The 144179-nt window shown below is 43.7% G+C and overlaps 1 protein-coding gene and 2 non-coding genes across 3 annotated transcripts; all 3 read right to left on the reverse strand.

Moving 5' to 3' along the window:
* Positions 1 to 36891: 36891 nt before the first annotated feature.
* On the reverse strand, positions 36892 to 65256 carry LOC136620421 (calpain-8-like). The gene is made up of 21 exons (XM_066595181.1): positions 65020 to 65256; positions 62552 to 62621; positions 60753 to 60874; positions 57973 to 58106; positions 57357 to 57525; positions 54595 to 54678; positions 53003 to 53088; positions 52400 to 52474; positions 50043 to 50203; positions 47852 to 48027; positions 47394 to 47405; positions 45996 to 46207; positions 44458 to 44494; positions 44018 to 44083; positions 43703 to 43760; positions 43505 to 43569; positions 41186 to 41254; positions 39937 to 40015; positions 39486 to 39602; positions 38370 to 38428; positions 36892 to 37540 (listed from the first exon to the last, which is right to left on the reverse strand). Exons 1-21 carry the CDS (start codon positions 65254 to 65256, stop codon positions 37517 to 37519), a joined length of 2112 nt encoding a protein of 703 aa, XP_066451278.1. The 3' UTR covers positions 36892 to 37516.
* A 23138-nt stretch (positions 65257 to 88394) lies between these two features.
* Positions 88395 to 88476, reverse strand: TRNAS-GCU (transfer RNA serine (anticodon GCU)). Its single transcript has one exon. It is a non-coding gene; the product is annotated as a tRNA-Ser (tRNA).
* A 28418-nt stretch (positions 88477 to 116894) lies between these two features.
* Positions 116895 to 116976, reverse strand: TRNAS-GCU (transfer RNA serine (anticodon GCU)). Its single transcript has one exon. It is a non-coding gene; the product is annotated as a tRNA-Ser (tRNA).
* Between the last annotated feature and the right edge of the window lie 27203 nt (positions 116977 to 144179).

The following is a 144179-nucleotide window of genomic DNA, read 5'->3' on the forward strand; positions in this document are numbered from 1 at the left end:
AAAAAAAAAACCCGTTTCGGCGCGAGACAACCCCTTTAAGATTAACACCTGCAGAGAGGAGGACACATTAATAAGAACTAATATGTATTAAATCACTATATGTGCATATTAATTTTAATTGTATTTGGCATAAAAGGATTGAACATATGACACAATAAACCAGAATGCTACACAGATAACACCATCTCTGTGTTTGTGCATTGCTCTTGATCGGTCAAGTCATATCACTTCAATTTGGAGTTCGGCAGCATATAAGGAAACCGTTGAATTTCCCTAACAAACTTGATGCCCAACTGTGGGGATCGAGATGACAAAAGGACAATCATTGCACCCCAATTCTCGGATCATGGAGCAGAGCAACCTGGAACCACAGACTGAAAACAGCGCTGTACAATAAGACATTATCTTGCAAATCTTATCTGTGTTTCCTGGTTGAACTTTCTGGGTGTGCATGTTTCCTTGTAATATCTCGAGTTTATAAGAACCTATGGGCTGAGTATGCTGTCTGGGTGGTCACCAATTTGCATGATGGTGGGTTTTTGTTTCTGGTTTTGTTTAGCCTGTAAAATATGTGAAAAGTCAAAGTATAGAGACTAACTATTTAGCCCTTTAACCCCTTCCCTCCCTATGACGTAAGGGTACGTCATGGGAGCAGGGTACTTTCCGCAAAATGACGTACCCTTACGTCATAGGGATAGCGAGACAGATCTCGCGCTATCTGGCAGATGCGCCCCCACTGTTAGCCCCTTCTCTGCCGCAATCTACGTAGATTGTGGCATGGGAAGGGTTCACAGAGGGAGCGCGCTCCCTCTGTGAAGTTGCCGGGCTCTCGCGATATAATCACAGAGAGCCCGGCTGGTTGCCATGGCAATAGGAAGCCAGATACTGGGATCCTGTTTTGCCAGAGTCTGTGATTGCTGTATAAAACCGAGGAAGCCATAATAAAAGGGGAAAAACAATAAGTTTAGGAACCCCTAGGGAGCCTCTTATAGATATAAGGGAACTAGCAGAGGTGGAGGGAAGAAGGGTGGAGGCTAGAAGAATAGGAAAGTAAAAACCAAACAGACTAAATATGCTTCCTCACCGAAGGGACAAAAGGTTTCAGTAATGACTTATGAAAAACCCTATGAACCCTCCATGTAGCTGGCAAATCAAGTTCATAAGCAAGCTGTCTGGGTGGTCACCAATTTGCATGATGGTGGGTTTTTGTTTCTGGTTTTGTTTAGCCTGTAAAATATGTGAAAAGTCAAAGTATAGTGACTAACCAGTTAGCCCTTTAACCCCTTCCCTTCCCATGACGTAAGGGTACGTCATGGGAGCAGGGTACTTCCCGCAAAATGACGTACCCTTATGTCATAGGGATAGCGAGACAGATCTCGCGCTATCCGGCAGATGCGCCCCCGCTGTTAACCCCTTCTCTGCCGCGATCTATGGAATAAGTATGGTATCTGCTGAATGCATGGATATAGTAGCTAAGTGACTATAACAGGACTATCCCCAATGTGTCAATTCCCGAGTGGACCAATCAAATCAGGGATTGTGCAGTGCCAACCAGGGCATACCAAGCACTACATTAACAGACATCCTTTCCATTACCAAGAACGACAGATTCTCAGAATGGAGAACACCCACAGTTAACTGTAACATGGGAGTCCTCCATTGTACAACACCTGCAGACAGAGGGGTAGAATCAATACTAGTGAAGCGTTTGGGAATCTATAACGCTGAGAATTCAGTCATCAGAGGTCTGACAAAACTTAAACTAATCAAATTGGCGGCAGACCCCGAATCAATAAAAGCTTGACCAGACCGAGTGAAATTCTGGAAGCCAATCTGGCAAGGCACCAATAACTTAGGGAGTACCTGTGATCCTAGGCGATCCTCCCAAAAATCGCCTATGATCTGAAGTTTTCCGCCGGTTCAGACTGCCGTTGTAGACGCTTCTGAGGACAGGTCACTACACGATGTCCGGCTTCCCCACAATAGAGGCAGAGGCGATGAGTCATCCGGAACCATCGCTGTTCCTCGGGACTTAGGTGATCCACTTCCATAGGCTCGGCACCAGAAGTTGGCATTGCAGAAGTGGGAGCGGGTCTGCCGGATTCCCTAGCCTTACGGGCCTGACGTTCCTCTTTTCTAGATTTCAGCCTCCTGTTAGCTCTGACTGCCAATTCCATCACATCATTGAGTGTCACGGGAGCGGGATGAGAAATGAGTAGATCCTTGACCACGTCAGAAAGACTCAACAAAAACACATCTTTAAGGGCGCTATCGCGCCAAGAGGTTTCACCTGCATACAGTCTAAATTTAGAGCAATAGTCCTCTACCCACTGCTGCCCCTGACATAGAGACATGAGATGGGATATCGCCAACCCCGCATGGTCTGGCTCATCAAAAATGCCTCCAAGTTTCCGAAAAAACAAAGCAACTGACTGCAGGCAAGCCGAACTCTTGGGTAAGGAGTAGGCCCATGTCTGGGGGGGACCCCGAAGTAAGGACATAATCAATCCCACTTTCTGGGATTCTGAGCCGGAGGAACGGGGCTGCATCCGAAAAAACAATCAACATGCCTGCTGAAAAACTAAAAACTTGCTCCTCTCCCCTGAAAATACCCCAGGATGCGGACACTTGGGCTCAGGAATAGAAGGGGTGGTTGAAACATGCACATACTCCCGCTGCTCCTGGGCTGCCATATGACCGGGTAGGTCTTGGATTACAACCACTAAATCCTGCAACTGACTAGCAAGGGTACTCATGGCCTCCATTGGAGACCAATTTTAAGGGCCAGTTATTATGTTACGGTATACTACCCTTGATATGCCAGCCCGGGGCCTTGCCGGATAATAGCAAGTTATAGCAGACAAGATGACAGAAGCAGGAGACCAACTGAGAAAGACTAGCTAACACACTGAGGGAAACCAATAACTGGCAGTGATTGCCAGTCTCTGCCCGACCTTTAAACAAAAGCCTCCGCCCAGGGGCGGAGAGAGGGAGGCAGCCAACTCCCAACAGAACATACTAAAAGGGAGCTCATGTAAGCCAGCTGCACTCACAGGTGTGCGCGCGCACAGTGCCGTGCGCCACCAGCATCACCGTATGGTAACAGCATGTGAACAGCGATAATCAAAGGGGTGGAGCTAGATGATGTAAAAGTACGTAATGAGTCATCCCTCTCTTGTCAACAAAGGAGGGGGGTTAAGAATCTTGGGCAGTAAGGAAAAGTTTCCTTTTTTTCCAAATTTGATGAGACATTGCAGGCAGGATCAGATTAGTAATGAATTTGCCTAAAGGATATCACATTTCAAATGTGGATAGATGTTTGTGGATTATTCTGCCCTGTTGTAATTCATGTCTCTGTTATTGGCACTGACATCTTACAAGCCTTATCTGCATCCATCAAATTCTCACTGGATGGATCGGTATGGGTTGAGACCTCAGGTGCCAGTTCAGAAGAATTTTGCAAACTAACTGCTCTCTTGGTGGATCCGGCTCATGTGTTTGTCCTGACAGCTGTTGCAGAAACTTAGCTTTCCACGGGCCCTTACAAATGGTGGGCCACCTACAAGACAGACATAGGGAAATTGGATGTACCCCTATGATGGTATATCTGAAACCAGGAGACACACACCCTGGGTCAAACGGTATCCCTTTAGTTTCCCACAAGAAAAATGCATTGGGGAACAAGTGGGAGATTTGTTTTCAATAGGGGATTTGTGCGAGATATGTTCTCAAGCAAAAACCCCTCTTTTTTCCAGTGAAGAAAAAGACACAAAAAGGTAAGCCGGACACCAACCGCATGGTCCATGACCCCCGCAAGGGGAGAAAGGTCACGGTCCTGGACTACCCCCTAGTAGTCCTCACCCCTCATACTGACGCAAGTGCAACCCAAGCACTTATCTCTGGCTTGTCAGATCCGGCTACGATGTGCCCTTCTCATGCCTCCTAGCATCTCTTTTCAGCGTTGTACTACCTTGAACCCAGCTACTCTTCTTCCAATTGAGTATTCCAGTTCAAATGGGGAGGGGGAGGCATAGGTGTAGGTGATCTAGGTATTGCAGATTAGCTATTTTTAGATTTTTTGCAACAAGATTCTGATCTATTTGTAATAGAATTTCAGCATGATTGTCTAGCATTGATGCAGCAAGGAAATTCAGGTTTTAAAAAACAGTTACTGGAACCCCTGTTAATAATGCATATTTTGAGCTTTTTGTAGATGGTACCAGGGTGAGGATTGACAACTCCACACCGGGTATGCAGTGGTCCCACAAGAAGATGTCCTAAAAGCAGCTCTGCCTCCGCATGTCTCAGCACATGAAGCGGAACTGAAGGCCCTCACTGAGGCATGTAGAGTGGTGAAAGATAAGACGGCAAACATTTACACTGATTCCAGGTATGCATTTGGCATAGCTCATGATTATGGCCCAATATGGAAGGCCAGACAGTTTCTTACCTCAGCAGGACAGCCAATTAAGAATGGTGCAGCGGTGCAGACTCTCATGGAGGCCATACTTCTACCTAACAAAGTGGCGGTCCTCAAGGAGAAAGCTCACAGCAAAGCCTACACTGGAGAAGCAAGAGGCAATGCCCTCACAGAATGCACAGCAAAGGCAGCGGCCCTTAAGCTGTGGAAGAAAGAAGAAAAGAAGATACTGACAGCTCAAGTCAGAAACAAAAATTTGGACATTGATATGCTAAGGACTTTACAGTTACAAGCCAGCAAGGAAGAAAAGGTAAAATGGACTAAATATTAGAGCAGCAGGACAGGATGGTGTATGGTGAACAGTCCACAGAACTTGCCTACTACGGTCCCTGTAACTCATGATGGCCTAGCTGATGCACGGAAAGACAGCATCAAAAGCAGCAATGATGTCGACGCTTGAATGAGGACGGGTGGCTCCTGGGTTCTCTGTAGCTGCTGCATCATTTGTCCAGTTTTGCATGATCTATGAAATAGGCAAACAGGTACAGAAGGTAAGGAAGCCACAAAAACACTTGCCTAGACCACTCTACCCATTTTAGAAATTGCAAATTGGCTACATTTAGCTCCCACCTGTTGGGAAGTATGAATATGTGCTTGTTGTTGTTGATGTCTTTTCAGGTTAGAGGCCCACCCTGTTACCAAGGTAAACGAGCAGGTAACCGCAAAGAAGCTCATGAATGAGGTAATCTGCAGATACGGGGTACCGGAAGTGATTGAGTCAGACAGAGGTACACACTCCACAGGTGAAATAATGCAACACATCATGTCTGCTCTGGGTGTATCCCAGGCCTTTCACACACCCTACCATCCACAGAGTAGTGGGAAAGTAGAAAGGATCACCGGCACCCTGAAATTAAAAATACAAAAGGCAATGGCGGGAACAGACAAACCTTGGACTGAGTGCCTTCCATTAGCCCTTTTCTCAATTAGGTACATACCTAATAGAAAGATAGGATTGTCTCCCTATGAAATTTTGTTTGGCAGTGTTCTAAGACTGGGCCTGTACTTTCCTCAACCATTGCGGGCACAGTTTGAGAAACTAACTGACTATGTACAGTAAACGTCTGAAAGTAACACACGACAAAGTGTTCTCTTCTATCCCAGATCTTAATTATTTTGAAGATACACATGGTGGGAGGACCCGTGAGGCCGAAGACGGGGCAGACAGTCAGAGAGCCAATCATGAACAGGGGGCGTGAATCCCTTGTCAAACAGCCTGTATCTTGTCTCCACCACTACTTCCAGTGGCGTCAAGATACAATAATACCTATTCTGGGATATTACATTTATATGCTGTCCTTTTTGCATTATATCTACTGTATTTCATACATTTATACTGTATGTCACTGTACACACAATTACATCTATTCTATGACTTTAAAGTTCCAGGTCTCATTATCAGATATTAATCAATCAAGGAATTCTTCCCATTTAGTCAGTACACTGCAAAATGAATCTTTCACAAGGAAAAAAAACAACTTGTGATGAGGATGGGATTCGAACCCATGTGTGCAGAGCACAATAGATTAGCAGTCCATCACCTTAACCACGCCTCCCCCTTGTAATCTGCTCATGGAGACTACACAAGCGTCATAGGTTCTAACAGAAAAAGCTATCTCTCTCTCTCTCTCATATCCATCTATTTATCTCATATCTATCTATCTATCCCATATCTATCTATCTATCTATCTATCTATCTATCTATCTATCTATCTATCTATCTATCTATCTATCTATCCCATATCTATCTATCCCATATCTATCTATCTATCCCATATCTATCTATCTATCCCATATCTATCTATCTATCTATCTATCTATCTATCTATCTATCTATCCCATATCTATCTATCCCATATCTATCTATCTATCTATCCCATATCTATCTATCTATCTATCTATCTATCTATCTATCTATCTATCTATCTATCTATCTATCTATCTATCTATCTATCTATCTATCTATCCCATATCTATCTATCTCATTATCTATCTATCTATCTATCTATCTATCTATCCCATATCTATCTATCTCATATCTATCTAATATCTATCTGTCTGTATCATATCTATCTATCTCATATCTATCTGGATATCTATATTTTTATATGGCTTTAATGGTAATCACTGCATTTTGTTCCACTAGGTGGCAGTATAAGTAAAAAATGCAATGCATATCTTCCCACTTTGAAAAATCTGGTAACAGAAACACAGAAGTGCAGTGCCACAGAGAACTTATATAAGTCCTAGTGATTTCTCATTTGTTTACCTTTGTATTTTTTACATGTTTTTTTTTTCTACCAGAACGCATACATCAGACTCGCCCCTCACTTGCTAATGTTAGTTTTCCTCGTAATTTTCTTTCAAAATATTTTATTGGGCGATTCGCCTATTAGTACACTGAAAATCTTAAAAATTTCCCCACATCGGGGGTACCTTAAAAAATGTTGAAAAAATAACAAAACATTTGATGTCCACACATGATGACATATAATACAGTGTTATCCTGTCAGTTTTATCTTTTCTTCCTTTCCCTTTACCAGAAAATATTAGATACGTTATATTTACTATTTCTATTATTTCTTCCCCTTCTCTCTTCTTTCCGCCAGCTTGGCTTCCGTTATATGTTGTGCCTCTGGGAACTTCTACTTTCAATGCTCGAGTCCAATCTAACTTTCTCAGGTGCTAAGTCATCGATTTAGACCAGGTATTTCCAGGAAAGAAGTCCATGGTTGCCAGGTTTTGAGGAAAAGATACAGCTTTTTGTATAGCCATGACTTGACAAAGACCCAATTGGGTTGAAACATTGTCATTTGTCTGCATGGAGCCAATAAAGAATCAGTGATTTTACACTGCACCATATATGCTGCTGTGAAGGCTGCAGGCCTAAAAGGTGGCCTAAAGACTCCATGATGTCTCTTTTGCTTGTCTGTTATAATACTTAGCTACACACACACATTATATATATATATATTTGTATGGTTTTCAACTTTCACCTAGAAATTTGTTAGATTTCACTTTGAATAATCCATCTGGAAATATTAATTGGATCACCACAAGGTTTCTGTCCTGTTTTTATCTTAAGATATTTCTTGCCAAAACTTACTAATGAGCTTACAGGAATGGACCTTAAAGGGGTTGTCTCGCGAAAGCAAGTGGGGTTCAGCACTTCTGTATGGCCATATTAATGCACTTTGTAATATACATCGTGCATTAAATATGAGCCATACAGAAGTTATTCACTTACCTGCTCCGTTGCTGGCATCCCCGTCTTCATGGCTCCGTCTAATTTCGGGGTCTTCTTGCTTTTTTAGACGCGCTTGCGCAGAAGGGTCTTCTCCTTCTGGTCGGTCCGGGCACGAGCGGCGTTCTGGCTCCGCCCCTTCTACGCGTCACCGCGTAGCTCTGCCCCGTCACGTGTGCCGATTCCAGCCAATCAGGAGGCTGGAATCGGCAATGGACCGCACAGAGCCCACGGTGCACCATGGGAGAAGACCCGCGGTGCATCGTGGGTGAAGATCCCGGCGGCCATCTTGGAGAAGGAAGAAGTAGGAAGAAGGAAGAAGTTGCAGAGCGGAGATTCGGGTAAGTAATATTTTTTTTTTATTTTAACACATCCCTTGGGTTTGTCCTGCGCCAAACGGGGGGCCTATGCAAAAAAAAAAAACCTGTTTCGGCGCGAGACAACCCCTTTAAGATTAACACCTGCAGAGAGGAGGACACATTAATAAGAACTAATATGTATTAAATCACTATATGTGCATATTAATTTTAATTGTATTTGGCATAAAATAAGGATTGAACATATCTCTGTGTTTGTGCATTGCTCTTGACCGGTCAAGTCATATCACTTTAATTTGGAGTTCGGCAGCATATAAGGAAACCGTTGAATTTCCCTAACAAACTTGATGCCCAACTGTGGGGATCGAGATGACAAAAGGACAATCATTGCACCCCAATTCTCGGATCATGGAGCAGAGCAACCTGGAACAACAGACTGAAAACAGCGCTGTACAATAAGACATTATCTTGCAAATCTTATCTGTGTTTCCTGGTTGAACTTTCTGGGTGTGCATGTTTCCTTGTAATATCTCGAGTTTATAAGAACCTATGGGCTGAGTATGCTGTCTGGGTGGTCACCAATTTGCATGATGGTGGGTTTTTGTTTCTGGTTTTGTTTAGCCTGTAAAATATGTGGAAAGTCAAAGTATAGAGACTAACCATTTAGCCCTTTAACCCCTTCCCTCCCTATGACGTAAGGGTACGTCATGGGAGCAGGGTACTTTCCGCAAAATGACGTACCCTTACGTCATAGGGATAGCGAGACAGATCTCGCGCTATCTGGCAGATGCGCCCCCACTGTTAGCCCCTTCTCTGCCGCAATCTACGTAGATTGTGGCATGGGAAGGGTTCACAGAGGGAGCGCGCTCCCTCTGTGAAGTTGCCAGGCTCTCGCGATATAATCACAGAGAGCCCGGCTGGTTGCCATGGCAATAGGAAGCCAGATACTGGGATCCTGTTTTGCCAGAGTCTGTGATTGCTGTATAAAACTGAGGAAGCCATAATAAAAGGGGAAAAACAATAAGTTTAGGAACCCCTAGGGAGCCTCTTATAGATATAAGGGAACTAGCAGAGGTGGACGGAAGAAGGGTGGAGGCTAGAAGAATAGGAAAGTAAAAACCAAACAGACTAAATATGCTTCCTCACCGAAGGGACAAAAGGTTTCAGTAATGACTTATGAAAAACCCTATGAACCCTCCATGTAGCTGGCAAATCAAGTTCATAAGCAAGCTGTCTGGGTGGTCACCAATTTGCATGATGGTGGGTTTTTGTTTCTGGTTTTGTTTAGCCTGTAAAATATGTGAAAAGTCAAAGTATAGTGACTAACCAGTTAGCCCTTTAACCCCTTCCCTTCCCATGACGTAAGGGTACGTCATGGGAGCAGGGTACTTCCCGCAAAATGACGTACCCTTATGTCATAGGGATAGCGAGACAGATCTCGCGCTATCCGGCAGATGCACCCCCGCTGTTAACCCCTTCTCTGCCGCGATCTATGGAATAAGTATGGTATCTGCTGAATGCATGGATATAGTAGCTAAGTGACTATAACAGGACTATCCCCAATGTGTCAATTCCCGAGTGGACCAATCAAATCAGGGATTGTGCAGTGCCAACCAGGGCATACCAAGCACTACATTAACAGACATCCTTTCCATTACCAAGAACGACAGATTCTCAGAATGGAGAACACCCACAGTTAACTGTAACATGGGAGTCCTCCATTGTACAACACCTGCAGACAGAGGGGTAGAATCAATACTAGTGAAGCGTTTGGGAATCTATAACGCTGAGAATTCAGTCATCAGAGGTCTGACAAAACTTAAACTAATCAAATTGGCGGCAGACCCCGAATCAATAAAAGCTTGACCAGACCGAGTGAAATTCTGGAAGCCAATCTGGCAAGGCACCAATAACTTAGGGAGTACCTGTGATCCTAGGCGATCCTCCCAAAAATCGCCTATGATCTGAAGTTTTCCGCCGGTTCAGACTGCCGTTGTAGACGCTTCTGAGGACAGGTCACTACACGATGTCCGGCTTCCCCACAATAGAGGCAGAGGCGATGAGTCATCCGGAACCATCGCTGTTCCTCGGGACTTAGGTGATCCACTTCCATAGGCTCGGCACCAGAAGTTGGCATTGCAGAAGTGGGAGCGGGTCTGCCGGATTCCCTAGCCTTACGGGCCTGACGTTCCTCTTTTCTAGATTTCAGCCTCCTGTTAGCTCTGACTGCCAATTCCATCACATCATTGAGTGTCACGGGAGCGGGATGAGAAATGAGTAGATCCTTGACCACGTCAGAAAGACTCAACAAAAACACATCTTTAAGGGCGCTATCGCGCCAAGAGGTTTCACCTGCATACAGTCTAAATTTAGAGCAATAGTCCTCTACCCACTGCTGCCCCTGACATAGAGACATGAGATGGGATATCGCCAACCCCGCACGGTCTGGCTCATGAAAAATGCCTCCAAGTTTCCAAAAAAACAAAGCAACTGACTGCAGGCAAGCCGAACTCTTGGGTAAGGAGTAGGCCCATGTCTGGGGGGGACCCCGAAGTAAGGACATAATCAATCCCACTTTCTGGGATTCTGAGCCGGAGGAACGGGGCTGCATCCGAAAAAACAATCAACATGCCTGCTGAAAAACTAAAAACTTGCTCCTCTCCCCTGAAAATACCCCAGGATGCGGACACTTGGGCTCAGGAATAGAAGGGGTGGTTGAAACATGCACATACTCCCGCTGCTCCTGGGCTGCCATATGACCGGGTAGGTCTTGGATTACAACCACTAAATCCTGCAACTGACTAGCAAGGGTACTCATGGCCTCCATTGGAGACCAATTTTAAGGGCCAGTTATTATGTTACGGTATACTACCCTTGATATGCCAGCCCGGGGCCTTGCCGGATAATAGCAAGTTATAGCAGACAAGATGACAGAAGCAGGAGACCAACCGAGAAAGACTAGCTAACACACTGAGGGAAACCAATAACTGGCAGTGATTGCCAGTCTCTGCCCGACCTTTAAACAAAAGCCTCCGCCCAGGGGCGGAGAGAGGGAGGCAGCCAACTCCCAACAGAACATACTAAAAGGGAGCTCATGTAAGCCAGCTGCACTCACAGGTGTGCGCGCGCACAGTGCCGTGCGCCACCAGCATCACCGTATGGTAACAGCATGTGAACAGCGATAATCAAAGGGGTGGAGCTAGATGATGTAAAAGTACGTAATGAGTCATCCCTCTCTTGTCAACAAAGGAGGGGGGTTAAGAATCTTGGGCAGTAAGGAAAAGTTTCCTTTTTTTTCCACATTTGATGAGACATTGCAGGCAGGATCAGATTAGTAATGAATTTGCCTAAAGGATATCACATTTCAAATGTGGATAGATGTTTGTGGATTATTCTGCCCTGTTGTAATTCATGTCTCTGTTATTGGCACTGACATCTTACAAGCCTTATCTGCATCCATCAAATTCTCACTGGATGGATCGGTATGGGTTGAGACCTCAGGTGCCAGTTCAGAAGAATTTTGCAAACTAACTGCTCTCTTGGTGGATCCGGCTCATGTGTTTGTCCTGACAGCTGTTGCAGAAACTTAGCTTTCCACGGGCCCTTACAAATGGTGGGCCACCTACAAGACAGACATAGGGAAATTGGATGTACCCCTATGATGGTATATCTGAAACCAGGAGACACACACCCTGGGTCAAACGGTATCCCTTTAGTTTCCCACAAGAAAAATGCATTGGGGAACAAGTGGGAGATTTGTTTTCAATAGGGGATTTGTGCGAGATATGTTCTCAAGCAAAAACCCCTCTTTTTTCCAGTGAAGAAAAAGACACAAAAAGGTAAGCCGGACACCAACCGCATGGTCCATGACCCCCGCAAGGGGAGAAAGGTCACGGTCCTGGACTACCCCCTAGTAGTCCTCACCCCTCATACTGACGCAAGTGCAACCCAAGCACTTATCTCTGGCTTGTCAGATCCGGCTACGATGTGCCCTTCTCATGCCTCCTAGCATCTCTTTTCAGCGTTGTACTACCTTGAACCCAGCTACTCTTCTTCCAATTGAGTATTCCAGTTCAAATGGGGAGGGGGAGGCATAGGTGTAGGTGATCTAGGTATTGCAGATTAGCTATTTTTAGATTTTTTGCAACAAGATTCTGATCTATTTGTAATAGAATTTCAGCATGATTGTCTAGCATTGATGCAGCAAGGAAATTCAGGTTTTAAAAAACAGTTACTGGAACCCCTGTTAATAATGCATATTTTGAGCTTTTTGTAGATGGTACCAGGGTGAGGATTGACAACTCCACACCGGGTATGCAGTGGTCCCACAAGAAGATGTCCTAAAAGCAGCTCTGCCTCCGCATGTCTCAGCACATGAAGCGGAACTGAAGGCCCTCACTGAGGCATGTAGAGTGGTGAAAGATAAGACGGCAAACATTTACACTGATTCCAGGTATGCATTTGGCATAGCTCATGATTATGGCCCAATATGGAAGGCCAGACAGTTTCTTACCTCAGCAGGACAGCCAATTAAGAATGGTGCAGCGGTGCAGACTCTCATGGAGGCCATACTTCTACCTAACAAAGTGGCGGTCCTCAAGGAGAAAGCTCACAGCAAAGCCTACACTGGAGAAGCAAGAGGCAATGCCCTCACAGAATGCACAGCAAAGGCAGCGGCCCTTAAGCTGTGGAAGAAAGAAGAAAAGAAGATACTGACAGCTCAAGTCAGAAACAAAAATTTGGACATTGATATGCTAAGGACTTTACAGTTACAAGCCAGCAAGGAAGAAAAGGTCAAATGGACTAAATATTAGAGCAGCAGGACAGGATGGTGTATGGTGAACAGTCCACAGAACTTGCCTACTACGGTCCCTGTAACTCATGATGGCCTAGCTGATGCACGGAAAGACAGCATCAAAAGCAGCAATGATGTCGACGCTTGAATGAGGACGGGTGGCTCCTGGGTTCTCTGTAGCTGCTGCATCATTTGTCCAGTTTTGCATGATCTATGAAATAGGCAAACAGGTACAGAAGGTAAGGAAGCCACAAAAACACTTGCCTAGACCACTCTACCCATTTTAGAAATTGCAAATTGGCTACATTTAGCTCCCACCTGTTGGGAAGTATGAATATGTGCTTGTTGTTGTTGATGTCTTTTCAGGTTAGAGGCCCACCCTGTTACCAAGGTAAACGAGCAGGTAACCGCAAAGAAGCTCATGAATGAGGTAATCTGCAGATACGGGGTACCGGAAGTGATTGAGTCAGACAGAGGTACACACTCCACAGGTGAAATAATGCAACACATCATGTCTGCTCTGGGTGTATCCCAGGCCTTTCACACACCCTACCATCCACAGAGTAGTGGGAAAGTAGAAAGGATCACCGGCACCCTGAAATTAAAAATACAAAAGGCAATGGCGGGAACAGACAAACCTTGGACTGAGTGCCTTCCATTAGCCCTTTTCTCAATTAGGTACATACCTAATAGAAAGATAGGATTGTCTCCCTATGAAATTTTGTTTGGCAGTGTTCTAAGACTGGGCCTGTACTTTCCTCAACCATTGCGGGCACAGTTTGAGAAACTAACTGACTATGTACAGTAAACGTCTGAAAGTAACACACGACAAAGTGTTCTCTTCTATCCCAGATCTTAATTATTTTGAAGATACACATGACCTGCAGCCTGGAGATTGGGTTGTCATCCGGAGACATGTGAGGAGAATGCTGGAACCCAGATTTGATGGTCCCTACCAGGTTCTGTTGACTACCAGCATTTTAGTCAAATTGGAGGGAAAACAAAATTGGATCCACGCCTCACACTACAAAAAGCCAACTAAACCCCAGTGGCAATGAGGCCTGTATCCCTCACGGCCTGCGGTATAACTGTCATGGTCTTTGAATTCTTCCTCTATGGTTTCCCACCAGCTAGGGGACCAGAGCAGTTAAGGCATAGAAGGGGATGGATGCAATGGGCATAAGGGCATGCCAATATGTGGGAATACTTGGCCTGGAATGTATTAAATATTACTAATATGTGTATGGTAAATCTTAAGAGCAGTGAGGACATACTGCGTACCTGCCTGTTGGCAGTACCTACCTCAACTTCAGGACTGAAAATTGTATTTTCAATGATTCATAATGAAACCAAGGTAGAGGAAAATGATATTCAGAATTTTGTAAATAGCTAACACTACTGTCCAGGGTGCCCACAAGTAGAACACACCCAGTGGGCAAATATCACCAAGTTTCAAGTCAGATGGGTGGCGGGAGCAGAAGTCTGTTATAACTTCACCTGCAACAAGTCGTGCACAAATATCACTTAACCAGGTGTCAGCAACATATGATTCAATGATATTGTGTAACCGAACAAAATGCCAAAGTATGACCAAGTGTATGAAATGTAACAACACTGTAAAAAGTCCTAGTCACTTTTGACATGTCAAGTTACCTACAAACTGAGTCTTTTCTTGCAGGAATATTGCATATCAATTGTATATTAATGGTGCCAATGTATACCTTCATTAATGTCTCTATGTATGGGATGTTTTGGGCACGACAGAAAGAGTCTTGATGAAACTCTTAGCTTAACTATGCTATAAGCAGAAGTAATAATAATGTAATCTGTTATTTTACCTTTAATTTTCCTTTATTTATTATTTTGAGTTTTACAGGATGTATCTCAAGGCTAAACATCTGCAGAAAGAAAGACACATTGATAATAAACTGATGTATTAAGAAACCGCTATTAATTGTATTCTTAATTGTATTTGGCATAAAGCCACTCGCTTTGTAAAATTTTTTATAAAGACTGAGCATATGACATAATAAACCAGAATGCTACACAGATAACACCCTGTCTGTGTGTCTCTGTATTCTCATGATTGGTCATATCACTATCATTTGGAGCACAACAGTATACAGATAGTCCCCGACTTGCGAACATTCGAGTTACGAATTTCGCAAGATACGAACTATCTGTCCTGCACAGTATGATGTAATGACATCATACTGTGCAGGGACCGGGCAGGCTTCTATCAAGCCTGATAGAAGCCTGTCCGGTCAGATCGCGGTTGCTAGGCAGCCAGGGAGGCCCTAGGGCTATCTATGCAGAGCGCCTATCAAGCCGTGCGCTTGATGGGCACTCTGCATAGGCAGCCCGGGGGCCTTTCAGAAGGTCCCCGGCTGCCTAGCAACCACATAGCGTCCCGCGATCTCATCGTGGGACACTGTATGGGCCCCCTGAACGTCGGGTGCAGGCTGTTTCTTACAGCGGGCACCCCGCGGCAGCAGTTCCGACGAGCCGCGCCGTTTGTCAGAACTGTTAACACTTTAAATACCGCTGTCAGAGCGGTATTTAAAGTGTTAACAGTTCAGACGAGCGGCGCGGCTCGTCGGAACTGCTGCCGCCGGGTGCCCGCTGTAAGAACAGCCGACACCCGACGTTGTATGGAGCGGGATCCACCTGCGATCCCGCTCCATACTACCATTTGTTCGGACTTGCGAACAAAATGGACTTGCGAACAGGCTCCTGGAACGGAACCTGTTCGCAAGTCGGGGTCTACCTGTATTAGGAAACCATTGAATTTCCCTAACAGGGCGCTGATTGGAAAAGGTGCATCAGCTGCACAGGAGGCCTGAAGCTATTAATACTAAAAGTGCTGGAAGAGAGCGAACACAAGCTCAGGGAACAGACAGAATGGGATGACACCCATGTTTGCCGGACACAGAAGCAGAAGACCGTGCCCGAACAGTGCACCTAACAGCCACGTGGTTGTCTTTGTAGATCACAATCCACAGCAAAATCATGGCGCGCATCTGGTGGGATATTGGTGGCCTTCCGGAATCCATGCTAACCACTACAGACTTTCAGGGCCTAGCGGGTTGCAGGGTCCCAGGCCAGAACAACTTTCGTTTCAAAGGGGCCTCTTCTTGAGTGCCTTCGACGGGAGACAGGATTGCAGGTTCCGGCGGGGCATCCCAGTTGGGTCCTTCAGCCTCGCTGCCCCAGAAGAATCACGACTGTGGTGACTGATACCCGGAGGACACACTCTTGATGGGCTCACAGGTTGCAGTGGCTACATGAAACATCTTGAGGGCAGACCAACAGGAGGTATTCTGCTGAGAGAAGTCCAGAGATTCTTTGGCTGCTGGTGACTCCACCCCTAGGGGCGGGCTTGCGATTAGCGCCAGACCGTCTAAGTAGGGGTGGTTCTCCCCCCGTACTTTGAGAAGAGCCATAGTAGGGACTTCCTGGCGTGAATTTTCTGGTGGCAGGGTTTTGGCGGGAACTTCTTGGAGAGCTAGAGAAGAAGGTGTGGCGGCTGGGCGTCATCTCGAACAGAAATGACGGGAAAATTTGCATCAAAGGTCTCTTTTTCTCCAGACTTCACCACAATTTTTTTTGTTTTTCTTTCTTGAGTACCTCTGCGGTAACACAGGCAAATAGATGCAGCACAGAGGAGTTCATTCTGTTCGTGACGCCAAAAGGAAGTAGGTTGCTGTGGTGTCCCAAAGGACCACTCAGGACATGAGGCCCACACTGAGGAGCTGGGAGGGTAGAGTGGTCACTTGTCATGGTGGCACTTACCAGTCCCCTCCTCAAAAAGACGCACGCGTCTTCGGCCCAAATACCACTAGGCCTCTTCTGGACACCCCTGGAACAGGGATGGCCTATAAACGTGTAGTGAATTTTAGGATTGTCATGTGACACCACCAATCCTGACTCACAAGACTAAAGGAAATCCACACACAGTTAACGTTGTAGTACCTGAGTCCCTGGGAACAGTTAGGGCTGGCAAAACTTTACATGTAGCTTTAGTAGTACACAGCATAAAAACACAGCAGTGCAGGACGGACAGGAAACTTGAGGTCAGGGAGATAACTCAGGATGATATTGGTCCTGCAGTGCAGGTTATCTGTCAGGTACTGCTCCTGGAAGGGTTACTTTCCAGAGGAGGATGGGGGTAGGGACGCTCCACAGACACTCACTTGTTCAGAACTTGAATCTCTGCACGGCGTACGCGTCATTTCACTTCACTCACTCTCTCTTTCTCTCTCTCTAATGGTTCTTGGATTTGGGGACCTCAGGTAACCTCTCTTTCTCTTCCATCACTCTTTACCACATGAGGGTTGAAGGTACCCCCATGTGGCCAGCACTCCACTCCTCTCCTAACGGTTGAAGATTCTGGAAGACTCCTGTGATGGACTCTCTGCTGCTGACTGCTGACCCACTACCACACCCAAATCACTCACATTTATGTCTAGCACAGCACGTGACAGGACATAAATTGATACTTTTGCAGACATATACCAGCCACATGCAGACATTAACTCTTCATTTGCTGCAGCTGTGCAATACACCTAACAAAAGACTAGACAGTTTGTACAGTGCATCTACACAGAAGACATGACATGTATGATGATTATGGAGGGGCTAGAAATAGGTGATTCGGGCCACTACAGTACCCCACTAGTAACAGTGACCCCCTCCAATACTGCCCCTGTGGTGCCCTACTAGTAACGGTGACCCAATCAGAGCATGTAACATTTATAACCCCCTCTGCTTTCTAAATTGTGCATGTAAACAGGCCCAATTAAAACAATGAGGTCTATTTCAGTGCAAGTTTTGTGCATCTTGCAACTCGCTCATATGAATATACCCCAAATGTGATGTTATACCACTGTGTGACAGATCTGAGGGTGCAGCAAGCACCTGATGTGGCAAGATGAAGTGTGATGTATCGGGGATAGACCTAGGCAAATTTGTAACGTGCCGTTTACAATGTCTGGCACCTTTGTGATAGACATGATGATTATTTATAAAATGTCTATCGATTTGTATAAACCAAATGTATTTTGCTGTTGTAATGACTTTTAGCTCTGAGGAGTTTAATGGACACACACACAATCTAATCATGGTATTTGCTCTGAGTACATAGAAATTGCACAAGAAGCCTCTAAGAGTTAAGGGCCATAGTGTTATATGTATATACTTGTCCAATACTAAATAACACAGAGACCTCTCCACCCCTCCCATCCTGAAGCTATTTAAACAATGATTTGTCAACTACACAGAATTCCTTAAGGTTGTCTGCATGCTAAGCAGACAAAGTCCACACTATGGCGGACGTGAGGAAGGGTGGGCAGAGAGGCGGGAGATTCTATATAACCCAGCGAATAAGAATATATATATGTTACTGATGTAATCTGTTGCACGCCCATTAAAGGCGGTTATCATGTGTTATAATAAAAAGCCTGAGCCTCTACACATTGTAGAGACTCTCCTGGTTTTAGACCAGCATTTGTGTCTGATTCTGCGCGACGATGTGTGCACACGATACAATTCGGAAGCTACAAAATACCCCAAAACCTGCTGGAGGAACCATAATCCAGATCAGTGTCGTCCTTGGGTGAGCGAGTGGATCTGTGAGGTCACAGCCTGGAACGTACAGAGATCGGCAGATGGCACGCAGAACTCAGGGGCCCGCAAATCTACAGAACACGGTAAGATTGCTTTATGTAAATCTACCGATGTGATCTGGGTTCTGACTGCTAAATCTGCCTGTATCTGATCCAGACTGGACCTTCACTGAAAGACAGGTAATAACTCTAGTTCTGTCCACTCGAAAAATCACCATGCTACCTGTCTAGGGGTATTTTGTATGCTGTTGTGTCTGAGACGGTTAAACACTGTGTATACAAGACCAAGAGATAAATTCTGTGAGGGTTAATGTGTCGGAAGGGCGGACTCGGCTGTTTAAGTCTGAGGGAACACGCCAGACACTTACTCCTAGGTAAACTAGTGTGAGGTTAGGAAGATTTATGATACGTATATTTACCTTTATGATTGAGCGTGTTATGTTCTCATATGTGGAAAGGTATATACATGGGAATATAGCCGTGCTTTGTGACGGCTGACTCCAGAAACTCTTGGTCATTGAAAATAATCGTCAGTCTCTGTGTATAGCTAAAATGTCCTGTCTAGGACGTGTACAGGAAGTGCTCTTCGGGATTGCTAGTAGACCTTGGGTTGATATAAAGGTGGATGAGATATATATATACCCTGAGCCGTTGTGGGTATTCTCCAGTAATCCCGTCTGTTTGGTATTATAGAAAGAATGTGCAGTGTTTATTATTGGGGGGGAGGGTTCCTGATAAGAGAGTGGACTGAAAACATTCTCCAATTAACCCTTCCGTTCCTTTTGTCTTGTAGAATTATTGTACATTGTAATCTGAGTGGGAAAGAGAGGGTTATATGGGAAAGAACCAGGAAAAGTTGCAGAAAGAAATGTCAGGTTATGGACAGATAAGCAGAAATGAGTATGGTAAGATAGATTGTAGAAAGTTTTCAGAAGATGAGTAGGAAGCCCAGCAGAAAGAAAGGTGTTTTTAGATTGCTAGGAGGAGGTATAACGTAGTTAAGAGATTGAAGAGGGGAAAGCATGTAGGGGGGGTATGTGTATTGCTTATGAACAATGTAATGCCTTTGTGTTGACTACAGCCCCTCCCTGTAATGGCGGCCGTGCTTGCAATGTTTACAATCCAACATAGTGTGACTCTGCAGTAAATGTAGTGAGGCCTGCCTCCACCCTGAAGTTACTTCCCCCCCATGTGCTCACTTTCAGGGTGTGTGATGTTACTTCCGGTCCCTCCCCATCCGGGACAGGACCTGGCCCCGCCCCTTCCGGCCATCTTGCCTCACCTGGAAGTGCTGCTACTCCTGGGCCCGCCCATTCCTCCAGTGGCCATTTTGCCTCACCTGGGAGATCTGTAGCCCCGACCCTTTCTGCCTCTGGCGGCCATTTTGCTGCACTTGGGAGGCCTATATTCCCCAATGCCACTGTATCCAGTGCTAACATCATGATTGTCTGAAGTAAGATTTTGTTTGACCAGACTTTGTTACGCTCCAAGATGTGGCCACTTTGGATGTGTGATAAGTTCAGGGAAACAAACCTTTGTGAAGATGCAGCTTGGGACATAGTAGATGACTAAGCTGGTTTATAGTGCATGGAAGATTGGAGTTGATGCATGGGGGGCAGAGACCAGGAATACATGACAGGGGACGCTCTCTCATGTTCCCAGGGGCTCTGTTTTCCACTGCCCGCTTCTCCAATGGATGCTCAGACAGATGATGTTATGGAAGGCTCCTACAGATGGAATAATTTCCCTATAGTCACCCAGCAAACTTTTTCACGCAATTTGATGAAGTAATTTAACTTTTTATGTGAAGAAAGAGGGACTGAATTGCCCAGGGTAGGATGTTAATTCATCCGTATTCTTTAGTTTTTCTTTAAGTCTTTTGTATTTTCTAGTGTCAGTTTACACTGAAGCTATAATTATATTCCGACAGGAGAGTAAAAGCTAAACGCTGGCCATACCCTGAAATACTATTACACTGGGTGACGTAAAATTTTACTTGTGTTGCGCCCCCTTGTGTTAAAAAATGCTAACTGCGACCTGAAAGGAAAAAAAAAATTTTTTGTAAGGAGATTTTCGCTCAGACTTCGCTGCATACAATGTCACCTTGACCTACAAAGTGTTTGTTTTTGTGCCTCTTGGTTTACTAGTTTGAACGCAATTACTTTTTTTTCCATTGAGTATTCCGGTTCAAAAGGGGGGAGGCATAGGTGATCTGGGTCATAGATGATCTAGGTGTTGTAGATCAGCTATTGGGTTTGAAAAAAAAAAAAAATAAATGGAATAGGATAACAAGATTCTGAGCCATGTGAAATAGAACATCAACACGATTATTTAGTACTAATTCGGTAAGAAACTGCAGGTATGCAAACAGTTATCAGAACCTCTGTTGATAATGCATATGTTGAGCTTTTTGCAGATGGTACCAGGGCGAGGACTGATGACTCCACATCGGATATGCAGTGGTCACACAACAAGATGTCCTAGAAGCAGAAGCTCTGCCTCCGCATGTCACAGTACAAGAAGCGAAGTGGAAGGCCCTCACTGAGGCGTGTAGAGTGGCGAGAGGTAAGACCGGCAATCCTTTACACTGACTCCTGGTATGCATTTGGCATAGCTCATGATTACGGCCCAATATAGAAGGCCAGACAGTTTTTACCTTAGCAGGACAACCAATTGAGAATGGTGCAGCGGTACAGAGTCGCATGGAGGCCCTACTTCTACCTGACAAAGTTGAGAGTTCGCACCGATTCCTACACTGGAGAGGCGAGAGACGACACCCTCGCTGACAGCATAGCAAAGGCAGCGGCCCTCAAGCCGTGGAAGAAAGAAGAAAAGATACTGACGGCATGAGTCAGTGGTAAAAACTTTGGACATTAATAAAAATTTGGACTTTGATATGCTAAAGACTTTTACAGTTACAAGCCAGCAAGGAAGGAAAGAATAAATGGACTAATATGGGAGCAGCAGAAACAGGACAGCGTGTGGTGAACAGTCAACAGCACTTGCCCACCACAGTTCCTGTATCCCATGATGGCCCAGCTGATGGACAGAAAGACCCACCTAGTAAAGCAGCAATGACGATGACGCTTGAAAGAGGATGGGCGACTTCTAGGTTCTCTGTAGCTGCTGCATCATTTGTCCAGTTTAGCATGATCTATGCCATAGGTGAGTCAGGGCAGAAGTAAATTTGCCACATCACACTTACCTAGACCACTCTACCCATTTCAGGGATTGCAAATTGACTACGTTCAGCTCCCACTTGTTGGGAAGTATGAATACGTGCTTGTTGTTGTTGATGTCTTTGCAGGTTGGAGGCCGACCCTGTTACCAAGGCAAACAAGTAGGTAACCGCAAAGAAGCTCATGAACGAGGTAAACTGTGAATATGGGGTACCAGAGGTGATTCAGAGTCAGACAGAGGTATAAACTTCGCGGGTGAATGTAACATGTCATGTCTGCTCTGGGTGTATCCCAGGCCTTTTACATACTCTACCATCTTTAGAGTAGTGGAAAGGTGGAGAGACTTAGTGGCACGCTAAAAAGTAAGATTCTTAAAAATGACGCCACTTTGGAAAGACTGTCATCCAATAGCCTTATACAGTGTTAGATATGAACCCAGGGGGGATTATGCATTATCTCCCTACGAGATTGTTTGGGCTAGCCCCAAGGCTAGGTCGTTACTATCCTCAGTAGTTACAATTACAATCTGATGTGTTGACTGAGTATGTGATTTCCGTTGTTAAAGAACTGACCAAAGCCTATGCACAGGTGTTCTCTTCCAGACTCAGAGGCAGACACTGGGACACATATCTTGCAGCCTGGGGATTGAGTGTGCGTCAAGAAGTTCCCCAGGAAGCACCCTCCTGAGCCCCGATTTGATGGCCCCTACCAGGTGCTTCTGACTACTGCCACAGCTGTGAAACTAGCCGAAAGACTTACATGGATCCATGCTTCATATTGTAAGAAAGCTTCAGATCCGGGAGACCAGTCTTAGTTGTGCCAAAGACATTACTCTGGTTAGGGCTAGTGAGAGAGGAGGGTAGCAACTGGAATCCTTAGTCGGAGGAATATGAGGGTATGGTTACCTTCTAGTATAACTCGTTCAATGCTCAAGTAGCCGCATATTCCTTCGACTATTGTACTGTGGTCCCGTGTCTAGGCGCAAGATCCCACCGCAGGCCAGATTTAGCTCAGTCCAGCTGGTTATATGACTTACATACCCGGGGAATACAATATGTTTGCGCCACTGATAACGTCTGGGGAGAAGACTGCCGTTATTGGGGATTAGTGGGATGTAACACAGGAATAGACTGGTCCTATAAACCGCGAAGTGCCTTAAATAAGAAAGATAAGAGCGGGAAATCCCTAATTAGTCGTATAACCCTCCTTGAAATTAATGACAGCGGGTATTGGAAGGCTGAACTTAGTATGCTGCTTGGTTTTAATGCGGTTTTTGCACTAACCATGGGAGATCCAAGCCCGGGGGACGGGGGGGGGACTTATGGTCTGGGGACATACCGGTACGGGAGGACAGATCCCTTAGGGAAGTTTAAAATAAGGGATATGGTAGATGCACCCGAATGGAAGCCTTCACTTAGTCCCGTGCCCATAATTAACCCCCTCCGCCGTAAGATAAAGACCTGGACGAACATGATGATCATAGCCGACCCTACCTTTGAGGACACCTTGACAGTAGCGACTGGCTACTCTGACCAGAATCTCTGGTTGCAGTTGATGAGGTACAATGCTAACAGGAGCAACAAGTCTAACTGTTGCGTGTGCGGTAGTGCCCGACTACACTCGGGGATGGTCCCCCTAAATCTCCCTGTAGATGCTGAAGAGTGGTTTATTAGTCTCTTCACGAACATTTCCACTAATTACACTGTCCGTGAGAAGTGGAAGAAGCAATACTCTATAACTACTTAAGTGTTTTGCACCGGATAGAGTATTACTGACTACCCTGGAAACTACACCTGCCGGGCAAATAGGCAGGGTGGAGGGAGATTTTTGGGGACCCTCACCAACGGGTATTGCTCCTCCTACGGTACGATAGGAGGGGAATGGATGCAGAATCAGGTTCAGTCCTTAGGAGACGTTTACTGGCTTTGTGGAGACATGAGGTAGAGGACCCGCCTGGAGGGTAATTGGACAGGGGAGTGTGCCTTAGTAAAGCCCTTATGCTCCTCCACATCCTGTCAGACAGCATTGAGGATAATGAGGTTACCCCCAATAGTTAATTTATCTCGATCCAACTCGGTCTGTGTTTTGTGGTTATCCTGTCATGTTGGTCTATCCTTGTTTTCCGCATAGGTACGGCGGTTCCTTCCAGTCATGTCACTAGGTAGTGTAGGGTCAAGGTGAGGCGACCTGGACGTGTTAGGACTATCTCCAGGAGGGACATTGGTGTGGGTGAAGATTAGGGAGTCCCACGCCGTGCGTACCTGTGCACACTACTAGTATTGTAACATTATACTAGAGCGAGAAGAGAGACCCCTGGTGGTAGTTTTGATCTACACGTGTACATTGACGTCATAGGATAGCCAAGGGGGGTACCTGACAAGTTTTAAAAATTAGAGACCAAGTTAAAACTAGATTCGAGTCCATTTTCCTGGTCATTATGGTAAATAAATGTTGACTGGATTAATTATGCTTATTATAATTAGCAGTGGTTTATAAATTATACTAGAGACGCCATATAGGGACTAGTCGACCAATAGGACCTACCTCGACTATGACTTTTTTAAAATAGAATGGCCTTAGATATGACTTTAGCTAAAAAGGGGAGTGTCTGTAAGATGATAGGGGAGACTTGTTGTACCTACATCCCAGACGACACGTGACCCGCAGGAAAAGACGCAGTTGCCATTAAAGAAGCTGACCGCAATAACTAAAAAGAGCTAACTTTTGGGACCAGTACTCGCCATGGATGAGCGGGTGGTAAAGGATCCTGGCACAGACGGGCGTCGCTGTTGTATGTGAACTGATGGTTACCTTTTCTGTTCTAGTCTGCTGTGTTATCCCCTGTGTCAGAGAGATCTGCGAAACTGATGTTGGAAAAGCCGCTCCCACCATGAGTTTGCTGGATGCATCCCCAGAAGGAGTGGACAAGTCCTACACCCCCTTGAAGACCCTAAAACGAACCTTCAACGCGCTCCGGTTATAGGCTCATGCGCAGAGAACTGTGAAAATCAGATAGAGAGTTAGAGGATAGACATTTTAAGGGGGGATTGTGATAGACATGATGATTATTTATAAAATGTCTATCGATTTGTATAAACCAAATGTATTTTGCTGTTGTAATGACTTTTAGCTCTGAGGAGTTTAATGGACACACACACAATCTAATCATGGTATTTGCTCTGAGTACATAGAAATTGCACAAGAAGCCTCTAAGAGTTAAGGGCCATAGTGTTATATGTATATACTTGTCCAATACGAAATAACACAGAGACCTCTCCACCCCTCCCATCCTGAAGCTATTTAAACAATGATTTGTCAACTACACAGAATTCCTTAAGGTTGTCTGCATGCTAAGCAGACAAAGTCCACACTATGGCGGACGTGAGGAAGGGTGGGCAGAGAGGCGGGAGATTCTATATAACCCAGCGAATAAGAATATATATATGTTACTGATGTAATCTGTTGCACGCCCATTAAAGGCGGTTATCATGTGTTATAATAAAAAGCCTGAGCCTCTACACATTGTAGAGACTCTCCCGGTTTTAGACCAGCATTTGTGTCTGATTCTGCGCGACGATGTGTGCACACGATACAATTCGGAAGCTACAAAATACCCCAAAACCTGCTGGAGGAACCATAATCCAGATCACCTTCTGCGTAAAGAAGCGTCCACAATGGGGTGCTGAAGTTTTAGGCTACAGATAGTGAGGATGGTGTCCGTGGTTTGTCAGGTGGCTTGTTGAGGCCCAGTTCTGGAGAATATGTTGTAAAGTAGATGTACCCGAGTTTGAGTCGCAATATTATGCCATGTGATGTTCACCTACACTAACCCTTCTATGGCGCAAAACTGTGCATCAAGTTACTTTTGTTTATTTTTTTATAAAAAATTGCTGCTTCCACCTTTGTCTGTCACCACCGCGCCATCACGTACCATTCACCTGCTTTAAAGGGTCAAGGCTTTTCACAAGGGTACGGAGCTTGCGTTTAGGAGCAGCACTGTAATAGAAGTACCTCTCGTGTCTCTTACTTGGTGGAGCTCTTCCACAACCTTACTGATCCATAATATGGTGCTCATAGGCTTCTATAGACCTCTACTGTGCCAATTTTATATGGAGGTTATTTTCCAACATCTAATCTTTCATTTTATGTTGTGTTGTTTTAGGAGAGAATGTGGCACCATATGACGGCACTTACCGTGCCTCCTCCGCCATAGTACTGACCTGGAGAGTGGGCAGCTGTACAGACTCTTTGCTCACGCATACTTTAATCTTGTTACGCTTTTTTGTGAGATTATTTTAGTATATTTCTCTTCTTGATCCTTTCAAAAAATTTTAGTTTCCCTGCAGCACCACTGGGAAAGTCAAGCATTACACAGTGCCCATTGACATCAATGAACTTTCCTTGTAATGCAAATGCAGTGACACAGCTTTATTCCCTTTTATGGCTAAGATAGGCGCCAGGCGAGTTAGAGGGTGGGGATTAGGTGGTTAGGTGGGACCTACCCCTTTACAGTTCCTTACATTGGAGCTGAGTTTTCTTGGTGGTGACATACTAATGATGCGGGCAGTGATGTGGATATGTGGGCGGAATCCCTCTCACACAGCCTTATAGAGGCATCAACAAAATTGAGAAAGGTGCCTGTGTGCACTGAAACGCGTTGCCCGTTGTTTTAAGTGAAGTTTGAGAATAAAAGGTGTTACTATTACGTGTGGAAACATCTACTTGGAGACAGAGGGAGATATCACTTCAAGGAGGGGGCTCATGGTCATCATACCCCCCTCCTCCCCAGTAAGTGTAACTCCTATGCATTTTTTCTTGACAGATTACTATTTGTGGTTGCACACTATTTTGTGAGCGCAGAAAATATTTTGTTTGCTGATAGCTTTTTGTGCATTTTATTCCCTTTTATGGCTAAGATAGACGCCAGGCGAGTTAGAGGGTGGGGATTAGGTGGGACCTACCCCTTTACAGTTCCTTACATTGGAGCTGAGTTTTCTTGGTGGTGACATACTAATGATGCGGGCAGTGATGTGGCTATGTGGGCGGAATCCCTCTCACACAGCCTTATAGAGGCATCAACAAAATGGCACAGTCCAACGCTCTGCATCTTCCCCCCTCCCCAACTGAGAGCACTAGAGCGTTGTCCACACTGGTTCTAGCAAGTGCCAGTCTCCTGTCTCGCCTTCCCAGTTGGGTCTTGGACTTCAACATAGGGCTCCTGAGATGCAGTCAGATCGGCCTGACTACTCCAAGTCAGCAAGGGGGTGCAGAGCACCACTGATCCCCTTTGGATATGGCCAAGTCGGATCCTCCAGAGTGAGTGATACTCTTTGTAGCCATTCTCCTCTCTAGCTAACATAATAATAATAATCTTTATTTGTATAGTGCCAACTTATTCCGCAGCGCTTTCAGGCATGGATAAATGCAAAAACAATACAACAATTACAATGTGAGATACATTGGGTTAGACACAAATGGGTTGAGGGTGGTACAGGAGGTGCAGGGGTTGGGGAACACAGGCAATAGGAAATTTAATGTACAGATCATTTATTAGAAGGCAAACAGGGTGGGGCACCATAGGGAGGGCAAGGGACTAGGTCAGGGGATTTGGTATGCTTCCCTGAAGAGGTGCGTTTTTAAGGCACGTCTGAAATTTCGTGCATCGGGAATTGTCCGGATGCCTTGGGGTAGAGCATTCCAGAGGATGGGTGCTGCTCTGGTGAAGTCCTGTAGGCGAGCATGTGAGGTTCGTATTACAGGGGTGTTTAGTCTGAGTGTGTTAGCTGATCGGAGTGAGCGCGCTGGGTGGTGTACTGACAGTAGGGAGGTGATGTATGGTGGTGCAGCACCATGCAGAGCTTTGTGAGTGAGGTAGAGGAGTTTAAATTTAGTTCTGCAGTGGATGGGCAGCCAATGCAGCGACTGGCATAATGCAGAGGCGTCTGAATAACGACTGGATAGAAAAATGAGTCTAGCTACTGCATTTAGTATGGATTGGAGTGGAGCGAGTCTAGTGCGGGGGAGGCCATTGAGTAGCGAGTTGCAGTAGTCAAGCCGGGAGTGGATGAGGGCGACCACAAGTGTCTTTAGCGAATCCGTGGTTAGGAACGGACGTATTTAGCAATATTTCTGAGGTGCATGTGGCATGTTTGGGCCAGAGATTGGATAACAGGTGAAGGGCCTGAATGGTTGACCCCAGATTATTGACTACAGACTTTAAGATTTCATAGTTGACTCATGGGGGTCATGTCCTTTCCCCTCTATAAAATGTTAACAACGTGAGAAACCTCCCCAAAGCTTTCATAATCAGCTTAAACATATTATCCTATTAAACCATTATGGTAGAGTAGATGGAAATGAAGTTTGCTTCCCAGAATTAAAAAGGTTTGTCCTGATAAGGGTTAATTTAATTTAATTTTGTTTCTGAAGTAACATAACATAAGGAGCGGAACTTAGAAGTTCCTTATTTCAGTCAGGGCCTTGCACCAGATAACGAACTAAGTAGTAATAAGTTTCCTTTCTGACAGTTTGTGGCGGGCCTACTGACCGTTTGTAGCGGGCTTACTAACAGTTTGTGGTCGGATGCACCCGAACCACAGCAGATGTGTTTCCTTCCTAAGATACCTTGGTTTCCCAAGAATGAAATGTGTTAATATTCTGTTTCAGTCACCTGATTAAGTAATTCTTCAAAGTTGCACCCTGCGCGGGCAACGGCCTATATAAGCTGTGTGTTTCTCCAAATAAACCAGAACTCATTCTGATTCACATGCTGTGTGTATCGTGGATTCTTATGGTTCTCCTCGAGTACTCGTTATAAACTTTCCTTTGAATTTGGACTCAGGCAACATCCGCACTGGTCTCCGTTGAGACCCCCCACAGTTTACTTGGCTGCCCAATGTGGGGCAGAAGCTAACTCCTTACCTGCAGCTGATACCTGACGACCCTACCTGCCGACCAACCGGACCAGAGGCCACGGGACCCCCGATTTACAAAACACTGGTGTAAGGTAAGCCCTTGACTTACCACTCCAGCTCTGGGCTCCCCTGACTTCATTCAGTCCCGTGTTGACAGGAGGTGAGCCGCTGCATGTTATATAGGATGCTTCTGCCTGTAATTTTACGGTGTTCTTAGTAACCGTGCTAGACGGAAGAACTCACTACTGGGATATTTTCATGCCATGTTGCCTGTAGTAATTGTTGAAATGTGTACGTTGATAGTCTGTGTAATTTTAGCCATAATTTGCTTTTACTGAATCTGTTATAATATCACCAGAAGTTCCCTTAGAGGAGAGGTCTGGTCTCCCCTGAATCCCTAAGTAGTCTAAGTGATTGCCGTAGTAGTTCCGTAAAACTATTCCAGGACCAGGGACTAAGTGTCCTTAGTGTAACTGTGTGAAATAAGGTCCTGTATACTTAGTGATGAATAGTGGGAAATAAATTACCTTCGGGGAAGGGAATAAAAAAATAATAATAAAAATAAGGTCTATGGGACAAATCAAAATGGGGTCTGAACAGTCTAAAGCTTATCTGACCCCTATAGAGATAATCAAAGAGAGGGAAGGGGGAGACGATTGCAGACAAGCGTATAAAATATATAGACAGATAGGACTTAAAATGGGACGGGAAAAACACATGAAAGATATCAGAGAAAGGGAATCCTTTTATAGTTTGTGTTCCTCTGTGACATAAAGCAAGTTCATGCAGAATCTGTGGACAATTATGTGACAAATAACCATTATTGTTTGTCTTGATGTTATGTAATCTAATCTTTGTTGTACGTCTTAGTCTTCTACAACAAAGTGTAAGAAAGTGTAAGGAAGTTATACCCCACTCACATCTGTGGGGGCTTTTAAGAATACAAGGGTTAAAAATGCGGAAAAAAAGCTCGCTGTTAGAAGCGCTTAGCATGTTTTCTTTTCTATGTGTCTAACTATTCGTATCCTCAGAGAAATATACCTCTTATAATTACTAATGATTAATGCTGTTTAAAGTCTGAATGTTCTGGCTGCTTATTAATATCTTAGCTATTGTTCAGTTTCATAGAGAGATAAAATTCAGGGTCATAGAAAGAAGCACAGACGCTGATGAAATAAGAAACTTGTAATGAATTACGTAAATTATATGGTCTTAAAAATAGAAAACATATAAGGATTTTAAGATATATATATATTTGCTTTCTGGGTAAATGTCAGTTCTGTGATTGGTTGGACGTCTGTATCACTGCTAAATGCTGTTAGTATTGTACTGTCTCTGAGAGAATGTTCTGTAGGAGAAACATGCAAACGACCACCATCGAAGGGGTGGAGCTAGATGATGTAAAAGTATGTAATGTTTCATCCCTCTTTTGTCTACAAAGGAGGGGGTGAGGAGCTTGGGCAGTTAGGAAAAGTTTTTTTCTTTTCTCAAATTTGATGAGACATTGCAGGCAGGATCAGATTAATAATAAATTTGCTTAACCCCTTCATGACATGGCCTATTTTGGGCTTAAGGACACAACAATTTTTGGCGGATTTTCTTCTCCGTTTATCAAAAGTCATAACTTTTTTATTTTTCCGTCGACGCGGCCGTATGAGGGCTTGTTTTTTGCGTGGCGAACTGTAGTTTTTATCGGTGCCACTTTTGGGTACATAGACTATATTGTAAAACTTTTTTTTTTTTTTTATGATAGCAGGGAGAGAAAACCCATCAATTCTGCCATAGATTTTTTTTTTTTTTTTTTACAGCGGTACTCATGCAGCATAAATGAGATATTCCATTTTTTCTGCGGACCGTTAAGGTTACAACGATACCAAAATTTTTACATTTTTTTTAGGTTTTCCCACTTTTCTGCAATAAAAACCCTTTTTCTGGGTAATTTTTTTTTTCTAAATTGCTGCATTCAAAGTCCTGTAACTTTTTTATTTTTTGATGTACGGCACTCTATGAGGGCTTATTTTTTGCGAGACAAGCTGTAGATTTTATTGGTACCATTTTGGGGTACATACAGCTTTTTTGATCACTTTTATTGCGTTTTTAGTGAGGCAAAATGCTAAAAATTAGCATTTTGCCTCAGTTTTTTAGCGTTTTTTTTAGCGTTTTTTTCCGTGCACAGTCAAAAGCAGGTGCAACTTATTGTACGCGTCATTACGGACGTGACACTACCAAATATGTGTGATTTTATTTTTTTTTAACTTTTTTTATGCTAATCTGAGAAAAAGCATTAAAAAATGTTTTTTTACTCTTTTTTTACATTTTTTTTAATTCTTTTTTTAATCTTTGTTTTTTTTACACTGTTTGTGTCCCTCTGAGGGACTTTAACCACTGCCCTGATGATCGCTGGTATAAGGCATGGCAGAGCTACTGCTCTGCCATGCCTTATCGCTTGTACAGCGATTATAGGCATAGGCAATACAGGACGCCAGTGTGACAGGCAGGGCTCTCGCGATGACATCGCGAGTTCCGGCCGGAGACACAGAGGGAGTGCGGCAGGGAAGGGGTTAACAGCGGGGGGCGCATCTCCGATGCCCCCCCGCTGTTGCAGCAGGACGCCGGCTGTGACTGACAGCCAGCTCCCGCTGCGGGATAGCGCGGGATCATATGTGATCCCGCGCTATCTCCAGGACGTAAGTTTACGTCCTGTTGCGGGAAGTACCAGGCTGCCGGGACGTAAACTTATGCCCTGCAGCGGGAAGGGGTTAAAGAATATAATATTCCAATGTGGCTAGATGTTTGTGGATTATTCTGCCTTGTTGTAATTTATATCACTGTTATTTGTACTGATATCTTACAAGCCTTATCTGCATCCATCAAATTCTCACCAGATGGATCGGTACGGGTTGAGACCTCAGGTGACAGTTCAGAAGAGGCTTGTAAACTAACTGCTCTCTTGGTAGATCCGGCTCATGTATTTGTCTTGATAGCTACTGCAGAAACTCAGCTTTCCGCAGGTCCTGACAAATAGTAAGCCACCTCCAAGACAGACATAGGGAAATTGAACATACCCCCTATGATGGTAAATCTGAAGCCAGGATACGCACCCCTGGGTCAAACAGTATCCCTTTAGTTTCCTACAAGGAAAATGCTGATTGGGGAACAAGTGGGAGACTTGGTTCCAATGGGGGATTTGCGTGAGATACATTCTCCAGCAAACACTCCTTTCTTTTTCCAGTAAAGAAAAGACGCTAAAGGGTCGCGATGCCTCATGTGCTTCCTTGTGCTGGAAAGTCCTGAAAGCATATTGGGAACCGACGTGATGGGACCCTTGGGATGTTGTATCAAACTTCACCCGTCCGGTGAGGCTCGTATACACCCTGGGTCTGAAAGTCACCCGACCTTCTGTCGGATGGCAGCAGACCTAGCGACACCTCTCCCTGTCTTCACTCTTACGTACGCAGAGGAACAAGCTCTTAGTGTCGTTCCTTTGAGCCTTTGGGCTACCAGTCAGACGGACCCCGACAGACTGTCAGTATTTGTTTGCATTTACTTTCAGAGGAAAGCAGTACTGTTGGACAGTGCTGCCACAAGGGGCTCAGAATAGCCCAAAACCAGTTCACCAGATGCATGAAGCTGGTATTAAACGCCTGGCCAATTCCCGAGGGCACCGCCCTCTTGTAATATATTGATGATTTACTTTTATGTACTCCTGACCCAAATAGTTACCTCAATGCATCACTAAGCCTTTGTGTTTCCGCCATCAGAGTAGAATGGCTGCAAAGCCAGTAAAGACAAACTTTAGTTCTGCAAATCTCACGTAGTGTTCCTGGGCCACTGCCTAGGTCCAGGTACTAAACACCTGACTCCGGAGCGCACGAAGATGGTAAGTGACATGCAACTTCCCACCTCCCATGCCCAGTTGCGTACCTTTTTGGGACTGGTTTCATACGGTCGGCCGTGGATACGCTCTGCCTCCATGACCATGCAGCCTCTGTACGACTGTTTGGGTTCACGGCCATTTTGCCCTGACCCCGCAGGCCGAGTCAGCCTTCCATCAGCTGAAACTATAGATAACCAGTGCACCCGCACTGGGGCTGCCAGACTATGACAAACCTTTCCAAATGTACGTCACTGAGATGGCGGGACACGCCACCGCTGTACTGACACAAATGCATGGTGGCAAAAAGTGACCTGTAGCATACTACAGTGCCCATCTTGACGCGGTGGCTAGAGGGTCTCCATCATGCGTCCGAGCGGTCCTAGCAGTTCAAGCGCTACTGGACAAAAGTTCTGACGTTGTCTTAGATCACACCATGGTGATCTACACCCCACATGACATACATGGTATCCTGACACAGGTAAGCCGTAGACATCTGACCCTTGCTAGACAGATCAAAATGGAACTTGCAGTACACTCTTCATTCAATGTCTCATTTCAACGTTGCACCACTTTGAATTGGGCTACCTTATTACCATTAGGTGACACTGATTCAAATGGGGGAGTAAGTACAGGGGACCAGCTTTTTGCAAATTCCCTGACTGATGAGGAGAAGGCCTTTGACGCAGAACACCAGCATGATTGTGCAGCGCTCATGGAGCAGGAGACAGCTGGGTTCGCTGACAAACCTCTCCTAAACCCCCACCTTGAAATGTTTGTGGATGGATCCAGATACCTGAATGACGAAGGAAAGTTTGTAACAGGTTTTGAAGTAGTCACACTGAATGAAATGCTTGTACAAAAACCACTGCCGCCATACATGTCAGCGCAGGAGACGGAGCTCCGTGCTCTAACTGAGGCCTGTACGAAGGTACCACTGCTAACATCTACACTGATTCCAGGTACGCCTTTGGTACTGCACACAATTATGGACCCATCTGGCGGTCCAGGAGCTTTCTCACGGCACAAGGCAAGCCCATTAAGAATGGTGTATCAGTAAGTAGATTAATGCAGGCCATCATGTTGCCAGAAAAGGTGGCCATAATAAAGGTTAAAGCACACGCAGGGGCAGTCACCGGAGAGCAAGGGGAATGATAGAGTAAATAAGAAAAAGGTTCATACTGTAGTGGCCAAGGCGGGAGTTGATTGGGACCCTAATAAGTGTGAGTGTGAGATACACATAATTATGACTGTGCTGGGACAAATTGTACCATATACAAATGTATTTACATGAGTTGGACTAATAGAATATCTATTTGGGTTCTGTTTTGTGGAAAAATTATGTGAATGTATATTGCATGACAATCTTAATTACGAAAACGTGTTATTACAAATCTAGGAATGGGATATGGTAAACACATAACTACTAATGAAGAGGATCATGACAAATCTAGGAATATTGTGTTATAAAATTTGCTTAACGCGGTTCGCAGTGTTTGATAACGTGAAAAATAAGTAACTGCACTGATGATGATATTGATCAATCTAAGATTATTGTATTGTAAACCTGATTGATTTGCAATGTTTGATATTATATTGTTTGTTTACATAGTAAAATTCTTGAGTTTTATGTCTACTGTATGTAGAAGGTATTTGTGGTGAAATGTAGAAAGATTAGGAATATTAGAAATATTCATTTGCTACAACAGAACATTACTCCGGTCCCTCTGGGCAGAGATTGTTTTATTGATAAATTTGACCTACAGATTTTTGTTTCATCTATTTTCATTAAGGGGTGAAGAAAAGCACACAAGGCCCCAGATTGTGATTTTGTTTTGTTTGATTTGCCATAGACTGATTTATTCTGCATCAAGCTTATTTGGGACTGAGAAAATTTATGAACTGAGTTGTTTCCGCCAGGACATTTGGACTTTTGCAAGTGTGGTTTGAAATTTCATCTTCTCTAAGTGCATGCTGCATCTGTCCATACGCTGAGACTATCCAACTGAGCCTGAAGAACTGACAAGTGTGCTGACTGCTGCTACACTATCATCGGAGTGAACCTCAGATGTTCTGCAGAATGCTGACCGCCAGCTGATGCAACAAAATGGTGTAGAAAGGGCATCTGCAACATTGGAATAAAGGGCCTCTATAGTCAGCTGTGGATACTTCTGGATATGGAGAATGGAGAAGATTGTTTGATACCAATTAAAGCAGGGACAGATTCCTACTTAGGGTCTGTTCTTTGGCTAACCAGGGAAAGCAGTGAGGGCACAATAATCCCCCTGCTTCCCTGCATCGGTGATCCTATAGGTTTAGGAACTAAAGAAGATCAAGAGAAGAAGAAACAATTTTACAGGAAGAGACATTTGTATTCAACATCTAACGGTTCTTTTGAATTTTTTTTTGTTTTTCAAGCCCAGATTTGACAAGGTTGGTTTTATGTTGATAGCAAATGAAAATATAGGGAACAGTGTAATAAATGTGACATTAGATTATCTGGTTGTATATGTAATATATTATGGAAATGAAAAATATGGAAAACATTCGGAAGTTGCTAATAGAACTTGGATATAGAATCATATGTCAAAAGGTATATTGAAAATAGCTGCCAGCATAAAACAAGATGAAAATCAGGGATGGTTTAGCTTTCTTAACCCTGCCAATTGGTTCTCGGGGTTAGGAGGTTGGTTCATGGGAATTCTACAAAGTATATTACAAGTGGTAATGATGGTCTTATGTATATATATTGCAATAAAGGTAATAATTTCATGCGTAGCTAAATGTACTGAAAGCCGATTTTCTGCACCCATTTAAATGTCTTGATACCCTAGATGGACATAGAGTGCACCATTCCTACCTGGGGACCCGGCTGGAGCCGGCACCAATGGGTGACAGAACCAGGAGATAATGGTGGCTCTGATGTCCAAATGGGGGATTGATAAGGGTTAATTTAAAGGGGTTGTCCCGCGCCGAAACGGGTTTTTTTTTTTTTCAACCCCCCCCCCGTTCGGCGCGAGACAACCCCGATGCAGGGAGGTAAAGAAAGCTCACCGGAGCGCTTACCTGAATCCCCGCGCTCCGGTGACTTCTCTACTCACCGCTGAAGATGGCCTCTTCCTCCGTGGACCGCAGCTCTTCTGTGCGGTCCACTGCCGATTCCAGCCTCCTGATTGGCTGGAATCGGCACGTGACGGGGCGGAGCTACACGGAGCTACACGGAGCCCCATAGAAGACTGCAGAAGACCCGGACTGCGCAAGCGCGGCTAATTTGGCCATCGGAGGGCGAAAATTAGTCGGCACCATGGAGACGAGGACGCCAGCAACGGAACAGGTAAGTATAAAACTTTTTATAACTTCTGCATGGCTCATAATTAATGCACAATGTACATTACAAAGTGCATTATTATGGCCATGCAGAAGTGTACAGACCCACTTGCTGCCTCGGGACAACCCCTTTAATTTAATTTTGTTTCTGAAGTAACATAACATAAGGAGCGGAACTTAGAAGTTCCTTATTTCAGTCAGGGCCTTGCACCAGATAACGAACTAAGTAGTAATAAGTTTCCTTTCTGACAGTTTGTGGCGGGCCTACTGACCGTTTGTGGCGGGCTTACTAACAGTTTGTGGTCGGATGCACCCGAACCACAGCAGATGTGTTTCCTTTCTAAGATACCTTGGTTTCCCAAGAATGAAATGTGTTAATATTCTGTTTCAGTCACCTGATTAAGTAATTCTTCAAAGTTGCACCCTGCGCGGGCAACGGCCTATATAAGCTGTGTGTTTCTCCAAATAAACCAGAACTCATTCTGATTCACATGCTGTGTGTATCGTTGATTCTTATGGTTCTCCTCGAGTACTCGTTATAAACTTTCCTTTGAATTTGGACTCAGGCAACATCCGCACTGGTCTCCGTTGAGACCCCCCACAGTCCCATAAGGAGAACGCCTGTCCATATGCCCAGTTAGGGTCTACAGAGAACATAGAGGGGGTTCTTTGTTCAGACCCTCCACTCTATTGGCCAAAGCAGAAGGAAGCTTTGAAGAGTAGCTCTGAAGGACTCCAATGGATGCCATATAATGCCACATTACTCCTGGAGCTTTTATCACCAGGGGTTCCAGGGATGGACCTGTTGACAAGACCTTATATAGAGAAGATGGTTTCCACATAAGACAACCCCTTTAAGAACATGACAAAGAAACACAAAGAAGAATAAACAACTCCATAAATACACACAGGACGTATTGACGGAAAATAAAACTACTCGCCTCGGCCACCATTGACGCTGTTTATTAGTTATATTCCATTGTATAAACAGGGGTAGAGTTACTAAGTGTCTTACATGCTTAATATCACATTTGTTAGAGTGCGATGTAGGCCAGCGAAAAACTGCAACCTGCGATTTCACTGCGTGTGCGTTTTTGAGAAAAAAACCCATGATTTGCATCAGATATACCTCCCTTTTTCACGTGCAGAAGAAAAAAAAATCATGTGGTTCCACAAGTAAAATGCTTGAAAAACGCACTTGCATGAAAATGGCATGGCATACAAGTGTGATGCATTTTCTTTCATGTTCCCATAGAAAATAATGGGCGATTCTTGCAGCAGAATTACAGAAAAATAAGGCATGCTACGATTTTCTGATCTCGGACTATTGGTCTGCGAGAATACTGTCTATTAACCCATTGAAATCATTGGCTTCTTTTCCCATGCAGGTCTGTCAATCTAACAATCAGCATGGGAAAATCAGCCTTGTAAATTCACTCTTAGTCCAAGACTGAAAAATCACAGCATGCCGTATTTTTCAGTGATTTTGCTGCAAAAATCACCCATTTTTTTGTTAAATTGTGCAAATTAGAAAAAATGTCAACTTCCCCCATCATTCTGCACTCAATACCCCATAACAACAACGTGACAACAGCATTTTAGATAATTCATAAATCTATGCAAACATTTATAAACTCATCAAAGCCTTCCTAAGGGCTTGGCATCCACTTAGTACCTAGCACTGCAAACACAGCAAAATACAACAACTTAAAGTATCTGGAACAACTCTGTGACGAGTCTTTGGAGTTGGCGACATCGTCTTCTAGGCCAGTATGGCGCACAGCCACTGAAAAGAATAAAACAATCCAAATCAGTACAAGATCAAGTCACAGTATAGGAACACATTAAATAGGCATATCTATCAAACTTTGTACTCGTATACAAAAGCTGCAGTTTAGGTTCAGGCATCTAAATTGCAACTTTTATTGGTTTATGCCAATCCTGATACTTTTTTCTAAAAAAGTAGGCATGGCATAGAATCAGGGGGCATAGCCATGTGTGGCCCGTATGTGGCATACATTATAGCAGAAACCTATGCCAGCTACTAGCTGCAGTAAGTTAAAGTCTGGAACTCGAAGGTGCTGTCTGACTCAACAAATGTATTGAGGATTATGTGTCTTCTTACATTTGTCAACACTGCCACCAGCTTACATTTTACTTAGACCAGTGTGTAAAATGCCAGTCTAAGTAAATCTGCCCCAATGTCTCTTAAAGAATTTTCCCACAAATAATATTATCTCTCTACATGATAGTTGCTAAATTGTGATCACTGGAGACCCCACCGATGGGACTTTCACCGATCACTTGAATAAGGATGCCAGTTTGGGCGGTGGTCAGGCATGTTAATGCTCTGTTTAAACTCTATCGGGCTGACAGTAATAGCCAAGCACTCTATTCAACAGTCTTCGTCAGTCGCATAGACTATGGATGGAGGCGGACAAGCATTCTACTGACGGGTGAGGTCGAAGTGGTTGGACCCGAAGTGATTATACATTTATCACCTGTTCTGTGAATGGTTGATAAATGTTATTGGTGAGAAAACTCCTTTAAGGAGGTCATTTCCATAATTCCCAGAACCACAGTGTTTTAATTGAGAAAACAAATCATCGATGTACCTCTGTTAAGTTGAGTGTGATCGTGTTATCGTTTTTCTTGTCCAAAAGAATAAACATTTCTGTTGAGAAAAGTAAAATGTCAGAATTGACAGCAGACTTATAGAGCTAACGGCCGCGATCAGAGTTATCACCATGACTGATGTAGACGGGTGTCAACTCTCAAAGATGGCCGACAGACACTCCTTACAACGACACCTGATTGTTCATATACGGTGCACATCAGCAAGGGGTTAATTACAGGTGAAGATTTCCAAATTATCCTCATCATCCACCTTCAAGACAAGCAGATTTTTAGCCAACTTAAACCATTAAAGGGGTTGTCCCGCGGCAGCAAGTGGGTCTATACACTTCTGTATGGCCATAATAATGCACTTTGTAATATACATTGTGCATTAATTATGAGCCATACAGAAGTTATAAAAAGTTTTTTACTTACCTGCTCCGTTGCTAGCGTCCTCGTTCCCATGGAGCCGACTAATTTTCGCCCTCCGATGGCCAAATTAGCCGCGCTTGCGCAGTCCTGGTCTTCTGCTTTTCTGAATGGGGCTCCGTGTAGCTCCGTGTAGCTCCGCCCCGTCACGTGCCGATTCCAGCCAATCAGGAGGCTGGAATCGGCAATGGACCGCACAGAAGAGCTGCGGTCCACGGAGACAGAGGATCCCGGCGGCCATCTTCAGCGGTAAGTATTGAAGTCACCGGAGCGCGGGGATTAAGGTAAGCGCTCCGGTAAGCTTTCTGTACGTCCCTGCATCGGGGTTGTCTCGCGCCGAACGGGGGGGGGGTTGAAAAAAAAAAACCCGTTTCGGCGCGGGACAACCCCTTTAAATAGTTGTGCCACGGTACATATAACACCTTTGAGAATGTAGGGCTCGGGGTGATCAGCTGATTGCTCCAGGTCCTGCTATCAACACCCCTGAAAAATACCCTAAGTAGTAGACCCTAATTTGTGATGTCATATGCCCACCTGCATCTTGGCACAAGCCGTTTAAGGTGTGGCCTACTGGATGGGTGGAGTCTAAGGTGCAAGACAATTTGTATCTATAGGCTCCTGAGATGTAAATTTGATACCAAGTCCTGAGGATTTCCATTGAGCATGAGCAGTAAAAGTACACTTACTTATTAAGGTGTCCAGACGTATCAGGGAAGAAATGAAAGAGTCAAAACTGATGGTCAGGTCATTTTCGGAATAGCGCTGAACAATAGCCTGCAGGACTTTGTTATTCAGACTGAAGCCTAGGAAGATAGGGATAGGGTGAAGAGCTCATCCTATAGACTGAATAGTTATAATGAAAGGGTTGAGTTATCAGGGTCATCAACTATTTGCCAGGAGAAAATTCCAATGGCTGCTCATTTTTCCTACAGTGCCCACCACAGGAGAAAAGTAGAATTACATACAGCTATTTAAATGACTGGGTCTGCCACGATTACTGCTATTCATTGGTCATATAGGGGAGTTCCAAATGGGGTCATATAACCGGTCATCTAAGGTCATGTAGCCGGTCATCTTCTGGTTGTGAGATGCCAGATTAAGATAATTATTTTATTGTATAAGTAGAAAAACAATCACCTGCGTCCTTCAGGGCCAATCTCATTTCAAAAGCATCCACACTTCCCGATTTATCCTTATCAGTTTTCATGAAGATGTTCTATTGGATGTAAACAATGAAAGCTGGTTAAAATACCTATAAAACATGGATACTGTGATTTGCATAAGCCCCACCCCCTTTTAGATCTATTTATTAATTTTGAGCATGGGAATGTTGAGCATGTATCAGCATGGGTCTGGCTTCAGAGACCTCTGGTGATAATAGCTGGAAACTCTGGAGACCCAAATATAGGGCTATTCAAATAAATGGATGAAAATAAATATAGTACATTAATTGGGCCAGGTTCATCAAAGTTACTCCTTTTCAGCCCCCCCTCCCCCACACACACACTCTTGCTAATAGTTAAAGTCTTTGTATGAAAAAAAAGAAAAAAACATTTTAATGGCAAGCGATGAAATATAAACAGAGCCCATACTCACCTCCGGGAACCAAGTTGACTGACTGTGCTACCCCTTCCCTGTCCTCTGCCCCAGACAGCCACCAGAAGTCAGGTGACCACTGTGGCCAATCAGAAGCTGCAACATCACACTGCAAACTCCTGGCTTCAACACTCACATCCCGAGCGTCATGATGCCAGAAGTTCGCAGAGACCTTTGATCACCTGACTTCTGATAGCAGAGGATGGAGACGGAGCAGCAGGTGCCGGTCAGTTGGTTTCTGGGGGGTGTGGAGGGTTCAAATACAGTTGGGCATGTGCTCTTTTTTTTATTACCTGCCCAATCATTAAAAAATTGTTTTTCTTTTTTTTCACACATCCCCTTTAAGTAGTGGGATTCCCATCTATCATATCCATACGCCTTTAAAGGTCATAAGGATGGGGTTCTCTTCATGTGACATTCCCTTTAAATTAGGGTCTTTAGCCTGGAACATATCGGCCCACAGCCTGTACATGTAGTCTATGAGTCACATGATATAGTCACATTTCTGCATCATCCAGTGACTCTGATGCTGGATGACTCATCAGCGCGCCTATATATTTTCCATCGGGCTGATGTTGTGTGGAAACGGCAGATAAGACAAAAATTTTCAGAAACACTCAAGGCAAAGTGGATTCTTTTTGAACATGTGACAGATCACATTCTGTAACCCTTGACAACCCTTTAAGTGATGTTTATTACAGCTATCCAGCTTCTATGACAAATCAAATGACCCCCCCCCCCCATTATATATAATGCACGGATGAGAGAAGCTTCTGATAATTGGCCATACTATGTATTTCTGCAGCTTCAGCCATAGGGTTTTGAATTCTGTAAGACTCAGAGTCTTGGTTCCATCCATCTGGTTGGGTTTTAGTTAAGGTGAATTGGTTGACGACTCGCTTCTTAACTCCTTAATGATGCAGTCCATTTTTTTCATTTTTGGATTTTCCTCCCCACCTTCAAAAAATTATAACTTTTATTTTACCATGGATACAGCTATCCAAGGACTTGGTTTTCACGGGACGAGTTGTATTTTTCAATGGTACTTCTCAACGTACGATATAATGTACTGAAAAATTTTTTTACATTTTAAAGTGAAGTCAAATGGAAAAAAAAACGCTATTCCACCATCTTTGGGAAGTCTTGTTTTAATGGCCTAGGAACGGCAGCAAAAAACCCCATGATAACCGTATTCTGTGGGTCAGTGCGATTACGCTGATACCAAAGTTACATCGGTTTTTGTTGCACTACTATTAAAAACTAAAATATCTTGGGAAAAAATAAAATAATGTTCTACTGCCATCTCCCGTCAATGACGTTGTGTGAGGGCTGTTTTTTTGCAGGACTTCCTGTAGTTTACATTTTTTCATAATTGCGATCATTTGATCGTTCATAGAGTATAATGCAATACCATAGAATTGCATTCTACTGCATTCTGACAGGCAGTCTATCAAGAACGACAACTGACAGGCACCTCACAATATCGCCATGGAGAGGCCAGTCAGGATCTCTGAATACCGATCGGGGCATAAAAATGCCTCTTTCAGAATTGACAGCGGCATTTAAAGGGTTAACAGCTGCTATCATTGTTCGCGCTGATCGCGGCTGTTGTGGTTGGGTGTCAGATATCAAAAATGGCTAATACCCGCTTGTATGGAATAGGATCGGCTCCTGATTTCACTCCATACAAACCATTTGCAACCAGGACATTACTGAACACCCTAGGGCGTAAAGGCATTAAAAGGCATGTGCGCCCCAAAAAGTATATTTGTCCTCTCGAAAAGTATGTGCCCACCTGAAAAGTAAACCATGGGCAACATACAAAAAGAGGTCCACATCTCGTGCTTTGGGAGGATCATCATCCTGCAAACACTTCTGCATTTTGGGGCTTATTGAATTAGGTCAGCATTTCATATGCCGGTTACAGTAAGCTAAGCGCCAGCGTAACTCTGTAAGCAGGTGTAGGCTCCAGCTATAATTTATGGCAGTTTCTGCAGTAAATCACAGTAAATCTCACGGCCGTGTGCGATCACATCACCTGCTGCTAATCCCGCCCACTTAAAAAAAAAAAGTGGGGTCCAGCTAGAAGGGGTTTTACAGTTAAATACTACTGATGACCTATCATCAGGATAGGTCATCAATAGTGGATTGGCCGGGGTCCACCGTGCCTGCAGTTACAAATACTGGCCACTACACAGAGGTCGGCGAGGAGGCTTCCGCTTCAACCTCTGTGTTATTGCGGCACTGACAGCTTGCGCCCGCACAGCTGATCAGTCAGGATCCCAAGCAACGGACCCCGGCCGATCAACTATTGATGACCTATCGGTTCCTGATGATAGGTCATCAATAGTATTTAATTGGAAAACCCCTTTAAATCTTGGCATTTGTTACAAAATTATGACTTTTGTACGCCACTATTCTGGCACATATGCCCCGTTGTATCTGTGTCTTGACATCTTAAGGGCCTGCACATATTTTCAACCATTTTTATTGCGTGAATGCATTAAAAATATTTAAAGGGGTATTCCAGGACTGTTTTACATTTTCTAATGATAACTGACGTGTCATCAACAGATAATCATCAAGGTCTCACTACTCGGATCCCTGCTAATAGACTGCTTCTCGGGGCCGCTGTCTCTGGCCCCCAGGATCAGCTGATCGGCGAGGATCAGAGCGGTGGGTCCCTGTTGACCATCTACAGTCGGTCATCAATAGAAACTGTAAAACAGTCCCGGAATACCCCTTTAACCTTTATAGTCTTAATTAAGAGTCTACTACCGTTTTGTGTATGCAGCACCCATGCACACTTATGTTTCTCCAAGCTTACAGACTACACTGTTTTATATGTAGTCTCTTCCCATAGCTCTTCTATCTGTTACCTCTATTTTGTGTCTGGAGGGGCCAGAGGAGGTAGAGCAATATACAATTGTAGAATCAGACTACACAGAGTTTGTTTGTGGTCTGTAACCACGGAAACGCATAGGTTTGCATAAGATCTGCAGAAACATAACAGTGGGAGGTTGTTTATTGGGAAGTTTTATTTTATCTTTATGATAACTTTCTCTTGTAGTCCCAGCATGCTCTGCATTAGCTGTCATTTAAAGGATACATCCATGAGGGAAACCATTTCTCTGCATGTATCCAGGGTAAGGCCATTTGATTTCAAGTCTGGATCTAAAAAAAGCAAAAAAAAAAAATAGTAAACCATGGACATTAATTTAAAAAAAAAGAACTTAAAGAAAATTTATATAAACCCCACCCCTTCCAGCTTCTGGCTCTGATTTTTACTGATAAAAGCGATACTTACTCTTTGACAGAAGTTGGTTCAGGATAGTCTGAATACCCTTCGATGTGACTGCACTTTTCTGCAAAAGAGAATTTGAGAACTTTGCATTAGACACTGTATACTCTTAAAGGGCCAGTATGCTTATTAACGGCAGCCTATGCAGGAGTGCTGTAAGGGGAGTGTTTAAACATATTACTAGAGGGTCCAATTACTAGAGCTAAAGTAGTGATCAGGGATTTTTATGGATTTCCTGTTATTCATCCCCTAGGCACACATAGTGGGACACGTGTAACATTTCACTGCCAATTATTATAGAAATGATGGGAATGTTCTTACATCTCCCGCAACTTTTTGGAACACGTCCTCGATTTGTTTGGTCATGGCCAACTCTGAGTCTTGAGGCTGAGAACAGAATAAAACTTTATTAGCCACTTCATACTAAAACCTGTTTATTAAAACCGCTATATTGTCAAAGCCTTTACATAAGAGGTCTGTATGGCGGCACATGGAGAGCCTACAGCTCTGTATTATAGTCCTATGGGCACTCTACATGCCTCTGTACAGCACCATATTGTTCACTAGAAGCTATGCAAATGCCTATTGGGTGGAGAGACAATTTAAAGGCAAAGTCTGGCTCAAAAAAAACCCCTCATATATACCCATATTGAAAAAATGGGAGGGGATCCCAATCAGAAACCCTGACACCTTGTTATTGATTTCAATGCATTGCTTACTGCTTATGCCTTGATAAACTATGAATAAACACCATATATTACCTCAAAGGGATCAACCTTCACCACGTTGCCAACTTCCCTAGTAGACAAAAAAAGTTACAAAAGTTTATCCAATACTGCAATGTACCAAGCACCAGTTCTTAAAGGGGCGTGTAGCTCGCATAAACCACCACTTATGAATTAGTAGAGGTATAACTACCTGAGTCCCCATCGATCCTCAAAATGAATGATGAAGGACCATCTGTCCCTCTAGTTTAGAGTTCAGCGGGAGTCCCAGAGGTCTGAGCCCCACAGATCAGAAGGGCACATCCTAGCCAAAGCATTATAACATAGAAATACCCCTTTAAATGGGTTGGTCGACCTTTAAACAAAATCGTATAGGGACAATTTATTTCACAGTGCTTTCAGGTAATTTATTTATTACCCCCCACAAAGTTTGGTGCTCATTTTACCGACCGCGGAAGGCTGAGTCAACCTTCAGCTGGCCACTTGAGCCATGCAGGGATTGAACTTGCAACCTTCAGGTCATGAGCGAGAGCTTAGGACCGCATTTCTGCTGCCTTAGCATTCTGTGCCCCACACATAAAACAGCATTACTCATCCTTCTACTGTGCCTCTGATCCAGGGCCACCAACCTGGTTCCCTTTGCTCTGGTCTCTTCTAAAACAGGAAGCAATGACATCACATTCATTGTTCACGTAACTGCTGCAGCCAAGACTGGATTATGTGTTTAACCATGTGCATCCAGTAGAATGGTGGGCAGATCGAACACATCATATAAAGCACTTTCTAAAACTTTGTCCTCACTTAAGTACTAAACAAGTAAAGTCAGGGCAAAACTGCCACTTCCGGTGTGTTTCTAGCCAAGACTGATAAATCACATGACACCCTCCCCATTTGGTAAACCTGAGCTGAATTGAATATGGCAGAGTTCAAAATGGACACTGAAAATGTCTCCACCACCAAAAAATGCTGCCGCCTCCCTCCCACTAATACTTTTACAGATTGGAGGTCCATTTTCTTGCAGCTAAACGGGTGTGTCCAGACTTTTGCCTCACCCTGTATTACATGATAGAAGCACTGAGTGGAGTTCATTTATTCAACTTCACCTTCAGGAGTCAAACCCAAAGGAGCAGGGGGTCTTTCCTTCATAGTTGCCCCAAGATACGGGTCAGTAACGTCTTTTAGAATCCCTCTCCCTCCCTGAGAAGACCCCGTCCAGTTACTATAGATATGCACAGCAGGCATCTTTATGGGCATGAAGGAAGAGATATCTCTCTAGTGCAAAACCATGGCTGCATCCTTCCAGAAATAGCGCCATACCTATGCACAGGTTGCTTGCGGCATTGCAGCTCAACAATGAAGTCGAGCAGCAGTACCAGACACAACCTATGGATAGATGTGGCGCTGTTTGTGGACGAAAGCAATCTTTTTTAAAGTTCCCAGACAACCCCTATAAGAGTCTAGTTATACAAACAATATTCATAAAGTGTGCAGAAACAAATAGAAGAACCAATAATGAGTTTTTCGTCAGGCCTTTTCCCTCATGCATGACGTATGTGCGCAGTCCTCTTACGTACAGCGTCACCGCAGATTTCTCTGAGAAGATTCGAAGGAGGAAATCTCCGGGTTTAAGTGGCTCAAAGGTGGACGGTACAATCAGATAGTCTCCGACCGGTAACTTCATCCGTTTGGACACTTCCCGCAAGTTGGTGAATTTGCTAAGGCGAGCGGTCAATACAGTCTTTTGGAAAAAGTCTTTGGTGAGATGGATGTCAGTTTTGTTCTGCATCTATACAGGGAAAGACAAAAAGCATTCATCTATGATTTACCACAGGATGTGCCCACCTCAGGGACCCCGCCTAACAGGAGACAGGGGGTCTTAGCAAGCTATGGTGGCTAGTAAACCAAATGGAGAGGTGGCCAAACCTATGCTATACTCCATTGAAATCTATAGGAGTTACAGCAGAACAAGCCCCGGAGTTTTATCAGATTGGAGATTTGTTTTGTGCAGACATGGCCCAGCTTTGGGCTAAAAGCAGCGTATGGTATGGCAGATTGGCCTTAATTAAGTGAATGCAATACCAGACACTGTCTGTGGAGGAGAGAGGCGCTATTTTGGGGAAAAAGCAGATCTTGTGTGCATGCTCTGTGATCAGTGCAGGGAGCGAAAGGAGGTGAGCTGCGACCATCACATACAAACTTCTATGGGAGAGTGTCGTGGGCATTCCCTGTGACCTGTGCAGGGAGGGGAGGAGGTGAGCTCTGACATCACCTATTGTGAATGGTGGTTCTGTGTTATCTATATTTGGGTATCCTCTCTCAGTGTAATCCTGCCTGTGATGATAATGGAATGACTGCTAAGAGGTTTTCTTTACAAAGCAGGAAGATTCAGATTATTATTAAGCCTAGTGGTTGGCGGGAGAACTGTAGGGCATTAAAATAAAAAAAAAATCACCAAAAGTTCTTTAAAAAAATCTGTTTAACATAAAAACTACATTTATGCAAGAGGTCGTTTTCTCATTACAAAATTCCTATTAATATAGTTAGTGCGTTAAATGGAAAGTGCCATTTAGAAAACCATTTGCATATCCCCTGCTAGGAAATTCTAGGGTAAGAGTGGGGTCTTCTGATCAGGGTCCTCACCCCTTGGAGCCACAGTAGTGAGTGATTACTAAGACCATCTCTCTCTCTCGAGGACCTTTCCTGTTCAGCATTAGACTGACATCACATTGATGTGAATAGACACCGTGCAATGCTTCTTTTCTCCTGTGGTGGCACTACAGGGAAAAAGAATCCTTATTGCCAGGTTTGCCCCAAGTAGGGATTATCCAAAGTGAAGACCTCTTTTAATAACTCACATACCAAATCCAACATTGCTCATCCATTAAAACAGTGATGCAGTGAAACAATAAGTCTGTCAACAGTAAATGTATCAGAAAATCAGTGTGAAGACTGAGTACTGAAAATCATTGTACCTCTTCGGGAACCTGTGAAACAGAAACAGAATTTTTAGAACATTCATATCACATTTATTAACATGTACAATATTTTTGTGAAATATGTAAAGCTTCCATGTCTGGAGTAAGAGGGACCAAAACACCCAAAATGGAATAAACTAATAGGCGCTTACAGCTCCCACTATACAGTTCTCAAAACCAGTCTGTGGGGGTGTATACTGTGACTTGTATCCAGCTGAAAAGGACACTTGAGCTGTTGTCTGTGTGTCAAATACTCTCAGCCAATCACCATTGCTGAGTTCATAACAGCTGATGCTGATTGGATAAAGAACTGGGCCAACCAACACAATGCTCCTCCCACAAGTCCTTTTCAGTTGAATATTAGAACAGTATACAACCACTAAATAAGAGATCTTAGCGCCCAGTAGTGCACCCATTTATGGATAAAGGTATTTTATGCGCCAGCATCTACCTACCCGGTACACGGCGTAGCCGATAGTTAACAGGGCTTCTCCTAATTTTTTCTGTCGTCTACGAAACTTCTGCATTAGTCCCACAATAACCGTACAGCAAGGGTCATCTGTAGGTCCATCATGGTCATGATCTGGATCTGTCAGCCTAATCCGGAACTGGGGATTTGTCCAAAATGTTTCTGCATGTAAAGAAAGTATGAATTGTAAGATAAGATTACTTTTGTCATGTAATTAAAATAAAAAATAGGTTTGCTGTACAAATAAATTTAGAAATTTATAAAATATGAAACATTAAAGGTTATGTCCTGTTATGTATAGAGTTAATATCATATACATTAACAACTGAGTCACTGCGTACATACATTACTTATCCTGTACTGATCCTCAGTTCCATCCTGTATTATACTCCAGAGCTGCACTCACTATTCTGCTGGTGGAGTCACTGTGTACATACATTACTTATCCTGTACTGATCCTGAGTTACATCCTGTATTATACCCCAGAGCTGCACTCACTATTCTGCTGGTGGAGTCACTGTGTACATACATTAGTTATCCTGTACTGATCCGGAGTTACATCCTGTATTATACCCCAGAGCTGCACTCGCTATTCTGCTGGTAGAGTCACTGTGTACATACATTACTTATCCTGTACTGATCCTGAGTTACATCCTGTATTATACTCCAGAGCTGCACTCACTATTCTGCTGGTGGAGTCACTGTGTACATACATTACTTATCCTGTACTGCTCCTGAGTTACATCCTGTATTATATTCCAGAGCTGCACTCACTATTCTGCCGGTGGAGTCACTGTGCACATACATTACTGATCCTGTACTGACCCTGAGTTACATCCTGTATTATATTCCAGAGCTGCACTCACTATTCTGCTGGTGGAGTCACTGTGTACATACATTACTTATCCTGTGCTGATCCTGAGATACATCCTGTTTTATAATCCAGAGCTGCACTCACTATTCTGCCGGTGGAGTCACTGTGTATATACATTACCTATCCTATGCTGATCCTGAGTTACATCCTGTATTATACTCCAGAGCTGCAGTCCCTATTCGACTAATGGAATCACTGTGTACACACAATACTTATCCTGTACTGATTCTCAGTTACACCCACTCGCTATTCTGCTGGTGGAGTCACTATGTACATACATTACTTATCCTGTACTGATCCTGAGTTACATCCTCTATTATACTCCAGAGCTGCATTCACTATTCTGCTGGTGGAGACACTGTGTACATGTTACTTATTCTGTACTGATCCTGAGTTACATCCTGTATTATACTCCAGAGCTGCACTCGCTATTCTGCTGGTTGAGTCACTGTGTACATACATTATGTATTCTGTACTGATCCTGAGTTACATCCTGTATTATACTCCAGAGCTGCACTCACTTCTCTACTAGTGGAATCACTGTGTACACACATTACTTATCCTGTACTGATCCTGAGTTACATCCACTCACTATTTTGCTATTGGAGTCACTGTGTTATCCATTATACATTACTTATCCTGTACTGATGCTGAGTTACATCCTGTATTGTACTCAAGAGCTGCACTCATTATTCTGCTGGTAGAATCGCTGGTTGCACATCTATAAAATTTTTAATGCCAGTTTTCTGACATAAAAAAGTCGTAATTGTTGCATACACGCCCAAATGGTAGTTGCCTCTTGGGACTTTTACACTGGGCCTCACGACTTTGTCAAAAAGTAGGCATGGACTAGATTTTGGTGGCATGGCTATACGTGGCCCATCACATTTACTATAATGTATGTCAGAAACTGGCATACATGGTAGCAGAATCCGACACCAGTTCAAAGCTGGCCTAGGTTTCACTCTGGCACATAGAGGTGCCAACTATGCATAGTTTAATTAGACTGAAGTGCATATGCATTACTTATCGGGTACTATACTGCAGAGCTGCACTCACTATTCTGCTACTTTCTTTTAAACTGTAAGCAAGCTTCTCATGAAACACCCCTGTAACAGCTTGGAGAGTGGCAGTAAGTTTTACCTTATTGGATGCACTGTATAAAGATGTCACTTCCTAGAATGCAAATTACCAGCAAAGGATTCTGGTTGATTTCTGCTCTGAAGCCTGCAGAGTTATGAATGCAGCTTTGAATGCATTTTTACATTGACAATGTGTACTGACACCGCAATAGGCATATCACCTGGGTAGTCCTGACACCCTCCTGCTGTAGATCCCCGGATCCAGTTGCCATTGAACATAGTTGTGCTCCACTTGTGCTGCTCTTTACTGGTCAGGCTGTCAGGGTGCAAATTACAGATGTCCAGCCGAGTGAATTCCTTTATCCAGTCTGAATAAGACATCCTGCAACCATGACATTACAGAATCACACAGAGATATGCAGGATATCCCATCCAGCAAGCAGTATCCTTCTACTGTGTCATCCATGCTTGCTGTCAGTGAATGGAACACGTCTTTGTTAAAACCAGAGGTTAAAAATGTGTACGGACCTAATACTTCTCACAGCTAAGGGTTTGTTTAAATTGTCAGCAGAACAAATCTGACTCCTGGCTTCATTGTTGTTACATTTACTTGCACTGATACATTGTATCAGTCTGGAGTTCACTACAGCGTATGGCTCCTTCTTCTTCCATGACAAAACAATCCCAGGGATTACGTACCTGGACGCTACAGATATGGCTTCTGCCGCAGCTGGAACAGTGAACCCCAGGTTTCATCTTCCAACAGGACGGAGCGCCCCCCATCCCTCCCATTTTCACAATGTAGTCAGAAGTCAGCTCAATAGGCGACTTTCAAACAGAGGGATTGCAGATGGTGACCTTCCTTGTCCTCCATGTTCCCCGAACCTTACACCTTGTGATTAGAGTCTACATACCCCCCTTACCGCCCATGATGACCTGCGACATGCCAGAAGCCATTGCATCAGTCAGTCGTGATCCGCTACAACCTGTACGGCAGAAACATGACTCCAGGCTCCATGTGTCCAATGACAAAAGGCGTCGCACTGACACCGCGGAGGAGGGAAACATTTTTGATGTTGTGCAAAAAGCCTTTTTGAGTTTTTGTTTCCATCTATATCAAATTTACGTATCTGAGTGCCAATAAAGGGATTTTCCAGGCACAAATACCATTGATGACCTGTCCTCAGTCATCAATAGTTGATTGGCTGGTAACCGCTACTCAAGAACCCAGCAGGTCAGCTAATCGGGTGCCTGCTGTTAGTTGGAGCGCAAGCTGTTGCTCCGCTCACTGTATGGTGCTACTGCTGTAAGGTTATCACGAAGTAGCACTATTACTGTGAGAGAGTCACTATAACTGTGAGTGGATAGTACCGGGCACTATGGTTGTAAGGGGTCACTATGAGAGGACACTAATGGGCAATATTGCTGTGAAGAGTCACTAAGGGGCACTATCACTGTGAGAGGGTCACTGAGGAGCATTATTACCATGAGGAGGTCACTGAGGAACACTTACTATGAAATGATCACTAAAGGGCACTATTACTGTGAGGAGGCACTACTGTGTACTATTACAGTGGAGGGGGTCACTTAGGGAGGGCACTATTACTGTGAGCGGTCACTACTGTGTACTATTACAGTGGAGGGGTCACTTAGGGAGGGCACTATTACTGTGAGCGGTCACTACTGTGTACTATTACAGTGGAGGGGTCACTGAGGGAGGGCACTATTACTATGAGTGGACAGTAATGAGCACTATTACTGTGAGAGGGTTACTGAGGGGCACTATTACTTTGTAAGGGACACTAAGGAGCACTATTACTGTAAGGGAGTCATTGAGGAGCAGTATTACTATCAGATAATCACTAAGGAGCACAATTACTGTGGGAAGGTCACTAAGGGGCACTATTACTGTGAGGGGGGTACTAAAGAACACTTAATGTGAGAGGGTCCATTTCACTGTGAGTGAACTGTAACAGGCATTATTAATGTGAGGGGCCACTAAGGGCCACTGTTACTATGAGGGGACACTAACTGGCACTTTTAGTGTGAGGGTTCAGTAAGGGGCATTACTACTGCGAGAGGACCACTAAGGGGTACTATTACTATGAAATAATCACTAAAGGGCACTATTACTGTGAGGTGATAACTAAGGGACACTATTACTGCAAGAGGGTTATTAAGGCGGTCTATTACTGTAAGAGGGCCAATGAGGGGCACTATTACTGTGCTAGGGACACTAAGGGGCACTATTACTGTTAGAGGGTCACTGAAGTGCACTGTAACTGTGAGAAGGTCATTAACAGGCACTATTACTGTGAGGTGATTACTAAGGGGTACTAGTGCTGTTCATTGAGGGGCACTATTACTGTAAGGGGGTCACTAAAGGGTACTATTACTGTGCTAGGGACACTAAGGGGCGCTATTACTGTGAGGTGACACAAAGAGCGTGGCTTCATGTAAAAGGGCATGTCCTAATGTGAAAAAGAACATTAGCTGTGCTACGTATGCCACAAAAATGGGCCCTCTTTTCACTGTTTAAAGGTTGGGAGATAAGCATGCGGATGATCGGCGCTCTCACCAGAATTCTCCATCATCGGCCTTGTGGTCCAGAACTGCTCTTACTTTTGGATCTACATCATTCCACTCTGAGGATCTAGAATAGAGAAAAGCAGAAATCACTGGATGTCCAGAATGTTCTCCTATATATCGATCCATATTCCTGTAGACTGTGGCCGACATTGTGTTAGTCTACTTATAGATGCTGCCACATGGTACTTGCTTAACAGCATTCTTTTCCTCTCTGTCCACTGATATACACCTGTGTGATAGGCTAAGTCAAGTGAAGAATACTGTTTCTCCTTGTAGAGAGCACATAGTAGATGTAAGGAGACTTATACACCATGCAACGCTCTCCTAGAAATTTAGCATGCATATGGAAGATAGTATAATGCCTCTGCAGTGCCACCTACTGGAAGGTAGCTTCCATTCCAGGCAAAGGCCGACCTTCTAAGAAGCCCTGCAATATGACTAAGAATCCTTATATCATATTGCAAGGCCTGTTAGAAGGTCGGAAAGTGACTTATAGGGAAGCTACCTTCCAGTAGGGGGCACAGCAGAGACATTGCATGATCTCATATTTGCATAATATGAGATAGAAAGAGTATGTGAATTCCATATTTACTCATCACTCCAGGGTCCATTCCATTCATAATCTCCCCAGGGATTCCTCACTCTAACCAGCTGCACATTCTTTCCTTTGTAGGGAACCTGGAGGTGAGAAGGAGAGATAAATGTCATATATAATCATTCCCTACAATCATGGAGCTAAAGGCTATAGAAACCTTTGTGCATGAAAAATCAGACCACGCATATCTTAAGTCTCTGCAAAAAAAAGAAATTATGCACTTATCTGCTTTTTGCTTTGAGTTTTCATTCTGATGCACATAGAAAACATCATACTTGCTTTGCCTCAAGTCCTCCATTGAGATTTCTGGCTGGGGGCATTCCCAGCACTGACTAGCACCAGCTCACCTTTCCCTCTCCTCTCCTCTGCCATAGGCTGTGTAGCCATGCCCCCTCAATACTGCACATTGCTATTGAGAAGGTACAGGTCCATAAAATGGAAGAATCTGTCTCAAAATGGCCGCTAGATACAAAATGGAGCATTATAAGATGTAAATAAGCTTGTGCGTAGTGAAACAATAATTCAAGCAGAAATAACTTTAGAGCATGAGATTCGGTGCAATGTCTAATGATTTGTTTTTATTCTTCCGAGAACCAAGCCTGAAAAAATCATTATCAGAAGAAACCCTCCCACGCCCTGAGCTCTGGGAAAAGAACGAATCGTGCTAATAAGATGCTGCGACCATCCAAACTCACAAGGGAGGACGAGATAACATTAACATTTGAAGGATATTTCATATATATTCTCACACTATGCTGTAATGTTTTATTTTTTAACCCAATGAGATTAAAGTCGTGACTAATGACGTATTCCTTTCCTGTATTGAGAAACGCTATGAAAAGTTAATAAAGATTCAGAGTACGTACGCCTTAAGCAGAGTGAGCTATATACTTGCCGGGGCTCTCTCTACGTATCTGAGGAGAACTAGAAACCGACTCTTTGTGTGGTTCTTGGCCTCCGTGGTGCACCGGATACGAATTGATTTGGAACCCAAGGCTTGAAAGGTTAATGTGACCTAGCGGTCCTTAACACTATCTCTCAGTTTACTATCTCCTAGTGGAGGCTACATTGGTGGTGGTGGAGGAGATAAGCACTGTGTAGTTGACTACAACACAATGCTATCCCTAGATCAAATGACAAGGTGGTGAGAGATGAGCTCCACTAAAAATGGAGCATAATTTTACTATGGGTAGGTGGGGAAGAGGATGATGTAGATGGAGAGTGTTACGACCAGCGGGTGCGGACCCACTGTATCAACTTACCGGTTTGACTTTGGGCTAAACCTGAGGGCGTTATCCTGATGGTTCCCCACTAGTAACGCTTAAGCCTTGTACAGGGATCTGGCCTTTGCTGCGGGGAACCGAACAGGCCGCTACTCCTGAAATAGTCCCGGTGTAGTTGGCGGCTAACCCACGGGGGTCAGTGACACTGAGATAGGCCGAAGCGCACAGTCATGTAGTGTTTTAGACTACTGATGCATACTTAGCATAGGGAATATCAAGTAGTCAGAGAAGTAATCCTCTGCCCGCTAGAAGAACATTCCTGTTTCTTTTGGGTACCCCCTGGTAAATGTTACTGGTTCGCTTTACCTCTTCAGCACCAGTGATGGAATATGCGTGTCCTTTCACCAGATGCCGGGTCGTTAATGCTTGATCTTCTTTAGGATTTTTTATCTGTTTGAAAGAAAATGTGAAAATTTCAGGAAAAAAACTAACAAAATGTATTGCCTGCTAATAACTTTTTCCACTAGGGGGAGCCAGAGTAACAATTATATCATATATACAATCTATAGTTTGTTTACAGGATTACCAAAAATGATGCATGTCACTTGGGGATGAACAGCAACAAAAGCAGTTAGAAGGATATCCTGATCCCCCTTGGGCTATTTGGGTGGAAACTCAATACCAGCTAAACAAAACTTTTATTGGTCGATCCCCAAATCTGAGACCAGTCCTCATCAGTAAGACTGTTTCCCATATCCGTCTCCCATCCAGAGACATACGTCAATTGTGCACGATAGGAAGAGTGGACCAGTCTGGAATATATTTGTGAGATAAGGCCCCTAGCATGCAGGTATTTAACCCCTTATTGCCACAGGACGTAAGTTTACGTCATGGCTGCAGGGTAGTTAAGGAACAGGATGTAAATGAACGTCTTTTGATGGCGCAGGTTCAGAAGCTGAGCCTGCGCCATTCCGCAGTGTGAGTCGGCTGTTACCAATAGCCAGCCTCCAGCTGCAACAGTGGGAAAACATAAGAGCAGTGATCCCTGCCGTTAACCCTCTACGTACTGCAATCTATTTAGATTGCTGCATGTAAAGGGTTTACAGAGGGAGTGCGCTCCCTCTGGGACGTCATCGAACCCCTGCAATGTAATGGTGGAGGGACAATGGCATGCCAAGGCAACAAGATACAATATACTGGTGTCTTAGCTTGCCATTGCCTATGATCACTATTGTAAGCGATAAGGCATTGCAGTACAGAAGTCCTGCAATGCATTATCAGAGCTGTTAGGGTTCAAGTCCCCTACAGGGATGTAAAAATTGCAAAAAATAAAATAAAATTAGTGTAAAAAAAACATTAAAAAAATAAAGCAAAAATGTATTTGGGCATTTTCCCCTATTTGTAAAAAAAACAAAACAAAACACATATTTGGTATCATTGTGTCCATAGTGACCTGTAAAATAAATTGAACAAACTGAGGCAAAATGCTTATTTAGTTTGTTTTGCCTCCCAAAAAAATGCAATTAAAGCACGCAAAAAGTAAAGCCCTCACAGAACTCTGACCACGGAGAAATAAAGAAGTTATGGGACCTTGAATGCAACGATGTTAAAATAATGATTTCTAAAAAAAAATGGGTCTTATTGTGCAGAAGTGGAAAAGTCTAAAAAGTCTAATAATTTTGGTATCATAATCGTACCGACCTGCAGAGAAAATGTATCACGCCATTTAGGCTGCGCGATTAACGCTGTAAAAGAACTAGATATAACAATGGCAGAATTGATGCGTTTTCTCTTCTTGCTCTCAAGAGAAACATTAATAAAAGTTTTACAATAAATTATTAGATGCCCCCAAAAATGGTACCAAGTCTCAAGCAGAAAGTCTCAAAGGGCGTTAGAGTCAGTGGGGGGGTCTTATTCTTAGGCCGCTCTCACACAGGCATTAGCAAAATCGCGTTCGATAATGAAGAGCTAAAACGCACGAAAATAGAGCTGACATCCCCAGAGGTCTTCAGACAAGATGGCGCCTGCCTGTCTCCTCATCCACGTGCCATCTGGAAGCAGGACCCGTCCTGTTAAGTCCTCCCAGTGCCGGTGAGTCCCCAGGGAAGGCAAAGAGGCCCTCACCAACCGGGTTGTACTCACCCAGTAACTTGGGGGAAGCACAGGCTGCGCTGGCAGCGGACGGCTCCGGGGTCCCAGCACTGGAGTTCGGGATTCAACCGCAGTGTGGTTCAGAGGAGAGTGGCAGTTGTTCCTCCCACTGAAAGGTGTAACGTACTCCTCTGGGTACAGGGAGAACCGCGGAGGCCACCATGGGTCCTCACACTACTGATGCCGGGCCAGATATTAGTCTTCATATTGATTCAGAGCAGGATCTCTGCCGCCATGTATCCATCCTTGCTGGTGTTTAAGATATACCCTCATATATGTAATTATTATTATATTGCGGCTGCTTTGACCACAAAAGGAAGATAATGCCATGTAAAGGCCCATCCAAATGTTTTATGGACCTATATGATGGATGCCGTTTATAGTTTGTCTACTTGAGGGAGCCAATGATCCATGTCTATAATTATTATTATATTGTTCCTACATGAGAGAGACAATGAACCATCCAAATGCCATAATTGGCTTATTGGATGGCTGCAGTATACACTTTGCCCACTTGAGAAGCCAAAATTGCAGACTATATCAAGGCTATAGTTCAGGGCTTTTCCACAAGAGGGAGGCAGTGATCTCATATTTGTAGTAGCTACAGATTTTAGATTATAACTGCAGTTTATGCTTTCACCACTGGAGGGAGATAGTGCACCACATATTTGAATATCTATATACTGGATATTGTTGTTGTGCCACATTATGGGGACAGTGAACCACATTTTTAATGTCTATATACCCAATCCCAGCAGTGCTCCAGATTCCTGAATTTTGGGCCATCACTCCTCTACCTCCTGCTGCAGAAGAGTGAGGTATAGAAGGCGAGCCTAAGCCTGGTACTGTTACTGAGCTTGTGATTGGCATGGTATATGGGCTGCCTATGCTGCACTTGTAGTTGGGAGTAGTTTTGCAGTATACCTTGGGGAGATCTATCTATTAAGGACGTCTTATATTATATAATTCCTTCTTACCTCAATTGAGCATCCGAGCAAGGACTCTGCCTTCACAGCTTTCTGCATAATCTGGTACAGATCATCCGGTGCTTTCTTTAGGTCATAAGTCTCGGAGATTCCTCCAGTGAAGTCTTCCATAGCCTCAATAGGGCTTCCTCCTGTCAGACCTTCATACGATCCATTCACTCTGCCAGCACATCACATGAACAGGGTTAATGAAGGAGCAATATGCTGTGATTTATCTACATTGTGCACTACATTCAATTCTCCACTAGATAGAGCCATTGAGCTAAATTATGAATTACTGGTTGCCTGCAGCCACCACTAGGGGGAGCTGACTGCATATGGAAATACACAGAACTCACCAGTACATCCATATTCATTGTATTCCCCCTAGTGGTGGTCACCACTTCATGTAACTCTGTGGTTGGTCATTTGGATCTCTCTAAAAAATGGAGCTCTGACCTTCATAAAGACACATGAGATTAATCAGAACTAAATCTTGGACCTAACTAACACAGTGTTCACATCTGACATGCATTATAGTAGCTGTTCAGTGATGTACATCTAGGGGGTATGTCTATTCGTCAAATACATGTCCTACACCCACACTGGTTGGAGGTTGTGGACTTACTTGGCATAGGCCTTCTCCAGCAGAGGACTCCAGAACTCATCACCCTTGGCTGACTGGACAAACTCCAGACGGCCATCTTTTGTGGGTAGCAGATCATCCACGACGACTTCCACCCACTCACCATATCGCCAGAACTAGAATATGGAAGGACATTGCAGTAAAATGAACAGAATCCTAAATCTTCATCTATGTGAGTAATGATGCTCAGACTTTTCTTTACTTATGTGCATCCTGATGAATCCACCTTCCCTGGCACAGGTCCAGATAAATTACATCCTAGGATACTAAAGGAACCAGTGGAGGTAATTGCTGAACCACGCGCCATAATCTTTGAAAATTCCTAGAGAACAGGGAAAGTCACAGAAGATTGGAAAAGGGCAAATATGTTTCCTCTCTTCAAAGAAGGGAAGAAAGTGGATCCAGGAAACTACAAGCCTGTGAGCCTGATTTCTATACCGGCAAAGTATCTCATACCATATGTATTGAAAAAATGACCAAATATGGGATTGACAAGGCAACTGTTAGGTGGATTCACAACTAACTGAGTGATCGTACTCAGAGTGGTAAGAAATCGCACATCCAATTGGAAGAATATGTCAAGTGGGAAGCCACAAGGACTGTCCTAGGCCCAGTGCTGTTCAACATTTTTCTAAATGATCTGGAGGAGGGAATTAAAGGGAAACTGATCAAATTTACCAATGACACAAAGCTAGGAGGGATAGCTAACACTAGAGAAGAGAGAGAGCATTCAAAAAGATCTAGAAAAGCTTGAACAGAATGGTATTTAACAAGGAAAAATGCAAAGTCCTACATCTGGGCAAGAAAAAGGACATACAGAATGGGAGGAATTGGGCTAAGCATCGGCACATGTGAAAAAGACTTGGGTATACTAATAGATCATAGACCGAACATGAGTCAACAATGTGATGCAGCAGCGAAAAAGGCAAACTAAATTCTGTGATGCATTAAGAGAAGCATAGAGTCTAGATCGCATGAGGTAATTATCCCCCTCTACTCTTCCTTAGTCAGACCTCATCTGGAATACTGGGTCCAGTTCTGGGCACCCCAATTTAAAAAAAGACATAGACAAACTGAAGCAAGTTCAGAGAAGAGTTACCAAGATGGTGAGCGGTCTGCAAATCATGTCCTATGAGGAACGGTTAAAGGATCTGGGAATGTTTAGCTTGCAAAAAAAAAGGGGAGGAGACTTAATAGCGGTCTACAAATATCTGAAGGGCTGTCACAGTACAGAGGGATCAGCCCTATTCTCATCTGCACATGGAAGACTAGAAGCAATGGGATGAAACTAAAAGGGAGGAGACACAGATTAGATATTAGACAGTGAGAGGATCAATGAGTGGAACAGGTTACCACGGGAGGTGGAGAGTTTTACTTCAATGGAAGTCTTCAAACAAGGGCTGGACAAATATCTGTCTGGGATGATTTGATGATCCTGCACTGAGCAGGGGGTTGGAGCAGATGACCCTGGTCCCTTCCAACTCTACCATTCTACGATTCTATGTCTTATACTCTATTTAATTGCACTGCTGCATTCAAAACTCAGCTAGTCTGAGGACAGATTTCTGGCTGCAGGATGCCACAGAGTTGTGCTACCCCCCCCCAGGTCTGCTCATACACACTACTTGTATTATGTGCTGCTACTATTCCTTCACACAGCTTGCGATATTTTCATGTGCATCTTGAAGAATCCTCCTTCCCTGGCACCGGTCTCAGCCCAGATCTCAGAACATCAGAGGGGAGGAGGATTCATCAAGATACACATGACGATGCCGCACGCTCCACCGTGGAAGTTTAGCAGTGCATAAAACAAGTAACTGTGGTCTCCTGCACACGAGCGGATTTGCATTGCGAAATCCGGGGAGAGGGATTCCGTCACTGGATTCTGCAGCAAATCCAGCCCATAGCATGCTATGACACTCGATTGCAGATTTTCGCTTACAGTTGAGAAACCGCAGTGAGCACTGCGGAAGTATCGTGGGACATGTGTCATCGCAGAGCGACGGCGGCTACTACGCATGTGCGACGGAGTGCCGGCAGGCACATCCGCTGTGCTGAACAGAAGACGCCGGACAGCTACGGATGGGTCACCGGCCCGGCACCAGGTCAAACTCTGCAGCAGGAATCCCACATGCAGGGCCGACCCGCCAGTGTGCAGGGGGTCTTAAAGAGCAATTGTTGTGGTAGTGAGCTTCTGATGCGGTTCCACCCATCTTAGTAGAGGAGATGGGAGTCCAAGTGTGACTAAACCTCCAATTTCTTGCAGCATCTAAAGAAGCAATATAACCTAATGCGGCCACATAGTGGGCACTATTACCCACTGGACATACGGAGAGGCACTATTACCTAATGGGGGAACTATTACCTTATTGTAACAAAGGGCTCTATTACCTTATGGGCATAAAAGCAGCACTATGACCTTATAGGAGCACAAAAGAGGCACTGATTTATATGGGGACACAAAGTAGGCACTATTACATTGCAGGGCACAAAGAGGGCACTGTATCTATGGAGGCATAAAGGGGGCACTAGGAACTATTACCCTATGGGACACACAAAGGGGACACTGTTACCCTGTGGGGCTAGTTTAACTTTGTGGCAGTAAGGGGGAATTCTTACCTTGTGATGGCACTTTAACTGTGGGGCACTGAAGGAGTAAGTGTGGGGCACTAAGGGCACATTCTTTTACCGTGTAGGAGTAATTAAAAAATTGCTCTCTCTAATTCTATAATATTAGCGAGGCCCGAATACGATCCTGTTACCTTGAAGTTGAAGATTCCGGCGTAGTCATTTTTTTCAAAACTCTGCTTCTCTGGAAGAACACGAGCCAAGAGGTTCGGTTCCAAAGTGAGAGACGCAACGGAAGCCAAGAACCAGCAGTCGCCTGTATGGAGTGGACATTAGATTTACTCAATGACCTGGAGCCACATCACAATGCCAGGCAGCTGCACAAAGCCGCAAACCCTTTTGAAAGAGCATTCTATTCTGGCCTCCACACCATTAACTACAGGATTATGCCCCTATTAAAATTAAAAAAAATTAAAAATAGGTGGTGAATTCACATGCCGTACTCCTTAGGCCGCTTTTACACGACCGTGAAAATCACACAAGGTTTGAGTGTTGCAAGATGCAATCTCCCACGTATGATAAATAAAACAAAGTTTGAAAAAAAATCTCGTATGTATATGAGCTCCATTCTTTTGAATGGGGTCATATATATAAGCAATTTTTTCTAGCATGACGTAAAAAAATTGCGGCATGTCCTATCTTTGTCCGTTCTCTCAGAACGCATCGCCCATTGTTTTCAAGTTTTCAATGGGGCCATAAAAACACATAGCACGATGGGAGATGCGAGGTTTCCCATTGAAAACAACAGGAAACACTTGCCGATCCGCCAACACTGCTGTAAGCCCGTGTAAAAAGCACGCTGGCGAGCGCGATATCGGTGAGGCTTCAAGGCCTGTGTGTAGGAAGCCTATGTATTACTTTTCTAGCACAGTCTATATTTCCCCGGTGTCACTGATCATCAGGTATTACCCAGCAGCTAATCCCCTAAATATACACCTTTAATAACCCTTTAACGACCGCCGATACGCCTTTTGATGGTCTGTATCAGCTGTATCTCAGGGCGATCTCACTTCATACACCACGGGAGTCGGCTGTTCATTACAGCAGGCACCCGGCGGCAACAGCTCCAATCGGCAGTGTGGCCAATTTTGGCTGTCAACCCTTTAAATGCCGCTGTCAATTCTGACAGCGGCATTTAAATCCCCTGAACAACGTTCAGTGATCCCGTATGGCCCCCCACGATGAGATCGCAGGGAACCGTGCGGGTGTCATGGCAGCCGGGGGCCTTCTGAAAAGCCCCAGGGCTGTCTTGGCAGACTGCCTATCAAGCCATTCCTGTGGGGTGGCTTGATAGACTGCCTTTCAGATTGCAGTATGATGTAATGCTGTGGCATTACATTAAACTATGGGAGTGATCAAAGCATCGCTAGTTGTGGCCCCCCTGGGGACTAAAAAAAAGTAAAAATAGGAAGAATAAAGTTTTACTAGTTATTGAAAAAAACAGTACTAAAAGTTTATAAAAAACCCTTTTGCCATATTTATAATAAAAGAATCTAAATAATAAAACAAAAATACATATTTTATATCGCTGTTTCCGTAAAAGTCAAATCTATCAAAGTAATGCATCATTTACCCCGCACGATGAACGTTATAAAAAAAAAAAATAAGGAACGCCAGAAATGCACTTTTTTGGTCAACAAAAAGTGATGAAAAAGCTGTATGTATTCCAAAATGATACCAACACAAACTACAGGTCATCCCACAAAAAATGAGCCCTTGTGCAAGTATGTCAATGGAAAAATAATAAAATTATTGGTCAATAGTGGATAAGAAGTCAGTTCCGAGGGGGTGGAGTCTGAGTCTCTTTGGTCATCTTTGTATCTCTATCCTCCGCCCCCTCGGGACCTAAAGTTTTGCCAAAAATGCTCTTACAATTGGCTTACAATGATTTCAACAATATCTACAACATCAGACCCGCGATCTTCTCACTCACCCAGATGCCCTTGGTGGATGTCTGAACGTGTTGCTCCATCGAAAATGAAATGCGGTTTCTCACAGATTTCCTAGAAAATGATGAGGTAAATGGCCAGTTAGTATAACAATGTAAGAACCACTGCACAAAATATAGTAGAAAACCCCGTAGCTACGGGATCTGGGGAGCAAATATTTAACGTCTATGGGCAGCCGAGTTGGGAGGTAGCAAAGATCACTACTTCCTTACTGCAAAACACCATTCATATCAATGTGCTATATAGGAGTTATACTGGATGATCCATAGGGTTGCTGTGTATAGTCTATAGGGTGTCCCTTCAGCTCCTTTACCACTAAGTCATTTTTCCACTGTTGACCCGCCGTTGGCTGAATAACTTTGGGATGCTGGACATTGGCAGTTTAGTCTCTGGCTATATATGAGGGGAATGTCTACGGAACTCTCCTCAGGTGGTATACCAGGCAGTATGCCAGGCGGTATGCCATGACAGCGCACCTGCCCACACTCAGCGCTATAGAATATCTGCATGCAAAATCTGTAGCATTTACAATGCGTTGACATACGTTACAGTTTTGAAATCCACACAATACCAATTGTTTACTGCAGATGTGTGCAGATTTACCCGTTTGTAATGCAGATCCCGCATTCTGTGTAGACTGCAGTAACCCCGTTAGCGTGCATTAACACGTGGCGGAAAGCAGAAAATTCACAGCGGTGGCGGGTGGAGTGCAGCAGTGGGATCCCTGTTGATTATGCCCCTAAAATGCCCAGTTACCCGAGGACAGGAAAGGTTAAAGTGGAGGGGTATGTAAGAGGGGTGATCCATGCCCGCCACCCCTCTTATTACAGCAGCGCTGCGGCTCTGCAGTAAACTCTGGATGGAGCTCTGAATCTCAGAATTCAAGTTAATCACAAGAAGAAGCTCTAACACAAGCCGATTCGCTAGAGGTCTACAGCCAGTATGTACCCTATGAGTGACGTGCTCCCACCAGTTACAATATGGAGTACCTAGGACATGGTTTGGCTGGTGAGGCCCCAGGACTGTTATATTGATAGGTGACACTATGGAGGAGTCATCCTTAATAGTTGTCGTCCAGGAATTGCTATCTTCTCTGTTGGCAGCACTTAACTCATCCTGAACTACTTCTCCTAATACCTGACAGACTAAATTCTTCTATTTTCACACCATCAATCGCTTCCTGGGCCACCGGACTCATCAAATAGCAGTTAGCTGCCTGGAGTTCTTACTTAGGATTTTTGGTCACAGGGGAAGCACGCCATTTACATTGTCGTCTTTAGTGGTTACTATTAGTTTTTTAGATTCTAAAGACTTTCTCCCACCGTAGAAAAATACAGTCAATCCAAGGGAACGGTGGGCATCAAGAGAGCAGAGTTCCCCCAGGACCCCCAATTCATCCAGGAGCCAATATGTATTTTTAGACAGCTTCCATAGGAGTGTGGTGCTGGGCTACTTTTTCGTGGCCCATACTATAGATGCTACGGTGATGATGTGAGGCATAATGTGTAGTTGTACATAATCTAATATATATACATCAACAATTTACACACATGAGTTCTGTCAAATTGCGATATGGAAAAAACTCACACAGGAAAATAACCCATTCATCTCAATAAGTTAATTTACATGAGCAATTTTTCAATTGCACCGATAGTGCAAGATCGAAAAATCACGGCATGTTCTATTTTGGGAGTTTCATTCCCCATTCTCTATTTTCTTGCTATTGGAACAACATCAGATTTTCACTCAGTGGCCCCAATAGTAATACTGCCCCTCTCAGTGGCCCCAGTATTAATACTGCCCCTCTCAGTGGCCCCAGTATTAATACTGCCCCTCTCAGTGGCCAAAGTATTAATACTGCCCCCTCTCAGTGGCCCCAGTGGTCATAATATGCCCCTTTAGTGGCTTGAATAGTAATAGTGCACCCCTTTAGTGGCCCCAATGGTAATAGTTACCCCAATAGTAGCCCCAATAATAATTGTGTACCCCCAATAGTGGCCCTAACAGTAATGGCGCATACCCATAGTGGCCCCAAAATTCATACTGTTCCAGTAGTGGCCCCAATAGTAATGGTGCAACCCCTTAGTGGCCTCAAAGGTGATAGTGCCACCAATAGTGAACCCAAAGGTAATAGTGGCCCCAAAAATAATAGTGCATCCCCAATAGTGGCCACAATAGTGGCCATTGATATGGCCAGTAAAAAATAAATACTGGCATTGGGAACTTACTTACCAGTCGTGTGACAACCCTAGGTCTACACAGTGTAATAAACTTTATGCCTCAAATCATCTGCATTCACTCAAGCAGTGTGAAGCTAGCTCTCTCAATCAAACATACAAGCCAACATCCTAAAATGTACTCTTCTTCATCACAGTGAATAATTTTCCTGAGCATGGATATTTGTATATATAGATTGCCGTCACATATATAAAATCAGTGCAGTATTTCTTACCGAGGGTCTCTTCCACTCAATTCCTGCAGTTTTTGGAGAGTTTGGTCCTAAGTCCTTGTAGCCCAGGGCAGAGTTACCTGCAGGAAACTTATCATCTCTGAAGAGCGTCTTGGATGCCAGGCACTTTGCCCGCAGTTCATCGTAGTCCTGATCTAAATACTTCACTGGGTTCTCGTAGGTACCAAGACCCTCAGCTACAGCCCTGTCTTTGGCAACCTTAGCTGCAACCGCCGCCATGATACCAGCACTGAGTGTCAGTTCTAGTGAATGTGACTGCCAGTGAGCTGGCAGCCGGAGGTATAAATAAGGGACCGGGCGCCGGGCGGGACGGCTCTGTAGTACTAGGTGGAGGCAGCAAATCTGGGAGCTTAATACAATAGTGTAAATATGTACACAAGACAGTCAGGTTGGAAAAAAAGTTATTATGACATATGACATAATATAATGTAGTTAACTGTTTAGACTCCACACTACCTGAGAATAAATGCAATTAGCGCTTAACCTGGCAAAAAATGCAACATAAAAATAGCATGACAGGCCTAGTTATAGTCACTGGGACCTATGCAGCCCATATGGTTATAAACAGTAACACAGTTCAGGTCTTATGGGGGTATGGTTATGGCGGCATCATCAGTTAGCCCCTAGCAACCACCCATTCTCGTTTGCCCAAGGAGGCAAGCTGATGACGTCATCGCCAGCTTGTGTAGTCTGCTAAAACTGCAGGATTCTCATTGAGAATTGTGCAGTTCTTGTGCATTAGTCATTCCTATGTGAAACACGATCAGTCTTTAAATGGCACGATAAGTGACCGAGATGGCGCTGGTTTTTATGCCGGCTGAAACCAAACGACAAGCGAGAACCCTACGATTCTTGCTCGTCGTTCAGTTGTTACCTGCATTGAAATTTATTGTTCAGTTTCGCTCGTATGAACGATTTTCTGAACAATAATCTAAACTAGGTATTATGCATACAAAAAAACAAAAGTCAGCACTTCGAACAAAACATTAAATGTCAGTGTGTGCCATGTAAGCCATGGCTGCAATAAATACAGTATCAGAAACACGCACCTCAACACTCATACATAGTAAATATCTGAATAAAATTGGACAACTCTTGTCCATACCAACCACATAACAATACAAGGTTCTTAGCACATATTTTGATCAAAGTATGTGGGCCCATCTGCCACACCTTGATCAAGACGTATTAACTTACTAGAGGTTGTCCATAACCAAAAGTAGATTTCAAGTTAAAAAAATGCTGTTCAAATGCTGTTGTTAGGAGGAGTCTCACCGCTGGGGGCGTTGGTTCCCGGCGTGGGCATGTTGGCCTTCCCAGTGTCGTCGGCGGTTGTGCGGACATCGCTGCTTGGGGTTCCCCCATGCTGGTGGGTCCACGGGCTGGTCGGCGGTACGGGTCCCGCCGCACGCGCGGGCGCGTCCGCCCTGGCTGGGCTCGGAGTTCCCCTGTTAGGAGGCTTGGCTGGAGGGAGGTCAGCTTTAGTGCATCACCGTCCGGCGCATCATCACGCTCGGCCCCGCCTTAGGCAGGGACTCCTGCATTTACTTTTGGCTGACACTGGAGTCCAGTGCCAGTGTTTGTTTTGGTCCTTTCCAGCTAACGCCCGTTACTCCAGTTCTGTCTCCAGTTGTCTGACTCGGTTATTCCTTGACTCTGAGCTTGTCTTTTCCCTCGGTCTGACGTTCCTTCTTGGTTTGACCCTGCTTATTCCTGACTCTGAGGTTTTGTGTTCCGTCAGTTGTTTTTTGTTAGTTGGTCTTTTCTGTCCCATCTTTCACGGGGTTTCCTTAGTGCAAAGTAGGGACCGCCGCCCAGTTGTCGTCCTGGGGTTTGGCAAAGGGGGGCAAGTAGACAGGGACAGGGGAGAGGGCTGGTGTAAGGACTTCCGTACCGTCTGGTTCCTAACCAGTCCTGACAGCTGTTTTTTATAATGTTTGCACTCTCAGATTAATGCTGAACATATATGTGACGGCAATTACTTGAGTTAATGGCTAATAAAAGATAAGTAGTAGAGATGAGTGAGCCTACTCGGTAAGGCAGTTACTTGAGCGAGTATTGCTCTTCTTGAGTAACTGCTTAGCGATCCAGGCAGGCTCTCTCACTCTTCCTCCCGCACCACTCCCCCCCGCCCCCCGCAGTCCACCCGAGCCTACTCGGATCACTAAGCAGTTAGTGGAGAAGAGCGATGCTCGCTCGAGTAACTGCCTTACCGAGTAGACTCGCTCATCTCTAATAAGTAGCTTTTTGCCAAAATTTTGATCTTTTCTGGTGGTAGTTTACAAATGCACAGGATGTATCGCATATAAATACTATAGCTCATGCTTTGGTTTGCCAACCATATTGGCTGGTTACAGTTTTTGCATATTTTTGTCCTTTTTTTGGTTGTGATGCACAGAACCTCTTACTAGCAATAAATAAATCATTATACACATAGAATTGACATCAATTTTAATATTCTCGAACTTGGTCAAGACGTATTACCTTGCTAGAGGTTGTCCATAACCAAAAGTAGATTTGAAGTTAAAGAAAGCTCACGTCAGGTGATGTATCATATATCTGTTCAAATGCTGCTTTTTAGAATGTTTGCACTCTCACAGTTATGATGAACATGGAGATGGAAAATTGATTATCGTCCATTAATCAATCACATTACTTGTGTTAATGGCTAATAAAAGACAAGTAGCTTTTCGCCAAAATTTTGATCTTTTCTGGTGGTAGTTGACTGCAACCTAAAATTATGATACAATTATGGACAATTAATGACTAAATGGATCTAATAAAACCAGATATGGTGATGGCCTAAGACCAAAACCAGAATATGGTGAAAAACTCAGGACCAAAACTCAGTAATGGACTTAAGACCAAAACTTGAACATGATTTAGAACTCAAAACCAACTAACACTTGGTGATAGACTTAGGGCCAAAACAAAGCACTGGACCTAAAACCAAAACCAGAAAATACTAATGGACCCAAAAACAAAACATGGTGGTAGAATTAGAATGAAAACCAAAACATGATGATGGTTTCAGAAACAAAACGTGGTGGATTCTTAGCTAAAACTAAAACATGGTGATGAACTAAAGACCAAAACCAGAACATGATGAAGGAAGTGGAACTAAAACATGCAATGAACTCAAGACCAATACATGATGATAGATTCAGAAACAAAACAAGGTAATGGATGCAGAACTAAAACAAAAATATGTTGATGGACTCAGGAACACCACCAAACATTTGTAAGGACCTAGGACTAAAAGAAACACATAGTGATAAACTCAGAACCAAAGCATGGTGATAGACTCAGGACCAAAAGCAAAACATGGTGTTGAACTCAAAATTAAATTATGGTGAAGGACTAAGGACCATATCGAAAACCTTATGAAGGACTAAGGACCAAAACCAAAGTAATGGATTTAGGACCAAAATTAAAACACAATGAAAGACTTAGGACCAAAACATGGTCCAGGTGATTGGTTTAGAACGAAAAAGCAAAACATGGTGATGGACTCAGGAACAAGACTAAAACATGTTGATGGACCTAAGACCAAAACTGCAACATGATGAAGAACTCAAAACTAAAACATGGTGATTGTAACAATCAGGTTCTGGGTTGGATCCTCCTGTTGTAACCAGTATTGGCCGATAGTGTAGTCAAGGTAGCCAGTGGTTGGTGCACAGGTGTAATGTACTGGAGTAGTACACTCTGTGGGGCAATGTATGTATATTTCTTAAAATGCTTTATTTGTTTGATACTCACATTTGCCCCTGCAAGCTAACCCTCTACATGTTACTGATTGTTCACACTAGTATGTTTACTAGTCTATCAATCACCTAGCCCAGGTATTTGCTAGCTAGACAGTAAGATGTTAGTGGACCTGTGGTTGGTAGACAAGCTGTGTACGCAGGTTGGTTTGGGTAAAGCAGATAGAAAAGAGAGGGGGTGGTGTAGTGGGGAGCAGTCTATAGAAACATGTAGACGAAAGAGACAGAAGCAAGACAAAGGGCAGTGCGGTGAGAAGGAGAAATGTGTGAGTACAACAAAGAGTATTGAATTAAGTAGAAAAAGACAGTTTATGGAAAGATTGAGGAAGACAACATCAATTAAAGAAATAGTAACTAAAGAGAAGAGAAAAGTCTTGTTTAAAGAAATAGTAACTAAAGGAAGAAAGAGAAACAGAAGGGCAAAGCATTGCATATAGGGAAGATTACCATGCTGATTTCAGTATTATAGAGCCAAGTGTACCAAATGACTACTGTCCTTGAATGCCTGCATGTTAATAGATATGTGTATCTACCTCAAGTAACAAAATAATGACAAATGTATGAAGCCTACTGAAAACCCTTTTCTCCAGCATAGTCAGGGTGAAGCCAGTGGTAGGTACGTGGTAAGTATTGGTTGCAGTACAATAGGAGCAGACAAGTAGCATAGTCAGGGTGAAACTAGTGGTCGGTACACAGATAGTATCGGTTGTAGTACAATAGGAGCAGGCAAGTAGCGCAGTCAGGTTGAAGCCAGTGGTTCGTACACAAGTCTATCCATTTGCAGTGTGAGGAGCGGTCAGTTAGGGGAGCTCTACTACAGGCTTGGAGCACAATAATCTCGCAAGAGAGGGAATGGCCAGGTTTATATAATGTAGCTAATCAAGGGACAGGGTGGGACGAGGTATTCAAAATGTCCATATCTAGCTTTAAAAGCCGTCTTCCATTCATTCCCTGGGCGGATCCATATGAAGTTATAGGCCCCTCCTAGATTGAGTTTGGTAAAGAAGTTTCCAGCAGTTCCGGTATTAAGGGAAGAGGGTAACAATTTTTGACAGTAACTTCATTTACTTCCCTATAGTCAATGCATAGCCACTAGGTCAAGCCTTGTTTTTCTAGAAAGAACAAAGGTGCCCCAGCTGGTGATGAAGGAGGTCAATTGAAACTTTCCTTTACATTTTCATCCAGGTATTCTCTGAGTACTTTTAATTGTGGTTCGGAAAGATTGTAAATTTGCCCGAAAGGAATGGTTGTTGCAGGGAGCAATTTTATTGGACAATCATATGGCCAATGAGGGGGTAGTTGGTCGGATTTATTCTTGCTCCAGACATCATTGAATTGCTGGTACTAAAGTGGAAACTTGTCAGAATTTTGCTGACAATCCTCAGAGGTTTGGGTATGTAATGACATCTCACATTTTTCTTTACAGTACTCAGAGGGGAAGGTAATGGTCCTTAAGTCTCAGCTGATGGAAGGATTGAAAACCAAGGGATTCCTAGAATAACTGGAAACTTGGGAGAAGGGATAAAATAGAAACTAACCGATTCTTGGTGATCAGGTTCAATAATGATTTCAAGTTCGATTGTCTCATGAGTTACAGGCCCCGAAGACAATGGTGATCCATCGATCGTTTCCAAATCGATGGGTATAGTTTTGGTCCTGATTGGAATGTTATTATCAAAAATGTAAAGTCCATGAAATTCCCTCTAGCTCCAGAACCTAACATAGGGGAGCATTGTAATTTTTAGTCCTGATTAGGACTTGTATGAGAATGACAAAGTGAAATGATGGAGGACGCATCTCATCTTTATCTTGAGTTACCGATGGGAGGGCCTTTGACACTGAACCCGGCTGTTTGGGAATCTCAGATTTCCCTATCGTCTTGGCACTGGTAAAGGCAATAATTTTTGGAACTTGTTGGGGCAATTAATAGCATAATGTTTCCCCACAATAGAGACATAGATTCTCCATACGGCACCATTCTCTGCTAAAAAAAAAAGGGGTTTGCGGATGACATCAATCTGCATTGGCTCGGGTTCAGTTTCAGTCCTTTGCTGTTAAACGCTGGTTGACTGAAAAAATAGGCAGGATTGTTCCCAAAAACCCGCAGCTTCTCCTTTCATTCCATGAGTTTCTGATCAGTTCGAATACATCACCAAATAAAAGTCTACTGGCTCAGATAATTCACGTTGAAACTCATTCTTCTGCGCGGCTAAGTTCCATATGGTATCAATCATCCAGCAACAAAATTCTGCCATATATTCAGCAACAGAGCATCACCCTTGTTGCAGGTTATGTAACCCACCCTCTGCTGTGGCACAGTGATTCAGGTCATCAAAGACTTGATGCATAGTGGTAGTGGAGTCATCGAGACTGTTGAAGAGGTTACTGTTAGTTTCCACATACGGTGAGGCCCATGCAACTGCCTCCTCTGTTAGGAGACTGACGATAAAAAAAATACCTTCTTCCTGTCACTGATAAACGGAGTAGGTTGCATATGGAAGTAGATACGCACTGGTTAAGTCGATACTGGCGACAGTCTCTACTGAATTCCGCTGGCAGAGGCATGCGGACATCTGAACCAAAACCAGAACATGGTGATGGACTCAGAACCAACACATTGCAATGAATTTAGAACTAAAACCAAAACATGGTAATTGACCCAAGACTGTAACCAATCATGGTGAAGGACCCAGGACTAAAACAAATTCATAGTGATAAACTCAGGACCAAAACGTGGTGATAGGCTCAGACTAAAAAACAAAACATAGTGATAATTTCAGAGCGAAAACTAAATTATGGTGAAGGACTTATCACCAGCCTGCCAGATCATCTTCCCAGGATTTTACGTCCATTCATAGGTAGTCTCCTTTGTGCAGGCCAGTGTACGCTACGTCACTAGTAACGTAGTTTACTGCCTATCAGAGAATAACAAATCGTATGTTGGGCTATTGCCGAGACTGCGCAACACTCGAGACAGCGTGCATATGCAGTCTTGGCAATAGCCCAGCATTCCCTGTTAGGCAGTGAACGTTACGTCACTGACCTGCAGAAAGGAGAATGCCGAGAATGAATGCTTCATAACAGGAAGAAGAGGATCCGGACGGCTAGAGGTGACATGACCCAGGGGACTGCAGGGGCCAGGAGAAGATCGGTGGGGATAAGATGTGGTAAGAAGACTGACGGGGGAGGAATTGGTAAATATTGAATTTTTTTTTAATGACAGAACCCCTTTGTTTAACCGTGAAAAGTTAAGTAGAGAGACCATATTAGACGTGCTACCCCCGATGGAGGAGACTTTTCTCCCGGACTTACCTGATGTTGGGAGAGGGAGGGGTGTTCTGATCTACCCCTGTATTATTCAGGACTTTAGAGGGTCCTCACTCCAACTTGGGGAATCCTCCTCATTGGGAGCCGTTACTGGACTGTGATCCCTCCCAACATAAACACAGGTCGACCAGGAGTGCAGAAGGAACTGTCGGTGGAACAGTGGTTGAATGGAGAAGTATGTTGATTTTTCTTGTTTTTTTTTAATGATTCCTCCTCACTGCCATCAGTATTGAAAATGTTGGAAAACCCCTTTAATGTCACATTTCAGGTTTACAAAGTGGTAGTTTTGGAGTCTGTTTTAGAGTTTAGAAAGAGGAGGAAGCTGGTTTTGGTTCTGCAAACAGGGCGGCTTTGACTTCTCTTAAAACTTATATGAGGAGTGCATATGAATTCAGTCATTTGCTATGGAAACCTGTGATATTTATGTGTGCCACCGGATACAGCTCAAAAATGAGTAATTTTAAAAAATTTGGTTTTCAACAGAACATGTGTAGTGACCTGGACTAGCACAACAGAATAGAAGTACATTACCTGCAAATTAAAAGTAAGTGTTCTAACTAGCAGTTCTTTTAACAAAGGTTAGTTATGCTGGACTTCATTTAATAAGAAGAGGGAGAAACTAAATAGTTTAGGTTGTTTGAGCACCATCGTAAATCATGTAGCTGCTGAGCTCTGACAAGCCCCCACCACAGAGTGAGAAAAAAGGAGGGGATTTCTGTCTCATTTTGTGTTGCGTAGTTAGAAATTATAAGTCTTGGGAGACAGAAGTCATGGGGTGTTCGGAGGGAGTCTGTAAAGAGGTCAGTCAGAGTAGAGAGAGATGGAGAGTAAGAAGCAGGTTGGAGGAATGGCCGCAGCTAGGCTTCCTTCTCCTCTGTCCTGCTGTAATTAGAGATGCATTATGTAAACATTCAAGAAATCCTGTGTGTAGCAGCTAATAAATCACCCCAACACTGAAAGAAACAGTTTTATTTTTCCAAACCTGATGTCCGCTCAAGCCAACTCTGCTTTCTACCAGACAGCAACACAGACACAAGCTTCAGACAAGCAGTAGAGAATGTTTATTGGATTTTTGTGAGTACTAGAGTAATATTAGCTAGTGTTTCAGGTTGGCAAAACTGTCAGTGGGATTGATAAGGGGTTAATGTTCAGTTATCGTCAGTCTCTCTATATAGCTCCCCCCTTAGCTCAGATGCTGCCTCCATGAAGCTGATTTATCTGTGCAAAAAGTGTTAAACTGTGTATATGCATGTTGTATATGTAATTTGCTGGCATTTAATATTATTACAGACAGCCACGTGCCTGAAAGTAAATGGTGTGCCTGTCGTTTACTTACATATGTGTGTTCGTCTTATTTCACTTCCAAGCACTTTGGCGTCACGATCACCTAATTCCATTAGTTGTGTAGATCCTGTTGTATATCTTCAATGGTGCGCAAGATTACAAAGTGCGTGCTGCACTTATCGCCACCATGACATGGCTTCTCAGCTACTTCTTAAAAACCACTCAGAGAGTGCTGTCCTTTTTCCGCTTGTTGCACATGTTCCCCAAACTTCTGTGGCTTATTTATATGGAGCATATTGTAGGCGACTTTTCCTATGCTTTTGTGTCAGTAGAGGTGTATATCTTGGAGTGACCTTCAGTATTTAGTATGTGCCTTACAGTGCAAACAGAAATCTTAGTGCCTGCTGCCACTAAATCTTGCTGTAGGCGTCTTGCAGTCACTGGAGGGTTTTTGAACATCTAACTCCTCAGGAATATATTCGCATCTGGTGATAGCGCCCCCTTTCTGCCATGTCCAGGTAATGCAGCCAGTGTTCCTTTAATTTTGAACTTGTGAGCTGCTTCCAGCTGTATATTTGACATCCAAATAAGTGACTGCCTAAAGAGTTTTTGGATATTATACAATGTAATTTTGAAGAGATGATCACTTCAGACATGCTAAGCGTTTTTAAAAGGGACATCTGTAAAAATTTAAAAAGATTCCTTCTTGAAATTCCAAATTCTAACTGAAGCTCAGAATTGTATTTCAATAGAAGACAATAGAGGCGGAAAAAAACGCAATTTGCTAGCGGAAAGCTCAATCCCCAAGCATAGAATATTATCTCGTTGCCAAAGGAAGGGAAATTCAAGCTGGAAAGATTTTTTAAAGTTTCTCTATAATATTAATGCCAAAAAGTAATGATTTATTAATTATTAAGTTTATAATAGGAGATTTGACTAAAATAAGGTCGGGCTCACACGACTGGGTCGGATTCCGCATGTGGGAGACCCGCAGTGGATTACGGCTGTGAACCTTACTTGCACAATTGTATTGCGTATGACCACGGAGGCATGCAGGCGGTCATGCGCACTACAGGTTTTTTTTCTTTGTTTGTATTTCCCACGCTACTTAGTGATGACGCAGGTTTGTTAATTGCGAATGGGCCCCGGGTCGCACGCATCCATTGACATCAATCAAGGCCGTCCATGTGGAATCTGTGGTGAAATAGAGAATGATGTGATTTTTCTTCCATCAATAGATTCCGCAATTCCGATGTAAAGAAAAATTCAAAACTACGTGCATTTAATTGCCCAAGCTTTACCACGGACTATTAACGGGGACAGCGATCACGGAATCCGCAATGCAAATCCAGTCTCGTGAGACCGACCTAAAAAAAGAGAGTTATATGCTTCTCTTAAAGAAGGAAAGGGGATCTGAAAGAATCAGTAGAACATAAACTGCAAAAAAGCTTATTTTATGCTGCCTAAGAGCGGCCACAATCCCATTAGTGTTGGAGCTTGACCTGGTCATTTCTGCAAGAGGATATATGATTAAGGAGAATAATAGAGGAGACGGGTCATCCTTGCCTTGTACTATCAGTGATTTGGAAGGATTTGGAAAAAATCCCAACCACCAGCACCCTGCCTGAGGGGGCACTGTATAAGGCCTGGAGGGCCTTAAAAATATTGTTGTGAAAGCCAAATTTATGGAAATTGGCAAAAGCGAAGCCCCAATGGATTCTGTCAATTGCCTTCTCTGTGTCTAAGGCCAGAGGCAGGGCAGGCAAGGGAGAGCGTCCGGCCTCTGAAACTAAATTTGTCATTCTCCTGGTGGCATCTAGGGCCTTAAAACAACAGCTGATTTGCAAATTTGTGCTTTTATGAGGGATTCAGTTCAGGGGATTGAATAATCATGAGTCTGCAGAAGTCATTAAAGGTGGCATTTTATGTTGAATGCTGAGGAATCACTTGTTTTGTTAGTTGTGTTCAGCTATTTACATTGCTCTTTTATTGCTTTTTTGCAAACGGCTGAACATTTGTATGTTTGGCAAATAAACCTAATTTACTGTGGAGCTGAATAATTTGGATTACAACTGTAAAATCCTAATTCAAATAGACTTCATCTTCTTCATCATCATCTCATGATGATGATATAATCCTTCTGGGCAGCCCCAGACATATGAATATTTTACTTTCCCAGGACAGAAGGACTAGGTCACCTGTCTGAGGATGAGCCTTCAGTAGACCATGACCTGGCAGAGGATGTCACTGTGCATACAGATTATTTGGTCCTCCTGATGGTAAAAACCTTTGGGAGTGACGGTGGTATTATGGGTAATCTACAGGTATTACACAACTGCAGATTATTTTTAGATTGAGATGTCTCTGGCTAAAGGAGACACGAGATTCTGAGTCACTATGGACACAAATCCCAATCTTTGGCCCATGGTCTTATACTGTCCACATGTGAATACTAATAAAAAGGGACACAAAAACATGTGAACAATTAACATACACCCAAAAAAGAAATAAAGGATCATCACTCAATAAACTTAGGAAGCACCACAGAGACAAAAAAGTCACAGTCAACAGGTAAAATTTTTCAGTTGTAAAGTCAAAAGTTTTAGAAAGTCATAAATTTAAAAAAAGGTGAGAAAGTTAAAATCAAACTCAAAATGTTGGACATAAAGTTATAATCATAAGGAGAAAAGGTTCCAATTTTGTGGAATGGAGGGAAGTAAAAACTTGCAGACAACACATAAAACAGAGAGAATGTTGAGTTATTAACCCAGTTCTTTTTTATTAGATGAATAAAAACAGCCAATATTAATGCTTTTCGTGGACACATCCCCTTCTTCAGAAAAGGCTGTGAGAAAGTGTGAAGTCTGTAAGGAGGGAAGTTTCCTGCCACACTAAAGAACAGCGGTTCTTCTCTCTACTGCGGCAGGAAACCTCTCTTATTACAGAGTCCACACTTTCTCCCAGCTGTGTCCTTAAAAATGGTAATACAGGCTGTTCTTAATTATCTAATAAAGAAGAACCGGGGCTATAGTCCAAGACTTTTTCTTCCCCTCGTTCCAGATGCCACGCCCTGTTTCATATAATTAGCAGTTAATGGACAGGCAGCACCTTATCTTGTCTTTGCATGGTAGATTACTTCCTCTACCCCCAGCCATAGCAGAGGTTGCTCCATTCCACTCCTTCTGTTTTTTATAATTTTGTGGAAAGAATCAATAATTTGAAAAAATAATTATGGCAATAAGGGTAAAAATTTAGAAGAAAAACTGAAAATTATTACTCCAATAAAAGCTAAAAAATTTTGAAAAAAATCATACTTCAAACAAATCAATATTGTGAGTAAAAAACCCTTGGAATTTTAAGATACCAACATAATTGCATGAAAAAGTCAATGGATCAAAATTTAAGAGGAAAAAGGCAACATTTAGAAAAGAAATATTAGACGAAAATGGCAAACTGTGAGAATTAAAGTCACTACTTTGAGGAATGGAGTCATAATTGTTGCTTAATTCTGATTCCCTTAACCCTTTATTTTTTCCATCAATGGGACTGTGTGAGGACTTGTTTTTTGCAAGGCCAGCTATAGCTTTTGTTAGTACCATTATGCGGTATGTAGAATAATAATAATAATCTTTATTTGTATAGCGCCAACTTATTCTGCAGGGCTTTCAGGCATGGATAAATGCAAAACAATACAAAAATTACAATGTGAAGTACATTCGGTTTGAAACAAATGGGTTTGGGGGTGGTACAGGAGGTGCAAGGGGGCAGGGGGGAGAAGAGAGACATGGGGAACACAGGCAATCGGAGATTTCATGTGGAAATCAGTTATTAGAAGGCAAACGGGGTGGGGCGCCCTAGAGAGGTCAGGAGATTTGGTATGCTTCCCTGAAGAGGTGCATTTTTAAGGCACGTCTGAAATTTCGTGCATCGGGAATTGTCCGGATGCCTTGGGGTAGAGTGTTCCAGAGGATGGGTGCTGCTCTGGTAAAGTCCTGTAGGCGAGCATGTGAGATTCGTTTTACATGGGTGTTTAGTCTGAGTGTGTTAGCGGATCGGAGTGAGCGGGCTGGGTGGTGTACGGACAGGAGAGAGGCGATGTATGCTAGCGCGGCACCATGTAGAGCTTTGTGGGTGAGGTTGAGAAGTTTAAATTTAGTTCTGCAATGGATGGGCAGCCAATGCAACGACTGGCATAGTGCAGAGGCGTCTGAGTAACGGCTGGATAGAAAAATGAGCCTAGCTGCCGCATTTAGTATGGATTGGAGTGGAGCAAGTCTAGTGCGGGGGAGGCCGATGAGTAGCGAGTTGCAGTAGTCAAGCCGGGAGTGGATGAGGGTGACCACGAGTGTCTTTAGCATGTCCGTGGTGAGGAATGGACGTATTTTAGCAATATTTCTGAGGTGCAGGTGGCATGTTTGGGCTAGAGATTGGATATGGGGGATAAAGGAGAGGTCAGAGTCCAGTGTGACCCCAAGGCAGCGGGCATGCTGTCTGGGGGTTATGATGGTGCCAGACACTGGAATAGAGATATTGAGGGGAAGGTCGGCTGGAGGGTGGAAAGACAAGGAGATCAGTTTTAGAGAGGTTTAGTTTGAGAAAAAGGGAGGACATAGTGTTGGAGACAGCGGACAAACAGTCGGTGATATTTTGGAGGAATGGTCCCGAGATCTCACGAGAGGAGGTTCATAGTTGGGTGTCATCAGCGTAGAGATGGTATTGGAGGCCGAATTTGTGGATGGTTTGTCCAATTGGGGCAGTATAGATAGAGAAGAGAAGGGGACCGAGGACCGAGCCCTGGGGGACCCCAACAGCGAGAGGAAGTGGAGAGGAGATAGAACCAGCAAAAGAGATGCTGAAAGAGTGGTCAGGGAGATAGGAAGAGACCCAGGAGAGAGCAGTGTGCTTTAGACGAATAGAGCGGAGCATAGTGAGAAGGAGGTTATGGTCGACAGTGTCAAATGTGGCAGACAGGTCAAGGAGGATTAGTAGGGAGTAGTCACCTCTCGACCTTGCAGTCATCAGGTCATTTGTTACTTTTGTGAGGGCAGTTTCGGTCGAGTGAAGAGAGCGGAAACCAGACTGGAGGGGGTCGAGGAGTGAGTTGTCAGAGAGAAAGCATGTAAGGCGGGAGTAGACCAGGCATTCTAGTAATTTGGAGATGAAGGGGAGGTTTGAGACAGGTCAGTAGTTGGCAGCATCAGTCGGGTCCAGGGTTGGTTTTTTTAAGCAGAGGGGATATGATGGAGTGTTTAAATGAGATGGGGAAAGTGCCAGAGGTTAGAGAGAGGTTGCAGATTGTGGTAAGGTGAGTAATGAGAGCTGGGGAAAGGGACCGGAGGAGGTGAGAGGGGAGAGGGTCGCTAGCGCAGGTGGTGGGGCGGGTAGCGGAAAGGAGCCTGGAGACTTCTTCCTCTGTCATTGGTTCTAACATAGAAAGTGAGTAAGTTCTGGAAGCAGTGCTGAGGAAACTGGGATTGGGGCTAGCCATGCAGTTTTCAGAGATTTCTTTTCGAATGTTGTCGATTTTTTTCTTTGAAATAGGCAGCTAGTTCTCCAGCAGTCAGGTCTGCCGCAGGGGTCTGTTCTTTGGGGCTGAGGAGGGAGTGGAAGGTCTCAAAGATTCGTTTGGGGTTGTGGGATAGTGAGGAGACAAGGGAGGTGAAATAAACTTGTTTTGCATGGTGAAGGGCTAGGTTATAAGTTTTAAGCATGACTTTGTAGTGGAGGAAGTCTGCTGGCACCTAAAGCACCGCCGGATGAAGCGCATTTGGGTCATGACTCTGAGCCAAGGTTGCCATGGTCTGCTTTTAACAGCTCGAGTCACGGGCGGTACTGCTTCATCCAGGGCACGTCTGAGGGTAGTGTGGTAGTGCTCGGCTGCCAGGTTAGGGCAGGAGAGGAGAGAGATAGGGGACAGGGAGGACTGAATGGTCTCAGCAAACTGTTTAGTGCGGACGGACTGGAAGTTCCTAGAGGTGCGATAGATAGGAGGGTCAGGGGAGATGCTAGGGTGCCTGATGGAGAAAGAGAGAAGGTTGTGATCTGAGAGTGGAAGGGGGAAGTTAGTAAAGTGAGAGGCAGAGCAGAGACGGAGGAAGACTAAATCGAGAGTGTTACCATCTCTATGAGTGGGGGAGTCAGAGATTAGTGATAAGCCAAGGGAGGAGGTAAGCATTAAAAGCCGGGAGGCAGATGAGCTGGGGTCGTTAGTAGGGATGATGAAATCACCAAGGATGAGGGCTGGGATTTCACAGGATAGGAAGTGGGGGAGCCAAGCAGCGAAGTGGTCTAGGAACAGGCGGGTGGGACCTGGGGGCTGGTAAGTAACTGTGACACGCAGGGGCAGTGGGCGGAAGAGTCGCAGGGTGTGGACTTCTTTATTGAGTCATGGGGTGAACAAAAAAAATCTATATTTCTGACCAGGCAGTCATCTTTTTACAGAATTCACCATGATTAATAAATAAAGCGATATTCTTATATTTTGGAATTTTATAGATACGACAATACTGGTTATGTTTATGAATGCTTGATTTTTCTCTTCTGTGAAAATTAGGAAAAAAGCTTTTTTCAAATTTCAGGGTTTTTTTTGTAACGCTTAAAACATTTTTTTCATTTAACAGATTTTTACATTTTTTTTTTACTCCTCATGTGGTACTTGAACTTGCCACCATTTGATCGCTTGGACAATATACTGCAATTCTTCATTATTGTAGTATATTCTATGCCTGATGTTTGCTTCTTAAGCCCTACTGAAGTGGTAGTGTGAGGGTATATGTATATATTGCCATATGTTTTTTATGCTTTTATACCTGTATGCAAGTTCTATTCAAAGTTAAAATGAGAAAAACTTATATGTCGCCTTACATCAGATATTCCAAAAGTTTGCAAGGCCGAGAGAGATGTGTCCAGAAATTCAGAGATGATACAGAACCGAACACGAAGGCCGTGTACTTGGCTGTTTTCCCAGAAGCGCCATATCTAGATAACGACTGTTCAACTACATATATAACTTTCACTGTCTCAGGCCGGAAATCCGGACTTTACATATATGGTTATGCGGTGAATTTGAGCCAATGAGCCCATCACCCATTCCTAGTGATGAGACCAAAGGGTATAAGATCCCATGTAATCTGTAATAAAGTGCGCAGTCATGTCCCCGTGTGAGGAACTATACCAGACCTCCGTGTGTGGTGTCTCTTCTTTACCGCCGGCCGCAGGGCATTGGGGTGGGCCTGATTGGTGCTGTACGCAGAATTTTCCCTGACAAATGGCGCCCAACGAAAGTGGGATGGTAAAACCGGAGCTGTGCAGCGCAGTCCACCCGGATCCACGCCACGGGGAAGCCGTCCTGCTGCAAACCGAGCCTGATCAACTTACAGAACTCCAGGTAAGACCAGCATATATTTATGTTATGTTTTACGCTGAGAGTCTTGCAGCAGGAGGGACTATCTGTGTTTTGTGACCGGACGGGTTGGGTTAGGAGTTCTACACGGTAACTCGTGGGCTTCGGGTTTGCCGTCACGGACCACTGACCGTGATAAGCGCACCAATCGCTCACCCAGGAACTAGTCTGTAGTCTATTTGTACTCTGACGTCCGTAGCGTTTTAACGATAGTGAAGGTTGTTTGTTGTATCTGCAGAATTTTTTTTCTCTTTTCATTTGGTCTCACAGACGAAGGAACCCTCCGTTTTGGTTTATTTAGTTGTTGATGGTTTAGCTGAGAGGGATGCACTCTGTGAGATAGGTCCCATAGACGAAGGAACCCTCCGTTTTGGTTTATTTAGTTGTTGATGGTTTAGCAGAGAGGGATACACTCTGTGAGATAGGTCCCACAGAAGAAGAGACCCTTGGTTTTAGTTTATTTAGTTGTTGATGGTTTAGCTGAGAGGGATGCACTATATGGGACTGGTTCCATAGAAGAAGATACCTTCGGTTGTTTTGCCAGTATATAAGGGGCTAACAATTCGGGTCAGAAGGATGCACTCTATGGAGCGTGTTATTATTATTATTGTTGTTGTTGTTCTAATATGCGTAAGACCTTATTAAAGAGGTTAGAGCCCCTCAAGGGCTGCCGCCGTGCGGATCAATTGATGGCGGAGAGACAAGGGTCCCAATTTGTAAACTGTAAGAAAACTCTTATGAAAATGTGTAACAAGGACCCGCACGGTAGATTACAGTATGGTGACTGGGAGGAGGTCCTTAGGACCAAGAAGGGCGCCTTGAAAGACCAAGGTTTGCTAGAAAGTGCTGGAGTGAGGAGGAGAGAGAGACAGTCAGAGAAAGTTAAGTATGTACACGTATTAAGAAAGTATCCGTAAGTGAAATGTTGGAAAGTACAGTAAGTGATCAAGAGGGTGTCGGGAGAGTGTCTATTGAGGGTTACATTGGCAGTTAGGTAGGGAGAGAAGTATGGGGAACAAGCAAAGTCGAGAAGAAGGTTACAAGACATGTGATTTGTTGGCAAAGAGAGAGGAAAAGGTGTATAATATGTATAATCCATACTAGGTGGATATATATGTGTGTATATATATATATATATATATATATATATATGTGTGCAAATGGTTAACTGAGCTTGCTTTTAGAGGAGAAGGATTGTTTACTTGAAGCTGCAGTGTCTTAGTCTAGCTTCTCAAGGCAGAGATAACAGTTATTTTGCAAAGGTGGGGGCTTTCAGACTTGACTCAAACTCAGGGTCACAGAAACTAAAATACTTCAGCGTTTAATATAGCATATAATAGCTTCAGTAAATAAGAAAGATAGAATGTCTCAGTCACTCAGCAAATTTTTTTCACATAATTTGTCAAAAATAGCGCTCATTCACAATCTCATCTCAATAGAATCATGTACTTTATAACATTATAGCACTCACCTCAATGTTTTTCAACTGATGTATGTTTGTTTGTCACACTTTTTGTCTGTGCATCTGTATGTACTGGTACACCTTCAATAGGGGGTGACGGAGCAGACTTGAGCAAATGGATGGGTGAGAGTTAGTGCCCCGTGTTCAGGCTGTGATGAATGTAAAATGTGTGATGCAGATATTGACTGGGGATAAAAGTTCCCCCCCCCCGTGCATTAGACTTTACTTGTTTGAGATGTGGATGCTTAGACTGTTAAGCTTAAATGAAGGTGTGAAAAAAGACGCAAGCGACCAGTATCGAGGGGGTGGAGATAGATGATGTAAAGGACGTAATGTTTCATCCCTCTTGTCCACAAGGGAGGGGGTGGGGATCTTGAGCAGCTAGTAAAAGTTTTTTTGTTTTTTTATTCTCCTGTCTCAAATTTGATAAGACATTGCAGGCAGGATCAGTTTAATAATGAATTTGCTTAAAGGAATATCACATTTCAAATATTAATAGAGGTTTGTAGATTATTCTGCCCTGATGTAACTCTTGTCTCTGTTATTGGTGCTAACATTTTACAGGCCTTATCTGCATCCATCAAATCTTTTTACAATGTTGTACTACCTTGAACTCGGTTACTCTTCTTACAATTGAGTACCCTGGTTCAAAGGGGGGGAGGAGAAGGCATAGGTGATCTAGGTATTGCAAATCAGCCATTTTTAAATTTTTTGCAACAAGATTCTGATCTTTTTGAAATAGAATATCAGCCTGATTGTCTAGCATTGATGCAACAAGAAAATTTAAGTTCTAAAAAGTTACTGAAAGCCCTTGCTAACAATGCATATTTTGAGTTGTTTTTTATAGATGGTGCCAGGGTGATTGACGACTCCACACTGGATATGCAGTGGTCACACAACAAGATGTCCTAAAAGCAGAAGCTCTGCCTCCGCATGTCGCAGTACAAGAAGCGGAACTAAAGGCCCTCACTGAGGCGTGTAGAGTGGCAGAAGGTAAGACGGCAATCATTTGCACTGATTCCCGGTATGCATTTGGCATAGCTCATGATTACGGCCCAACATGGAAGGCCAGACAGTTTTTTTACCTCAGCAGGACAGCCAATTAAGAATGGTGCAGCGGTGCAGAGTCTCACAGAGGCCCTACTACTACCTGACAAAGTGGAAAGCTCACACCAATTCCTACATCAGAGAAACAAGAGGCAACGCCATCAGAGACCACACAGCAAAGGCAGCGGCCCTCAAGCCGTGGAAGAAAAGAAGAATTTAACAATAACTTTGGACTTTGACTAAACTTTGGACTTTGATAAAAACTTGGACTTTGATAAAAACTTGGACTTTGATAAAAACTTGGACTTTGATAAAAACGTGGACTTTGATAAAAACTTTGGACTTTGACAAACCACAGGGAAGAAAAAACGGCTGTCCGCGCTCCTAGGGATATCAGACTGTTATCCAGGATAATCAATTCCTTCTTTTTATTGGGAACACATCTTGGACTTTGACAAAAACTTTGGACTTTGACAAAAACTTTGGACTTTGATAAAAACTTTGGACTTTGATATGCTAAAGACTTTATAGTTACAAGCCAGCAAGAAAGAAAAAGACAAATGGACTAAATATGGGAACAGCAGAAACAGGACGGTGTATGGCGAACAGTCAACAGCACTTGCCTACCATGGTCCCTGTGCCCCATAATGGCCCAGCTGATGCACGGAAAGACGCACCTCTCAAAGCAGCAATGATGTCGACGCTTGAACAAGGACGGGTGGCTCCTGGGTTTTCTGTAGCTGCTGCATTATTTGTCCAATTTTGCATGATCTTTGCCGTAAGCAACAGGGCAGAAGTAAATTTGCCACATCACACTTGCCTAGACCACTCTACCCATTTCAGGGATTGCAAATTGGCTACACTCAGCTCCCACTTGTTGAGAAGCATGAATATGTGCTTGTTGTTGTTGATGTTTTTCAGGTTGGAGAGACCTACTCTGTTACCAAAGTAAATAAGCAGGTAACCGCACAGAAGCTCATGAATAAGGTAATCTGCAGATATGGGGCACCGGAAGTGATTGAGTCAAACAAAGGTACACACTTCACAGGTGAAATAATGCAACACATCATGTCTGCTTTGGGTATATTTCAGGTTTTTCACACACCCTACCATCCGCGGAGTAGTGGGAAAGTAGATACAAAAGGCAATGAAGAAAACAGGCAAATCTTGAATTGAGTGTCTTCCATTAGTTTTTTCTTTTCTCCAGTATCAGAGTTTGGGAAATGATTCTCTTGTTAATTTTGTCATAGGCCTCTCCAAGGAATTGTCAATAATGCATTCTGCAGTCTCTGCTTTTCTCCCAGGTCCTACAGATGAGTGTAACAATCTGAAACCAGGTGACAGGGTCTATGTGAAAAAATTTGAGAGAGAAACCCTGTTTGAATGTCCCTACCAGATGTTGCTCACCACCCCAACTGCAGTCAAGCTCGAAGGAAAGCCCACTTGGATCCACACTTCGCACTGCAAAAACTCATGATCCTGCATATCCTTTACATGCTATAATGTGGTACAATTCCTCTAACACACACCTTTGACTACTGTACACTAGCCCCCTGTTTCAGAACAAATTAATACAATCAAATGTGCAATATGAAGACTACACTGAAGGTTAGAATCCAACAACGCATCGTGCTAAGAGAGAAGTTGACGCTCCAGGTGGTAACTTTGATCCACATGTATACATAGATGCAATAGGAGTGCCAAGGGGGGTGCCAGATGAATTTAATTCTAGAGATCAGGTTAAAGCAGGTTTTGAGACCTTATTTGCTATTGTCACTGTTAATAATAATGTAGATTGGATGAATTATATCTATTACAATCAGCAGAGGTTTGTAAACTACACCAGGGATGCTTTACAAGGGTTAGCTGACCAGTTAGGGCCCACTGCATCCATGGCGTTCCAAAATAAAATGACCCTGGATATGATTTTAGCAGAAAGAGGTGGGGTATGTAATTTCCTGTATGTGTATTATCCCTTTGATAAAAGAGTATGAGTAAGGGACTGGATAATGTGACACCAACATTTCCCTTGTTTGAAAAAGATGAAGAGCCAGTTCCGATAATGCCAACCACGTACGTTACCAGAAGAATGGAGAAATGTACTAGTACTGCGCCTGTCCCGATCTCCTAAGATGGACTGTCAGTGGAATTCCCATTTGCCTAGGGTTAGTGCAGAAGACCTTAGGTTCGAGCGAGGGCGCACCCTGTGGGGTGTTAACTTGTACAGATAGAGGGTATGGATGCCCGGAAATGAGCCCAGGGAATCCATGGCCTCCTTCTGAAGTGAGGTAGGGATCCCCCCTCCTAGGAGTAGGGACTTACGGGCAGTGGAGAAACCCTGACGCAAGGGAGAGGCGACCGAGGAAGAGTGCAAGGTCTGGTGCTTGATCTCCATATAAGTTTTTAGGGGGGTTTGTGAGGGTATATGTATATATTGCCATATGTTTTTTATGCTTTTATACCTGTATGCAAGTTCTATTCAAAGTTAAAATGAGAAAAACTTATATGTCGCCTTACATCAGATATTCCAAAAGTTTGCAAGGCCGAGAGAGATGTGTCCAGAAATTCAGAGATGATACAGAACCGAACACGAAGGCCGTGTACTTGGCTGTTTTCCCAGAAGCGCCATATCTAGATAACGACTGTTCAACTACGTATATAACTTTCACTGTCTCAGGCCGGAAATCCGGACTTTACATATATGGTTATGCAGTGAATTTGAGCCAATGAGCCCATCACCCATTCCTAGTGATGAGACCAAAGGGTATAAGATCCCATGTAATCAGTAATAAAGTGCGCAGTCATGTCCCCGTGTGAGGAACTATACCAGACCTCCGTGTGTGGTGTCTCTTCTTTACCGCCGGCCGCGGGGCATTGGGGTGGGCCTGATTGGTGCTGTACGCGGAATTTACCCTGACAGTAGGCCCCCTGTCCATGGGCGTGATTCTGCCAGTGGTAAATCACCAGCGAATCACGCTATGGAAAGCGGCGGCCCCGTATCCACAAGTAGAGAATTATTGCAATTCACCGCTCGCGGCCGGCAATTTGCAGCATGCTGCTAATTGCCGCGATTCTCCGCGGTCAGCCTATCTGTCAGATAGGCTGACAGCGGAGATCCGTCCGCCGGCTCATGCTCCCTGGCGGTGGCTCCCGCAACGGAGATCTGCCGCAGGATGCCGCAACGACCGTAGACAGGGGGCCTTACTGCAGCAGGGCTTAAAAAGTTGACATCCATAGAAGGCTTGATATGGCAACCCAAAAGAAAAATCCTTTCAGGAGCAACCATAGTTTGGCTAGTGAAGCTCCTGGAAAAAGTTTGATTAAACCCTAATCTAGAGCACAACAGAGGTCATTGACACATCTCAGAATCTATAAAATTGAGAAAATCATCATGGCTTCTACTTTGGCTTATAGTGCCAACTTTGCCTTGGTGTGGAGCAGAGGTGTAACTTGAAACTTCTGGGCCCAAATGCAAAATCTGTAATGGGGCCCCAAACTCTAATGCTTTATTGATAGTACTAGGCTTACTATATGGAGAAAATGGGCCTTATGGGCCCCCTAAGGGTTCTGGGCCCAGTAGCAACCGTATCCCCTATAGTTACGCCCCTGGTGTGGAGGGTGTAGGTAAATAGACAATGTCATAGCAGCACTCAAACAAGTGGCTCACACCCTCAGGTGTCTTACAGCCACAATAATGTCACGCCTTAGGCTGATGGTAATTATGATGTGTATTTAAACCATGAGTGTGGGTAGTCTAGTTGGGCTTGAGAAAGATCCTATCCGGATCGAAACATCACCGCTACTACCTTGCTGTGCAGTCCATATTGCTGTATATGCTATTGGAACCATGATGGAATAAAGTTCCCTTTTTTATTCATCTCTTTGCCGTAAATGCTGCCTCTTTACGTATGGATAACCTGGAGGATGTAGGTAAACTATATGCTTTTTTTCAAAAACAACGCTCCGCTTGTCATTGAGCGGGGTCTGGTAGAGCAGCTCAGTAACCTCCACTGGAATGCTATAATAACAGACCCAGCCCATGAACCAAAGAGGCGGTATTTCTGATTGAAAAATAGACCTTTTTATCTAAACTGTCACTGCACGGTTCCACTGCGGCTCACCTGTCATTGGAGATGCGGTGGGATGCCGATGTTTTTTGCAGCCTGCACGCTCCATGGCTTGGTGTCTCTGCCTTCTCCCTGCATTCAGCCTATAGGGCTTGCACGCACTCCTGTCCAACCCCTTAAAGGGCCAATGCATTCATTCCCATCTGGTCCCCCCATCAATCACCCCCTGCTATTTTAGGCATGGAGGGTGCCTAAACAATTAGTCATTTGTAGCCATTGTCATTTGAGTATTATGGTGTTTCACTTCTGCCTGTTTCTTGACTATTCTGACTTCTGTGCTTCATGATCTTGGTTCTGATTATTTAATTATGCTATTGCTGCCCCAACCATCTGCCTGGACTTTTTCCTCTGCATCTGCGCCGGTCAACCATCTACACTCCTGTTTACTCCATCAGGTCCAGCCCTTTGGGCCTGTGCAGCGTTGGCAGCCACACCACTGGCACTATCTGTGTGAGTAATGGCTTGGAGACCACACAGAAAATACCGTATCCCGCTGGAGGGTTCCTCTGTTGCTGCCTCCACAGATAGCCCTAAGCCGAATCGCGTTGTGGCAAGATGGGTTCGCATCCTCCTGCCTCACATAAACTCAGACAAAACCACTTTCTACTAATCATCAGGTGGCTCCACATAGCTGATCCTCAGTACTCCAGTAACGTTATGTAGATGATACTTTTTGCATGAGGCTATCTGCTTTTGAATCTTTCTTTTGTGCCATAAACTACATATTGTATTATATCATTTATATGCTGGCCTTTTTTTGCATTGTATCTACTGTATATCATACATTTATACTGTATGTCACTGTACACACAATTACATCTACTCTCTGACTTTAAAGTTCCAGGTCCCGTTATCAGATATTATGCGCAATAAAGGAATTCTTCCCATCTGCTCAGTATACTGGAAAATAAATTTTTAACAAGGGATAAAAAAAGAACTTGCGACGAGGGTGGGATTTGAACCCACGCGTGCAGAGCACAATGGATTAGCAGTCCATCGCCTTAACCACTCGGCCACCTCGTCACCTGTTACTCCTCCCCCATGTAGCCTGCTCACGGACACCACCTGATATTGTGCACACAGCTGCAGGTGTTCTCTACTGCACACAGGAGTCATATGTTCTGACAGAAAAAGCTACATCTATCTGTCTATCTCATATCTTTCTATCTTATATCTATCCATCTCATATCTATCTATCTATCTAATATCTCTCTCCCATATCTATCTATCTATCTATCTACCTATCTACCTATCTATCTATCTATCTATATCTATATCTATCCATTTCATATCTATCTATCCATCTGTCTATCTATCTATCTATCTCATATCTATCTATCTGTCTATCTCATATCTATCTATCTCATATCTATCTATCTATCCATCTGTCTCTCATATCTATCTATCTATCCATCTGTCTATCTCATATCTATCCATTTCATATCTATCGCATATCTATATTTCTCTATTTATCTATTTCATATTTATTTGTTTATCAATTTCATATATATACATCTAATTTCTATCTATCTCATATCTATCTAATATCTATCTATATATCTCATATCTATCTCTCTATCTCAAATATCTCTCATATCTATCTATCTAGCCAAACTGAGGTGCGATCACTCCCTTCTGATCTTCCTCGACCTCTCCGCAGCATTCAACACTGTTGACCACAAACTCCTCCTCAGTATGCTTCGTTCCATTGGTCTAAAGGACATTGCCCTCTCCTGGTTTTTCTCCTACCTATCTGACTGCTCATTCAGCGTCTCTTTGTCTGACTCTACCTCCCCTTCTCTTCCCCTTGCTGTTGGGGTCCGACGGGGCTCGGTCCTCAGCCCCCTCCTTTTCTCCATCTACACAGCCCCTATTGGACAGACCATCAGGAGATTTGGCCTCCAATACCACCTCTACGCCGACGACACCCAGCTATACACCTCTTCCCATGACATCTCTGCACCTTTCCTCCAAAACATCACTAACTGTCTTTCCACTGTCTCTAACACTTTGTCCTCTCTCTACCTAAAACTAAACCTCTCTAAAACTGACCTCTTGGTGTTTTCGCCCTCTACTAACCGACTTCATCCTAATATCTCCATCTCAGTGTGTGGTGCCACCATAACTGCCATAACTGGCTTGGGGTCATATTCGATGCCTATCTCTCCTTTACCCCCTACATCCAATCTCTGGCCCGAACCTGTCAGCTGAATCTCAAGAGCATCTCAAGAATCCACTCTTTTCTCACCATGGACACGCTAAAAATGCTCACTGTAGCCCTCATCCACTCTCGGCTCGATTATTGCAACTTGTTGCTGATCGGCCTCCCCGCGCCAGACTCTACCCTCTCCAATCCATCCTGAATGTGACAGCCAGGCTCATCTTCCTGTCCAGCCGCTACTCAGACGCCTCTGCCCTGTGCCAGTCACTGCACTGGCTGCCCGTCAAATACAGAATTCAATTTAAACTCACTACCTTCATCCACAAATCCATCCAAAACACAGTGCCACCCTATATTGCCTCCCAAATCCATCACCCAGCTTGCGCCCTCCGCTCTACTAACGAAACCAGACTGAGTGCCACTTTAATTCGGACCTCTCATTTTCGTCTCCAAGACTTCTCCAGAGCAGCACCGCTCCTCTGGAATGCACTACCAAAGGCTATCCGGGCAATCCAGGACTCGCAGAACTTCAGGCGTGCTCTAAAAACGCACCTCTTCAAGTACCATATTCCCTAAACCAAACCCCTCTGTACGCCGCCTGATAACATGTTCCCTGACCTATGGACTGCAATACCGGCTAGCCGCCATCAACTGCCTCCTGCAGTCACACCGATTCTGCTGTCACACAGCTTAATGTCTGACCATTGTCTATGTGTATAGCATCCCTCACTCTCCACCTCACCATACTGTGCACACCGCCAGCCCTTTACCTTCTGTATCACCCCATTACTTGTAGTATGTAAGCTCGTTGGAGCAGGACCTGCACCCCTACTGTTTCCATCAATTGATCACTATGTAACCGTGGTTCTGAAATTTTTGTACTTTTGTCGTCCTGTATCCCCCTGTCTATGTAATCGCTGCGGAATATGTTGGCGCTATACAAATAAAGACAGCTTTTCGTACAGCATTATTTTTGAAACTCTTATAATAATTGGGCTAAGTATAAGTGTAGGCTTAGGCAGTATAAATTCTGGCTGCCATGTAGATGTGTTGTGCAAGTTTATGCTGTTGGTTGTTAAAGCTGAGGGGGTTTGTTCGCCAAGAGGCAAGTCGACGGAGATAGAGGAACCGGTTTGCTTAGCACCTTATATATAAGACTAGTAATTATTAGGAAATTATAGTACTAGTGTTTCTGGTGGCCACACAGCTCTGCTACGTGCACGTCACACATAGCTCTGCTACATTGCTTTCGCATGTGAGCTGCATGTTATTTACGAACTTCAGCAGCTCGCTGAGGAGACATGTTTGCTCGTTGCTTTCGCATATCTGCTGCACGAGATTTACAAACTTTAGCTGGTGGCTGAGGTAACATTGTGGTTTGTCGCTGTGTCATGTGAGCTGCATTAGCTCTGTTGTAACATTTTTCCACAACAGCGACGGTTTGTTTCAACACTGGACAATGGTTGATGATTAGATGAAGCCTGGACTGGTGTTGGTGGCATTAGCACTTGAGATGATATGATATCACTTTCAGGAGATGTGAAGATAGTGGGGATGGAAAATGCTTCAATGTTGTTGGTCAATATGCACTGCCAGCTATGTATGTGGACATTTGTGAGATGTCATTTGTTGGAGTCTCCACACAGGTGTCCAGCTGTCTCACAACAAACTACAAGCTTTCAGACTGAGTACTGCTGTATCCATAGCAACTGAGACTGCAGGGGTTTGTGGGGAATGTAGTCTACCCATAACCCCTCATTCAGTGCACAAGGAGGAAAAAGGACATGTGATGACATCACTGTCATGTGATCAGGGGGTTGAGCTAAGAGCTGGTACTTGTAAAATTGTGAGGTGTCATTCATTGGAATATCCACACAGGTGTTTAGATGTCTCACAACCAGGTACAAACTGCCAGACTAAACACTGCTGTATCCATAGCAACTTTGGCCACAGAGGTGTGTCGGAGAAGTAGTCTGCCGATAATTCCTCATTCAGTGCAGAAGGCCGGCTGCACACGGCCATGACGGGCTCCGCCGTGGAATATTCCGCGGTGAAGCCCGTCACGGCGCCTCCCAGAGACCCCATACTTACCAGTGGATCCGGCGTCCTGGGTCCCGCATGACGCTTCGGCGTGACGCGCCCACAGTGTCACATGACGCGACCATCCGTGTCATATGACACGCCGGCCGCATCATATGACGCGGTGGCGGTGGGCGGAGAGGCGATTTCACGCTATCTTCCGCTGTGCTACACATACACCCGCGGCAAATAGAGCATGCCGCGGGTTGGGACGGGAGATTTCACGGTGCGGAATTCCGCGATGGAATTCCGCACCGTGAGCATTTAGCTATTAGGTTCAATAGAACCTAATAGCTGCGGGCAAAGCGGCGGATTTTCGCCGCATATTACGCGGCTGAAATCCGTCCGTGGGAAGGAGGCCGAAGGAGGATAAAGGTCCTGTGATGACATCACTGTCATGTGATCAGGGGGTTGAGATAAGAGCCGGTAACTGACATCACAGGTGCTGTCAGGCTCCGCATGTAACTCACACATCACACACACGGATTGACGTATAATTGGTCATTAGCACTTTGATTGGTCACCCACCACAAGAGAGACTTCACCACAGAACATGTCCACTACGTATGGGATGTTTTTCCCAAAGTGTTGCAACCTCTAAAACAGCTTGGAGAGTATTTCTGAACTATCGATGGGACTAGATAGGATCTGTGTAGAATTTTAAGTGATGATTCATCAAGCGTAACTTTCGAGATAAATTTATAGCAATGCTGGGGGAGATACAGTATCTAGGTCTGATTCCCAGCGCTGCATAAATGGGTGTTTAATTCCAGTTGGAGGTTGGTTCAGGTTGGCGTACATTTGGGATATCGTACCTGTTTGTAGTGGGGTCCACATACAGGTTCTCTCTAATGCTGTGGGAATGGTAGGAATGTTAGTGGAATCTAGCAGGGAATGGAGGAAACTGTATATTTGCCTCATTTCGAACCAGAGATGCTCTGAGATTAAAGGGGTTGTCCCGCGCCGAAACGTTTTTTTTTTTTTTCAATAGCCCCCCTGTTCGGCGCGAGACAAACCCGATGCAGGGGTTTAAAAAAAAAACCGGATAGTGCTTACCTGAATCCCTGCGCTCCGGTGACTTCTTACTTACCTTGCGAAGATGGCCGCCGGGATCTTCACCCTCGGTGGACCGCAGGTCTTCTGTGCGGTCCATTGCCGATTCCAGCCTCCTGATTGGCTGGAATCGGCACACGTGATGGGGCGGAGCTACGAGGAGCCGCTCTCCGGCACGAGCGGCCCCATTCAGAAGAAAGAAGACCGGACTGCGCAAGCGTGTCTAATCGGGCGATTAGACGCTGAAAATTACACGGCACCATGGAGACGGGGACGCTAGCAACGGAGCAGGTAAGTGAATAACTTCTGTATGGCTCATAATTAATGCACAATGTACATTACAAAGTGCATTAATATGGCCATACAGAAGTGTATAACCCCACTTTGTTTCGCGGGACAACCCCTTTAATTATTTTTCTACCAATTGTTTCGATGTGAAGAGTTTGTAATGCGGCATGAAATGATGTAGTAAAGTGATGCCTCTTCTCCGCCACCATGGAAAGCTGTCTTTCTGGGTGCTCAGTATAAACACTTGATTAGGGATTACAGGTAGCAGTGGGGGGAGAGATGACATCATAGAATTTTAAATCTATTTCTCCTCCAAATCAAAAAGAGGTGGTGGTTTAGCGGTGATGGGTGTTGGATGGTTATGTGCTTTATATTTATATCCCTGAAAACCGCCCTAAGTTCCACCAGGGCCAGAAGGCCGGCCTCCAGATCTACCCATAGAGGTCCCCTTGGACTCACAAAAATGGGGGGGGATTTGTGACATCTCAGCTGCTAGATAGTATTTTCTCAGGTTAGGGACAGATAATCCTCCGACTTGCTTATGAGGCCTCGGTCACGCGGGCGATTTTTCGCGCGATTTGCGCATGCGACCGGCGATTTTATAGAACCATTGCTTTGCAATGGTATCGGACACATGGACGCTTTTTATGTCCAATAAATTATAGAACAGAAATCGCAGATCGCGACTATCTGCAATCTGCGATTCCTTGTGTTCTGTATATGCGCTCAATGGGGCCGGCGGCAGCAGCGCCGACCCCATTGAGAACATATACTACACAAATCATTCTCCTCTGCCACAGCTGTTACAGAAGAATGATGTTTGCCCATTGAATTCAATGGAGCCGGCAATACAGCCGGCTCCATTGAAAGCAATGGGCTGCCGGCGAGCGTGGGATGAATTTTCGGGAAGAGCTTAAAAATATAAGCCCTTCCCTGAAAATCATCCAACAATGTGTAAAAATAAAAAAAATATATATACTCACCTTGTCCCCGCAGACGGAGTTCAGCCGCGGCCGGCCGGCAGTTCTCCTGAACTGCTCTGAGTAGTATTCAGCAGGCAGGGATTTTAAATCCCCGCCTGCTGAATGGGCTGCCTTTGATTGGTCACAGCCCTCACCAAATCAGAGGCAGCTCTCACTCACCCATTCATGAATTCATGAATGGGTGAGTGAGTGCTGCCTCTGATTGGCTCAGCCAGGGACCAATCAGGGGCAGCTCTCAGCTATTGAATGACAGCTGAGAGCTTTTTTTCGGCCCCAGTAACGCGATTTGCGGATGCGCATCCCTCATGCGATCCGCAAATCGCGGCAAAAAACGGCCGTCTGACCGGGGCCTGATAGTGCATAACTTTTTATTTGATTTTGCATCTTTTGTTCCATCATATTAAGTAGAAGATAATTTGTTGAATTTCCTTTAAGTCGGTTGTGGGGTCCTCTATGGGCAAACATCTAAAAAGAGATAAAAGGCGAGGCAGAACTGTCATCTTCACTGAATTAATGCGTCCTAGCCAAGAAAGGGTAGATTGATCCCATCTCTTTATCTCTGACTTAAGTGAGGTAAATAATAGGGGGTAATTCCATTTGTATAGTGTGTCTAGGGAGGACTTAAGTTTAATGCCCAAGTAGGTTGGAGTGTTGCGAAGCTTTGAACCCGAAGTTAAGCTCTATGAGTTTCTGCGTATGTCAAGTAATATTATAGAAGAGGGCTTCTGTTTTATCCATGTTTGCTATTAGCTTTCCTCTTAATTTCAACCCTCATAACACTAGTGCGCCAATACATAATGCCTGGACAATACTGTGATATAGTGCAAACATAATATCTGCCTGTCTAATCATTCTGTTTGTCCAATCTAATCTATTTATTTGTCTGTATAATGTAATCGCTCCATCTATCTAATCTATCTCATCATTATCTATCTTATATCTATTTCTCTATTTATTGTAAAAGTAATGACTTAAGCAAATCAGAAAGATGGAAAAATACCTCTACAGCGCCATCTATTGAACGGCAGCATTCCTTCAATTCAAAGTGACCTTATAAAAAAAAGTCGACAATAATTGGGATTTTTAAACCAAGCCAGAAACCATGATATACAGCTGGGGTTGCCCCTCATCAGTATGCAGTAAGTCTCTATAGGGGCCTATAATGTGGGTCAGAAGCGCTTTTTTATAAAGTCACTTTGAATTGAAGGAATGCTGCCATCCAATAGGTGTCACTGTAGAGGTATTTTTCCATCTTTCTGATTTGCATAAATGTCCCAGAGGAGCATTGCCTTATAAGTCTCCTTACTTAGCTTTTAGGTGTCCCCACACCCCTTATGCGTGTTCTCCTTGGGGAGAGACTATACCATCCCCATATCCACTCACCCCCTAGGTATCCCCAAACACTTTTTGGGTGCTCTCTTTAAGGAGACACAACACCGCTTCTGACCAACTTAATTTAAGTGATACTGAACAGGTATCGTAGCTTTATCAATCAGGTATGTCTAATTATGATTAGATTGCATTGGAGAAGGAAACACGTGACACAGTATGGAATATGGAACACGTGAATACATCTTATATAGTAAACTTGACGTAGGCTGATCACATGCTCGCCTTGCTCCCTCAAATCAAATCAAAACATCCAATCAAATTACAATAAACATTTTGCAGTAAATCATAAGGATATTGTGTGTGCATTAATAATAGTGATGAGCGAGCATACTCGCTAAGGGCAATTGCTCGAGCAAGCATTGCCCTTAGCGAGTACCTACCCGCTCGAGAGAAAAGGTTCGGCTGCCGGCGGCGGGCAGGGAGCGGCGGAGGAGAGTGGGGAGGAACGGAGGGGAGATCTCTCTCTCTCTCCCCCCCGCTCCCTCCTGCTCACTGCCCCAACTCACCTGTCACCCGTACCGGCACCCGAACCTACTCTGCCGAGCAAGGAGATACTCGCTAAGGACAATGCTCGCTCATCTCTAATTAATAAGCATTTCATGTAGAATTTATTCATAGAATCATAGAATAGTAGACTTGGAAGGGACCTCCGGGGTCATCGGGTCCAACCCCCTGCTTAGTGCAGGGTTCACTAAATCATCCCAGACAGATGTCTGCCCAGCCTTTCTTCGGCCCGGGCACACCCGCCGGGCCGAAGAAAGAAGATCTGGCCGTGAAGAAGGAAGATCAGGCCGCGAAGAAGGGAAGACTCGTACCGTCCGGAGCAGGTGAGTTTAATTCAGGTGCGGGTCTCCCGCGGATCCGGACGGCTTCTATAGGCTTCAATAGACGCCTGCGGGAGCCGTCCCCGCGGAGACCTGCACTAAAATGGAGTATGTCCGGATTTTTTCCTGCACGCGGGACCCGCGCCTGCAGGGAAAAATGACATCCGCAGGTATTTAACTACCTGCGGGTGTCTAATGCATCCCTATGGGGCGTGGATCCGCGTGGGGGAAAAACGCTCCGGTTTTTCATTCTTAATTTGCCCGTGGACATGAGGCCTAAGTCTCCTCTCAGCCTTCTTTTTAGCAATCTAAACATTGCCAGTTCCTTTAACCGTTCCTCTTAGGACATGATTTGCAGATCGCTCATCATCTTGGTAACTCTTCTCTGAGCTTGCTTTTGAGTTTTAAAGTGGGGTGCCAGTAACTGGACCCAGTATTCCAGATGAGGTCTGACTAAGGAAGAGTAGAGGGGGATAATGACCTCACGTGATCTAGACTCTATACTTCTCTAATACATCCCAGAATTGTAGTTCTTACCTGTAATGTAACAATCAAAGTTAGTAGATGTAGCCTTGAGAAGTTATATTTTATTCCATATCTGAGAACGCTGTCTAGGAATAATGCCAGTACATCAGGTGTAAAGGATTTCTCATGTGTTTGGGGTGTTGGCCAGGTATTTTAATTTGAACATATTCAGGGGAATGGCTATATATGACATCCGTTTTGCAGCTATGGGACTATGTGTTCATCTCCAGCAATATTTATGTTTCTCTAATTTATTGAAAGTCTTAACAATAATCTTACAATGTTTAACAATTTATTGTCCCAATTCTTCAATTAGCACATCATAGAGTCCCCCGATACTGGTGCATTATCTCTCCACCGGAAGAATGGGTGGAGACATGGATTGGCTGGGTTCAGTAATAGGGGAGAGCCAGGTGATGGCCACAGCTGCGGATTGGTTGATGCACACACTTCTCCACAGACACAAACTCACACCTCAACCTGGCCTTTGGCCATGTACGCTGGCGGCTCCACTGGCAATCTCCCCGCCGGCCTCCCATCTCTCCTCCTGGCCCCAGTGTCACTGTCTCCCAGGCGGCGTTGCATCTCTGCTCCCGTCCCAGCTTTCAGTGTCCCCGGGGGTTGCGTATCATCTGCCCTCCAGCCTGCCCATCATCTGCCCTCCAGCCGCCTCAGCTGATGTCAGCGACCCCGGGCGGCCAACCATCTCCGGTCCCGGAACCGCCATCACTCTCTCTGCCAGTGTAACATCTCCCTTCGCATTTCTGCTCCCGTCCTCCTCAGCTGCAGAAGCCGGGCCAGCTGTCACATGGACGCATGGATAGAGGCGTCGCTGCTTAAGCCAGACCAACTGTCACATGGATGTAGGTGACCGTCGGGTCACCTCCGCTCCTGCCCCCCCGCCGCATGATGGATGCACTGTGCACCGCTAAATGTGGCCCTGCTCTCCCCGTTCCCCCAGCAGGTCTCAGGCGCTGTCTTGAGCCGGCGGCAAGGTAGGCAATTGCCAGCTGTGGGCGTTCACTTTAACTCAACCCACATAAGCCATGTCTCAACCCATAGTTCCTGGTGGAGACATAACGCACCAGTACCGAGTCCTTCTATACTGAGGAGTGTCCAAGACATTTGAAGCCTTTCAAGCATTCCTCTAGCTCAGGAGCTAAAACCTTTTTTGCAATGACTAGCATGTATCCAGGTAATGTGAGTAATGCGGCAGCATACAAGTTGCTGAGTGCAAAATTTCTTTATTCTCCCATGACAGACAAGACTGAAGGCAGCAACGTTTCGACCTGAATGGTCTTTTTCAAGCTAGCCCACAAGAAAACAATACGCCATATAAATAGTCCCCACAGATTGCAAGACAACCAATCATAAAACTTTACTCCACCCTTGCAAGGGTGTGTTAAATGAGCATGAACTCTTTCCAATACAATTTGTATCCTGGTTTTTCTAGGGGGCTTACTCTTTTTCTGCCATTATACAACGGCGCTATATGCTGGCTAAAGCGAGTACTGCATGAGGTGGCACGTTGGATAGACTCCGACAGCAGAGAGGCTGGCAATATACAGTAAGAGAACCCCGACGGACGTCTACCAACATCGGAGCTGTACAGCCTTAAATCATAATATCTTCAGAGGTCAGACAGTGGATTGGAAAGGGTGAAAGTGCATTTGCATACATTGAAAACATACATGAAATGTTGTTTTGCCACGCTGATCCCTCCGTGCCCATCCGTCAGATACCGGCGTCCTAATGTGGCGTTTGCGCATGTGTGAGATATCCAGGCAAATCTCGCAGTATGGCGCCATCTTGTGTGTGGCAGCATGTCCCATTCAGCTGCTCCATGTTGTGTGTGGCATATAGAACCAGGAAGGGCTGTGCATGCGGGCTATCAAATGCTATAGGCCATTGCATACCAAGGCATATAACATGCTGATGCATATATCATAATGGCGAACCCTGATCTCAATCAGTCAGGACCTGGAGACAGCTGAGTAAGAAGGAAGAGGGGGGGAAAAAAAGAGAAAAAATGAAAAAAAAAATTTAAAAATTAAAAAGTGTGAAAAAAATGAAAAATTTGAAAAATAAAAGGGAAAATAAAAGAACAGAAAAGGAAGATGATGAAAGACCAGGATAATAAAAATGAAAAGAAAAAAGGAAGAAAAAGAGGGGGGGGAGGGAGGGGAAATAGGAGAGGGAAAGGGGGGGAAAGGAAACGAGAAAAAGAACAGAGAAGAAAAGAAGGGAGGGAAAAGGGGGGGGGGGACAGCTGATCCAGATTACAAAGAATAGATGAACCTTGAAAAACTTATAGAAAACTTATATCAACATATAGAAGCAGTGAGGTGCTGTGATATTTTGTGACCCAGTCTTTGCAAATCTGTCCGCAGGGCCTCAGAGTACTGCCCTGGGGAGTCGTCTGCACCCGCCGGCAATACACACACCAGCAATATTGCTTGCCATGATGCATGGAAGTGAATAAGAGCTGGGCATTCTCTTTAGGGGTACACTGAAGTAGCGTTTGGAACATCTACCACTGTGAAGAAGGTGGAGCTGGCCAGAACTTGTGACAACAATGTATGGGGATTTGGAACTATTGTGACAATATTAACTGCTTGTAAATCATGGACTATGAGAATGGTTTGAGGTTACCCTTGGCAACCTTTTTCCTGACTGGAAACAATGGAGTGTTGTAAGGAGAATGTGATTCTTTTATGATCCCCTTTCCAAGGTAGGCCTGAACCTGCTGATGAATACTGGCTTTCTGAACAGCACTTAGGTGGTATTACCTGATGTTGGTTGGCTGTATGCCAGGTTTGATTTTAACATCCACCGGAGTGACAGCAAATCATCTAACATCCATTTTGTCTTTGGCCCACAGTATCTCTGGTACTATTGCAGCAATTCGTTACATGTAAAAAGATACATTTTCATGAGAGTGTGTAACAACAAGTACAAATGGTAGTTAACTGTTGGTTAGTTACGGGCTAGTTACTTTGATACCATTTGGGGTATACTCAATTATTGCTTGTATCACTGTAAGCATGTCTGCCTCTAATAGGTTAATTGGTTTCTGGCACTAAAATCTACCTACATTGTAAATGTAATACACTTTAAGTAACCTTTAGTTATTAATTTGATTTCGTTTGTAATATACTTACCTGGCTTGTCAAGTACACAATTGTCTCATTACTGTTTTAGCATTATAATTCAATAGTAGTTCAAAAATGGTTCCAAATATATTGAATATACCATGTAATTGTATTGTGCATGCATCAAGAATGTGTGTGTGCATATATATTATATATATCTCCATTTGAGTGGAATATATATATACACACATACACGCACACGCACGCACACGCACTTCTCTAGTAGGCTGGTCTGTGTTAAGGAGGGGCAAAACTATTACATCAGAGAAATCTTACTCTTATTCCCTCCCTCCCCTTACATCACCTAGCTCCACCCCTTATGGCCTGGCTATCTGTTTCAGCATGTCTCTCACATTCTATGTCCGGCAGTACAAATGCCACATACAACTTATACACGGGCCCTTCACACATGCACACACAGAGATTCACAAAAATGACAGATCCACATTATTTATGATCAGAACTGACAGATACTACATCCTAATTCTCTTGTGCAACAATATCACAGTCTACCAGCTCACATCTCACACAAGCAATGCAGGCATTCCCCATCCCAGTTCCCAGTGATCTCTTAGAGAACAAAGAAAACATAACTCTCTTTAGACAAGTGTTAGAGATTTTGAATGTGGACCCACTGGGCTAACCTCCCAGACCTGGCTTTTAGGTCAGACCTGGAATGGCTAGCAGCTGACCCCAGTGAATGGGGGATAGAGAAGCAGGGAAATCCAGGATAGGTAACTTGCCCTAAGGTAAGCTGGAAAATGGGAAGGCCCCTGTATACAAGCAGGGCGGTGATTGTCCTGTGAAGAATGACCCTGCGCTGGAAGTTGGGGGCTGACTATCCCTGACAAGACACAGGGGCAAAGAAGTAAACAGGACACACAGAAAAAGATTGACTTACCAAGGAGAAGTGAATGGTGCACAGGCTGGACAGAAATGGCAAAACAAAGACTTAAGGCCTCCTTCCCACGAACGGATTTCCGCCGCGTAATTCGCGGCGAAAATCCGCTGCGTTGCACGCAGCTATTAGGTTCTATTGAACCTAATAGCTCAATGCTCACGATGCGTAATTCCACCGCGGAATTACGCACCGCGATTTCTCCCGTCCTCACCCGCAGCATGCTCTATTTTCTGCGGGTGAGGACGGGCTGTACGCACTGACGGCTTCCATTGCAGTCAATGGAAGCCGTCCATTCACGCTATCTCCCGCTGTAACCAGCGGGAGATAGCGTGAAAAAACGCTTTCCCGCCCACCGCCGAGCGTCATATGACGCCAAATGACGCGGTCCGGCCGCGTCACGTGACACGGCCGGCCGTGCACGTGACACGGCTGGTGACGCGAGAGCGGTGGGCGGTGACGAGCGGTGACGAGCAGTGACGCGGCGGTGGTGGGCGGGGAAGCGATTTCACGCTATCTCCCGCAGGTAAGTATAGGGGCTCTGGGGGGCGCCGTGACGGGCTTCACAGCGTAATATTACGCTGCGGAGCCCGTCACGCTCGTGGGAAGGAGGCCTAAAGCATAAAGCAACAGACATGCAAAATAAACAGATAGAGGAAAGGGTAGAGGATGAAACAGACATGAGAGATCTGAAACAGGCGACCCTGAAATGCAAAGTATGAGAGACAAGCACACATCCAACACACAGGAGTTCTGAGGCAAAAGTGGAGTGTGCTCAGCTACCTTAAATAGGAAGGCGATTGCCACTTAAGCAGCTGAGCTAATAGCACGTGAGCAGGGTTAACTAGCACATTGCTGGGAGAATATAGAAACAAAGTGTATTCATACAGAAGGAGCAGAGCAATGCCCATGTCTGCCCAGAATAGCAAGAGAGTGGCATAGGTAGCAGGCCTAACAACAAGTAAGGCCGAATGCATATGTGCGTATTTGTATTGCGGAATCCGAGCGGGCATCCGTCTCCGGACTCTGCAGCAAATACTGCCCATAAACGTGCTATAGAAAATCACTTTTCCATGTCCATGGACAGAAATCAATTGCGATTTTCTGCTCGCAGAGGGAAAATCGTAGCATGTTCTATTCCAGCATGGATTCCGCGCGAACGGCTTCTGATTGAAATCAATAGAAGCTGTCCAATCCACGGCCCTTCTGCAATCATCATTGCAGAAAGGTAGCTAAATCCCCGTCATCTTCTAGCGACGACGTGGCAAAATCTGTACTGGGCATGTGCAATACAGATCCATAGAGCTACACAGGGGTCACTGGCCGTGCACAAAGTCAGATCCCGCATGCAGAATCTGATCTGACCTGGCTGTGTGCATTCGGCCTAATAGAACTGTATAACAGATTTCATAATTGTTTCTTTAAAGGGGTTGTCCCGCGAAACAAAGTGGGGGTATACACTTCTGTATGGCCATATTAATGCACTTTGTAATGTACATTGTGCATTAATTATGAGCCATACAGAAGTTATTCACTTACCTGTTCCGTTGCTGGCGTCCTCGTCTCCATGGTGCCGTCTAAGTTTCAGCGTCTAATCGCGGGATTAGACGCGCTTGCGCAGTCCGGTCTTCTTTTCTGAATGGGGCCGCTCGTGCCGGAGAGCGGCTCCTCGTAGCTCCGCCCCGTCACGTGCCGATTCCAGCCAATCAGGAGGCTGGAATCGGCAATGGACCGCACAGAAGACCTGTGGTCCACCGAGGGTGAAGATCCCGGCGGCCATCTTCACAAGGTAAGTAAGAAGTCACCGGAGCGCGGGGATTCAGGTAAGCACTATCCGGATTTCTTTTTTAACCCCTGCATCGGGCTTGTCTCGCGCCGAACGGGGGGGCTATTGAAGAAAAAAAAAAACGTTTCGGCGCAGGACAACCCCTTTAATCACCACATCCGCTGACCATAATCTCAAATCTTTGCAAGCAGGGACTTCTAAGACACAGAGGCACGGCTGAGGCCATACCCACTGAAGCTGCCCCGCTCTTCTTTATCTCAAATTCAAATCACTGTACATAAAAATCCTTTTAATTCAACTCCTTGAATTCTTCAGCCCACACTTTCTGTGATGCTTTAATTAACTTATCCACTTCTTTTTTTACAACACAACCTGCTATCCAACCTCTACATTCTCTTCTTAAACTTGCTTCACTTTTGAATTTCCTTCATTTCTCTACATCAAGACAACCAGTTTTGGGCATACCCATCTCTCTTTGGCACTCCCATAGTGTCCATAATTAGTCAGATAATTGAGCCTGGCCTACACTGGGTCATTTCTGTCCCACAGACATTAAACTCATCCCAGCTCATGTGTAAGCATAAAATATAATTCCCTGAATGGTATACTTTAACGAAAGCTTCCTCAAAGTCTTATTTAATTAATCTAGAGTTCCACTAAGGCTTCATTCCCATGACCGCATATACGCCGCGTTTTCACACCCATAGAAGAATGTAAACCAACAGCACTCGAAAAATGGCAAATAAACTCCCATAGGGGAGGAACCACATTCAATATGTAGAAATGCAACAGCCACGACCAGGTTGTGAACCATCAACCACCGTATGATCAAAATGTAAATAACTGTGGCAGCATAGATTGGTGCAAGTAGTTGTAGATAGAAAAAATACTTTATTGTTCCATGGAGCGCATAAAAGGCAACGTTTCGGCCATTAATTGGCCTTTATCAAGCCACTTATCCTGCGTGATCATGCAGGTAGTCCATGCTGGCGTTTTCACACCTGGGCGTATATACGCTACCCATGTGAAGCATTGGTTCCCAATGCATTTGTTCACATGGGCGATTATACGGCACGTAAATACGTCAGCACCGTGAAAGATGGAACATAAGCGTCCGAAATACGTCCGGCGTACATACGGTGGCCAAGAAGATTGTTCTAGAACTATCTTTTGACCAACATACGCCGGCAGGTCCCATAGACTCCTATGGGAGCAGGGAAAAAGAAGAGAGGGGGAGGCATTTTTGCAGAGTCCAGCGCTGCAAAAAGCTTACAGGTGCCTCTATATAGACACTGGAAGGCATCCCGAAGATTTTGGCAGAGCGAGAGTTTTCCAGGGTGCAACGTATTTTTTCGCTAAAAACGACACTTGCGGTCGGGTGAATGGACGAGAAAACGCTGGCCGTGATAGTGGAAAAACGCCCATTCAGGCGCTTATACGGAGAAGGCATGAAAACCTAAAAATTCTGTCGCCGTATATCCGTTCGCGGGAAAGAGCCCTCATTCTGATTTTCTGCTGCAATTGTCCTTCCCAGAATGACTAACAATCCAAAGAGCACTTCCCAGAGGTCTAAACCTGTTACTGGAATTCCAGACTCCCCTTACCAATTAGCATAATAATCAGGTAGCCATTAAACTGGATAAACACCATTCGACCAGTATGAGACTGTAATTGAAGGTTTCAATGTACATCTATCCAGCAATGTTTGTCGCACATACTGTTACATTCATTTGTACAGGTTATTTATGTGCATTAACAAGTCCAAGCTGAAATGTAGGCTTCACTTTGTATGACCCCAATTCATCAGGCAAAATATTTCTCCATATACCAGCAGTTTCTGTCAGGATGCACACAGGGTCAAAGGTTTTAACTCTGCATTAGAGATGAGCAAATATACTCGCTAAAGGCAATTGCTCGAGCGAGTATTGCCTTTAGTGAGTACCTGCCCGCTCAAGGCAAAAGGTTCGGGTGCCGGCGGCGGGCAGGGAGCTGCGGGGGAGAGTGGGGCGGAACGGAGGGGAGATCTCTCTCTCCCTCTCCCCCCCGCTCCCTCCTGCTGACTGCCGCTACTCACCGATCCCCCGTGCCGGCACCCGAACCTTTCGTTTTGAGCGGGGAGATACTCGCTAAAGGCAATGCTTGCTCGAGCAATTGCCTTTAGCGAGTATACTCGCTCATCTCTACTCTGCATGCATAGAAAAACTCATGAGAAAAGGTGGGGCATTTCATTGTGCAAACTATTCTATCTTTTCAACAAGGAACATCATACATTCCAATGATATAAAACTTTAAGAATTTTTGGATCCCGCTTGTATAACAAACAAGCACTACAAAATCAGTACACATAGTCCAGACATCATCTATTCATTCACAGAAAATACACTGATTGATAATTCCGCAAGTGAAACAGAAACAAAGGATTGTACCTTTTATCCAGACAACAGAGACAGACAATGCACAAAAGAACAAGTGGCCTGTCTGGTATCTGTTGTCCAGAGAACCTGAGAATCCTTACAACATTCCACTTGCCCGCATTCTCCACCAAGAACTGTTAAAGTAATCAATTTAGGTGTTACTCAATGGGTATCAGGTATGCCTAATTATTATTACGATACATCAGAGAAGGAAACACGTGACAACAATATGGTGTCTCAGTCAATGTTTATTGAATACATCTTATATAGTAAACTTGACATAGGCTGATCACATGCTCACTTTGCCCCCTCAGCATCCAATCAAATTACAATAAGCATTTTACAGTAAGTCATGGTAAAGTTATTGTGTGTACATGAATAAGCATTTCATAAAATATTAATGCTGGTATTTCCAGTACATCTAGGATATATGATTAATTGGATTAATACAAAGAACAACTCATTACACCTCAAGCCTTCTTAACCAGATAAGGCACAATCCTAAACCGGAGTTTAGAGTTATCCTGCTCTGCCACCCTATCTGTGAGAGATAAGACACCCCCTATACTGCAGCCCAAAAATGGATAATGGAGTTTATGTTGATGTGTTATGTGATGGCAGTAGGCCTGTGAGTTAGTGCCATGCCTGATGTATAGCTAGAGGCCAGAAGGCCAGGGCTTATTTGTTTTTCAGTTTACTGTCAAATTGTGGAGTGCTGTAAACCTTTGCTGTGATGGAATAAAATACGCAGGTGTCAGGTATAAAGAAAGTCCCATTGTAAAGTGTGTTCCTGAAAGTGACACCAACCATCTTGTGTAGCGAAGGTGACAATCCTGAGTTGTGACTAATCCTAACCCCCTAATGTCACATCTATCTATCTATCTATCTATCTATCTATCTATCTATCTATCTATCTATCTATCTATCTCATATCTATCTATCTATCTATCTCCTATCTATCTATCTATCTATCCATCCCATATCTATCTATCTATCTATCTAATCATTCTATCAAATTCAAAGAACCTTTATTGGCAGGACATAGAGCAGGTGGAAAAATGTGAGGAATAGATGTGAAGGATTGGGGCTGAGGGTTTGAGGGATGGGGAAACAATTTATCTTCTGATTCCCTTCCCATAGTGTAAGAGCTGTAATGGCAATTATTGCATTTTGTTCCACTAGATGGTGGTACAATGTACAAATTTTCATACCTGAAGGTTGCAAGTTCAATCCCCGCTTGGTTCAGCCTGCCGGCTCAAGGTTGACTCAGGCTTCCATCCTTCCATGGTCAGTAAAGTGAGTACCCAGCTTGGTGTGGGGGGGGGGGGTAATAAATAAATAAAAAAATTACCTGAAAAGCAGAATAAGTTGGCACTATACAAATAACAAGTCCCTTCCTTCCCCTTAGCCTTGATTGACAGCTGCATCATGGTTATTGGCACAGACATCCTGGACGAATGCAGGGTACTCTCCCTCCTGCGGAGCAGCAACAGGAGGAGGTAGAGCTGGACATTGTGGGGCAACGCCTTGGAAAGACAGCGAGTAGGGTGTAGCAGCCAAATATAAGTGCTGTACCATCATCATCAGCTACTACTAGTCACCGCAGCACCAACATCAGGCCTACAGCTCCGTCTACTCACAGGACTTGTGCAGCCTGGGCATTCTTTGAAACCACATGTGATAACAGAAGAGCGGTCATCTGGAAGATCACAACGTGTATGAACAGTCACATGAACTTCCACCACCCACTGCTTTGGGGACCCCATCTGGGTCAAAGGGCAAAGAGTCAGCCTCATCCTGCTCCTTCTTCAGATGCCTCTTCCTCCACCTCCCTTGCTGTTCATGCAGTAGTCTCTGAGCACAGAGAGGCAGTAGCACAACTGGGGTTGACAGCAGCACGATTTGTAGGATAATAATGTTGTTAAATGTAACTGATGATGATCACCGTCCTAATGTGTGTGTATTGTGGGTATTTGCTGCCTACAGTTGAATGAACAGGTTGTCTTCTCTTATTACTAACTGGCAGCAGAGCACATGTGATGGGCATGGCAGGAACAGGAAGGGGAGAAGTCCGGCGAGAGCTGAGAGTAGCCGTGCAGTGAGTAGACATGTTTCTGTTTTGGCGAGCGGTTGGTGGCAGAATCAGCACCTCCGACTTGGTCTTAGTCACAGCACGTTGGCCACGGAGAGTAATGCTATGCTCAGGACCACCTCCATCTGGGAGAGATTCAATGGAAACTGATATTAAGAATAATTTGCAGAATCTAGGCCTTTGTAGACCTCTTTCTCGCCATGTGTGTTCCCATCAACAAACTCAAACCACAAGCAAACTTGTGAGTACCAGAGCTTGGTGCCCAACAAGAGACTGCACTTAATTAAGCGGGTGCCACCTGGAAAAGTCCTCCTTTACTTAGCACAAACCCCTCTCCCTTCTGTTTCAAAGTTCTGGTTGCACGACCCATACAGCCTGTGGAAAGTGAAGTAGAAAGACCACATTAGATCTGCTAGCCTTGGTCTTATGAAGGAGAGCTTCCCACCCACGGCCTTACCTGCTGATAGGAGTGCAATCTACTACTTGGCATGGTCCCTAATATCTTGGACTTTAGAGGGTCCCCATTCAATTTTGGGTAACCCTCCTCATAGGGAGCCATTACTTGACTATGGCCTCTCCCAACAAAACATAGTCCGACCAGGAGGACAACAGGAACTGCGATGGAACAGTTGGTGAATGGAGAGGTATGTGGGTTTTTCTTCTTTTTTTTTACATGATTTCCCCTAACTGCCATCAGAGTGGAAGATATCGGAAAATCTCTTTAATGTTGCGTTTGAGTTCTGTAAAGTGGTACTTTGGAGTCTGATTTACAGTTTAGAAATAGAAGGGAGTCTGGTTTGGGGTATGGAAATAGGGGGTTCTGACCTCTGTTAAGTCTTATATGTGGGGCACATATGAATTCAGTCATTTGCCATGTGAACCTGTGATATATATGTGTGCCACAGGATAAAGCTAAAAAAAAATTTAGGTTTTCTCCAAAACAGAATCCAAAACCTTCTGTAGCTTATTTATGTGGATCATATTGGAGGTGACTTTCCTTGTGCTTTTATGTCAGTAGAAGTGTATATCTTGGAGTTCGGGGATGACATTTAGTATGCGCTTTCTGGTACAAACATAAACTTCAGTGCCTGCTGCCACCAAATCTTGCTGCAGGTCTTATGCAGTCAGTGGAGGGTTTTTGACCATCTACCTCCTCGGGAATCTGTTGACAGCTGGTATATGTGCCCTCTTTCCACCATGTCCAGGTAATGCAGCCATTGTTCCTTGTTTGTACAAGGAAATGATCTCTTCTCTTCACTTTTTGGACCACTCTCCTAACTTAGCCATAATGCTACATTGCAATCAAACGTCATAGTCAGCAAAGCCCTAGTATTCAATTATTTGATTTGTTTTATCTCAAGCACACCAGATATAACTTAGTGAAGAGTTTGATTAGTTGCATCAGGTGTCCTTAAGACAGCACCTGATTTTGCAAATTTGTGCTGTTGTGAGGAATTCTGTTCAGGGAATTGCATAATTCTGAGACTGTAGTCCTCAATAAAGGTGGCATTTTGTGTTGAATATAGAGGAATCACTTGCTACAGTATGTTAGTTGTGTTCAGCTATTTAAATTGTTTTTTTTTTTTGCAAACAGCTGAACATTTGTATGTTTGGCAAATAAACCTAATTTGATGTGGGGTCTGAATACTTTTGATTGCAACTGTAAGATCCTAATTTAAATAGACTTCATCTTCCCAACTCATGATGTATGACATAATCCTTCTGGAAAGCCCCGGGCATGTGAATATTTTACTTTCCCAGGACAGAAGGACTAGGTCACCTCTCTGAGGATGAGCCTTCAGTAGACCATGACCTGGCAGAGGACGTCACTGTGTATACAAATTATTTGTTCCTCCCGATGCTAAAAGCTTCTGGGAGTGACAGTGGTATTACGGGTAATCTACAGGAATTACACAACTGCAGATTATTTTTAGTTTGAGATGTCTCTGGCTACAAGAGACACGAGATTCTGAGTCACTATGGACACAAATTCCAATCTTTGGCTCATGGTCTTACACTGTCCACTTGTGAACACTAAGAAAAAGGAATGCAAGAAGATGTGAACAATTAAGGTACACCCAAAAAATAAATAAAGAATCATCACTTAATAAACTTAAGAAGCACCACAGAGCCAAGACAAAATCACAGTCAACAGGTGAAATGTTTCAGTTATAAAGTCAAAAGTTTTAGAAAGTCATAAATAAAACAATGTGAGAAAGTTAAAATCAAAGTCAAAATTTTGGACATAAAGTCATAATTGTAAGTCAAAAAGGCTCTAATTTTGGGGAAAGTATCAATTTAAAAAAAAAAATAATAATTATGACAAAAAGAGTAAAAATCATAAGGAAAAATAAAACATAATTACTCAAATTTAAAAGCTAAAATTTTTGAAAAAATTTAAACTTCAAATAAATTAATATTGTGAGCGGAAAAAACTTGGAATTTTGAGATATCAATATACTAGCATGAGAAAGTCAAAGGGTCAAAAGTAGAGATGAGCGAGCACCAAAATGCTCGGGTGCTCGTTACTCGAGACGAACTTTTCGCGATGCTCGAGGGTTCGTTTCGAATAACGAACCCCAGTGAAGTCAAAGGGACGACCCGAGCATTTTTGTATATCGCCGATGCTCGCTAAGGTTTTCGTTTGTGAAAATCTGGGCAATTCAAGAAAGTGATGGGAACGACACAGCAACGGATAGGGCAGGCGAGGGGCTACATGTTGGGCTGCATCTCAAGTTCACAGGTCCCACTATTAAGCCACAATAGCGGCAAGAGTGGGCCCCCCCCCCTCCCAACAACTTTTACTTCTGAAAAGCCCTCATTAGCAATGCATACCTTAGCTAAGCACCACACTACCTCCAACAAAGCACAATCACTGCCTGCATGACACTCCGCTGCCACTTCTACTGGGTTACATGCCGCCCAACACCCCCCACCCCCCACGACCCAGTATCCACAGCGCACACCAAACTGTCCCTGCCCAGCCTTCAGCTGCCCTCATGCCACGCCACCCTCATGTCTATTTATAAGTGCGTCTGCCAGAGGAACCGCAGGCACACACTGCAGAGGGTTGGCACGGCTAGGCAGCGACCCTCTTTAAAAGGGGCGGGGCGATAGTCCACAATGCTGTACATAAGCAATGAGAAATCCAATCCTGTGCCACCTCCATCTGGAGCTGCACACGTGGGCATAGCAATGGGGAACCTATGTGTCACACACTATTCATTCTGTCAAGGTGTCTGCATGCCCCAGTCAGACCGCATTTTTTTTATAAATAGTCACAGGCAGGTACAACTCCCTATTGTGAAGTCCCTGTGGACCGACAGCATGGGTGGGTGCCAGGAAGCCACCGGCGGTACATAAAAATATCCCATTGCATTGCCCATCACAGCTGAGGTAATGTCATGTTTAATGTAGGTGGGCTTCGGCCCACACTGCATGCCCCAGTCAGACTGGGGTTCTTTAGAAGTGGACACATGCAGTTACAACTCCCTGTGGACCCACAGCATGGGTGGCTCCCTGGAACCCACCGGCGGTACATAAATATATCCCATTGCATTGCCCAACACAGCTGATGTAACGTCAGCTGTAATGCAGGTGGGCTAAAAATTCATTTGATTACACTGTAGGCGAGGGCCCACAAAAATTGGTGTACCAACAGTACTAATGTACCTGAGAAAAATTGCCCATGCCCAACCAAGAGGGCAGGTGAAACCCATTAATCGCTTTGGTTAATGTGGCTTAATTGGTAACTAGGCCTGGAGGCAGCCCAGTAAAAATAAAAATTGGTTGAGGTGAAAGTTTCAACGCTTTAATGAGCATTGAAACGTATAAAAATTGTTTAGAAAAATTTTATGACTGAGCCTTGTGGCCCTAAGAAAAATTGCCCGTTCGGCGTGATTACGTGAGGTTTCAGGAGGAGGAGCAGGAGGAGGAGGAGGAATATTATACACAGATTGATGAAGCAAAAAGGTCCCCGTTTTGGATGGTGAGAGAGAACGATGCTTCCATCCGCGGGTGCAGCCTACGTATTGTTTAGGTATCGCTGCTGTCCGCTGGTGCAGAAGAGAACTCTGGGGAAATCCAGGCTTTGTTCATCTTGATGAGTGTAAGCCTGTCAGCACTGTCGGTTGACAGGCGGGTACACTTATCCGTGATGATTCCCCCAGCCGCACTAAACACCCTCTCTGACAAGACGCTAGCCGCAGGACAAGCAAGCACCTCCAGGGCATACAGCGCGAGTTCAGGCCACGTGTCCAGCTTCGACACCCAGTAGTTGTAGGGGGCTGAGGCGTCACCGAGGACGGTCGTGCGATCGGCTACGTACTCCCTCACCATCCTTTTACAGTGCTCCCGCCAACTCAGCCTTGACTGGGGACCGGTGACACAGTCTTGCTGGGGAGCCATAAAGCTGGCAAAGGCCTTAGAGAGTGTTCCCCTGCCTGCGCTGTACATGCTGCCTGATCTCTGCGTCTCCCCTGCTACCTGGGCCGCGGAAATGCGCCTTCGGCCACTAGTGCTGTCGGATGGGAAGTTTACCATCAGTTTGTCCACCAGCGCCCTGTGGTATAGCATAATTCTCGAACCCCTTTCCTCTTCGGGAATGAGAGTGGAAAGGCTCTCCTTATACCATGGGTCGAGCAGCGGTCGGTCTGCTCTGTCAGACCCTGCAGCAGTTCGTGGGCCGTGTGCCTCTTCTCTCCTAAGCTGAGTAGTTTCAGCACGGCCTGCTGACGCTTGCCCACCGCTGTGCTGCCACGCCGCGTGCCACCGACTGCTGGCGACGTGCTGCTGCTGACACATCTTGATTGCGAGACAGAGGTTGCGTAGGAGGAGGAGGGTGGTTTAGTGGAGGAAGCATACACCGCCGCAGATACCAACACCGAGCTGGGGCACGCAATTCGGGGGGTGGGTAGGACGTGAGCGGTCCCAGGCTCTGACTCTGTCCCAGCCTCCACTAAATTCACCCAATGTGCCGTCAGGGAGATATAGTGGCCCTGCCTGCCTGTGCTTGTCCACGTGTCTGTTGTTAAGTGGACCTTGGCAGTAACCACGTTGGTGAGGGTGCGTACAATGTTGCGGGAGACGTGGTCGTGCAGGCCTGGGACGGCACATCGGGAAAAGTAGTGGCGACTGGGAACCGAGTAGCACGGGGCCGCCGCCGCCATCATGCTTTTGAAAGCCTCCGTTTCCACAAGCCTATACGGCAGCATCTCCAGGCTGATCAATTTGGCAATGTGCACGTTTAACGCTTGAGCGTGCGGGTGCGTGGCGGCAAACTTGCGCTTGCGCTCAAACAGTGGCGCTAGCGACGTCTGGACGCTGCGCTGAGAGACATTGTTGGATGGGGCCGAGGACAGCGGAGGTGAGGGTGTGGGTGCAGGCCAGGAGACGGTAGTGCCTGTGTCCTCAGAGGGGGGTTGGATCTCAGTGGCAGGTTGGGGCACAGGGGGAGAGGCAGTGGTGCAAACCGGAGGCGGTGAACGGGCATCGTCCCACCTTGTGGGGTGCTTGGCCATCATATGCCTGCGCATGCTGGTGGTGGTGCCTCCCCAGCTGATCTTGGCACGACAAAGGTTGCACACCACTGTTCGTCGGTCGTCAGGCGTCTCTGTGAAAAACTGCCACACCGTAGAGCACCTTGACCTCTGCAGGGTGGCATGGCGCGAGGGGGGCGCTTTGGGAACCAGTTGGTGGATTATTCGGTCTGGCCCTGCCTCTACCCCTGGCCACCGCACTGGCTCGGCCTGTGCCCACACCCTGACTTGGGCCTCCGCGTCCTCGCTCGCGTCCACGTCCTATAGGCCTACCCATACCCCTCAGCATGGTGTATTACCAGTAGTGCAGAAACAGAACGCTGTAATTAAATGTGCCGCTTATTGGCCTGTGGTTGGAGGCTGACTTCGCTTACGGAACGCCAGGAAATAATTTGGCGCAAGCCTGCTGTAACACTTAGCTGGCTGCGTATGATTTTGTAGAACTACTATACCCAGCACACACAGACCCAGAACACTGAGCACAGTGACAGGCAGGCCAAATAGATTTTTTGCCCAAATTTTTTTAGCAAAGGCCCACTGCCTATATTCAATGAATGTGTCTTCTGTCCCTGCCTCCACACTTCTGTCCCTGGAGTATTACTGCAGGGCGCAATGCTCTGCACGGCCGATATACCAAAAAAAAAAAAGTGCAACACTGCAAAAAGCAGCCTCCACAGTACTGCACACGGTTAGATGTGGCCCTAAGAAGGACCGTTGGGGTTCTTGAAGCCTAAAATACTCCTAACGCTTTCCCTGCCTAAGCACTTCTGTCCCTGGAGTATTACTGCAGGGCGCAATGCTCTGCACGGCCGATATACCAAAAAAAAAACAAAATGTGCAACACTGCAAAAAGCAGCCTCCACACTACTGCACATGGTTAGATGTGGCCCTAAGAAGGACCGTTGGGGTTCTTGAAGCCTACACTAACTCCTAACACTCTCCCTACAGCAGCTCCAACACGATACCACTTTCCCTCAGCTATGTCAGAACGCATCTGTGGCGAGCCGCGGGAGGGGACGATTTTTATACTCGGGTGACACCTGATCTCACCAGCCACTCACTGCAGGGGGGTGGTATAGGGCTTGAACGTCGCAGGGGGAAGTTGTAATGCCTTCCCTGTCTTTCAATTGGCCAGAAAAGCGCGCTAACGTCTCAGAGATGAAAGTGAAAGTAACCCGAACATCGCGTGGTACTCGTTACGAGTAACGAGCATCTCGAACACGCTAATACTCGAACGAGTATCAAGCTCGGACAAGTACGTTCGCTCATCTATAGTCAAAAGTTAAGAGGAAAAAGGCAAGATTTAGAAGAAAAAAGTATTAGGGGAAAAAAGGCATAATTATAAAAATGAAGCAAAAAAAACTCAATTGTGAGAACTAAAGTCCCTACTTTGAGGAATAGGGTCACAACTGTCGCCTCATTCTTACCTCCCATAACATTTTATTTTTCTATCAATTGGGCTGTGTGAGGACTTGTTTTTTACAAGGCAAGCTATAGCTTTTGTTAGCACCATTATGGGGTACATACAATTATTTGATCGCTTTTTACTGAGTTGTGGGGTGAACAAAAATAAATAAATCAGCATTTATTACAAGGCGCTCTTTTTCTTTTTTTTTCTTTTATCAGAATTCACCATGCCTAAAAATAAAATAAATAGTGCAATATTTTAATATTTTGGAATTTTATGGATATGACAATACTGGTTATTTTAATGTTTTGATTTTTCTTGTCAGTGAAGATTAGGAAAGACAATTTTTTCAAACCAGTTTTTTTTGTAATGCATAAAAGTTTTTTTCATAAAACTGATTTTTACTGTTTTTCTAGGCCTCATAGGGTATCTGAACTTTCAGGCATATCCACACTTGAGAGAGATATATAGAGAGGTGGCATATGCCACCAACAAAATGACTCCCTCTAAGTCTATATGAAAGCTTCCATTAATTGTTATAAAGCAAAAGATAATACGACAAGTTACGCAATTTATTTCAGTACAACGTATTTGTTATATCTTTGATGTTTTAATGCATTCATGTTTCTTATATTACCCTGAAGGTTTTAATAAAAATCTTCTGAACATAGAGTACTTGTAACCATTTGATCACTTGTACAATATACTGCAATATTCAGTATTGTAGTATATTCTATGCCTGACATTTGCCTACTAAGGCCTACTGCAGCAGGAACTAAAAAGTTCACATCCATTACATGCATGATAGCCTTCACCAGGCCACAAGCTGGCATGGCAACCCAAAAAAAAGATCGGCTCATGGGCAACCATAGTTTGGCTAGTGAAGCTCCTGGGAAAAAAAAATTGATTACACCCTTTTAAGAGCACATCAGAGGACATCAATACCCCTCAGAATCTATAGGATGGAGAAAATCATGGGACTTCCACCTTGGTGTGTAGTGCCAACTTTACTTTAAAGTGGCTGGTGTAGGTAAATGATCTGCTTTTTTTCAAACTGTCACAGCACGCTTCCACTACAGCTTACCTGTCATTAGAGCTGCAGTGGGATGCCGACGTTCTCTGCAGCCTGCTCGCTCCATGGCTTGGTGTCTCTGGATTTTGCCTGCATTTAGCCCATAGGGCTCGCATGCACTCCTGTCCCATCTCTTAAAGGGCCAATGTGTGCATTCCCATCCAGTCCCCCACCAATCACCCCCTACTATTTTAGGCATCCTTCCCTCATGGAGAATGCCTAAACAATTTATTATTTGCAGCCATTGTGACAAAGCCCCCCATCAAGTATATTATGGTATTTGACTCCTGCCTGATCCTTGTCTATTATGACTTCTGTGCTTCATGATCTTAGTTCTGATTATTTAACTATGCTATTGTTGCCCCGACCATCTGCCTCTACAGATAGGCCTATACCGAACCAGTGTGTGATAAGATAGATTCACATCCCCCTGACTCATAGAGGTGCACCTATTTTTGCAATTAGCATTGAAAAATCGAGTTGTGACCCTTTTACTTTTCCTATTTAGAACCTAAAGAATGGTCATACCAAATTTCCTGTTTGTATGACATCGGGAAGTTAGAGAATTAGATTAAGTACATTACACAGGGGTGCCAATACGTTTGCACTTAGCATTGAATTTCCAAGTTGTGACCTCTTTACTTTTCCTACTTAAGACCTAAAGAATGGTCGTGCCAAATTTCATGTTTATATGACAACGGGAAGTTACATTACATAAGGATGCCAATACTTTTGCACTTTGCATTGAGTAATCAAATTGTGGCCCCTTTACTTTTCCTATTTAGAACCTAAAGAATGGTCGTCTCAATTTTCATGTTTGTACGACACTGGGAAGTTAGAGAATTAGATTAGGTACATTACACAAGGGTGCCAATACTTTTGCACTTAGCATTGAATTTTCAAGTTGTGACCCCTTTACTTTACCTATTTAGGACCTAAAGAATGCTCATGCCAAATTTCATGTTTATATGACATCGGGAAGTTAGAGAATTAGATTTGGTACATTACACAGGGGAGCCGATATATTTGCAATTAGCATTGAATTTTCAAGTTGTGACCCCTTTACTTTTTCTATTTAGGACCTAAAGAATGGTCGTGCCAAATTGCATGTTTGTACGACATCAGGAAGTTAGAGAATTAGATTAGGTACATTACATAGGGGTGCTAATACTTTTGAACTTAGCATTTAATAATCAAGTTGTGACCCCTTTACTTTTTCTATTTAGGAGCTAAAGAATGGTCATCCCAAATTTCATGTTAGTATGACACCAGGAAGTTAGAGAATTAGATTAGGTACATTACATAGGGGTGCTAATACTTTTGAACTTAGCATTTAATAATCAAGTTGTGACCCCTTTACTTTTCCTATTTAGGACATAAAGAATGGTCGTGCCAAATTTCATATTTGTACGACACCGGGAAGTTAGAGAATTTGATTTGGTACATGACACAGGGGTGCCAATACTTTTGCACTTAACATTGATTTTTGAGCTGTCACTCCTTTACTTTTCCTATTTAGGAGCTAAAGAATGCTCCTGCAAAATTTAATGTTTGTGCAACATCGGTAAGTTAGAGAATTAGTGGCGAGTCAGTCAGTGAGGGCTTTCACCTTTATATATATATATATATATATATTACTGTACACACAATTATATATACTCTATGACTTTAAAGTTCCAAGGCTCATTATTAGATATTATGCACAATCAAGGAATTTTTCTCATTTGCTCAGTATACTGGAAAATAAATCTTTCACAAGGCATAAAAAAAGAACTTGCGACGAGGGTGGGATTCGAACCCACGCGTGCAGAGCACAATGGATTAGCAGTCCATCGCCTTAACCACTCGGCCACCTCGTCACCTGTTACTCCTCCCCCATGTGGCCTGCTCAGGGAAAACACCTGATATTGTGCACACAGCTGCAGGTGTTCTTTACTGCACACAGGAGTCATATGGGATTCTGGAAAGGGAATTCTTATTTTTGTGTGTCCCTTTGAAGATTGGCCCTTTAAGCCTTTCTCTTTTATTTTTATATCTATTAAAGGTTATGTTTTAGAGTCAAATAAGAATCCTGACAGTGAAACCCCCCTAGCTATCTATCCCATATCTACTCATCTATCTGTCTCATATCTATCTATTTATCTATGTCCTATCTATAAATTTTCTGTCTCCCATCTAACTATTTCCTATCTATTTATCGCATATCTATCTTTTTATTATCTATCCATCTATCTCCTATCTATCTGTTTATTTATCTATCTTATCTATCTCTCTCATATCTATCTATCTCTTAGTTATCTATCTATCTATCATATATTTATCTATCTCTCGCTCATATCTAATTCCTATCTATCCAATTCCTTTCAATCTATCTATTTATCTCTTATATCTATCTCCTATCTATCTATCTATCGATCTTATCTATGTCATATCTATCTCTCTCTCATATCTATTTATCTATCTCTCATATCTATCAATCTCATATCTATCTAACTATCTCCTATCTATCTGTTTATCTATCTTATCTATCTCATATCTATCTTTTTCTCTCATCTATCTCATATCTATCTTTTTCTCTCATCTATCTATCTCATATATATCTAACTCTCTCATATCTATCTAGCTATCTATTTATCTCTCTTTCTCATATCTATCTATTTATTTCCTATCTATCTCTCATATCTCTCTATGTCATATCTCTCTCATATCTATCTATCTTATATTTATCTATCTTTCTATCTATCGTCTATCTATCTATCTCATATCTATCCATCTATCTAACTAATATCTATCTATTTGTCTGTCTTTCTGCCTCTGTTTGTCTAGCTATCTATCTATCTCTCATATCTATCTATCTATCATTTCATATCTATGCTTCTCATATCTATCTCTTTATCTATCTGTCCATCTATCTCATATCTATCTATCTGTCTGTCTCATATCTATCTATCTGTCTGTCTCATATCTATCTATCTATCTATCTATCTATCTATCTATCTATCTATCTATCTATCTGTCTCATATCTATCTATCTGTCTCATATCTATCTTATATTTATCTATCTATCTCATATCTGTCTATTTATCTATCGCTCGCTCATGTCTATCTCTCTCTCATATCTATCTATCTTATCGATCTCATATCTATCGCTCTCTTATATATATCTCTCTCTCTCATATCTATCTATCTATCTATTTCTTATATCTATTTATCATCTATCTCTCGCTCATATCTATCTCTCTCCTATCTATCTCCTTTCAATCTATCTATTTATCTCTCATATCTATCTCCTATCTGTTTATCTATCTATCTATCTCTTATATCTATCTATCTTTTATATATTTATCTATCTCTTGCTCATTTCTATCTATCTAATTCCTATCTATCCATCTCCTATCTCTCTCATATCTATTTATTTCTTATCTATCTCTCTCATATCTATTTAGCTATCTATCTCTCTCCCTCTTATCTCTCTCTCTCTCATATCTCATAGCTAGCTATCTCTTTATTTCCTATCTAGCTTTTAACTCTCTCATATCTATCTGTCTTATCAATCTCATATCTATCTATCTCTTATATCTCTCTCTCTCTCTCATATCTCATGTCTATCTCTCTCTCTCTCATATCTATCTGTCTTATCAATCTCATATCTCTCTCTCTTATATATATATCTCTATCATATCTATATATTTCTCATATCTATCTATCTATCTATCTGTCTATCTCTCGCTCATATCCCTCTCTCTCTCATATCTATCTCTCTCTTATATATCTCTCTCATATCTATCTATTTCTCATAGCTATCTATCTATCTATTATCTATCTCTCTCCTATCTATCGCCTTTCAATCTATCTCTCATATCTATCTCCTATCTGTTTATCTAGCTTATCTATCTATCTCTCATATTTCTTTCTCTCATATCTATTTATCAATCTAGCTCTCATATCTATCAATCTCATATCTATCTTTCTCATATCTATCTATCTAGCTATCTATCTCTCGGTCTTATCTCTCTCTGATATATATCTATTTATCTATATATTTTCTATCTATCTCATATCTATCTATCTATCTATCTTATCAATCTCATATCTATCTCTCTCTCATATATATATATATATATATATATATATATATATATATATATGTGTGTGTGTGTGTGTGTGTATAAGTTTATCTATCTATTTATCTATCTCTCTTTATCTATCTCCTCTCTATTTATTCATCTATCCATCTCATATCTGTCTGTCTATCTATCTCTCTCATATCTATCTTTCTTATATCTATTCATCTATCTATCTATATCTCACATATATATCTTATATCTATTTATCCATTATCTATCTCTCGCTCATATCTATCTCTCTCCTATCTATCTAATTCCTTTCTATCTATCTATTTATTTCTCATATCTATCTCCTATCTATCTGTTTATCTATCTATCTAATATCTATCTCTCTCATATCTATCTATCTATTTCTCACATCTATTTATCTATTATCTATCTGTTTATCTATCTTATCTATCTATCTATCATCTATCTCTCGCTCGTATTTATCTCTCTCCTATCTTTCTCCTTTCAATCTATCTATTGATCTCTCATATCTATCTCCTATCTGTTTATCTATCTTATCTATCTCTCTCTCTCTCATATTTCTCTCTCTCATATCTATTTATCAATCTATCTCTCATATCTATCAATCTCATATCTATCTTTCTCATATCTATCTATCTAGCTATCTATCTCTCGGTCTTATCTCTCTCTCTCATATATATCTATTTATCTATATATTTTCTATCTATCTATCTCTCATATCTATCGCTCATATCTATCTATCTATCTCCTATCTATCTCATCTCTATTTATTTCCTGTCTCCTATCTATCTCATATCTGCCTATCTATCTAGCTATCTATCATCTATCTATCTATCTACTATCTATCTGTTTATCTATCTCATATCTATCTATCTTATCAATCTCATATCTATCTCTCTCATATATATATGATATCATATCTATCTATCTTATATTTATCTATCGCCTATCTACCTATAACATATCTATCCATCTATCTAACTCATATCTATCTATCGATGTATCTGTCTGTCTATCTATCTGTCTCTGTCTGTCTGTCTAGCTATCTATAACTCATCTATCTCTCCCCTATCTATCTATCTCATATGTTTCTCATATCTATCTATCTTATATCTTTTAATTTAATTTATTTTTTAATTTATCTTTCTATCTATCTATCTAATATTTATTTATCTATCTCCTATCTATCTATCTCCTATCTATCTAATTCCTTTCTATCTATTTATTTATCTATCTATCTATCTTATCTATCTAATATCTATCTCTCTCTCACACACTCTCATATCTATCTATCTATTTATCTATCAATCGCATATCTATCTATCTAACTCTCATATTTATCTCATCTTTATTTATCTATCCCATATCAATCTATATCTCATATATATATATATATATATATCATATCTATCTATCTACCCATTATCCATCTCTCGCTCATATCTATCTCTCTCCTATCTATCTATCTAATTCCTTTCTATCTATCTTTTTATCTCTCATATCTCTCTTCTATCTTTCTGTTTATCTATCTTATCTTTCCTTTTTATCTATCTCACATTTCTCTCTCTCTTTCAAATCTATGTATCTCCCATATTTATCTATCTAGCTATCTATCTCTGTCTTATCTCTTTCTCTCATATTTATTTAGCTATCTATCTCTTTCTGTCTTATCTCTCTCTCATATCTATCTATTTCCTATCTGTCTATCTATCATATCTATCTGTCTTATATTTATCTATCTATCTCATATCTATCTCCTCTCTATTTATTTCCTGTCTCCTATCTATCTATTTCCTGTCTATCTATTTATCTATCTCTTATTTCTCTCTCTCATATCTATCTATTTCCTATATATCTATGTCTTATCTCTCTCATATCTATCTATTTATCTATTTACTTCCTATCTATCTATCTCTCATATCTATTTGTCTTATATTTATCTATCTAATATCTATTCATCTATCTCATTTCTCTCATATCTATCTATCTATCTCATTTCTCTCATATCTATCTATCTATCTATCTGTCTGTCTCTATCTATCTCATATTCATCTATCTATCTATCCCATATCTATTCATCTATTTCATATTTATTCATCTATCTATCTATCTATCTCATAGCTATTCATCTATCTCAATTTTTTTTATCTATCTATCTATTATCTAATAAAACAAAATAGGGATTAAAAATATGTTTGAAGGATTGGGGTTGAGGGATGGGGAAGCTATCTATCCCCTAATTCCCATCCTATGGTGCATTTGTTCCACTAGATGGCGGTACTGGTACAATGTACAAGTTTTCATATCACTTTAGAGGGTTAGATAAAGAAGTGCAGTGTTGGGCAGAGAGGGTTTTACAGGAAATTATTTGGCGGGTCCGCTCATGAGCCACACATTTCATGTCATCATCGCGCACTTACATTGCCATTTAGCATTTGGATCCCAAGAGTTTATGCTTAAAAGCCTTTATTGCTACTCTGATCCCCTTCACACGAGCATGAGCATATTTGCGCGTGCCTGAGTGCGGAATGGACAAAGCTTTTTTATGCATACATCAGCATATTTTACTGTATTTTTTGCGCCCCCCAAGACGTGTTCATTTATGCTTGGGGGTGCAAAAAAATACACACCGAATGAAATGTCTAATGACTTTCAGACGTGTTCTTTTTCTTGTGCAATTACGCACTGCTTCACGCATCTCCTATTGTATAGCACCTGCATTTGTGCATTCTCATTGACTTCTACAAGGGTTTTGGGTGCGCGAATGCGTAAGAAAATAGAGCATGCTGCGCTTTTTATTTTTGCAGGACCAAAATGCACAGGAAAAATAATCACATGTGAATGAACCTCATCAATAGACTCTATTCTCTGCGCATTGTGTGTGCAAACTTTGCATGCATAAATACGCCTGTGTGAAGGGGGACTAAATAAACTACAGCACCGGGGCACAGATATTCATATGTTCAAGCGTACAGCAGATAAGCTTATCATTGCAGAGAAAAAGACCTCTGATAATATCACAAGTGTCCTGAGGGCGGTCCCAAGCCTGGCAAGTACTCTGGCTCAATTCAGTAAATGCTGCCTGACGCTTCCCCCTTTAGCCTTGATTGACAGCTGCATCACGGTTATCGGCACAGACATTCCCGCCTTGCTGCATGTCGGGAGGGGTAACATCTCTCCTTGGGGACAGCACCTAGAAGGTGAGTGAGGAGTCTTATAAGGCCATGTTGCTCCTCCTATGCAAATAAGGAAGATGGAACAATACTTCTGCAGCACCACCTATTGGATGGCAGCATTTCTGTAAATCAATGTCAGATGCTAGCCAAGGCAAGGAACCTACTGCACACTGATGAGGGGCAAAAACCCCGAATCAGCCATATGTGTATGGTTTTCTGGCTTTTGGTCAATTTTCAATCATAGAATCATATAATGGTAGAGTTGGAAGGGACCTCCAGGGTCATCGGGTCCGACCCCCTGCTCAGTGCAGGATCACTTAATCATCCCAGACAGATATCTGTCCAGCCTTTGTTTGAAGACTTACATTGAAGGAGAACTCTCCACCTCCCGTGGTAACCTGTCCCACTCATTGATCTCCCTCACTGTCTAATATCTAATCTGTGTCTCCTCAATTTCAGTTTCATCCCATTGCTTCTAGTCTTTTCTTGTGCAGATGAGAATAGGGCTGATCCCTCTGCACTGTGACAGCCCTTCAGATATTTGTAGACAGCTATTAAGTCTCCTCTCAGCCTTCTCTTCTGCAAGCTAAACATTCCCAGATCATTTAATCGTTCCTCATAAGACATGATTTGCAGACCGCTCACCATCTTGGTAACTCTTCTCTGAACTTGCTCCACTTTGTTTTTTTTTTAAAGTGGGTGCCCAGAACTGGACACAGTATTCCAGATGAGGTCTGACTAAGGAAGAGTAGAGGGGGATAATTACCTCACCTGATCTAGCCTCTATGCTTCTCTTAAAGGGGTTGTCCCGCGCCGAAACGGGTTTTTTTTTTTTTTCAACCCCCCCCCCCCGTTCGGCGCGAGACAACCCCGATGCAGGGACGTAAAAAAAAACCCGCTCAGCGCTTACCTTAATCCCCGCGCTCCGGTGACTTCTATACTTACCGGTGAAGATGGCCGCCGGGATCCTCTTCCTCCGTGGACCGCAGCTCTTCTGTGCGGTCCATTGCCGATTCCAGCCTCCTGATTGGCTGGAATCGGCACGTGACGGGGCGGAGCTACACGGAGCTACACGGAGCCCCATTGAAGAAGGCAGAAGACCCGGACTGCGCAAGCGCGGCTAATTTGGCCATCGGAGGGCGAAAATTAGTCGGCTCCATGGGAACGAGGACGCCAGCAACGGAGCAGGTAAGTAAAAAACTTTTTATAACTTCTGTATGGCTCATAATTAATGCACAATGTACATTACAAAGTGCATTAATATGGCCATACAGAAGTGTATAGACCCACTTGCTGCCGCGGGACAACCCCTTTAATACGTACCAGAATTGTGTTTGCCTTTTTGGCTGCTGCATCACATTGTTGACTCATGTTCAGTCTATGATCTATTAGTATACAATTATTGTTATAAAGACTTGTATAAAGGGTGTGACATTCAGTTGCAGGAATTATTATTATAGGGTTATATTGGATGGAAAAGAGAAAGAATCCACATACGAATGGATGACGCAGAATATCTCAAGTACCACCACCCAGGGGCATAGCTAAAGGCTCATGGGCCCGGGTGCAAATGTTTATCTTGGGGCCCCCCAACTTCTCCTAACTCCGTAATGCAGAGGCGTAACTTGAAGCTCCTGGGCCCCAATGCAAAACCTGTAACAGGGCCACCAACTATAATGCTTTATTCACAATACTGGACTCCCTATATGGAGAGGAGAAGCCTTATGGGGCCCCCTAAGGTTCCTGGGCTTGGGTGCAACCGCATCCCCTAGAGTTATGCCAGTGCCACCACCTGCTCTTCCTCACAGTCACACAGCAGTCAGTCTGTACTATTCAGCCTTGAGCATCTACTTCAGCCTGGGCCAAATCCCCCGTATCCTCCAAAGCAGTCCACATGGATCAGACTGAGGCGCTTTGATCATTCAGTGTCATAAAAGTCAACTGGGCAGTCCAAACAACCAGAGGGAGAAGACCAAGACATTGAATGCACTGATGTCCAACCATTTTTTTTCTTGGAAGAGGAAGATGAGGGTGAGTCGGTGCGTGCGGTCAGCCCTCCACAGGCGATGTATACTAACGGGGATGGGGAAATGGATGCCCAACTGCCATTATTTTGCCCAAAAATCCATCCCTACCCTGCACCACTATGTGAGTAATAACGTGTCCCTGGCAGTGAAGAACGTTGTCAGTGGTGGAGTGCACCTGACCACGGACAAGGGCGTTTAGGGTGCACCTGACCATGAACAGGAATGTTAATGCTCTTTTACACGTAACTGTTATTGCTAAAAAGGCCACACGACTGAACAAACTGATGACATTCGTGCATAAAATTACACATACAGATAATGGCTTTTACTCATCTCCATTTCCTCAATAGCTAAAGTAAACTCAGTACTCAGGTGGGCAAGTGTTTATGCGAGGGATTATCTTGCTGGAGAATTCCATTGTCTCCTCCAGGCAGAGTAAACAATCTACTCATTACATATGCAAGTCAAACACAATGAGTACATTCAAGTCTGCAAGGTGCTCAAAAGACTGAAAGAATTCCATTCAAATGGAATGTCTTTTGAGCAGTCAAAGGAGGGTTTTTATGTGGGCTAAAAACCAGCCCTAAACGACAATTGAACGAATACTGCACGACTGCCCGCATTTACATGGAATGATTATCACTCACTTTTCGCCATTTAAACAAATTTTGATCGATAATCTTTAACAGAACAATGGGTCAATGTCCTGCAGGTGGGGCAAGAAGCTAAAAGTGGAGGTGCAGGTTTCATGGTATCCCCAAGAGTTTGAGACATACATCCTTGTGTGTCCCATCCTCATCCCCTCCCTCCTTCTCTTCATACCACCTTTCAACTCCCTCCATATCAGCACAGATACAGTGGTACCTCGGGATGCGAGTGCCTCTGCTTGCGAGTTTTTTGACTTGCAAGCAGGCTCTCTCACGAATTTTTGCTCTGATTTACAAGCAAAAACTTGGGGTACGAACCTACTTGCAAGTCAAAACTCGCAAGCTGAGGCTCAAAGGGGGATTTATACTCACCTGTTGCCGGTGTTTCATCCTCGTGATGGTCTGTGGCGCTGCTGCAGGCTGTCGCTCCCTCCTCCACGCCGAAACCAAGCATTGCTTCTTGAATGCCCTGCCTCCAGCAAGCTAATGCTTTGATTAGTTAACTCAGCGCCGCGTCAGCCAATGAAAGCCGGCGCTGGGTTAACCAATCACAGCCATTCAATGACATCATTGATGATGCACTGATGAGTAGGACCATCCCTGTTGTCTGCCTACTGGAACAGATGCTAAAGATCCTCAGGGACAATGACGTGTTGGAAAGGATATCAATCTCCCAAGTGTCTGGCCAGTCTGCCATTACTCAACACCGCAGGGAGGGTGCTTTTGGGCAAGAAAGGGTGGTGTCTTCCCTAATGCGTTTCTTCAGCCATGGGAGAAGTATAGAAGAGGAGTAAGAATAGGAGGGGGATAATATAGGTCCAGAGGCAGGGGAAGGGGCCACACAATATTCTTTCCTTCCATCACTAACCCTAACAGTTACTCTATGTGGATAGCAGAACCAGATGCAGGACACTCTTGAGCCTAACAACAGAGAATGTGAGTAATCACTGTTAGGCACTTTGAGTCATATGAGTGCTTTTATGCTGCCATGTTTGCAGAAGGACTGTCATATTGCCCACATCAAAATATCAGATCATTGCTGAGTTAGCATCCTGCTTGATTCCCACTACAGGACCTAAATGACAAGTCTCATTCCAGCATTGGAAAAGGACTTTAAATTGCAGCACTATCAGGACAGACAAAAAACAACAATAGCAAGAGATAAAGCATGTAGATCATACAGGTCACCTCCTTATAATCAGGTTCTGTATTTATCAATTCCGACAAGAAAAATAACATATTCATATGCAGAAAGACTCGCTGCCCTTTAATCTTAGAATCCCAAGGTTCGGCGTTCAGGCCTTTAATTTTTCCGACTTTCCTTCCTATGCAGACAGTACTTCTGATGAGAGTGAGACTCGTATTATACGATGGGTCATCTGCTTTACGTCTCCAGAATGGGCTGCCTCCTCCCGTACCGTTGGGAAGTTGTCCATGAGTCTCAACAAAGAATATTAATTAGGAGAAAAAAAACAGAGCATTCTTAGAATCGACTCTAATGACATCCAGAGACAGATTTTCTCCATCTTCCTTCCCAACAAAACTCATGCGTAAAGAGTATTCCTGCACTTGGGGATAGGTTTATTTAAAGCATCATTTTTATATTATTCTATTTTTATTGGGTTTTAAAGAAATAGTAAACCTTAAAAAAATGTGAAAAAGTTAAAAACCTACAGTGTTGTCCGGTAACTTTTTGAAATGTTAATACCAGGAGCAGATCTCTTAAAATAACAAACACAGCAGTACCTACCTGTCTTCAGCCCCAGCGATCCAGCACTACAGCCTTGCTTATCTCCCAGTCTCTGTTCAGAAGTCAGGTGACCACTGCCTGCCAATCAGAGGCAACAGCATCACCATTCCAAACTCCTGGCATTATGATCCTGAGATGTGAGTACTGATGTCAGGAGAACAGGCATGGTAATAATGTGGCATCTGATTGGCAGATAGTGTTCACGTGACTTTCACTGTCAACAGAGACTAGGAGAACCGCAGAGCTGCAGTGCTGGATTACCCATGTAAGTGATAAACATGATATTACATGCCTGAGAAGAGGCACAGCACTCACGCAAGCAACACGGCCTCTTAAATCAGATGACTGGCAGGGTTCCTCAGTTGCAGATCCCGTCCAATCTGATATTGATTACCTATCTTGAAGATAGGACATCTATATGTTAATCCTGGAAAAACTCTTTAGGTTTTTCACTTTTTTTTTAGTTTTTCACAATTTTTTTATATTTACTGTTCCTTTCAAACTCAATTAAAATGCATTGGAAAAACCCATATAGAGTTAAAACAGTCCAGTGGGCGGTGATCCAATTTTGCATACAAGCTGTGGGGGAAGGGAGAAACCTATTAGGCCATGTGACTAACATGATGGCCATTTTGAATGCTGCCATCTTGGAGTCAGTATTTTTCCAATGGGAAGATAGCTGTAGGATATATCAATCTGGCAAAGAATTTTACTAGAAAAACAATGATGTGCTTCATTTTAACATAACTTTATTTGTTCTCATGTTGACACAGTGATTTTTCTTTATTACAGCAATGTGAATAATGTCGTTATCTGAAGCAGGATGTGTTGAGATTGTCCTTATTGCAGGGAAACAAAGCACATCTGTCATCGCTGCAGATAGGATTTAATAAAATGATAAATAAAGCTCTCCCCACATATTCTTTCTGTATCAATTGTTCCTGCTTTTCAAGATCTCTACTTGCTGTTGCTCAATAGGAGCCTTCATTACAGAAATGTTGGCCATTGTGTGTTGTATGAACTACTATAGATTCTAAAAGAGGACCTAATGTTAGTATTTGTCCTCATGCGCCTCATACTGCCCCATGTACAACACTCCTTCTCCTTAATGAGGCACCATAAACTGTGTAATTGCATTATATCTTCCAGAGAACATCTGCGTCTGGGGCATGGAGACCATTTGCTATGGATTGTATTTATTAAGAGATTGTCATAATAGAGAGATCACGGGAAAGATTTCCAGATTTTGTAGCTGTATATAAAAAAATTAAGTTTGAAGCCAAAGTAATGCTATTAACGAGGGGCGTAACAGGGTTCCCACTGCGAAAATTGGAACTCGCCCTCCTTTCCTCCTTTAGATTAAAGATAGGGTACCAATATCACCCCTCCCCATTACCAAATGCCAAGTTCAATCATAAAAATGATGGTGAAGCAATCTGCAGTGGGCCGTGTGCAGGCATTGAAGTCCTGACTCAGTAGTGAGGTCACTGTCCATCTCAAGGACTAGATGTCTGGAACTTGAGATGAGCATTGGAATTGCTAGCTGTTCCCAATTAACCACGCCGCTTAACGCTATGACATAATTAGTCTTTCCCCTAATAATCCAACCCCCACTACTGCATGACATCACCAACCCTCCCAAGATAACACTGTTGATCACTCTATGACATCATCAGCCCTCCATAGATAACACTACCTTCCCACTCTGTAATACCACCAGTCCACCATAATTAACACTTCCTCCTCAAACTGTGACATCACCAGCCCTCCCTAGATAACACTACATCCTCACTTTGTGACATTACCAACCCTCCCTAAATAACAGTACCTTCTCACTGTGTGGCATCACCTTCCCTCCCTAGATAACGCTGCCTCCTCACTCTATGACATGACCAACCCTCCCTAGATAACACTGCCTCCTCACTCTATGACATCACCAACCCTCACTAGATAACACTGCCTACCTACTCTATGACATCACCAATTTACCCCACCCTGCGGGAAAAAAATTCTTCCAGCTCCATAATGGCAGTAAAAATAATCAATGGATCAACACTCTTCAGAGAAGGTTCCCTCCTGACTCCAAGTCGGGCAGTTGAAAGATCCCCTAACGAAAACCCATTCTGACTATTTAATGTCGATACCCTTAATATTATAGTGCTCTAAAAAGACATCTAGTCCCCTCTTAAACTCCTATAATGGTTTCACCATCTCCATGTCCTCAGGCAGAGATTTTCACAGTCTCACTGCTCTTACAGTAAAGAATCCCCTTCTATGTTGGTGATGAAACTTGCTTTCTTCTAGACATAGAGGATGCCCTCATGTTACCGTCGCATAAACAGATCATGGGAAAGATCCTTGTATTGTTCTCTAATGTATTTATACATAGTCATTTGGTCGCCCCTTAACCGTATTTTTTCAAGTGTGAATAATCCTAATTTTGATGCCCCTCTGGGTATTCCAGTCCTCTCATTCCATTTATTAATTTAGTTGTCCTTCTTTGAACCCCCTCAAGCACTGCAACATCTTTCCTGAGGACGGGTGTCCAGAACTGTACGCAGTATTCCATATGGGGCCTGACAAGTGCCTTACATAGCGGTAGAATAATGTTCTCGTCCCTCGCCCCTATACCTCTTTTAATGCACCCCAAAACTTTATTTGCTTTTGCAGCAGCTGACTGGCATTGATTGCTCTAGTTAAGTCTACAGTCAACTAGTAACCCTAGGTATTTTTCTGTATCACTTTTCCCTAGCAGTACCCCATTTAGTGTATATTGCTATTTTTCTACCTAAGCCCCCAGTTTATCTCGGTCCATTTGCAGCCGTACATTGTCCTCCGTTGTATTAATTATCTTGTATAAACTTGTATCATCTGCAAATATCAATATTTAACTGTGTAGTCCCTCTATCAGGTCATTGATAAATATATTGAACAGAATGGGGCCTAATACTGAACCCTGTGGCACCCCTCTAGAGACCGTGGCCCAATCAGAGTATGAACCATTTATTACCACCCTCTGCTTTCTGTCTCCGAGCCAGTTCTTCACCCAGCTACACATGTTTTTGCACAGTCCAAGCTGTCATATTATATATATTAACCTATTATGCGGCACAGTGTCAAATGCTTTAGAAAAGTAACTCAAGTGTTGCCCAAAAACTTCTCCGTAACTGGAGGTTGATTATGCGTTCCTTTCGAGCTGGCTCGAATTTCAATATTTTAACTGACAGACCTGCATTTAAGTCACTTTTCCTGAGGGCCCACCTCACTTACGGATCTCCAGCGTGTTAAGTACCATAATGTAGGTTATGTAGGTGTTGTGTCTTTGGATGTATTTTGGGGATACCCCAATTTCCAAAACTGCAGGATGATGTGACTCTTTCTAGCAGACTCTCTAGCTGTAGTCCCGGCAGCTTTGTTCCCTCAGTGACAGCGTTAGAGAGCTGTGCTTCTCAGACACAGACTGCCTCCTTTCTTGTGCCATTGTCCCTCTTTAACATGCACAGACTCTCCAGGACACATTGCAAACGGCTCCCCAAGCTAACTTCCCACTCCTCTCTCAGTAATATAGTCTCTCTTAAGGTTCAGTACTACTGGAATTGCTCTCCAGCTTGCAGCTCTCTATGATCTCAAGTCCTCCAGATCTCCCATCTGACCTCTGCAGCCAATGGGAAGTTGCATACAACACTCCATAGAGAAACACACAAACTACAGTAATGTATGACGGCCAACAGAGGGCACCCTTATACCATCAAAATGACATAACTATAGGAATCATAACAGAGCTCATTACAGTACAAACTTTTTTTTTTTTTTTTTAAACAATTTCTTTTTATTGAAATAATGGTATAACAGTGCCGGATATAAGGACATGCATATTAGCCACGCAGGGCCAGTTTGAGAATAACCATTCAGTTACAGACATCAGAATAAATATAACGCTTCTGTCATTTATAGCATACTTCCGGCCAGGTAACGGGGAGGACAATCAGGGGTATAGGCGGGGGGGGGGGGGGGGGGGTGAGGGTGCGAGGTGTAACAAGAAACACCCCTAGGGGAACCGGGTATGGTCAGGTGGGGTAGATTTAGGAAAAACAATTAGGGAAAACAATTTTGGAGAACAAACAGCAAGATGTTGTCTTTATATTGTGATGTGAACATAGGCAGATCCTTTATTTTAGGTTGCGGCGAAATCTGGATTGTCCTGAAAGCAAATCCATGGGGTCCAAAGGGCCGTGAAGTCGTCCCTGGTGTTGGCCTCCCACGCCAGGATCTCCTCAAACCGAAAGATTTGCGCTATCCTGTCTAACCACTGGCGGATTTGTGGAATCTCCTTCTCTTTCCAGAAGAGGGGTATCAGGAGTTTAGCTGCCGTTAAAAGGATTGTAGGCAAACTTTTTTTTGAGGGTTTGAAATGGTTTGTGGGGAGCCAGATAAGTATCTCCTCCGGTCTAAAGGAGTAAGAGGTATGGCATATTTTGTTGATAATGTTGGTGACTGACCGCCAGTAGGGCTTAATTTTTGAACATTCCCACCAGATATGGAGGGCTGTCCCTTTTTCTTCCTCACATCTCCAGCAGACGTCTGTAGATGTCGGGTTCGTTTTGGAAGTTGTGACCGGGGTTCTATACCACCTGGTCAACAGCTTGTAAGAGTTTTCCTGTGTGCGAATGCATTTTGAGAACCTGTGGGAATTCCTCAGGACTTTTAGGGTATCTTCTCGACTGAGAGTAAGTCCCAGTTCTCTTTCCCATTCCCTCAAAAACCAGGGCCTTTCTGAGGCTTTTTGCAACAGAAGTCCTTTATAAAGATGTGTAACCAACATTTTTGGTCGAGAGGGTAGGGAAGTATATGTCTCAAGCCATGTCGGGTCCCTCGAGTTCTCAAGGTGGGTGGCTTGGAACTGTCTCAGTGAGCGATATAGAGTAGCCCTTTCCAAGAAGTTGCGCGGCGGTTGTGGGAGCCAGCTGTCTAGCTGCATCGGGTCTGTCAAAGTGGGGCCCTTAAGAATATCGTAAATTGTGGTGGATTGGAGTTTATCCCATATTCCTTCACTTCCCCGTGGTCTATTGGCTAGGATAGAGGGTATTATGGAAGCTGGTGTCATGGGGGGGAGGGACTTTGCACTTGTCACTCCCATCCGTGCATGTTTCAGTATCTTGATGGTGCATTTTGTGATAGGGTTAAGGTGCACATGTTTATCTTGTGTGAGACCATTAACCCACAGCAGACCTTGGTTATCCTTCCCAAGTATTGTCCTTTCCATACAAAGTGTTGGGGAGGCAATTGTGTTATCTATTAAGAGGATCCATCTGGTGATGTGAATCGCCTTGTGGTATAGCTGGAGGTCTGGGAGTCCCGTACCTCCTTGGGGGCGCTTTTGGCTCAGGAATGAAAAGGCCAGTCTCGGATTATGCCCTCCCCAGATATAGTCACGGAACAATTTGTGCATTTGTGAGAAGAAGGTAGCGGGTAGGTCGATTGGCACCGAGTGCAATATATAAATAATGGGCGGGAGGATATATGTAGAAATAAGGTTTTTCCTACCTAGCCAGGAAATAAGTGGTATTTTTAGTTGGTCGAGCTGGTTCTTCACTTTTTTAATCAACGGGGTGTAGTTTGTGTCATATAGGAGGGAGGGGTTCGCCGTCAGGGTGATGCCTAGGTATTTAATTTTTGATGTGGGCCATTTGAACGCAAACTGTTCCCTCAGGTTGCTAACTGTACAAACTTGAACCTGAGCTCCCTCCTTACATTTTCATGGATAGACATGATAAATTGCGAACAACATGTAATTTTCAGATGGTGTCTTTTAAAAATGATATACAGTCTGCAACTTTATCTCAATGGCCTTTGCTAATATTGATACCGTAGGATTCCTACCCTGACTTCACATGGCTAAAGTCTCGTTCTCACTTGCGCTTTTATTTTCCATCATTCAGCTGTGTCATGGGAGCCAAACAATTGCAGAACCAGAAGAGCCAGATCTGGCCCATGTCAGATCTGAACAGTGCCGGATGGGACCCATGCACTATAATGGGTTCTATCCAACTGCTTTTATGCCGTCTGCATGCAGCACTAATGTGTCCTGTATTTTCACGAAAATCAGTGAATGACGCTGATGTGAATGAAGCCTAAAAATGTCCCACAGCTGCTGTATATTTAGTACCAGTCTCGGGAATGTATTGAAACTGCTCAGTGCTCGTATTCACTTCAACACGACATCTGTTACTAGTTTGGGCTAAAGATAAAAAGGGGAAAAGAGTAACCAAAATCAATTTCCCCAGAATCCAACTAACCCCCCATCCCTAAGATTTCGTGCCGAGAAGCGTCGCCCCTTAATGAGCAGCTGGGTAATAGGTGCTAAGTATCACGGAGCAATATCTGATCTACAGGGTCACAGGTCAATGTTTGATCTAACAGCCCGAGGATTTATGTCTGGCAGCACCTCATTATATCGGGAGGGTTCTCCTACTTCTCCTCTCCTGAACCGCTACGCTCCTTTTATTATTTTTCCTGTTTCCAGCATTGAATTAGGAATTTAATAATTACACATAACAAATATCAGATGCGCGTTCCGATAATACATACACTAAATGTATGGTTACATACCAAGATACAGTGCTAGGATGGGAGTTTTGGTCTTAAAGGTAATTTTCACCTTTCTTGATCATTTATATAGACCGGCATCTAGTAGAGCGTTGGATCTCCTTTGGCCTTCAGAATCACAGTAGATTCTACTAGATGATGATGTAATAGTGTGGCCGGGGTCAGGTAGCGGAGTGGCCCCGAGCTCTGGAGGGTCAGCAAAGGCTGAGGAAGGAGTCGGCAGGGGCATAGCTATAGGGGATTCAGGGGTAGCAGTTGCTACCGGGCCCTGGAGCCTTAGGGGGCCCAAAGGCCCCTCCATCACATGAGAAGGAACCAGTATTATAAACAGCACTTGGTAGGTAGAGGACCTTGTTACAGATTTTGCATCGGGGCCCAAGATCTGCCAGTTACGCCTCTGGGGATTGGTATTCATAATTGCAAAAAGCACTTTATTTAATATCAAAAAATAGCAGGTGCAAAACCAGGACACGTGCACAAAAAATAGGCGACGGCTGTTTCGCGTCACATGACGCTTTATCAAACCTTCACAAATCCTAGAGAACTGGAGCTGTATTTTAAGGCAATGCCTCATTTGTTGCCTAATAATTAGGAAATAATTAAAATAAGCAATTAAAATCATAAAAAAACATGTAATTCATTTCTGTCATTTAAACCCAATCCTCCCAAGGCACTTGTTCTACTGATCCATTTTGCTTCTCGCTGCAGCGATAACTGATGCCCGTCTCCTCCATTCTCTGGACAGTCCACTCGTTAGTTTTTGATATGAAATAAAGTGCTGCTTTTAATTATGAATACAAAGGAATGCCGCGTTTTCATCTTTCCTTTCTGGATATGCTGATTGGGTATTAGTGTATCTTGACGCCACCAGGAAGCCCTGGTGGAGTCAAAATTGACAGGGGGTGACGCCCCCTGATGCTGATTGGCTGCAGAGATGCCTCCCCCTGCAGATCCTGGCAGCTCAGTAGAATGCTTGCACTGTCCTCCTGCTATTTGCGGCCTTCTGATGTGTGAGGCTCCCCCCGTCGCTCTCTTCTGGTCCCAGCAGCGTCCTCATGTGCACCCCACTGTCCACACTCAGCCCTTCCCTGCTGTCAGCCATCAGTTTCAGCGCTCATCTGATCCAAGGAGCGTGCTGATGGATCCAGAGGCAGGGGAGGAGATTGTCACAAATGTGATCGCCACAGCTGGCTCCACATGCACAAGGTGCGGCTTTCCTAATGACCCGGAGTGCAGCGGTAATGGTCAGAGCGCCGGAGTAAGGAGCATAACGAGCACTGAGGCAGCGGAGCTGGGGCGTCAGTGCAGGGGGCTTAGCTGCAGCGCTGAGGTGCGATAAAACTCCGAGCGGCAGCGCCGGCAGAAGGACACTACGGAGCACTGAGGCAGCAGAGGCCGAGCCTCAGTGCAGGGGGCTTTGCAACAGCACGAAAGTGGCGACTTCCGCTTGCCCAGGGATGATGGTACGGGGGATGGCTGCTGCGAGTGAACTCCTAGCAGCACCGTGTGTATAGCTTGTTGACTGGGCTGCGCGGTGAAGCTGAGCTCATGTTAATCTTACATTATTCACTGTAAATGGTTCCATACTACCCCTGTAACATGCTACTATTTCCAGCTAATGATGTAAGGCTAACATGAACTCACCGTAACCGTGGAGCCAGAGACGTAACTTGAAGCTTCTGGGCCCCAATGCAAAACCTGTAACAGGGCCCCCAACTATAATGCTTTATTCATAGTACTGGGCTCCCTATATGGAGAAAAGAGGCCTCATGGGCCCCCTAAGGCTCCTGGACCCGGGTGCCACCGCATCCCCTGCATCCTCTATAGTTACGCCCCTGTGTGGAGCCCAGGCAACAAGGTGATGCTAGGACTTTTGAAAAATCACCAATCGGGAGCTAGGGGTGTGACAGGGCCGTTCCAGCATCCAACACCTGTCACACCCCTAGCTTCATGGTGGCGTCAAGATACACTAATATCTGCTGATCCTACCGAGTCGTACCTAGTTGTAACGGGTCAGGCGGTGACGTGGCCCTGAGCTCTGGAAGGTCAGTGGAGTCTAAGAAAGAACTGGCAGGGACAGGCTCAGGTCTTTGAGTGTGACCAAGGTCTCCCAGTTAATGTACCCAGGAGGTGGTGACAGCAGGTCTTTGTGGCCCAGATCAGGGCATACCAACTTGGATTGTGGCTTAGTAGCGAACTGGGCTCTGGAAAGAGCAGGGACCCTCAGACACTTTCGATATAGTAAAACCTTTGCAGAGAGAATCCCTTGCAAAAAGTTTTCTCTACCAATAAAAAATGAAAATGTTTACTGGACTGTAATCTGATTTCTAAAAAAAATCCACCTTAATTATATGTAATAGCACATCTGGCTGATGCAAAAGCCAAAACCCTACAAAAAATGGCACAATGGTTAAAGTACCCTTATTCCATTTCCATTGAACAAGTTCCAAAAAGTCTAATTAAACGTCTCCTGCAAGTTAATGAAACATAAATAGCTCCAAAGGCGTAAATACTTTTCATGGGCCCTGCACACTGACTATAAAGAGGGGCAGAAAAACGAGACCTGTAATTAAAGTCACATTAATTAGTCGTCGGTAAATAGATGCTGATCTTCGCTGGTGGCATACTACATGAATCACATGCTTTGCCGTCATCGGTTTCCTGCTTTCTCTGTTATACTCAAATATTTGCTCACCAGGATCACAAGGTATTCTTTTGAAATGTTCATTTCAGGACCATATTGATTTTTTTCCATACAGGCTTCTACTTTAGAGAGAAAGTCCTAGTGATAATAATGGATTATATCAGGACTTTTATGGAGACTTTTTGGAGATCGATTTTCCACAGCTGCAGTCCACTACATTGAGTTATGTATAACCGATGCCCTCCTGTCGTCTGCAGCTGTCAATCAATAGTTAAAACATATTTGCCAACTTTGAAGAACAGACTTTGAAATCTCCAAGAAGTGATGTATAAAGTGGTGTGCATTATTTTTTAAACTATGTGCCCCACACAGAGAAATAACTAGAATTCTGTGGGCCCCCGGGCAAATTTTGAAACTGGGCCCCAGTTTATATAGTCTGCAGATCTTGCAAGGAATTACAATACAGTTACTTGCAATAATCACAGGTGAAGTCCTTTCCGATTGGAGTCATTCACTTTATTTTTTTTTTCTCCATACGACCCAAGCCACCATGATGACTTCTTTTAGCCATGTCTCCCAATTTTCAAACCACGTCTCTCTCTATGTTGAATTTAAACTGTAGGAATTACACTACAGTTTCTTGCAATGATCACAGGTGAAGTCCTTTCCGATTGGAGTCATTCACTTTAATTTTTTTTTCTCCATACGACCCAAGCCACCATGATGACTTCTTTTAGCCATGTCCCCCAATTTTCAAACAACGTCTCTCTCTATGCAGAATTTAACGTACAGACATTTTTGTCTTCTCGGATTACAGTATTATCGCCCTAGGCATTGTTAGTGCCACCTTTGGGCCAGTTAAAATAAATAAAAATCCTGAAACTCACCTACTCCGTTCTCCTACTAGAAAGAGGATTTCACTTTAATATTTACTATGGGACTCCCTCATCTCTATGTACTGCCCTGTCTTTAAGTCCTTCCCACCCCATGAAGATCCACTCCTTCCCACTCCATGTACATCACAGGAAGGAAGTGGTTAGTGCGAAATACTGTAAATGTATAGTGTAAAGGGCCCGGGAGGGAAGGCACCACACATGAGAGGTATTAGAGACATCAGTACAGTGAAGGGTCACTAACGAATATGGTTATTGTGAGGGAACACAAGGACCATGGCTGCTAGATTTGTCCCTCTTTTCATTATTTCAAAGTTGGGAGGTGTGCAGACCACTAGGGATTTTGAAATTATGTGAAAAATTGACTAAAATGGCAGCGAGGGTCCCACTCTTGATTGTTGCTCAGGGCTGCTTTAACCATAGGGCAAACGGTTCATCTGTCCCAAGTCCCATAGTAACAAATACGATTGCAATCTATTGAGGAGCGTAATAAAAATAATAAAACAGGTTCTATTCGCCCCTTGCATGCCCCTGTCAATCTGGTCCTCACAGTCTCTACTGACTTCTGGGTTCAGTGGTCACATGATTGTCTAAGCATGTGACCGCTGCGACCAATCATCGGTCTCAGTACAAGTTGAGACCAATGATTGGCTGCAGCGTTCATATGCTTAGACGGGCCTGTAACTGCTGGAACCGGAAGAGAACAAAGACCATTAGGAAGCCGCACAAAGGCATGCAACCTGCTGAATTAGGTGAGTACAAGTGTTCATTTTTTTTCTTCACTCAGGTATTAAATTGGCCCTCTTCTTACACACGTCATTTAGAGAATTGATCTCATAAGGGGGAAAAAATTTGCTTTTGGACCCACTTAGGGATCCTTCACACTAGACAGAACCGTCCACAGGACGTGGCACAGATGCAGAGTTTGTTGTATTTTTTTTAACTACAGAATGAATTCTGCGGAATGTCTTGTCGAATTTCTTGGGTTTTATTCTGCAGACTTTAACCCTTTTCAATCCACTGTCTGACGTCTGAAGACATTCTGATTGAAGGCTGTACAGCTTCGATGTTGGAAGACGTCCGGCAGGGTATTCTTACTGTAAATTACTGGCTGCTCTGTTGTCAGGGGGCCTCTTCAGCATGTCCCATACCACAGTACTTGCTCTAGGCAGCAGATGGCGCCATTGTATAATGGCAGAAAGAGAGAGACCCCTAGGAAACCCTGAATCCAAAATTGGATTGCAAAGGGTTAATTGCAGAATTCCATCTCCTGAATGTTAGAAATCCACAACAACATGTCCGCAAGATTTCCTTAACTCAATGGCAGAAAGTTTTTATGCTACGGAATTTAATCATGTGGTTCTAAAGTAAAGAAGTGCAGATTTTAACAGGTGCAGAATTCACACCCCATAGGAAAAACATTGTGACAGAGATGTCGGCATGGACTAGTTCCGTCCTGTGTGAAAGTTCCTTCGATTCGCACAAATCTCTCACGAATCTGGACCCCATTCTTTTGGATGGAGTAATATACATGAGCAAATATACAAATTGCTGCATGTCCTATCTTTTTGCCTTCCTCGGAACACATTGCCCATGGTTTTCAATGGGACAGTAAAACACATTGCACGGCGTGTGACGTGACGTGAAGCGAGTGCGATGCGACGTTTCCCTTGAATTCTGCCAGCTATTCAGGATCTAGGTCCGCGTTTAGACATGCAGATTTTTTTGCAGATTTTAACAACAAAATTTTCTATAGGGTATTGCGGAATATTTCAGTGTGTGTAAAAGGGCCCTCAGGCTCCAGATACAACCGCAAGCTAAGTGAATTGCTGGTCGGAACTCACAATATGTGACTGATACAAAAATCTCCAGGGCAGAATAATATCCAGGTTTCATGAGGGATTTTACTTAACAGACATGTTTCATCCGCACCGGTCGGGTCGCCCATCCTGTTATTTCCTGAAGACTCATCTCTTTCCAATAAAACAACTTACTTCAAAGGAAAGCGATTCCTTATTTATAAATCTGTTTGCAGTGAAACTCCACATGGATCTCATTTCTTCTTATAGACTCTTTGCATCCGCTGTTTTCTTTAAATCCTCATTTATATATCCTGGAGGAAAAAATAATGGCCATAAAAATAAGTATATAAAACACCATAGACAACCGCTAAATGTGATCGCCATGTGCGCTGCTCATGAGATAGTAAAGCAAATGTCTTCAGCAGTACAATAGAGTTGCCATAAAAGGGAATCTGTCACCTACTTTTAGCCCTATAAGCTAAATGTATGGGCTGGAAGTAGGTGACCCATGAAGTCCAGGGATGTAAGTTTTATACCTAACCCCCCCCCACCCCCCATCAATACATTGAGCAGCGTGCTAAGTAGTCCGTCTGTTCTAATTTTATAATGGGTGAACTACTTAGCAATGCCGCTTAATACACTATTGCGGTGGGTTTCAGCGCTCACATTGAGGGGAACAAAGGGATAGGTAAGTATAACACTTACATCCCCGGACTGCATGGGTCACCTACTTTCAGCCCATAAGCTAAATTTATATGGCTAAAAGTAGGTGACAGAGTCTTAAAAAGGGTTGTCCAGTTGTGAACTATTTTACTCAGAACAGGACATTAATAGTAGATCAACGGGTGTCCATCATCAGGGACCTCCATTATCAGCTGCTTGCCGGGTCATGGCTCTTATGCACTGAGCTGATTCCTGAAAGAAGCAAATAGTGGCCAGGCTTGGTATTGCAGGTATTGAAATGAAACACAAATTGGCCTGCAATACCAAACCTGGCCACTGCAGTAAGAATGGAGCTGCATTCTTCCTGCAAAAGTCAGCTCACTGCACGAGAGCACTAGCCTCAGCAAATAGCTGATGGTGGAGTCCTGGACGGTGGACTGCTGTCAATCTACTATTGATGATCTGCCTGAGGAAAGGCCATAAATATCAAAGCTGGACAAACCCTTTAAATCCCCTACTTTCTAATAACTATGAGATTAATTTACTGACTTAGCTCTCTAATGATAATGAGATGAATGGTGACCCCGCCCTCTTATGAGATTACTCTGCTGGCCTCATCCACTAATGATTCTGCTGACCCTGCCCTCTAGTGATAATAAGATTACTCTGCTGACCCTGTCTCCTAATCATAATGAGATAACTCTGCAGTCCCTGTTCTCTAATCATAAAAATATGATTTTGCTAATCCCCCCCCCCCCCTCTACTGCGATGACTCTGCTGACCCAGTTCTTCAATGATAAATGACTCTGCTAACCTCACCCTCTAATGATAATGAGATGACATGGCTGATCCCACCTTCTAGTGACAATGAGATGACTCCATGGATCTCACCCTCCAATAATAATCAGAGGACGATGCAGACCATGCCCTCTAATATTAATGAGAAGATGTTTCTGATCACACCCTCTACTGATAATGAGATGACTCTGTATACTCCATCCTCTAATGATAAAGAGATAACTCTACTGACTCTGTCCCCCAGTGATAATGAGATGACACTGCTGACTGCCCTCTTAAGCTTTATTCACAAGGGCGTTGCGATTGACCAGAGAATGCTGAGGCCAAGTCATGGCTAAATCTCACATTTTCGTGCCCATTCACACGGCCGAGTGCGGCATATATACGCTGCAGACCGGAATTCCAGCCGCTGGGGGGGGGGGGGAATACTTTAGTGATGCTAAACTCTCTCCCCCTCACTCCCCCTCTCTTTTCCGGCTGATCATCGCAATAGAAGCTTCAATAGAAACCTATGGGTGCTGCCAGTAAAGGGAGAGGGAGGGAGTTTAACCGCGCTAGTCATGCTAAACTCCCTCCTCCTCCCTACCCTTCTCTTTTCCAGCAGCTTCCATATGCTTCTATGGGAGCTGCCGGGGGATTCCGGCCAAAAGATAGGGCAAGAACTATCTTTTCTAGCCAGGTGAAAAAAAGCGGCCGCCGGAATCTGCAGCGTATGTGCTATCTTTTCCGGTCAGCTGATTTTAAACGCCAGAAAATCGCCCATCTGAATGAAAACATTGAAATCCAATGCTTCAGATGGTCACAGCTTTTGGGCGACATTTTAATCGCGTCAAAATAGCCGCAATAAAACACTCATGTGAATACGGCCTCGTAATGAGATAACTCTGCTGACCCCAGCCTCTAATGATAATGAGATAACTCTGCCGACCCCAGCCTCTAATGATAATGAGATAACTCTGCCGACCCCAGCCTCTAATGATAATGAGATAACTCTGCCGACCCCAGCCTCTAATGATAATGAGATAACTCTGCCGACCCCAGCCTCTAATGATAATGAGATAACTCTGCCGACCCCAGCCTCTAATGATAATGAGATAACTCTGCCGACCCCAGCCTCTAATGATAATGAGATAACTCTGTCGAACCCAGCCTCTAATGATAATGAGATAACTCTGCGGACCCCAGCCTCTAATGATATTGAGATAACTCTGCGGACCCCAGCCTCTAATGATAGAGATAACTCTGCCGACCCCAGCCTCTAATGATAATGAGATAACTCTGCTGACCCCAGCCTCTAATGATAATGAGATAACTCTGCCAACCCCAGCCTCTAATGATATTGAGATAACTCTGCCGACCCAACCTCTAATGATAATGAGATAACTCTGCGGACCCTAGCCTCTAATTATATTGAGATAACTCTGCCGACCCCAATCTCTAATGATAATGAGATGACTCTACTGACCTCATCCTCTTATGATAATGAGATGACTCTGCTGATCCTACCCTCCAATGATAATGAGATGACTCTGCTGATCCTACCCTCCAATGATAATGGCATGATATGTTCCAGGCGATACAGCAAAACTGAAATATAAGCTCCACTAAAATGAGGGAATGTAAATTTGGTGTTTTCAAGTGTTTAAAAAGTCATAAAATTCATCAAGTTAATGAACAGTGTATGCCCTTTCTTGGTGCAAAATATTGGTCTATAGTACACCAGCCAATGATATATTTTATGACAATATAGAAATATCCTACCTATAGTTTATAATAAAAAGCCCATTTGAATTATGTGTAGTACAGAGGAACCACTGGCTCTGCTCTGGGGTGCAGCATAGAAGATCTGCCCAACCAGAGATTAATATGTATTCACACCACTCCCGTTGAACAATAATATATCTTCAGTAAGCTCCCCCTAGTGTTGACTACAGGCGGCCGGAATATTATTATCTAAGAAATGCTAATGAGTGTTTTCATTTGGAATCCAGGACACAGTGCTAAGAATATGCACAGCTAACATTACCATCCAATTAGGTTTCAGTAATGTCTGGCCAGACTTGTAGAATCAAATAAAATTTCATTTTTGCATTCACTTTTATAGCTAAAATCGTAGCAACAAATTGTTTAAAGGAGTTTCCTGGCCTGGAAAAGTAGGGATTAGTTGTAAGAAAACATGTTATTGTGCCTAGAAAAATGTTTAGACACCTCCATTGGAATCCCGGGGTGATCTCTAGTGGTTTCATGTCTTTTGGTAAATTGGTTTCCCAGTGGACTAAACATCACCTCCCAAGTCGAACTCTGGGTAAAGTAACCTCCTGAGCGTTTTCCAGCTTAATTACAGTATTGCTAATTGGAAACTGACACTCCCTGCCAGGTGGAAGGTTTTACTGCTGAAAGATTTTTCTTTTTTCAATTTGTTTATATTATGCAAACGGTAAATAAGAGTATGTTATGCGGGTATACATATTATTAACCACCTCAAGACCAAATATGGTTTTACCCATGGTCTATTCAGACTATAATACTGCCTCCTACATACAAGAATATAACTACTATAATACTGCCCCCTATGTATAAGAATATAACTACTATAATACTGCCTCCTAGGTACAAGAATATAACTACTCTAATACTGCCCCCTATGTACAAAAATATAACTACTATAATACTGCCACTATGTACAAGAATATAACTACTATAATACTGCTCCTATGTACAAGAATATAACTACTATAATACTGCCTCCTATGTACAGGAATATAACTACTATAATACTGCTCTTATGTACAAGTTTATAACAACTATTATACTGCTCCCTATGTACAAGAATAAAACTACTATAATACTGCCCCTATGTACAAAAATATAACTACTATAATACTGCTCCCTATGTACAAGAATATAACTACTATAATACTGCCCCCTATGTACAAGAATATACCTACTATAATACTGCCCCTATGTACAAGAATATAACTACTATAATACTGCCCCCTATGTACAAGAATATACCTACTATAATACTGGTCCCCAATGTACAAGAATATAACTACTATAATACTGCCCCCTATGTACAGGAATATAACTACTATAATACTGCTCCCTATGTACAAGAATATAACTACTATAATACTGGTCCCCAATGTACAAGAATATAACTACTATAATACTGCTCCTATGTACAAGAATATAACTACTATAATACTGCCCCTATGTACAAGAATATACCTACTATAATACTGCCCCTATGTACAAGAATATAACTGCTATAATAATGCCCCCTGTGTACAATAATATAACTACTATAATACTACTACCTATGTACAGGAATATAACTACTATAATACTGCCCCCTATACACATGAATATAACTACTATAATACTGCCCCCTATGTACAGGAATATAACTACTATAATACTGCTCCTATGTACAAGTTTATAACAACTATTATACTGCTCCCTATGTACAAGAATAAAACTACTATAATACTGCCCCCTATGTACAAAAATATAACTACTATAATACTGCTCCCTATGTACAAGAATATAACTACTATAATACTGCTCCCTATGTACAAGAATATAACTACTATAATACTGGTCCCCAATGTACAAGAATATAACTACTATAATACTGCCCCCTATGTACAGGAATATAACTACTATAATACTGCTCCTATGTACAAGTTTATAACAACTATTATACTGCTCCCTATGTACAAGAATAAAACTACTATAATACTGCCCCCTATGTACAAAAATATAACTACTATAATACTGCTCCCTATGTACAAGAATATGACTACTATAATACTGCTCCCTATGTACAAGAATATAACTACTATAATACTGGTCCCCAATGTACAAGAATATAACTACTATAATACTGCCTCCTATGTACAAGAATATAACTACTATAATACTGCCCCTATGTACAAGAATATAACTACTATAAT

Source organism: Eleutherodactylus coqui, chromosome 3, assembly GCF_035609145.1.
Source record: "Eleutherodactylus coqui strain aEleCoq1 chromosome 3, aEleCoq1.hap1, whole genome shotgun sequence".
NCBI lineage: Eukaryota > Metazoa > Chordata > Amphibia > Anura > Eleutherodactylidae > Eleutherodactylus > Eleutherodactylus coqui.

Coding starts and splice junctions, on each gene's coding strand:
- LOC136620421 (XM_066595181.1), bottom strand. CDS start 65,256: ATGGCGGCGGTTGCAGCTAAGGTTGCCAAAGACAGGGCTGTAGCTGAG. Junction 53,089..54,594: donor CCATCACTGGTGCTGAAGAG/GTAAAGCGAACC, acceptor TCTCACCTCCAG/GTTCCCTACAAAGGAAAGAA. Junction 40,016..41,185: donor TGAAGCTGCAGAAATACATA/GTATGGCCAATT, acceptor TACATCCAATAG/AACATCTTCATGAAAACTGA.